Source organism: Astatotilapia calliptera, chromosome 14, assembly GCF_964374335.1.
Source record: "Astatotilapia calliptera chromosome 14, fAstCal68.1, whole genome shotgun sequence".
Classification (NCBI taxonomy): domain Eukaryota; kingdom Metazoa; phylum Chordata; class Actinopteri; order Cichliformes; family Cichlidae; genus Astatotilapia; species Astatotilapia calliptera.
This window is the reverse complement of record NC_137435.1, coordinates 8,261,201-8,405,379: the sequence shown is the minus strand read 5'-3', so window position 1 is coordinate 8,405,379 and position 144,179 is coordinate 8,261,201. Positions and strand designations below refer to the sequence as shown.

At 39.8% G+C, this 144,179-nt stretch overlaps 2 protein-coding genes across 6 annotated transcripts in view; one reads left to right on the top strand and one right to left on the bottom strand.

Annotated features, from left to right (window-relative positions):
• The window catches only part of cadm2b (cell adhesion molecule 2b), a 154,289-nt gene extending 140,038 nt beyond the window's left edge, over positions 1 to 14,251 (bottom strand). For 2 of the 5 annotated variants that reach the window (XM_026191244.2, XM_026191245.2), the window contains exon 1: positions 13,392 to 14,249. In XM_026191244.2, coding sequence (XP_026047029.2) covers positions 13,392 to 13,452 — 61 coding nt within the window. In that variant the 5' untranslated portion in view covers positions 13,453 to 14,249. Of the gene's footprint in view, positions 1 to 13,391 lie in introns of all 5 variants that reach the window. The other 3 variants (XM_026191247.2, XM_026191248.2, XM_026191246.2) reach the window with 2 other exon arrangements.
• Positions 14,252 to 35,420: 21,169 nt separating this feature from the next.
• On the top strand, positions 35,421 to 140,942 carry gbe1b (glucan (1,4-alpha-), branching enzyme 1b). The gene is made up of 16 exons (XM_026193026.2): positions 35,421 to 36,537; positions 49,769 to 49,938; positions 57,065 to 57,180; positions 59,404 to 59,529; positions 60,475 to 60,610; positions 63,444 to 63,534; positions 65,895 to 66,104; positions 75,869 to 75,984; positions 77,737 to 77,864; positions 78,159 to 78,257; positions 88,090 to 88,200; positions 88,295 to 88,466; positions 103,378 to 103,562; positions 114,740 to 114,870; positions 128,381 to 128,498; positions 138,919 to 140,942. Exons 1-16 carry the CDS (start codon positions 36,356 to 36,358, stop codon positions 138,979 to 138,981), a joined length of 2,154 nt encoding a protein of 717 aa, XP_026048811.2. The 5' UTR covers positions 35,421 to 36,355; the 3' UTR covers positions 138,982 to 140,942.
• The last annotated feature ends 3,237 nt before the right edge of the window (positions 140,943 to 144,179 follow it).

Below are 144,179 nucleotides of genomic sequence, written 5' to 3'. Positions count from 1 at the left end.
TAGAAATCCTATGCTATCTTTTACACAGTGACCCTGAATTCGCAGCAAACAGGGCACTTTAACACTGACAAGCAATTTCTTTTAACCACTGGCTCAGTTTCTATATCTGACCATATAGTTTTCTCCCAGTCAAGACCACCGTTCAAAAAAAATTGCAATCAATTTTTCAAGACATCTGCCATTTGGTCAGTGTAACTGAACTGCAGCCTACACAAAACACCGTTTTCATGAACCTGCGAATGTTAACTGGATCTCTCTTTTTTTTTTTCAGCACAAAAGCCTCCTACAAGTATGCGTCCGATTTGAAAAGTGACTGTCGGCAGCTTTCCACCGAGAGTCCATATGGTCTCTGTATTTATGAGGTGATGAGGCTTGCTCCTGGGGTTCAGAGTGGTCATTATCTGGGAGATGCTACAGCTCCAGTAGTTAAGGTCACCCGGTCTACACCAGATATCCTCACACTCTACCAGAACTGGAGGATACTAAATGTATAATCATCTCTGACTCCATAAAAGCAGGGTCTACCCAGACTGATCATTATATGAGCTTATTGTAGGATCCATCCTGGCTTTATATCCTGCTATTTCAGCACCATCCCAAATAGCACATCTTCACTATCATTTTTTTCTAATACCTGGACATACCTGCCTATAGTAGACAGATGGGTATCAAACACTGGAAGATGTTACCTTGTATTTTTGACACCTTTGGAATCCATTTATAAATTGAGAAAAAAAATGTGCCCAATAAAATCATGCATAACACATGCCAAAACTTCAGGGATGATATTTTTGAAGCCACAGCCACGAGGGAGCTGTGACCTCAGTTAACATGTCACACTGCTGCCTTTGTAGAAATTTCTAAAATTCTCACCATTAGAGTAAGTCTGGGTACACATTTTTATGCATTTCTTTAACTGCAGCATTATGTGGAAAATATTTCTAGTGACAAGTAAGATTTTCTAGTCTGACAACAGTCTAGTATCACTTTGAAGGTGTAATTGGGAGAAAAAGCAATTTGCAATGTTCAAAGAGGTTCAAAATGACCCTACAACTATGCACACTGGGAGTTGTTAAAGTTTAGATATCACACCACAAGGTCAAATACGCTGTTGTAAATTAAAGGTCTTATGAGTAATTGATGAGAAATTATGTAGAACTGAATCAACGTATGTCCTTAAAGCCCACTTGTGTATAAATATCAGCAGGTATATTTAACAAACCCAGGCTCTCACAGAGAACATGTAATTACTTGAATTGAATGAACTGCAAAGCACACAAAATTATTTAATTAAACTAAACTAATTGCACCCTTTATTCTTCATTTCAGTGCACATTGTAAGATCAGTGTGGCGTTATGTATAGGCTGTTACACAGTAGAATTTATCATTTCCGTTGGTGTAATATTACTAAATCTAAAATACTCCAGGTCCCATACAAATGTGGCTGTTCACCCTTTTTTAAGAAGCCTAGATCAGTGATAGATAAATTTGTGGAACACTGGCTGAATCTCTGTGTTTGCCAAGCCCTCGTGCTACTGTTTGTGCCCCATAGATATAGTGAGAATTATCTCTGTTAAACCAAATGGTTTTGCAAGTTTGCAAGTGAAAAGCATGACATTCAGTGACTTACCAGATGCAATATGTGCCATGTTTTTTATATTTTGTTTAGGCCCATGCGAAACCATGTGTTGTACCACGTGATGATTTTAAATGTATATGTGGTTGTAATTCAAAAAATGCCATTCACTGCTGCAGTGAATGCTGGGTAATTACAGTAAAAAAGAAGGAATGACCCTTTTGTTGTAAATGGGTATGGAATGCAAACAGATATGCTTACCTTCAGCTCTGCTGAGCTTTTACACTCAGGAGTTTAGCACCTTGAGTTTTCAGTTTCAGTCAAACTCATACTTGACAAAATGTGACTGGTTAAAACACTTTGCCATCTGTGTAAATCTTATAGATACATACCTAAAGTAAAAAAGAGACAACTAGAATGGTAACTCTAGCGCATATCTTCCAACAAGACCAACACTCTTATGTCAGACTGCACCAGATGTTAATGGCTGCTTCATTTGCCCATCCATGATTCACCTCTCCACCAAGTTTTGTGAAATTTGGCTGTGCAGTTTTTGCATAATGTCTGTCACAAACAAATCAACAAACAGACAATGCAGAAAGCACTTTTACATCTTCAGCTCTTGCCTTGGTGAAGGAATGATTATTCTTCCGTGTCAGAGTGAACTCCTTGGTGTGAACACACCTTCTGAATGTCACCCTCACGCCGTGGTGGTGGCGGCACAAGGTGGTGACACTGTTTCTGATTCTTAAGTTAATTTTTGAACTGCTCTTCTCAATGGTGTGAAGGCTCTAATATATTCATCTGTGTCCTTTCAAATGTTAAGATCCTCAAATTTGGAAACACATTTCCTTTTTCTTCCTTTTCCACACAAAACTACCAAAAACCAGAGTAAATCTTTGAAACACCAGTATGCTATACTACTACTCTATGTAATGGCTTAACCTGCATTTTATAATGGCAGTCACAGGAGGTGAAGGAAATAGCAGACATATACAATGACACTTCTCTCAGCCTTTTACAGTGCGCCTTCCTGCTCCACACCTTCTCTTACTTTCCCCTTCTTGCTCTAAGCTTAGCAGCTTTAAGGCCCCCCCCCCAAGCAAAGCATGCTCTCTGGCTCTGAGCACTGGCATCTCTTGCATCGGTATGCAGCTCCCGTACACACTGCTGATCCCTCTTTATGAGGACATGAGTTTCAGTGCTTTTATCCCCCACCTTCCCTTGCAAATATGCCTGCATTCAGTATCTACACTTCAGCTTTAGAGACCTGTGGGAAGCTTTTAAAGAGGAAGTCAATAAAAGGGTATAAACATGCATGAGCTTAACTTTGTGCTTTTGGTGTCTTTATTCTAAAGTTAGATTTTCTGGATAGCATCTCACTCATGCAGATTTATAAAACAAAATAATTTCCCAGTTCTTGCACTGAAGCACAGCTAGAATTTTTAGCATTACTGTTTTTGTAAGCAAAAAAGAAAGAAAAAAGAAAAGTGTTGTTTAGCTTTAAAAGAATTAAGAGAATTATGATAATTATGCGTTTTATTTTTTAAATCAATTGGATATGTTTACCATCAATGTTAAGATATGATTTATTGTTTGTGCGAACATTACTGGACATCATCTATACCAACAGATATATATAGTGGGCTTATAAAAGCCAGATTTAGAACAATCATATACTTATTAATTAAGTACCAAGACCTGAAAATACTTATTTATTAGATCAATTGTTTGATGCTATACCTTTTAATGTGCTAACTTTGTTTGTTCTCTCCTAATACAAACAGAAAATGCGATGTAACCAACGCATGCAGAGCTTGAAAACTGCAAATGTATGTTGCATGTTAAACTGTCTTCAGGCGGTGTATACGGCAGGGATTAGTCTACACATAAGTACTTGCAAGTTTGCTTAATAAAATAAGAAAATAAACAGGTTAGATTGGTGCTGTTTTCCGGATGCTCTCGGGCACAAAAGCAGGCTCTTTGCTTATTTTGCATTAATAAACACACTGGGGACAAAGAATAAAATCCAAAACACATGGGAAAATGGCATAAAATATTTCCTGACATGAAGACGTTTCTAATTAAAGTCCTCTTTGTGTACTCTTTACATTGGCATCTTTTTCACCTTTTCAACTTCCTGCAAGTTTTCTCATAAATACGGAGATGTAGAAATCTAAAGAGGAGTGAAGACACCAAATTTCCTTATGACATGAATCTTTCCAGGCACCGTATGATAGCCTCTTTGATGGACAGGTGACCTGCCATCCACACCCGTCTGTATTCAGCAAAACGTTCAGAAAAAAACTCAGATAGTCTACAGCTCCTGAAACCCTGAGAGGGATTCAGCAAGCTGAGAATATAAATGGTTTTCATTTTTGTCCTGACAAATTATTACGAGCCTGTCTCACAAGTCAACAGTCTGTTCTTAGCACGTTTGCCGTTTCATCTTTATTTATTTTTTCCACTGTCTTTAATTTTGTACTGTGAACAAAGCATATCAAATCATGAAGCCATAAAATGCAAAACACTACCCTGGAATGAATAACTGCATTTGCCATGATTTGCTTCTTAAAAGTATATTACTTGCGAGTTGTATTCCAGCAACCTATCAAATTTCCAAAGATAGCACAACAGAGCCTCCTTTATCTGGAGCTCAGACGTCCAGTCTGACTGCTGGAGCAGTCGACTGAGGGGCCTTTATGAGCTCAGCAACCCAGCGATGCAAAATTCTACTGGCGGTGTGCAGGTGATGGGCTTTCTGAGTTAATACATTAAAATAGTAGCATTAAATCCTCATGGTAAAGTGAGCACACTTATTCCAAATGCACTTAAACTCGCTGTATTCTTTTCTCTGCAAATATGTTTGGGGCGGTCTCAACTTTACTTTGTCCAGAAAAGACATATTTTTCAAGCACTATTTGAAAACAAGGTGCTTAGTGCAAGATGAAATGATCAGAAGATTAACTGCCTTGTCAACCAAAATAAATTAAAGCTGCTACTTAATAATTAATAGTTTCAGCAATTTTAAAGGAAAAAAGAAAAACATGCAGGAGGTATGCACCACTGTAAACCAATATCCTTCTATATGGTGCTGATTAGGCATATCAAGCAATCATACATGTTTTTTACCTATAGACAATTACTTAGTTAATCAAAAAATAATTAACACAAGTAGAAAACAATTTGTATCAAAACCTATTAAAACAGATGTACATTTTCCACACAACATCATCAGTTTTGATGATGAATGAAGTGATATCTAAACTCATTACAACAAAAGACCTAATATTTTCATGAACGCCAACATTTGCCACTTCATTGTGCATTCTCTAAAGCTTGTCAACAGCTGCCTACGCACCGAGAACTCATCTTACTTCATTCAGATCAAAACTTTGTACTTGGAAAGAAAAGCTCGTGTGCACTAAACTTGCATATCAATAGTCATAGCTGCATAAAATGCGCACAGAGCCCAACAAAGGCTCCACAGCTTGTTGTCCGCCATTGTTTGCACACTCCAAAACGACCCTGACATAACTCAAAACAAGCATGGTCACTCCTGGTCAGGCTGCCAGGTGTTTGGTTGCAGTGCCATACCTCAGGCAGTCAATCATTCTCTTTGGAAGCCTCCCAAACGTTCACAGCAGAAGCAGAGAGGGACATTTATCACAGCAAACACATAATTATGTGCACAATATTTTATGGTCAACACTCAGCATTAAACACTATCAGAACCACAACTGCTTTTGAAAGGATGTCTACTATGTTGTCAAAGGACAACAGAATGAAAGTTGACATAGCTTCTAGGTAGGAAAAACGGATTATATAGCTGGTTGGTCATATGGCGGTCATCTCTGAACAAAAAAAATATTAACTTTGTTCATAGAGACTGCAGCAAAAGGAGAAAGGGGAGATCATCACACAGGGTAAATGAGATTCACAGGCTCATCCATAGTCGGGCACAAAGCCCACTTCAACAGAGATGAGGGCCAAGAGAGATTGATAAAGGTCAACACCGCAAACTGGCATAAAATGAAGTATAGGTTTCATTTCAGGCACAATACTAAAATGTAGGGACTGTAAACCTCTTGCAGAACACACGTCTACCACCTTCTCAGCAGCACAGCAGAAACTCATTCATCAAAGAAATCAACACTATTTTATTATATTTTCCAAAGATTTTATTCAAGTCTGTGAATTATTTTTTTAGAATATTTTTCGACCATTCCCTTTTCTCTGAAAATTGAATGTGTAGCTCACCATTAAATAGTTAGAGAGCCTTGAACTACTTAGAACAATATTAAATAAATGTCCACTAGGCTCAATTCTGCTGTTTGTTAAGGATGTTTAAACCTTTAAAGGTAAATGCATTACAACTGAATCCCAGAAACAGTGAAAACACTGCAACATTAAGACATTTGATTTTTGTTTTGAGTGTTTATTCAGTTCTGTTTACACCACAATCTCATTTTTTCTATTATGTGCTTGATAGCTACAGTGAATTGCAGGGTCAGCATCATCACCTGCACAGTAAACGTCTAGTTATTTTATATACAATACTCAATGTGGCTGCAAATGATGATATAATATCCTCTCCCGACTGTGAAGTCTCACAGTATAAAACCTGAGATTTGTGACATAACACTTCAAATGCTCCATAGGTCCCAGCTTTAGCGGGAAGTGGGAAATGTTTTGACTCATCTGTCTGAAATCATAGAAATATATGTAAATTCTGTTTTATATCGGATACCCCTTTAAGATGTGTGAACACGGGCACCTCTTCAGGAAGGCAGCGACTGATGTAAGCACTGCTTTTACCTATTTTCAGTGTGACCAACTGTGGCATTAGACTTATCATGAGTATCTTGGAACGGGCTCCTTGGGAAGTAGAAAAATCTCTTAACCTTTTTCGTTTAAATACAGGTCAAAATAATCTTTAATAGTGTAATTGCCCTTTCAGTCTATCAGCTTCATTGCTGAGCTTATACCCACTCAGAGGGGGCATGGTGTGTAAAAGTGCTATGACAAAGAGCTTGGCAAAGAGAGACTGACAGCACGCAGAATATAGTTGAGGCAGTGAGCTGCTAATCTTAAAGCCCCTTCCCCACTTGTCTGAGCACATTTGCCTCTGGCTTGAGGCTTATCCCTACAGATGTATATCTGTCAACAGAAAGCAAGCAGGGCAGCAGTGGCTCTTTTGGAGCACATTTGTCCCCTTTACTGGATTACCATTTGCAGTGGCATAAAGCACAGCATCAGAGCCAGCACTTGGCAGCTGGGAGACAATCTGCAGGGATAAGCTAACCCTCAGTAGTGGTGAACGGGTATCCGTGAATGTAAACCACCTTCCTCTGCCATACCTCGCCTTCAGCTCAGCCAGCTTATTCCTGCTGACTGATTATTCCAACCCACAGGAGATGCTCCCATGCATACGCTCACAGGTTCCCTGTGTGTGACATTTAGGGCTTTACTTTTGACTGGGTCGAATATGTATTTTTTTAAGAGATTTTAAATACACTTCAGTGCATGCTGGAACAAAACTCCATGCTCAGAAAAAGAAAAAAGGGGAAAAAAAGAAATGAGAAGTGGTGCACCGACTGCCATCCTATATTACACTCAAAATGATAAATCAGCAGGCAGGAGAGTTATTGATATCTATGTTGTAGCAGTGAAAGCTGCTGTTGGAATCAAACATTCTAACGGAAGAAATAACCACACTCCTCACAGCATCCTATAATAGGACACAATATCGTTTCCCCAGACAACTGCAGGGCTATACACGAAAGCAAAAAGCAGAGCCTTTGACGCTTGATTGAATCATATCCTCCGAAATTCATTTGCTTAGAATTTTGCTTTATACTTTGGGAACTGTTTGCATTATTTTTATCTTAGTGCAAGCAAAATTGTTAGAGGTGGGAGTCTTGCGCACTGACCAACAATAGTAAATGAACTGAATTTTTGTTATTTTGCTTGTGTTTGAAATTTTTCATATTGGTGGGTGCAAATGAAAACATATGAAGCCTGTCAAATGATTAATGTTATATAATTTTTGCATAATTATTAAGACAAATAAATTATATTTTCATAAAATCTAGTGAAACAAAATTGGAAAAAAAAAATTACTAAAGTTGAGAAACTAAATTAATAAATGTTGTTTCAGGCATGTTTATGGGGGTGGGAGTGGGGGTACTATAGGTAATGGGCAGTCTTTGTGATCAAGTCTAGTGTTGTACAGATGAAACAATAAGACTGTATGTATATAAACAATCAACAGAACCACCATGATACATATAACAGCCAGTGGCCAGTGAAGCCTGTCCTCTAAGCCTCAAACCAAACATTTTAGTCATCAGCATTATCATGAGCCTTCAGTATTCCAGTGCACTTTCAATCCAACTGTAGGCACAGCCTAAAGCATACCCATACCTACTTTGGATGGTTACATGGCTATGGCTCATAATGGAAATCCATATGGAGAATGTGAATTGGATTTTTACCTCCAGAAGCTCACTATATTGCTCACAAATAAGAAACCTTTAACACAGCTCTTAACTCTCCACTTTCTCTTCACCAATGGGTAAAGAAGCTATCAAAGACTTTACAAGGCACTTTTGCATTTTTAATGACTAGCCTCAATTCCCTCACTAATCAGGGAAAAGATTTTTCCTGTGCATTATGAAGGAATTATTCATCCTCAATCACCTTGTCTCTTTTTATCTGTAGTTTTGATAACTGTCATTTTGATAGCGGATAAAATGCATAAATTTCATTTATTTTCTGCTTTGCCCTCATTAAGCCCCCAACCCAATTTTCATCTCCCATCACACAGACACACACACACACAATGGTCAAACACATACCAACGTCACCTGGAGGGGTGTACTTGCCCAAATGTCTTACAAGATAAGAAATGATGAAAGACTCGGTGCTCAAACAAAAGAAAAGTTCCCTTGGTGGTATGGGAGCTTTTTGGGCTCTGTATGAAAGAAAGTGATGAAACACTTGAGAAGAGGGAATGTCAGACCGAACCAGAGAAGCTGTGGCCAACAAGGAAATGTGAAGATCATAAGACCTACAGTACATCTATGACACAATCAGCCCAAGGTCTGCAAAGTGGCTAAGCATGGCGACGCTACATGGCTAATTAGCATTAGCCTGCCGTCTTACCTGCCTCTGACGAGTCTGTCTTTATTTGCTGGCTTTGGGAAATATACAGTGATACACCATTATCGCTACGTAGGTTAACACCAGTGCAGATACAGTATGGGAACAACATCATCATTGTCACACCCAAAGCAGGAGAACAAGGCAGGCCCTCTAATAAAGGGTGCGCCATACACTCTTTATATCTATCTGCCATAGAAGCATTTGAAACATTTGGGCAGTACAGCAGTTTATGGGCTGCAGCCATAAATAAGCCCAGCAATGAATTTAGGCAAATTCTAATAGTGTAGTTGTTCCTAGAAGGATGAGTCTGCATGAAATAACTCTCAGCATTACAGAGCATGAACAGAGCTGCTGAGGCTGAAGTCGTCTACAGAATCACTGCAGTGTGTGATGCGGAGCACTGCAATTTAACTGTCGATTAGGCTGTGATCACACAGAAAATGCTGCACCTTATTGCTTACACTGAGGAGGTTATGTTTTCAGTCCCATTTGTTTATTTGTCTGTTACAGGCTATGATATCGCAAAAACTGTTCAGTGAAATTTGTTAAATGGGTAAGCAATGAATGAGTGTAGCATCAGTTTTCTATGCACGCCAGATTTCTGTGTACAAGTATATCAGGATTTCATTTAAGAATTAGCAAAACCAGATAGGAAATTCTGTAAATATCTGCCACAAACTACTGGTACAAACCAATTTTAAAAAATCCTGGCACATGTATCTTGTAATTGTCCACCTGTGTGTATTTTGCATGAAATCATTTTTCAATGCATTTTGGTTTTTAAAATCTGGCTATTTAAATAACAAATTTGGGTGACTGTGCAGCCCAGAATGTACCCTGTCTTTTCTAGCTGTTGATTTCATTTGTTTCTCGACTTCTTACATTTCCACTAAGACAGAACTTTAGGTTTTAGCGTCTTGGGGCACAGGCCTGGGCATTGGATGCATCTAAGTCTAACCTAAGTCTCATAACATCAATATTTAAGAAGCCCTTGAAGTGGGCACTGTCAGAGCTCTTGGGCAAGATGAGAAAACTCTCTGTGCCCTGTTCTCTGCCTATTCATTACCCCAAATCTGATGCAAAGTGGGCTGTGAAAAGCATACTTTTTTTGCGGCTCTCTGAAATTACCAAGTAGTGAAATTAGAATATAACAAAACTACTTTGTCTCCTCTGTCCTCTAAAAAAAAACGAGTCCATTAATTCAGTCCTGTCTCCTAAAAGTCAGGTTCTCATTCATGAAAACAAAATTCTTAATTTCATTTTGGGGAGATATATTTTCCCAGAAAGCCACCGAAAGTATGTCTGTCTCCTGAAAAGGTAAGAGTACACTGAGTCTACAAACTAAGTATTCAATCAAATTGTTTCTACTATCTAAAAGTAAGCGCTTCCACAATAGAGGAATGTAAACTTTAAAAGAGAGGGAAAAGTCAGCATTTGGGAGATTGGTCAGCAGGGGATACAAATACAGCCAAGTTTTTGACAAGGAGACTGAAAAATGAGACTTGAATCTTGGACCATTTTTCAAAGTTTCACTTTCTTGCTGTGAAGTTAAGTATACACAAAGAAACATTTTGGTTAGAGTTAGCCACATAACATTTTGGTTTGGGTAAAAACAAACCCTTTTATAACTTTCACCACATGAGAAAAGCTCCATTTTTGGAACAGGTAGCCATGCTATCATTTTTAAAGGTGAGACACCGGCGCATTTTACATGCACTTGTTCACATCGCCACTAGAGGCTAGGCAACTTTAAAAACTTACTATAGGTTGTAAAAATGGATTCCATATCTATGTAATTGTTTTCTGTGGGAGTGGTTTTCAATATTAAGAAGCTGCTTCCTTATTCACAAGGGGTCGCCACAGCAGATGGATGCACATTTGATTTGGCAGATTTTTACACCAGATGCCTTTCCTGACGTAAGGGCATCCAGGGATTTGTGTATACGCCTGGTCTCAAACCAAGGAATTTTCACGTTGGATGAATGTGCTAACTACAACATTTTAGAGTGATTGTCAGTACTGCATGGTTAAAAAAAAATCTACAAAATCCAGACTGAGAGTAGAAGGTGGATACCTTTGTTTATGACAGAAGTGTACCTGATTAATTGCTGGAAAATTTCAAAGGGATATATGTGCCATTTCAGAAAAAAATAATCTGTGAAATTGCATCTAACCCTTAAACTGCAAATGTATTTTGGAGGAAAGAGAGAGTTCAATGATTAGTCAATTGGTGTCCACTGTGTAAACAAACCACCATTAACCTGCAACACAAACATTTTTTAATACTCATAAATTGAGCATCAGCACAGGCTTACACTAACTACAAGGAGTTTTCCATGTATCCCAATAATTACAATTCACATCGTTCTTTTCCAAAGCATACCATAGGTTTTTAGACCAAGTACTTTTTTCTACCAATGAACCCTTTTTTATTTATTTCAATATAGCTTTGAAAATCTTCTTCAAAAATATTTAATATGCTTCAGAAAGTAAATCTGGGACACAGAGTTTTAAGTCCACTTATGTGTTCTTGTAAGGCTCTGTAAGCAAGGACTATTTGATAAACTCTTCCATTTGGATGTTTGCCGAGTCTTTTTCACCTCCTTTAAAAACATGACTGATAGTTATATTTACAGGTAAATACATTTCCTACAACACAGCTTATAAAAGCAATGCTTTCAATGTCAATGCTCAGACTGAATGCACTATTAAAGCTACGTTTTCCCAGTGGTTGGTGTTGCAATACCAGGCAGCATTTAAAACAAAAATCAAGTTTTGTGTGTCAGCAAATTAATTTTCAAACTACACTGACTTGAACTGATGAAAAGGGTTGCAGAGACAATGGAAAGTCAGCTAAAAAGGCATGCTTTTTTAAAAAGAACACTTTAAATAAGCAGTTATGTAACATTACACAGTTTATAGTTAATGGACTCCAAAGCATGCTAAATCACGCATGGTCATTTAACTCGAATTCATATTCCTCTTCAGTGGGGTCACATTTAAGGCAACATGGCGGGAAGTGGAAGTGGCTGTCTGTATGATTAGATCACAGCTGTACACACCTCATAATGGAATTTCAATTTCCACAGCTCAGTGAGATCAGGTAAAAGTGTTGGACAAAATCCTGCTGAAGGAAAGGACAGCAAGAATAGCACAAGGCAACGTGCATCGGGGCAAAGTAAATAAGTATTTTTGCAATTTAAAGATACATTTCAAGTCAAACTTACACGATTTTTCACCATTAGGCTGTCCAGTAAAGCGATCCAACTACGTAGTTTATTGAACACATAACAGTCATGAGAGAAAAAGGCTATTTAACAGTAACGTGATCTGATACTGGAAAAACTGATTCATTTGAGAACTGATTTTTAATTCAATGATGTGATGTGCAAGTAAGCCTGACACATATATTATTGTTTAAAGGTGCTCTAATGATCTGATGGTCTGTGGTGGTAGTGGCATCATTCATGGAGTTGCTCAATAAAGGAAGTCAGCCTCAGACTTATGGAAATTAAACCACAGGCCGAGTTAATGTGATGAGGATGATCATAGGTCATTCTCGTTGTTATTATCAGCACAGTGTACTGAATCAGCACTGACAATGTCATCAATGTCATGTGGGACAACACGTTATTAAACTGGGGAAGACGGGGATATAACTGCTTAGATATGGTAGTTTCTCATATGAAGCCCCTTGACAGCACCCCCCCCCCCCACCACCGCCACCCCTTCCGGTAGGCGTTATGCGCACTGGTCGCCTATAGGGCGGTGGCTGCGCAAGCATGTCCAAGAGCGGGACAGTCTGTGGGGAGTTGGGGACTCGTCATGAGGCGACGACGATCCCTGGCTGCAGAGAAGCGTCATGCATGCAACCTTACCTGCGTCCCCAGCCGCCCAACTCTAAATGAGTAACTACATGGCTTGTGCCTCCTAAAGAATCCCTCCTAAAACACACACACACAAGCACACACGCAAGGCACAGTTCTCGCTACATTTAACAGAGCTACATTTAACGAACGCTTAACAGAAATGTAGTCTTTGCCACATCGAAGACTTGTTATCACCTTTGTGAATTCAGTCATTTAAAGTCATGTGTGGAATGATTCAAAATGCCCAAACAAACGCGATGGCGTGACTTCATCGTGATCCGCTCAATGACACCGGACTCACAGGGAAAAAGACACACGCCACCGGTTACTGTAACATTCTTCTTTCTTTTTTCTCTTTTTTGGGCTTGCTCTGTCAGTTTCAGCGGGCATAGCCTAAACGGATGAACCAAGCAACCATGCGCGACAATAATCGACTCATCCGCAGCACGGTGTTTTATCTGTCACTTAATCCCGGAGGGAGTGCAATATATAAGTTGTCGCCGATGCAAAAACTTGTGCAGCCGCATTCTGCTTCTCATTGCGCCGCACAATTCAACTTCCAGGCATTCCAGCACACTCGGCTCTGACAGTGAACAACGACAGCTCGTCCTGCGCCTAAAACTGCTGCGCAAACACATCGTTTTATGGGAAAATCAACTCTCCCCTCACCGAATACTTGCACTCAGGTGTGACATGATCACATATGATCTTTACACTTCACGCACCCACCACCTCCCCGCACACCACGCCCGTCTACACAGCAACATCCAGTGCTCACCTTTAAAGACGCTTGCACAGAGGCTGTAAAGGATGAACATCAAGTACTGCTTGACAATCATATTCTTCTCTTTTCCTTCGCAATTCTACGTCAACACTCCACTCGCGTTTGACTCTTTTTATTCTGTCTTTATCTCTTCTCTCGTCAAGGTGGACTTATCCAGGTGAACGGCGCAGTTTCTGACTGACCGGAGTTACATTGATGAACTCTTGCCTTTTTCTGAGGAGTCCCTGTGTATTTTTCGCAGATCAGGGGGCAGTGATCACTGTAGTGAAGCAGGACGGCAGAGATGCTCGTCGGCAAAGTGCAGATCCTGCCTCCCTTTATTGCCTTTCTCTTTGACTCGCTGCAGAGAGCAAGAGTCCCGCCCACGCTTTTTGACTAATGAAGACGCTTCACCAATGGAGAACACCTAGAAATAGTTCTGATCTCCGGTACACTGTCGAAACAATTACGCCGTAGAGCGCAGTTACTTTGATACATCAGTTTCTAGAAGGGACATCGGTAGTCATGTGACAAGTTTTTTGTTTTTTTTTTTGTTAATCTCATCATTTTCTAAACACCAAAGCAGAACAATAGGCCTCTGCAGGAATATGATTATAGTTTATGCATATGGGGAAAAATATAAGGATCCAGTCCTGGCCATCACATCACCGAGCCTCCAATGCTCTAAAGTGGAGGATCCTTGCTCTCTGTTTAGTGTCAGTAGACTGAACTAAAAAAGTGCAAAAACGACCACGCCAGAGATTTAATGCATGAAAATATGCCCACAGCTAGCAGAGCTAATTTAACAATTTTAGACAGTTCTAAACAGCTACCCTAGAGCCATAAAAGCTTTATGAGCAGCCAAACAAGCTCTGTTGTCAATACCAGAGGACTCGAAATAACTGCCACTGCGACACATATTATCACTTGAAAAAAAGTTTTACAGCTTAAAGAGCACCGTGTGGTAACAACAGAAACACGTGCCCATGTTGTGTGAAGATGCATTTGCTTTCGCAGAGGTTGTGACCTGGTGTCTGGGTGCATGTCGGGAGTCAGGGCGCAGGCACGAGGGAGGTTAATGGGCACCCGGACATCCCTCTTCCTTCAAAGGTTCCCTACGAGAGGTGCAGAGAAATGAGTGTGACCATCCCTAAAGACAGAGGTGTGAGGAAACGGCAGCTCCAGCCAGGGATCGTTTTCTAAGCCGACGGCGAGGATTTTACACATGGTTTAACATGCTGCTGGGCGAATTTGGTTCAATTTTGCACAGTGCTCTTCTACGCCACTCCCACTTCAAATCAAATTGCTGACCTGGCTGTACCACCTGAGAAAGATGTGGCATAGCCCCCAATTTTAAACCAATTGCTTTTCCTTTTGCAGTATGAATCACTGGAAATAATACAGGAAGCTCCACGTTCATTCTCTAATCAGTCATTTGGATCACTCATTTTCATTGCAAACCAGAAGTTAAATAGTGTTTTCCAGCTTTTTGTGGTTATTGTAAGTTTTCATTCTGAATAGCTAAAATGGAGAGGGGGGGGGGGGGGGGGGCGGTTCTTTGTGCTCTCATTTTGTTTTGTATGCTGATGCCTATAGCCTTTTAACTTAGAGCCATTCACATCTCTAATCCCTGGGGAATCACTGATGCCTTTCTGAACTGTAAACCTTGAAGGACTGAGTGCTCTTGTGTGACATACATTCTCTGTACAACTCACTTATAATTCAAAGCAGACCTATACAATTACCATGAGGATGGTGGTAAAGAATCAATCCCGTGAGTCCTGAAGGTCAGTTCCTCGTCATTTCATTAGATCCTTGAGAGTAGAATTCTACTCATGCACCTTTTCAACGGCAAGGATTTATTGACCATGTGAGTTCAGCAGAAAAGCACACGGTGCTGACACAGATCTGTAATGCAGAGGAGCATGTTCCCCTTTGTATTTATCTCCCGGGCATTATATTGCATAGCATTCTTTGATTTGTACCATTTAAAATGCCCCGTTGTGTTTGTACCGTCAGATTTAACAAGGTCACCAGCATACACTTGAGAATTCCAAGTACCTGTTAAGACACAACACACTTTTTCCCCCTTTTGTGTTGTTTAATGTTCAAGACTGCAAAGTCCACAAGAGATATTAAAACCAGGGAGAAGAAAGTTTAGGCCAAGATGAATTACAGTGTTTGCATGAACCTGCCACTGATAACAGTGATCTCACTGACTGAAAAGCAACCAATCCAGATGCAGTATACACAATCAATTTCAGTGAGGATATGAATGACAGAAGTCATAAAGCTTGAATGCTTTATCTAAATGATGAAGTACTGAATCCAGGATTAGGGCAGAGACCATGTAAGTGCTTTTGTCACTAGAAAAAAAAATATAACTGCAGAACAGAATCCTGATAAATATTTAAAATTCATGCTGAAGTTTTGGATATCAAATTTCATAATCCAGTGCAGCAGACACATACATATTTTTACCCTATCAATGCACCTCAGGGAAATAACAGCTGTTCTCTCTGGCTCGAACTTAAAAAATGGCCTACAATGAAAGCTTTATGTTCTTTTGTGCCTTTTTCTTATTCCTGTAAGAACATTTGCTATTAATGGCTGGTGAGAAGGCAATTCCATCTGTTTATTAGCTTATTGATAGGACACTGGGAATAGTTACATCTAACAATGTGCTTTCTGCACCAGGCAAACTACATGCAAGTCAGCACTGTATGAAATCTTTAGTATGTGCAGCAAAATTAGAGCTACACATTCAAACATCCTGTCTGGGAACGTATATTATATTACAAATTTTATTCCAATTACCTTCTTCCAGTAAATGGAAGAAGAAAATATTTGTGTAATCAATTATTTGATTTTCTTCTTATATACTCTCTCCTCTTTCAGGTGTTCTCATTAGGGATCCCCATGGATGCCTACATCTCACCCTATCCCTTGCATGCTCCCCTTGTCAAACCAACCCTCTGCATGTCTTCCTTCACGACACTCATGAATCATCCTTGTGTGCTTCTTTTGCTTTTACTCGTATCCAAATCAATTACAGTATGTCATCAAATTGATATACTTTTTTGTTATCTTACATGGCAGTTGGACTTGTGTTTCATATAGAGATGACTTTAGAGTAACTTTAGACCTTGAATGGTGATTACTCATTGGTGGCTGCAAATGAAAAAAAAAACATGATTAAAATTCCTATGTAACTGAGACTGAAGTCATAGGAACTAAATACTGTACTGTGGTGCAGTTAAACAGTTCATAAATCTCAGAATTCATGCTTTACTAAGGTAAAGCTTTCTTGTGGGCTGCTGGTCTTTGTCTGCTTTCCATATGATTCACTCTCTCTAAGCATTGCAAAGAAAACCTTAAAGAAGGTTAAGTCATTTTGTAAACAAGTTATCCAGCAGAGGGTTTCATCATCAGGGCTTTTTTAGAGAATATCCCACTCGGTTTTTTCATCACTGAACATAGGTTAAGACTGCTGTGCAACTCAACATTGCAGTGATTGCTGCACTCTGTAAAAAAATATTGCATTTGATTAATGATTTCTTTACAATCCTGGACAGATGTACGTGTTAATTGAGAATGTTACAGAATTTCACGGCCATGGCAAGCAATACACATCCGGATAACATATAGAAATAACTGGTTAATTTTTTTCCCTTTGGTGCTCATGGATAGAAATCAAAAATAGCATAGAAAGTCTGAATGTGGCAAGGATAGGTTTTGGATTTGATTGCATTACAAGGAATTGATTTTAAGATGCTGCACAGCTGTGGTTCCAAATATCAAATTAGCACTAATTTTAATTTGTAGTTTGAGCGCAACACCACTGAGTTGTGTAATAAAATTTTCACTTGGAATTAGAGTCATCCAAGTATACTCAGGTATAGTCCACAGGTGGTCGAGATCAGAACCCAAAACCCATGCACACGATAAGGCATCTTGAACAATGATTGATGTTGTTTTTTTTGTTTTTTTAAATCCCTTTCTCTGTGTTCTATCTAAGCAAGTTAGAGAGCTGTAACAGGCCCTGGGATAACCATGTTCCCCATTCAAACTATTAAACCTGTACAAGTACACTGTTGAAATAAAACCCGACAAAGCACGAGGCAAAACCTTGAGCAGTATTTCATGTATAATGAGAGTTGAAGTTTTTTCATAGGTTAAACAAGAGTAATAAGATTTACATGTTATTCCCTGAAAGCCCCGTTATTTAACATGCCCTCAGATTTCAAGTAGTCTGATATATTACAGTTTTGGCTGTGAAAGTGTTTGTGATTCAGTGAAATATTTCATCACCATTTAATCTGAAGGAGGATACAGAGAACAGCACCACAACGCAAAGCCATATTCCTCACATCACAGAGTAGAAAGTTAGACTGCCTCATTAATTCCAAATGAAAAGATACATAAACATTGTAAAACAAAAGACCACCGCCTTGTTTTCTGATGAAACTTCTACTGATGGAAGAGTCATCTTTAGGCAAGGAGAGTAGCTTGGTAATTACAGTATGATTACTGCACAGGTCCGGAGCGCAGAGCTATAATAACCGAATCAATACTTTCCTTTCGTTTTAACTTTACAAACCAAGGATCTTTTCAAGGGCACACATTGCCCTGTGGGACCAATGCTGAGCCACATTTAAGCAGACGCTCCCCTCTCCGTCTCTTCGTCCATGCCGATACAAACAAAACCTGGTGCCCTATGCAGAGTAAAGTGCTTTATTTCAGGGCTCACGTCCACGATAGCCCACGGCAGCTGGTGTTCTCACAGACCACTGCATGGAAAATGGGCTGATTTCAGGATTTAGCTGCCCGTGGTGATTTCCTCACTTGCTTCTTATTGGGTCCAGAATTACTTTGTTATGGACTTGCGAAAGATTAAAACTGAGGTTTTGAGCTCCCTTCTCTGTTTTCTTAACACGCAGCTCAGTGTTGCTATTGTTTACCTTTATTATCCTTCACTGACGGAAGCAACGCCATTAGTATACAGCTGTTTGATTTTTGCATTTGAAGATTCAAGCTCAGGTACATCTGTTGTTATCATAGTTATGACACCTGAAGGAAAATAACACTCATCAGACTAGGTGAACGTTATATAACATAAACCTAAAATGACGCTAATATTATGACTATATCTGTCAGATATATTGATGTATTACATCTAAGCTCAAACAGCTCCATCAATCATAAAGCAAAACAGACAGTGGCACATCTGTTGTCTATCAGCTTTTATTCATTACACACTAAATGAGAAACAATGAGCACCAAGTTTTCCAAGCACTGCACAACTTATTTAGCAGTCTCGCACCTCATGAAAAGTTTTGATACTTGGATAGCTGTGTTATGCACAGAATTAGGATGCCTGTGTCTCATAGCTCATCAGCACTCTCGGCACCTCCTTTGCTTATCTTTGCATAACTACACATCCTGGTCATGTTTCCTTTCTCCTTCTGACCATCTGTTCCCTGCTGCCAATCTTCTGAACGTGCCAGCTACTGCCTCTACATCCTCTCCCTGCTGGCTAAATCTTAGTATTGATATCATATTCTCCCTCTCCACTTTCCTCTCTGTTTCTGTCGTTGTTCGCTTTTTCTCTCTTTCACACGTATCGTACGGGAGAGCTGCAAAATAGACGTCACGCTAAGTTTGAAAATACTGCATTTATGAAATGTCTCACACTTTCTGACCTTCTTAAACTGCAATTTTTATCTTAAACATGGGCAGAGAAAGGATTAAGAATTGTTCAGACTTTTTGACATTTTAGTACGATAATGTTAGAAACACAGGTTTCTTTCATAACTGTAATTAAAAAATAAAATAAATAAAAGAAAAAAGAAAAACTCTAAACTATTCACCTTACTTCAATGAGTGACTTTTCAAGCCTGATATTTTTAGCTGTAATTTAATAGAACGAAAAAACTTCAACAAAGTGTGAAAAGGTTCAGCTTCCTGTTATTTTTTACTGTACTACTGAGAAGCCTAATGCAGGGGAAAGAAATTATGGTCCCCACAGTGGTAATAAGTGCTGCTTGCTGTCAAGGTTTTTTTTTTTCTTCTTCTTCTCCTTCTTTTTTTAACTAAATTTCCCCAGTACTCTTTATCGGGTTCTTGGAACTGGGCTACAGCCTAACATCAGTTAAGAAGAGATTTCTTTTTCTTCATGTCAATTATTAATCTACACTTAAATGTGTGTGTTTGGCAAAAAAGATTGCACGCTGTCTAATTCAATAAGCAGCCTTGCTTTCTTTCACAGAAAACAATACTGTACCTGTTCCTACACCCCCTGCACTGCAAACTTCCTTCTGGAGATTGCGGCTGGCGCGTACTCAAGTGTGGTCAAATCTCAGTGCCTGCCTCAGGCTTTTAAAGGAATGACTAATACACTCTTTGCAAACCACTGAAAGACTGCTGTAAAGCATCTCAACCTAAACAGAGCGATGCATGTGGGTGAGGCAATATATTATGGTCAACACATTTCACAGAGGTCGGCTTATTTTGTATCGTGCCGATCAGGAGTGTTTGTAAATCTTGTTATGGTGTTTGGAAAAGGTTTTGCGTGAATTTATTTATTGCAAGCATCAGACGTGGCTTTAGTTATAACCAGGAAAAATAATACTTAAGAAAAAAAAACTTTCATGAGTTTTGTTGAGGAGAAAAAGTGAAATTCCATCAGTGCATTATGCATAGCTAATACATAATTCACATGTAAATGAAATTTTCATCAAGGAAACATGATGACCGAGGTACACGCAATTACAAGCTTGGCTCACATCAAAGTAAAAAAAAAATCTGATATGAATAAGTGATGGTACATAAGGAAATACGTTCAGATGCTCCATGAGAAGCCAAAGTTGTGTAATGATGTTTTTGGTCAAGCGCACTATCCCACTGACAATTTAATACAGTATAAAACAGCCTGCTGGTGTTTATTTATTTATTTATTTTTACCCCCAGCCAGAGTTTGAAAGTGCACTCGTGTTTTAGCTGGTTCAACCTTTAAGATGTGTTCCTCAAACAGGTTGTCAGACCACAGCAGGGTGATTAGAGTTTGTTTTTGTGCTGTTTCGCTCCATTTGCAGATGTGAGAGATATCTTGCCACATCCACACAGGAGACAGCAATGACAGGTAGAGAATTATTAGCTATTTCTATTATTTCAAATAGAAAAAGCTAAAATTCAGTTTCTACTGGCCACTTACTGGACTCTTTATTAGGTACACCTTCCAATTTGGCTTAGACCCCTTTTAGGCTTTCAGAACTGTCTTAGTTCTTTATGGTCTAAATTAAAAATGAACATTTCTGTAGAGATTTCGGTACATATTGACATGACAGCATGGTAGACAGGTGCTCTATAGAATTGGGATCTTTTGACCATGGAGATCATTAGAGCATAGTGAGCTTATTGTAAAATAAAAAATAAAAAAGTTTAACCTTTGTCACATGGCAGCACAGTTGACTCATCCTCTGATCACTGTTTCCATCAGAAGATGGGCACTGTGGTCATAAAGAGATGAATTTGATTAGCAACCATGCTCAGGTAGGCTGTGGTGTTTAAAAGATGCTTAGTTGGTACTAAGGGAACAGTGTGCCAAGGAAAATATTCCTATACATTACACCAACACCAGCCTGAACTGTTAATACGATGTAACCATGCTCTTTTGGTGTTTACACCAAATTCTTGGCAGCAGAAATAGAGATCCATCAGATGAGGCAGTGTTTTTCCAGTCTTCCCTCATTCATTTTTGGTTCAAATTGTATCCTTAGCTTTCTGTTCTTTGTGGCACTCGGTATGGTCTTCTGCAGCTGCAGCCCTTCTGGTTCTAGGTTGGACGTGCTGTGCGTTCAGAGATAGGTTTTTTGACATAACATTGCCTTCCTATCAGCTCAAAGCAGTCTGACCATGCTCCTCTGACCTCTGGCATTAAGAAGGCTCAGAGAACTGCAGTTCACTGGATATTTTCTCTCTTTTTTGGCCATTTTCTGTGAACCCCAGAGATAAATGTGTGGAAAATCCCAGTAGATCAGCAGTTTCTGAAACAATCAGACCAACCCATCTCTCGCCAAGAACAATACTAAGTTCAAAGTCACTTAAATGACCTTTCTTTCCCATTCTGATGTTCAGTTTGAACCTTAGCAGGTTTTCCTGACTATGTCTACAAGCCACCGTCAAGTTATTTGTCTCTGAATGCTTCCCTGTGTTTTATTTTCAATTTTACTTTTTCACTTTCACAAAGACATCTGGTTTAGAGGTGAATTAGCCTTTTTAGCTAATGGCTAATTCACCTCTAGAGCCTATTAGTAGGGAGCACTACCTGCTGTTTCCCAAACTGTGCTGCTAATTTTAGATGACTCTCTGGATGCTGTACATGTAAAACAAGGTGAACCACAAACACAAAAGCATACTAAACACAAAGATTGTATTTTAGTTTAGGCTGTCAAAGGCTGTCTTTCGAAACAGATCTTCAAATAGGTAATTTTAATACAATTATTATTGTATTATTTTTTACAATAAAGCACCAGAAAGCAAACTTATCCGTGCAGATAATAACAATTTCCCTTGGGTATTAGCGCCTGTAACACTGAAGGGGGGGGGAAAAAAACCTCAATAAGTTTTCCTGTTATTTGTGCTGTGCTCTGATATATCTCATTTACCTGATGAATATTCCAAAGCCATTCACATAAAACTTTTGATTTCAGCAGTTCCATTTGACACATTTAATATGCCCTTTTTGCTGGTAGATTTTGATTGATTTCTCCAAATGAAATGTCAACATGTCATGGATCAAACCAATTTCTTTATGTTCCCCGTGTTCCCTGGGAAATTGGGAAGGAATTTACCTGACAAAATGAATGTATTTTTGTGCATGGGTGAGGCAATACATCAAAATGCTGTGATTCTTTTGCCAGACAGAAAGCAAACACTGATGTTACTTTCAGCATGCGCAGCATTTCATTTCGCCAAGGAATTTGTCAATTATCTCGATACACTCTCTCTGTCTGTGCATGCAGGGTGAGATTCATGGTCTTGACTATTATGAGCCAGAAATCTGTTGTTTTCTGTGAGGTACATAGCAATGAGCCATTTCCAACTGTGTTTAAGTTTTTTTCAGATTTAGCCCTAGGAAATGCACCCCGTATCGCTTTGAATACATCTCATTTAGAATGAGGATTACTTCAGGTGATAGAAACTATAATAAATCTAATAGTCTCATGCAATATTGCAGTGAGAAAGAGGGGGGGGAGGCTGGTTACAGCAGCTAAATCTACTGCTGTTCCCCAATCAATTAGATCTGTGAAATCCATTTCTCTTTGCATGTTTGCTCTTGTTTGCAATAATTACAACCTCCACCCCAAACAGGCATGATAAACACCCCCTGATTTAGAAGTGTTTGTTCAGATCGGCGGGACCTGCTGCTTGTCTTGCTGTTTATAAACCGTGGAAATCTACAGGGATTACACAGGCTCATCACCATCTGTGGCATTACTCCAAAACAGGTCTGCACTGAGAAGAGCCCTATCAGGGCATTGAGAGGAGGAGGCAAAGGCAGACTGACATATAATGGGCTGCTCTCACCTCATCTGCAGAACAATGTCATCGCCATTATGGGCTGTTAGCAAAGACTCTCTCTCTCTCACACACACACACATACACACACACACACACATACACACACACACACACACACTAGCAACATTGCCCTCATGTGCCTTTATAAAGAAAAAAATGGTTTTAATATTGTGCGTTCATAGATTCAGTTGTTAAGAAAGAGAAACAAAAGTAACGGTAAATGTTTCAAAACCCTGTCATTTCTGTAATCAAAATGCAATTCGAACAACTGCAACCCAAAAGGGTTTCACATGAAAAACAGGACAACAAAAATTCAATATACTTACAGAATTCCAGCAGTTCTTATCAGATAAAGATCTTCTTGTCGCGATTTAAAAGGGAAGCCTTTTTTTCTGAAACCTGCAAAATAACATGATTGACTTTTGACTGACAGCTGTCACAAAAAATACTCATTATGATTGACAAACGCTGTCAGCACATCTGACAGTGACATCTGGTAGTGACAAATTTGGTTTTTTTTAAACTGACAATAATAGAACATTTTGCAGTAAAGGTGCTCCGTTCAGGTAGAAATCTTGAACATCTACTACCGCTTCTAGATCGTTTTCACAATGAGATTAGTAATGAAGTGGCATACAGTTGCAGTACATGCATGTGTGCAGAATTTATCATTTAAACAGCTGGATTGTCTCAGGGACATCTTTACAAAGTCTGCACCTGCAGTCTTGCCTGTTGTGGTAGACCCCAACCTCTGTGGATCTTGCATTCAAAGCTTGTTCCTGTGCTGCCATAATAATAATAATGGATTGCATTTATATAGCGCTTTTCAAGACCCTCAAAGCGCTTTGCAGTTCCACTATTCATTCACTCTCACATTCACACACTGGTGGAGGCAAGCTACAGTTGTAGCCACAGCTGCCCTGGGGCAGACTGACAGAAGCGAGGCTGCCATATCGCGCCATCGGCCATCACCAGCAGGCGGTAGGTGAAGTGTCTTGCCCAAGGACATAATGACCAAGACAGACAGAGCTGGGGATCGACCCAGCAACCTTCTGGTTACAAGATGAGCTTCCAAACCCCCTGAACCACAGTGACCCACCATGATTAGTGCCACTGTGCTGTCTATCAGTCCAGTTTTCTCCAGTCACTGCTAGGATTTCTGAATGTCAGCCACTTCGTTTATCTGCCAGAGGTACATACCGTGCAGGGTGCTGTCCTTCCATGATAGTTCTTCTTGCTCCCCTTCTTTCTTGTGTTGCTGTTGTCTGAGATATTGGGGTCAGTTGAGGAAATCTGCCTAATGTACTCATGGATGTTTGTTGTCTCATGCTGGACAGTGGTTTTGATACTCACTAGTCCTTGGACCCCTTCCTTTCGTTTGCCGTACAGTCTCAGGGTGCTGGATTTGGGGTGAAACCCTCCATACATGATGAGGAGTTTCCTTGTCTTGATGTCAATGGCTTCTATCTCCTCCTTTGGCCAACTTATTGTCCCAATAGAGTATATGATCACTGGTGTTGATTTCCCAGATCTTGTTCTTTCCATTCAGCTGACTCTTCAGGACTTGCCTTGCTCTCTTCAGGTATTTGGTGGCTGTGGGTTTCCTAGCCTTTCCAGGTTTTTGTGGTTCCCTGTAGGGATTCCCAGGTACTTGTAGCTGTCCTCGATGTCTGCAACGTTGCCTTCTGATAGCGCAGTCCCCTCAGTTCTAACTACTTTCCCTCGCTTTGTTGCAATCCAACTACATTTCTCCTGTCCAAATAACATTCAGATGTTGTTGCTGTAGATCCTAATCTTGTGGATCAGCAAATTAACATCTCATTCACTCCTGGCATACGGCTCGATGTCATCAATGTTGTGGAGGTGGCTGACGATTGCTCCATTCCCTAATCAGTATCGGTAGCCAGTCTTGTCAGTGATCTCACTGAGGGGTTTCAGGCCAATGCAGAACAGCAGTGGGGGCAGGGGATCTCCTTGGTAGATCCTGCACTTGACGGTGGCTTGTGCAATTAGCTTAAAGTTGGCCTTTAGTGTTGTTCGCCACATCCCTATTGAATTCCCGATGAAGGCACCTATGGCACTGTTGATCTATGTATAATTCTAGGCATTCTGACCCTGCCACTGTGATGGCCCCTGTTCGGGGAGGTTGCTGTTGTCTGCTCTTAGATCCACTAGCCACTGAGCACTGTTTCTATGTGATGCATCCCTTATGCTCTACCAGTATTGCTCCATCTCCAGCCTTGGTGGGGCTGTTCTCATGTTGTTCCCCTGCCACTGAGAGTATACCTTGGATGTTCAGTGGAGTACAGCTGGTTTAGTCTCCTGCGTTCTACCTCTCTTGTATATCTCTTCAAACAACTGGTCAAGACTGTGAGTCTTTGCTTGGCAGTTTTCAATGCCTCATGTATTCAACACTCTTTGTACTTCCTAGGCACCACTTTCTTCATGACAAAACTCTGATAGTTGGCTAAATTCCGTCCAAACTGCATTGATTTTGGTGTCTACTCTCCTTCTTCAATGAGGGTACTTCTCCTTGTGGCTGTTCGTCTTATAGCCAAGCATCTCTGTAATCATTGCTGCCATGTTGTAGATCAGAATCAGATGATTAGTTTTGATGTTTGCAGTAGGGTATCTGTATCTGTAATGCTGCATTCAAATCTTCTAGTAAACCTTCAGAGGGTACTTCACATAGTCCTGGTAATCGGCCACGGAGGGTCCAGGTTTCCAGCTTCGCCATGATCTGATCTCTCAGATCTCTCACATGGCTAATACAACATCAAGCTGTAACTTGGGTTTTCCTCTGTGCATTTCACACAGTTTTCTTGTGGATTTCTTTCCCTGTTGTTTTCCAAGTCCAAAGACATGCTGGGAGTCCATTTGACTGGCAACCTGTCAAGGGTGTTTATTGCACAGTGCATGCTGGGATATGATCTCCTTAGAAACCTTCACAGGATCTGTATGTTTGAATGGAAAAGATTTATTGTGCAATCCGAAGTTTAATATCTCTTCACAGCTGCATTGTAACTGCTCTCCTAAAATTGCATGTCATTGTCAGAGTTTATTCACAAAAAACAACCTTAAAGAATTCCTACAAATGAGCTTTTGATTGTTTTATTTTACGTTGTTGTACTCGAATGTTGGAATATCAGTTTAAAATCAGGCTGATTATTTTTTTTAATGCTCATCCCTTTGCTTTGTTCATAGTTAATATTAATTAGAAACTCTTAATTTCCTGTAAAAAGGCTAATATGTTTGGAGATATATGATAACTATCATTATGACATGTTGTGACCTTTGTTCTAAATACTAAATAGAACATACTTGTAAATCTGAATACTTTATTTTCATTTTTGCTGCACCTCTGTGAATATATCCTTACCACAGCATTAATATTGAGGGACAATAAACCCACAGTGAAGCTGCATCCTTGATTCTGTTACATTCTATACCACATGCTCCACGCTTCTCTTATTTTGAAGGCGCTGTTAAATTAAACTCCTGTGACATCATCAACCAATTGAAGTTTTTCAAATGGTCTGCCTTGCAAGCTTTCACTAGTTCAGAGGCCAAAGAGGAAATGACAACTAATTCACCCTCTGCAAACCTGAACTTGAGACTTGTGGAGATAATCATATATCACTCTTTGTAATGGGTCTCTTTCAAAGCAGCAAAGCAAATTTGAATGGTAGCATGAGGCCACAGAAGGTGGTCTTTAAAGTGGGAGAGCAAGAGTTGGATACTGAATGGATGGTTATTAAACTGCCTTTTATCACATAACGAAAGCCTTGTCATATTTTCTGAGTCCCGTTGAGAGAAACAAACCTCATAGTTAACCACTGTGCCAGTAATGGCACTAAGGGCTCACTAATTTTTCAATCAAATCCTGAAAATATGAGATTCTAACTATTTAGAGGTAGATTATTTTTTTCAGGTATTCCAATCAACTTTTAAATCTATCCTTGCATTCAAAGTGAGTATAAGGCTGACTCTTTGGATTTATTTTTGAGGCCTAAAACCAAAACTTTCCAGCAGCTCTCTCACAGATCAGAGTTTAAAATATTTTAAGGTACTACATCAGTAAATTTCTTTGCCCCTTCATTTTTTTAAAGACACATTTTAAATAAGTTGCTCTTTTAGAGAAATAGATTAACATGTTCTTAAAGCGCTAGTAAAATTTTAAATGTCCATGCAGCACCAAGAATTGCCTTCTTAAAGTAACAAATGACTTTCTTTTAAAAGTGTATGCTGGGGAATGTTCGATTTTAATCCTTTAAACCTCAGTGAGGCTTTTTATACTGTAGATCATGCAATTTTAATTGACTGCCTCAAGCACTGGGTGGGTATCAGAGATATAGCACTGTGCTTGCTCAGTTACTACATTTCCTATAGAACCTTTTCTGTCGCTGCAAGCAATTTATCGTCCTCTCACCAATCATAAATTGTGGGGTCCCACAGGGTTCAATTTCAAGTCCTGTCTCCTTCCTTATATATGTTTGTTCTCAGACATTTGTAAACATAATGTTGTATTTAGCTGGTGTGACTGAGGGATTCTTAATTGTAGCTCCCTTTATATATACCTCTAGTGACTGTAAAATTATGGACAAGTCAACTAAATCTAAAGCCTGATTTACAGCACAGTGAGGTTAGACGTGTGAAATGAAATGACAGAAATGGATGAACAAAGTTTTATAAAAACTTTGGGTAAACAGGTAAATTAAAAGGCTGATGGATGTGTGTGTGTGTGTGTGAGGGGTGGGGTAATTATGGTCTGCAAAGATAAGCAGTTTTAAACTCTGCAGAATAATCTTTGTTATCCATGCTTTTCAGTGGGGTACTCAGTAATGTCAAATGATTACAGAATCTTTTCTACCAAATACCAATTCAGCCCAAACAAGATATTTTTGAAAAATAATTTCAAAACATGACAAGCAGTGTTATGTTAATAATTAATAATCCTTCACAACCATCACAACTAAATATTGCTTGTTCTATCTGGAGGTCTGTGTTTTAATCGACAATATAAATAGTGTGTGGATTTTTGCTCCCGCAATGATTTCTCCTGTTGTTATAAGTTGATATTCAGAGCATATTGTGTGATGTTTTGTTAACCCATATTTTAAAACTCTAACAGGTCTGATGATTTGTATGCTCTGGCTGCACCCCAACAATGAATTTTGCACAGCATAGACTGGGAGAGAGACATGTAACTACTATATCAAGACCACCATGCAGCTATGCCAGGTCTCCTAATATTTGCATCGAATTAATAAATAGTATACAGACAGTATTTCCTCCTTTTTACAGCATGTAGGTTTGACTGGAAACAGATGGCAGTCAGTATGGCTCAGCTCAACTTCGACATAAAGTAACTTTGAACAGGAACTCGGCAGTTTACATAATGTGATGCAAAGTCATCACATTTTTAACACCCTCGCTGCAGAATGTCCCGGGTTCAAATCTAGTCCGGGACCTTTCTGTGTGGAGTTTACATGTTCTTCTCGTGTCTCTCTAGATGCTTCGGCTTCCTCCAGCAGTCTCGAGACATGCAGTGAGTGGGATTCCAAATGGCCCATAGGTGTCTCTCTTTGTCAGACTGTATACACTAGATATACTGTATTACTGATACTCTGACGCAAATACAAAATATGATGCAACGGTGAGTCCCGTTGATGCCAATGTAAATTATGTGGAAAAATGCTAAAATGAATAAATATAATAAAAAGTAAAATGAACAGATATTCTGTGTTTATAGCTGACCTACATTAACAGAACAGATTCCTCCCACAGTCTAAAGATAGTGTCTCTGTATTAAGTCTGTGATGAACTGGGGATCTCTTTGAAATGAACTGCATCCTATGCTGTCATCGGCATGTTCAGTTAAATCGTGGGCTCTTCAACTTTAGAGATTTATGTGTTTAAAGCATAGGGAGTACATACATCAGTTAATGTAAGATATGCTTTGTGCATTTTCAGTTACTTATTTTAATGCCAGTGTTGTTTGATCGCTGTTTAAGGCTTAAAGATGTGTGAAAGGAACCTGAAAGCCTCACGTGAAAATGTTTACTTCATTATCACGTTGCAGTTTAAACAACATTTCTAGACAATATTCAAATAAGAAAATCAGAGGACCACACCAAAGTTTCTTTCTTTAGTTCATGTCTTCTTTGAAACAAAAGAAGAAACGCAACAACATAACTTTGAATATCTATTCGTTTTGTTGCAGTGTTTTTGGTACGTCTTCCTGAATAGCAGCATCACGCAGGAATATAAATGATCTTCTATTATGTCTGCTCAGATTAGGTGTGAATCTACTTTTGTTTCTTGTCCTTACTGAGAATTGTTGTTTTTGTTTCACTGCTTCATCTTGAAGGGCCGTGGAAACATAAATACACACTGCAAACTAGATATAAATACAACACAGTCATTCATTGTTTGAAGCCTCATTCATCTTGGCAATGAAATGGAAATTGGACACTTATGATTTAATACAGTGCTGTTTCAAGGTTTAGTCTCAGAGTCAAAATATGGGTTATGTTGATTTTCGAATCTAATCTAGAATATTTCTTTATGCTTTTCAGCATTTCAGTAGATGGACTGACTCCTTGAATTCAACCCTTTTTGATTTGCAACATAATCACACAGCATATTGCCATTCGAAAATATCTGAAACACAGCAGGTTTTAGACATGGTGGGATTATAATTGTCAAGGCTTGGAAGGAAGACGGGAAATGGTATTCTCAAACTGTGCATGTAAGCCAATAATCACACAGCACATACTGAATTAGTCATCGGGATATGTGTTTTCTTTAATACCGAAAGGCCAGTGTAATTATTTTTCTCTAACCTTACTTGACAATTGTCTCATTGTTTCTGTTAAAGAAGTCTTGACTTCCCCTTGCTGACGCCCAGCTGAAATTCGGCCTTTTCGCCCTCTTCCTTTGACAGTGTCCCCTGAGCCCTTTCTGCTTGATTTAAGCCATTTGGCCTGTTATATTGTGGGGTCAGGTGTTAACAATTCACTTCTGCTGCAGGGGCTGACTAGTCTGAAATTCATAAATGAGTTTTGCCAAAAACCCTGAGTGTGCCGATATAGGTTCTGCTTGCCTCCTCGTGTCCTCAACCTACATCAGCAACCGTGACCACATCGCACCACATATTTGAAATCTTCTATCATCTGGATAGCTTTCAACCCCGCGAAATGTTTTATGTAGCTCAGAGTTTCCGAAACTGTCATTAGCACATGCTTTGTGTTCAGCCTCACATACCAATATCGGTGCTTCCATCTGCTCTATTGACTCTCATTAAAGATCTCTATCCTCGTGTCAGTCTCTGGTCCTTTCTGAGATCCCTTCATCCTTGAAATTGAAGGCTGGAGTGAATCTTATCACCTCTCATTAGCTTCATCCCCATTTCTCTGGTTCCCTTTATTGCTCAGTGCTAACCTTCTCACTTGGTGGCATTCATGGCGCAGCGTCATCCGTCTTTCAAAGGAATTATATAGGTTGCAGTATTTCAGCACACTGATCCCTGACATCTAATTTGATTTTCAATAGAAGGGGGTTGTCTGTCTCATGTCTAAATCATATTTCTGTATCCTGTTTTACTTCTTTCATTGTTCTTTTCCTCTTTGTGTTTCTGAAATCAGTTGCAATAAGTGCATGAGCACTTTAATTTGTATTGCTCTGATTTCCCAGGATTGTTGCCAAAGAAACTGTACTGCTAATTGCATGTTTATGGACAATAAATCACAAAACACTTTGAACACAATTGTCTGATGAGGAATTAGGTAATAGTCAATTCCACAGACTCTGAAGTTGGTACCAATTTGAGACTCTATGCTAAATGTATACTAATTATAATGTGGGATGGATGCATTTCCAGAATCACTAACTTATCTTTTTATTACTTTTAAGTAATGTAGTTTGCATCGATGCGAATAAAATAGATCTTTTAATCTTCTTCACAAACACAAGTGCCGACTGTGCTCTTGTCTCACAGCTAAAATTTGAAGATGATTTTTTATTTGAAAATATGCTCCCTGAAAAGGTTTTTTCTCACATCGATTGTTGGGATGCAGTGCACACACAAACACAGATATCTTATTCACTATTCAAAATACATGATCTTAATCTTAACCGGGTCTTGCACAGACAGTTTCAGAGCTACAATCCTTGGAGAATGTGTTTAATTTCGAAATATGGATTTTAATGAGAGACTTCCAAAGAAAATGAGAGGCATCCAAAATTCATTTATATTCATGTTGAAATGCTCTGTCCGTTTCGCTTTGCCACTTGGCTATGACAATTGAAAACTGGGATTTCCATGTGAGTAGCTAACCCTAACCCTTTAGAAATCTCGATTTTCTTTGTCTTGTTTTTCTGTGCTCATGAGCTTTGTCGGTACTGTTTATTTTCATGACCATTACAATCATTGGATGTGATTTAGTATTTCCATATGAGGTGGTCATGTCTGTTACATGAGCTGCAAATGAAATAAGACATTTCACCTGTAAATCTATATGTATATGTTTTGAACAAAGGAACTTTTGATCAAAATTTAATATTTTGCAATATTTTATAAAAAAAAATCTTTACAAGGGTGAATTGTCATATACAAAAAAGGACTGAAGACCTCTGAATAGGTTTTTCTGTTTCTGTGAGATGCACTTAAAATAATTTACATATTTTTTCCTCGAGTCAGTGGTTTCTTCGCCTGGATGTTCTCCTTATACATTTTGTTTGTTTATAAAACGTTTCAGCTTCTCTACTTTTTTCTATTGTTTCTCAAAGCCATGCTTTTAGAAATAAAGTCTTAGCATTCTGTGTCATCCCTGCTCAATTCTCTATCTTCTAACAGCTATAATTTTTGCCCTGGATGTGTCTTATATTGGTTGAACACCCTGCAAAGTAATTCTCTCAGCTTGGAGGCACTATAATGCTTTGATGAATAATTATAGGTTTTGAAAGACTAATTGTGTTTTTTCATTGCAAATGATATCAGTGTAGCATGCTTGCGTAGTCACGTCAATTTAGTTGAATGAGAAGGTTGTTTGTGTCAGCTTCTATTAAGTCACACAGAGCTGGCATTTCAGTTGTGTTCTGAATCTCTGATGTGATGTCTTTCTGGTTCAATATGATTCTGCAGAGGAACATATAGCTCAGGAAAAAATGCTCAAAACCCAAGAATATTTAGGGTTTTGTCTTCAGATGTCAATTGAATTCTTCATAATGAATAAATTAAAACTACCCAGAGTTGTTACAAGTGTCTTGGGAAAGTTAAATAATATTTTCTTGGGGTGAAATTTGGGCCAGAAGAGAGGCAGGATGGAAGGTAGGGTTTTCTCAGAAATCTGCAGTGCTATTTGTGATGCATAAACTCATCAGATGAGCTCATCAACTCATCAGATTAATTTTGACTGATCAAAGGGGAATAGAGGATCCATAAAGCTCCCTTTAACCAAGCATCCTCAGGTTGTAGACAGAGTAAAAACATGCTTATAAGGCCTTAACTTTAATAGCAAGAATGGGATGTTTTGTGTTTCTGATTTCTTACATTTGTTTGTATATTGGTCACAGCTACATGTTTAAGATCATCAAACACATTTTAATATTAGACCAGATAAAGATTTTTTGTATTAAGTTAAAAAAAAAAAAAAGCTCACCAAACCTACTTGTAGTAGTAAGTAATTGTTAAATCAGGAATTATTGTGATTAACCACATTTTTGGAAAGTTAAGTTCAATTTCACAAACAAAGAAATCATGTAACTAGAACCTGCCTGACAAAGTAAAGCGGGCTAAAAGATCTCAAAAAGTAACACTTCACTATCTAAAAAACTCAAGAATACCTAAGAAAAAAAGTAAATGGCATCTATTTGTTTGGAAAGAGTTATAAAGCCATTTCTAAGTCTTTGGGACATGCTGAGTCCTTATCCACAAAAGGAGAAAACATGGAACAGTGGTGAACCTGCCATGGCGTGGCCAGGCTACCAAAATTACTCCAAGAGAGCACTGAAGATAGTCCAGGAGGTCACAAAAGGCCCAGAACAGCATTTAAAGAAGGCCTCACTTGCCTCGTTTAAGGTACTTGATTCAACAATAAGAAAGAGGCTGGACAAAAATGGCATCCTCAGAAAAGTGTCAAAGTAAAAACCACTGATGACCAAAAAAACATAAAGGTTTGTCTCACATTTGCAAAAATCATCCTGATGAGTCCCAAGATGAAGAGGGCTGAGGCTGCTTTCTTGCTTTAGGACCCAGAAAACTTGCCATAATTATTTGAACCATGAATTCTGCTTTCTACTAGGAAAGCTGAAGGAGAATATTTGGCCATTAGTTTGTGCCCTGGAGCTCAAGCACATTTTGGTTATGCAGCAGGGACAATTATCTGAATCACACCTGAATGGCTAAAAAACCAAAAACAAAATGAAGATTTTGGAGCAGTGTAGTAGTCTGGACTTAAAGGGGTCGCTGTACCTGAGTAGGCAGAGCAAGTCATTTACTAATCAGAAGGGTGATGGTTAGGTCCCATGGTACTCCAGTCTGCGTGCCAAAGTATCCTTGGGCAAGATACTGAACCCCAATCTGCTCTCTGATGAATGTTAGAAAACACTTAGAAAAACAGTGCTTGTATGAATGAGTGAATGAGGCATGTAGTAAAGCAGTGAGTGCTCAAGTACTGTAGAAAAGCACCATATTAGACCATTTACCATTTACCAGTCCTATTGGCATGGCATGGCCTTGTTCAGATACCCTCCAATATGGCTGAAGTAAAACAGTTTTGCAAAGCAGAGTGGAGCAAAATTCTTTCACAGCAATGTGAAAGATTCATTGCCAATCAAAAGCTTGATTGCAGTTCTTGTTGCCAAGCGTAGCACAACCAGTTATTAGCCAATTGCTTTGTCACGAAGAGTGAGGTAGGTTTGGATACCTTTTCCCCCTTTATAAATGAAATCCTCGTTCAAAAACAGTATTTTGTATTACTATGGTTATCTGTGTCTAATATTATAAGTTATTTAATAATCTTAAACATTTAAGTGTGACAAATATGCAAAAAATAAAAAAAATCAGGAACTTTTCACAGTACCATGGAATACAATCTGCTGTTGCAAGTTAGATCCAAATTTGTGCTTATGCCCATTTAGATCAGTTAGTATTTCTATCTTAGTGCTATTTTCTGTTGTTTTTGTTAGATCTCCATTAATCTTGATGTTATCGAACAAAATATTCCAATCTCAGATGGCTTACATTAGTTTCTTGTCACGGTCAAAAAAACATAGACAAACAATGTTGTGAACTTTGCAGATTAAATGATTATGTTTGTGAAATCTGCAGGCAAAACAAATGTCATTTTTGGTATTGTGGGAAATGAAAAAATAATAACCCATTACAGCTAAAAACAATGTTTGACTTAAGACAACAAACTATTTTTGTAATATGAAGTATTATGATGTTGTGCACATATACTGGTTGCAACTACTTGCTCCAGGTTGCCAAGTTAAGATCTGTCAGCTAAATGATATTTTTTTTGTCTGTTTTTTTATCACTGAGTCAAGTGTCTTTCCATAGATACCTATAAACATGTGTTATTTAGCTATGAATCAAAGAGACAACATTTATTGGCATAACCTTCTGGGGTGGACGGCAACACACTTGTTCCATCTATTACCAACAGATGGCTCTTTAGAATGACACTCGCTTTATGACCTTTAGCTGGGACAGTTTTATTTTGTGACAAGGACAACGCTTTCAAGACCTGTGCCATTTCTTCAGTCGGCGTGCATATTTATCAGCCTTTTCCAACAGGGATTTAATCTAAATTATTGCAAGGTTATCCTTCTTGAGTTCAACTTAGTTCTGCCACTTCAGTGAAGTAGCTTGGGCTAAAACTTATTGAGGCCACAATTAGATCAAAACAGTGTGAGCTCTGCATTTTAGAAAGATAGCTTCAAAACAGGAGTAAGTGCAGGTGAAGTAGATACTGAATCTGTAGAAAAGCATACATTCACTGCATTACAATGGAGTTCAGCAACACCTAACATTCTCCTCAACCACCACCTCACATACACTAATGCTTATGTGCTTTTACCATGGGATCTCTTTAAATGAAATGCAGAAGCGCATACTGAAGATTGGCAGGTCACTTATATATATATGCAAAGCTGCACTTTTACTATGAAGTTATGTACAGAAAAAAGTTTTCACACAGCAATGCATTTTCATCTGCGTTTTTATAAGCATGGCTCACTGCACAGCATTTTAATTTACAAAGCATCCAAAAATTGAGGGAAATCCTGTTTAATTGTGAAATAATACTGCATTTCACTGATACATGTCACTAAGAAATTATTTTCATAATGAAAGAAAAAAACATATCACAAAAAACTAAAAATGGCCTAAAACTCCAGTAGTGGCCCCGAGAGAGCTGTTCATTGCACCCCACATTAAAGACTTGGACATAACAAAGAACAAGTGGATTTTATTGTCAGACATTACCAGTAGACGGACTTAAAATATCCTTTGTGAACTGCAAGATTAAGTCAAGGGAGTGTTCAAATCAAAAGAGTTTGTTTCTTTCGAGACATAAAAAGGCAGTGAGCATAATTGGGATACATCTGTGAAATTTATGTTTTCCTGTTTTAAGTGAAAGACTCACTAAGTGTCCAAAATGAGACAGGACTGTACACTGTGGGAAATTAATGTGGCTAGCAAATTAAACAAACACACAGACAAAAACAATTTATTTTTCATGAAAAATTGCAGCCTGGTGGCTGCTCTACAAAAACATATTTATCATATTAGCCAGTAATTCTCGAGACAGACTTGGACGATAATGAGAGTGAAGGAAAATGTGACATTTGCCTGCAACAGCTTGTAGACAGGAGTTACTGGGAGCTGACTGCTAAACCTGTTTCAAATACACAGTTGTTGGCCAATTCCTGTTAGTTATAGATGCCAGTGGCAGCCTCTGGAAAGATCATTTATGACAATAAATGTCCACATTTAGTGAGGATAAAAGTACAGCCAGTGGGCTACATGTCAGGATACTATCAGCCAAGTAACAGTAATTCTAGGCTAACAGTGAATCCAACAATTGACTACCACATGTTTCAACATCTGTGTTAAATCCGATTTCTGTGCAGATGAAATTTCTTTTGAGCCACAAACTCAGGCAAACCCACAGCCTACAAAGCTGCTCATGTGTATACAACATCCTCATTTTCTTCTGACGCGCCAGATGCTTCCTGTGCTGTTACCTTAAAGTTACACTACAGCACTGCACAGTTTAGCTGTCTCCTCTCTGACCTGCTGGAACACAGCACGTTGTGATGGGACGGGCTTGGCATGCGGCACCCTGATTCGCTGTTGTCTCCGGATACTAAAGCCTCGCGCACAGTGCATGCCTGCTCTCTGTTCTTTAGCTGTCAGTCCGTCCGGTCGGCTAGCAGCAGTCGGTGCTCGATTGGCTTGGTCTGGAGAAACCATGGCAGACCTGGGAGATAATGTTACAATTCCTGAGTTCAGCTGCCTTCTCCAAATGGATCCCTACCTCAAACCGTACGAAAAGGACTTCAGGAGGAGGTAAAGCACGGCTCAAACGGCGGTTTTGTAAACAGCTTGTCGCCAAAACCAGTCCCCAGGCAAGCGAGCAAGACCCACGCTCGCAGTGGCATTCGTGTCTTGAATTAAAAACATACACACACTAGAAAAAAACCGTTGTTTACAACACAACCTCGTCTTCAGGTTTGACACTTCAAGCGAATAGAGGTCGTATAGAGCTATGTTTCCCACCCGTGCGCAGTAGCTTTACACCCCCGCCCCCCTTTTCTCCTCCCAGTCAGCCGAATAAAACGCGTTCATAGGAGATAAGAGGTGTTCGGCTTATGCAAAAATAATGAACCGCTACCAGAAACTCTTCGTTTTACATGACAAGTTGCTGATAAAGGGCAAGTCGTCTCCTAACTTCCTGTGCGTGATACTTCGAGAGCAGGCACGTATTTCTCAGTCAGCTGACATCCACGTTGCTTCCTGAGGTGATGCTGTCAGATGCGTGCTTGTTGTTTAGTGGGTCCAGCATCTTCAGGGCATCTTTTTCTTTCTGTTGGCCTTGCTCTTCATAACAGTGGGGTTTTTTTTCTTTCTCCGTCTTAGTATCCCGCCTTTAGTAGCTCTGCAACGTAGGAGGCTTGTGGCTAGAAAAGATGCTGCTGCAGCTAGTGGTTTGTTTATCAAGGTTAAAGGTTCTACAATACGAGTTACCCTTCATGCAAAGTGGACTAGGTTATGCTATGTTGCATGATGTTCTTCTCCAGCTTAGACTTGAACTCCGGACATATATAAGTATGAATGCACGACTTCAGAACTCGCCTTTGTGTGTGTGTGTGTGTGTGCGTGGTATTTGTAAATGTATAAAGTGTGAGTGGGTTAATGAATTCAGTAGCAGTTTAGATCATGTTACTTGAAATGCACAAAGAAGAAGACTCCTAGAGTTTTATGACCAGGCCACACTGAGTCATATGCTTATGATTTAACAAAAAAAAAAAAAATCAGTGGAAAGTTTTGACAAATCCTAAAACAGATTAATTTGTTCAACTTTAATTAGCTCAAGTTAAAGTTCAGCTAATTAATGTCATTTTTCTTTTCTAATTAGAGACTGCTAGTTTTGTTTATTCTGTCACTTTTATCACCCAAGGGAAAGGGAACACAGTGAAAATTACAGGGATTTATAGAACGACTGTTTGCTTATTGTGACAATTAAAACAAACCTCAGTTAAAAAGAATAGAAGCTTGCATTTCTGGAGCACTTTACACGAGATGGTAAAAGGGGGAAACAAAACCTTGTCCTTCATTGGTACATGCACTGACCTCATGTACATGAACCTCCAACAGTAAATAGACACTGTAAGTCAATAAATTGTGCAATCTTTCTGCTTGCTACTTAAATGTCCTTCTTATTTTTCAAGTGTTTTTAACCTGATAATCCGACTAGATTTCAAAGAAGGGATGGATTTTGTTAAAACAATAAAGCCCTGCAGAATGAGAGAATATTACACAATGATGATCATAGCATGAACTGTTTTATAGGTGTGACGGCATCAGGCTCATTTCAGTCATTTAAAAACGGTGGGTGGGGGGGGAGTCATGCTTATGTTCTTTTTTTAACTTGCTGCCAAATGGTGATGATGATCTACAGCTCAGATTGCTATCATTTCTGCTCACCGCAGGGTCAGAGCCTGAAACTAAGCTTTAAAACTCTGCTTAGGGGCTATATAGTTTTATCAATTTTCATTACCATGTCAAATCTGGTTTCTAATGTGGCAGGTAAGGGACCGCCTGCTTTGTATTTCAAGCATGTAAGCAGGGCTCTAGCCTTGCAGAGAGATGAGCGTGTCAGCTCCATCTCAGACACAGCTTGGGATTTTTAGGCTTCACCGAGCCCTAGACGTGTCTCAAACACCTGTCCCGCTGATGAAAGTTGCACATAAATTATTTTACATATAGGATCGCTGCTGTGTGAAGGTTAATTCTTGATAAGCCCCTGGTGTTCTAAGGCCCAGAGTCCAAACACCGTATCATGAACGCAGGCACAGAAATCAGGAGCTTTCTCAGGCTGTGGTGTCACGCTGTGTCCCAGTACTAAGAATTTAGCTGGCTTATCAGAAAGAGACCTATGACCACAGAGGCTGATGCTTTAGATTTCACTGTGATGTCATTGCTCAAGGCTGCTCAGGCTGTGGTTTGTTGAACTGTGGTTCAAGACAGATACTGTGCACAGTTGAAATGACTCCAGTAGATTTTGCAGGTCTGCCATTCTAATTAGTTATTCTGTGGTTGCAGGCAGCTCTCATTTTATCAGGATGCTAGTTTCAGATTGATTGTGAAAACAGCCGTTGATATTGCACGCAGGTTACAGCCCCAGTGAGCAGTGCCGTGTTGATATCGTTCATTATTTACTCTTCCTGTTGCGCAAGTCTGTAGGAAGTGCTGCTAGGATTTTGCAGCTCTGGGCCCTATGCATCTCTTAAATTGGATCAAATGAAAGTAGGGAGTATTGGGAATGCTCCTTAGTACTGCACAGATTTGCGTATGTCATCAGAACTCTTCTCAAAGTAAAAGGAATAATTCTCAGTTTTCTGCTTGTGATGGTGATGTAATATATTTACAGAAAAGCTAATTATTGACTTTGAAGGGATGACTATGAATGCAGATGCTCTGACTGGGGGAAATGTAAAGGAGGAGTTAAAGCTGGAAAAGGGGATAACATGCACACTTGGTTGGTTAATAAGAATTATTAGAAGAAAGGCTAGAGAAGATTTGGAACACTGCCTGTTGTTTTAAATTAAATTGATGTTTTATGTACCTTCTTTGAAAGTGGCTTCGGAAGCATTTATTGTCTTTGCCTGAGGGTCGACAAAGATGTGAGTTAAACAGAGGAATTTTGCTTTCATCAATCAACTTCTGAGCAAATGTTCAGGTCTCTCTTTAGCCCCATTAATGCTTCACTAGAAGAACGTTAATGACATTAGTTGAAAGTCACCTTGCTCCTGGCCTGTATGGAAGCCCCTTTTTTATGTGAGCGAAGATAAAAAGCAGAAAAGCTTATTCTTGTCTTTCTCCAGGCTATTGCAGACTTTCTTGACACTTCTGTGCTTCAGCTGTCACCATCAGTCATACACAACACAACAGACCTTAACACTCACTCTAAATTTAGATGTCCAATTGTATAACAGTGAGTGTGTGAAAAGGGTGCAGAGTTCAGCTCATCTGTGGAGAGAATTTCAAGACGTGCTTTGTAATCAGACGGAAAATATTAAACTGGGACTTTGATTTGGTTAAGATATCAAAATAACACCACTTTTATAGTCCCCGAATCCATGGCTTAAAGGAACACGACACATGAGATGCCACAAAGTTGCTGCAGAGAATTTTTAATCAGACAAAAAATATTTACTTGCAAAAATCAAACGCAATTAAAGAAGATGGAAGCACCAGCTCGGGGGGGGGGATAAAAGGGAAGACCTTGAACCAGCAATGCATTGGACTGTTAGGGTTAGACTTTACCCCTAAATTAATAACAAAAAGCAAAACTAATGAAATCTAGACTGAAAGCAAGACTGTCCATAATTCCCATCTGAACTAATAATTAATAAACAAAATTAATAAAAGGCAGCTTAAGCAAAATCCATTGCTAGCGCAGGAGAGGTGTCTTCCCACTTCTTAAATGTGCCAGTTAATTGAGGCGTGTGGAACTTCTTCAGCCTTAAGTGTTGAATTACAGGGTTGCATTAACCATTATTCAACACCACTAAGACTCTTGTCTTTTCTTCTGTCTTCAGCATTAGAGGACTGTAAAAACGACATCCAACGCATTATTACCAACCTACTTTTCAGTGGTGTATCACCTCATCAGTGCGATCTTGCAACAGGACTGCACCAGAATGCCAGTGAAAATAATGGCACAGCACACATGGGTGTGCAACTCAGGAGGGCTTTAATGCTCTCAAACAGAGGAATAAGTGAGTGGAGTGAGTGGAGCAGCAACAGAAGTTCTTAAAGAAACTTCAGTTAGAGCTACCATCCTCCAAAAAGGACTAAATCTTACTCTTGGAGGAGGCCACTAGAAACATCTTGATTGCCTTTTGTGTTTATTTTTCTAAGATGTACCACTGTTGCTTGACTCAACCAGCCGTCAGCCCTCAGCCACCCAGCGTGCTTATTCTACAACATTAGGTACATAACAGTATCATTTTAGGTACGCTTTGCATTCATGCCAAAAATGTGTTGCTCATTCTTTGAAATGTGGCAGGTGTTTGGAACACATGAAAGGGCATGACTGTATACTGCATGAAAGCATTTTGTTTCACAAATGTAGATATACCTCACTTTGGGAGTCACTTGCGCATGGAATAGACTTTCAGGATGTCTGGCCTGGTCACAAAAGCTGCAAAGCCAATTCAACACTGTCTGCATGTTCTTCCATTTTAAGGACGAGGGTAACAGTTTAACTTTTGTGACACAACTGGCCACCTATACAGAAACAGCCACACCCACTCAGAGTTATCAGCCAGGAGACGAGATGAATGCTGTGACATTCATGCAGGAGGAGTGTGTCCGGCATGAATGTCATGTTGCAGATATGAGTTTGGGTTGTCACATCAGAAAATAAAGAACTGAACTGATACATGATTAGTCCTTCTTAGAATTAGAATTAGAATTCAACTTTATTGTCATTGCACATGCACAGGTACAGGGCAACAAAATGCAGTTTGCATCCATCCAGAAGTGCTTTAGTGATATAGATATATTACAATATATATTAGCAATAGTATAGATATGTAAGTATATTACAGAAATGGGTCTATTATGGTATGTTATAATGTACACGGTATGAAGTATGTTGTGAATATTCTATAACTATAAGTATGTACAGGCTGTAGTGAGTACAAGCTATGTACAGGCTATGAACAGGATATAAATATGAAAAACTACAGAATATGAAATAAATAACTACAGAATCTGAAATATACAGCTATACAGAAATGGGAACTATGCAAGTTGTAAACGGTTGTAGGATTAAAAATTATTGAATGTACAGAATGATTATTTACACAGAGCTATACAGTAGTGCAGTTAAGATAAGTGAGGGTGTAGATAGTTTCTACAGAGGCTATATAAAGTGCTAGTGGTTGTGAGTGGTGGTTCAGTCCATGTTATTATTGTGTGTTTGAGGGTACAGTTGTCCATTGTGGGTGTGTGTATGTTCAGTCCATGAGTTTAACGTGGGTCAGATGTCAGGAGGCAGAGTTCAGGAGTCTGACAGCTGTGGGGAAGAAGCTGTTCCGGTACCTGGTGGTCTTAGGCTACGTTCACACTGCAGGTCTTAATGCTCAATTCCGATTTTTTTGATCAAATCCGATTTTTTTGTCTGCTTGTTCACACTACAAATAAAATGCGACAGCAAACGCGCTCTAGTGTGAACGCTCAAAGCGGCCCGCATGCGCAAAAGAAGATGTCACACACAACGCGCTCTGTTTAGACCCAGAGCAACAGTATTGTTTGACTGATGGCCCTTAATATAAAGACTTCGGTCTTCACGTTTCCCAATTTTTGCTTGAAGTTATTTTGTTATTTACATAATAATGTAAATAACCTAATAATGATCCTTATTGCTGTTTCAGAGAGGAGCGGTGCTTCAAAGGATAGCTGCAGATTTCTGTCAGAATCTGCAGATTATACAGGACAAATAAAATGTTCACGTTTCTCCAACGTTGTCTTCCCAGCAGTTTCACTGATATCTACACGGGATGGCCAGAGAAGCGTTCGCGATGTCTTCTCGGGCGCTTCTCTGGCACTGATAATTGGTGTCTGTCTTGTGTCAGTGACGTAAAAGACGGATTTAATGCGACCTGACCGTTCACACAGCAGTCGCTTTCTAAAACATCGGATATGTATCGGATTCAGTACCACATACGAAAGTGACCCAGATCGGATTTGAAAATATCGGATTTGCGCCGTTCACACTGTCATAGCATGATCGGATATGGGACGCATAGGGTCAAAAAATCGGATTTGATGCGCTTTCGCCTGCAGTGTGAACGTAGCCTTAGTCCGGAGGCTCCTGTAGCGCCTCCAAGAGGGCAGGAGGGTGAAGAGTCCATGTGATGGGTGACTGGGGTCTTTGATGATTTTCCCAGCCCTTTTCAGGCACCGCTTCCTGTAGATGTCTTTTATGGCAGGAAGTGGTGCTCCGGCGATGCGCTGGGCAGTTTTCACGACCCTCTGCAACGCCTTCCGGTCCGAGGCAGAGCAGTTCCCGTACCAGACTGTTATACAGTTGGTCAGGATGCTCTCGATGGTGCAACAATAGAAGTTCACCAGGATGTCTGAGGACAGGTGGTTCTTCCTCAGAGTCCTCAAGAAGAAGAGGCGCTGGTGAGCCTTCTTGACCAGCTTGGCGCAGTTGGTCATCCAGGTGAGATCCTCGGAGATGTGGACTCCCAGGAACTTGAAGCTGCTCACACGCTCCACAGCCGTCCCCTTAATGTGGATGGGTGGATGTGGGTCAGCATTCCTCCTGTAGTCCACGATGAGCTCCTTGGTCTTCTCGGTGTTAAGCAGCAGGTTGTTTCTGTCGCACCACTCAGCCAGACGATCCACCTCCTCCCTGTAGGCGGCCTCATGCATGCATCTTCACCAACCCTCTTTAAAGGATTGACCCGTATTTTAGTTACAGTAGCTATTATCTCTTTTGAGAGGGTAAAACTTACCTCAGGGAAACAAACACACAACAAAAATCTAAAAATAATAATAATGATAATAATAAATTAAACATGGTTAATGATTCACTGTCTGATCTAAAGACACCTGTATTCACTGGGATTTGATCGGATGTGTACTACAAGTTTCAAGCAGTCCACCTCCTCACTACTAAAGTCCAGAAATGCAGGAAAACTACATGGTTGCAGCAAAGGAAATGTCAACACCCGATTACGACACAGCAAAAGTGCAGCAGAGGACAACATCAAGGCAGCTTTACTATTTTTGACAAGAGTTTGAATCAGACACAGTCTTCTCTCGGTAATGATATGCTTTTAACTTATTCACGTGACATTGTCTGCTTCAACACAGCTAATCCGATGTGGTGATAATCTAAATCCGTTCACAGCATAGGGCCTGCTGTAACACCCATGCAGACTGGAAAAGAATTGGGCAAGAAAACTGACACTTTATCTGCTGTTTCAAATTGTCTGGCTTTGGCGCTTTTTTTTTTTTTTTTTTTTGTCAGTCCAACCTTTCATCATCATCTGTGCTGTAGACACATTTTTCTTTCCCAACTTGCGCACCTGGTGAAGTTCAGAACAGCAACGACGTGATTAAGAATACTTTGTGGTTCTTTGTAGCAGTTTGAGAGGCCGCACACGCATACTGGATTCAAGCCAAGCAACTCCTGAACCACTTCCTTCGTGCCAGAAATGCGAAGATCACTGTCTTCAGTAATCTGAACATGACCTGAGCTACAGTATAATGTTCCATTCATTCATTCTTGCATGGACACAGACAGCAGTGTCCAGCAGTGATGCCATATTTACAAAAATAATCAGATGCTTTTTTTGCAACCTCGTCCTCGGGCACAGCAAGGTCATACGAGGAGGCAATGGAAGAATCACGATTCTGCTCTGTCATGAGATGTAGTGACAAATGCACATCGCCGAGGCCTTCACTTTGGCCATCAGGCTCTTTAACAGATGATTCAGAGAACTATTTCCATCTACTCCATCATGATTGGGGAGACAGAGAGAAGAGAGGAGAACAAATAATTTATCCTTAGTTTCAGAATTTTTCTACACGCACAATCAGGCTCAGCCATGAAACTACATGAACACATGATTCCAATTATAATCCAATTATTGTAGTTAGTAGATTCATTAAGGACATTCCATAAGGTCAATTTGATATATATAATGAAGACTAGGTAAAGTCTGCTGGTTATCATTATTATGTTTCTGGTCAACACCAGAAAGAAAATTCTGCATTGTTATGCTTTTATAATTAGAGCTTTGAGGCAAGATAAAGGTTTGTGCAATGTCTAATCAAGTGAAGGTGACCCTCACATGTACTTTGAGTTAACTGCTCATTAGCACAACAAAACACAAAAATAGATGGTTGTGTGGTCGACATTAGACCTTGTAACATTAGCAAATTAGCATTGTCACTGTGAGCACTGTGAAACTGTGTTGATTTCTGTCAGATAAAGTAAAACGTACTGATTGTGCTCACCGTAGTGCGTTTTCCAAGGCAAGAAAAACCCTACTACCAAAGCATGTTGTTTTAAGCTGTCTTGTTTAAATGCTTTATTAATTTCTTACTTACTTTAACTGCTAAGATATTTCTTTGAACTTGGTTCATTTTCTTAATTTCAAAATTAACTGTCATTGTACAGTTGCACTGAAAAAATGGCGTTTGACACTAGAATCAAAAGAAAGGTGCCATGGTAAAGTATAAGTGTGTTAAGATGAACAACAGCTCCTTGAAAAAGGTTTTCAACCAAGCCCAAGTTTTGTAACTTAATATAAATGTGACAAAATCTCCAAAGAGACCCTCCTGCCCAGCTCCCAAGAGAGAAATTCTAGTTGGCATCCATTCCTGCTGCTGGGCATGGGAAGAGCTTGACTATTCAACTTTTCTTTATGGTCTTTTTGTCTTCGGATTATCCAATCTCGACGTCATGCTGCTCTGCTTTTTTGCCCACTCCACTTCAGTCTCCTGCAGAGTTTGTTTCTTTTGTGGCCCAGAGGAGGGAAGATCTTCTCCCACTGGAGATGATCGATTCTCCACTGCTTCTCTGTGTGCTTCAGAGTTGAAGTCAAGTTTTTCCAGCTGTTTCTGAGCCCCATTTCTCGTATTCAGGAGAGTGTCTCCAGCTGGTCTGCTTTCTTGGACGATATTTGAGCCTCAGATTTCTCAATGGTGAGCTCTTTTCTGGCTTACCTTCTCAAGCACCTGCTAAACCCTAACTCTGATTTTCAATAGAGCTGTTGCCAGCTCATTAGCTTCCTTTTGTGCCTTCTGGACTTTGGTCTTGCTTTCAGCAGAGCTTTATCCAAAGGTCTACGTTTTCCCTCTTGTCCTCATGGTCTCAGCATGTAACTTTGAGAAAAAGAGCAAATATTTTTACTTTATTTTTACTGTTTGAAATCACAGCCTTGCATAAAGGAAGTGGTACCTCAGTGTATTTGAGGGACACATAAAATTAATGCCATACAGTAGTTTTACTAATTTATGACTTCATAAGCACAAAGTTCTGTCCATGTGTAGCGAGACCTTATTTAATTAATGATACTATTAAGTGTTTATTGGCGTCGGTTGCTGTACTTTGGTACTTGGGGTAATTACCAATAAAGTGTAAAACACCCATGTGCACAATAATGTTAAAAAAAAGCCTGAAAAGGAAAATGCAGATTTTTAGTATTGAATAGAAACTACCAAAACATAAACCAAGAGGACTTGACACCACATGGGATTTAAGTAAAAGCTTGGCTGTTTATTTTGACAAGCTTTTGTAGCCTAGAAGACCCTGGAGGGCTGTGATCACCATCCAAGTCAACTGATTGTCAGCAACATTATGTCAGTACCACCTCCCAAGACAGTGAGAGTGAGAACATAACTCTAAAACATTACATTTGATTTACAGAAATGTATTAAACATAAGGTTCTGACTGATCTTTTCTTTGTGTCCGGAGTCATTATTAGGTATGGATGATTGATGAAGTTATGGATTAATACCTAGAACTCACTTTGGTTGTGACCAGTTAGTACTCTAAAGTTGCAGGCAATTTAATAAAGCCAATGAAGACTACTACAAGACTACTAGGTACAGATGCCTGCTGTTAATTAAACCATGTATATCCCACAGATATGCATATATCATATATTCTAAATTAATCCATATTTGCTCATCTTGTACAAAAATAACATCATTCTTATGGTGTCCTTATGCAGTTGTACATGGCAACAACATAGTTACTTTCTAAACAAACATTGATGAATGAATATTCTGTCTTTGCAGTTTAAACCAAACTTATAGCCTTTAAGGAATATTTGGCCAACTTGATATTTTAAGTGAAAATGTGTTTTCTGTCTAAAACTGTCAGTTATCTGACACGGGGATGAGAATTTTGTTGTATGAAGTGGTGTTGCAGTAAGTGTGATCTCTCAATTGTGCCACAGGATATTTTTCTTTTCCAATATCTTTGTAGATAGAGAAGTTATCTAAACCAAAAGATAAGAGATCCAGGACAGAAATCTGTTCTTCACATCTATAATCTCCCACTGCTCTATTACCACTGAATGGGAGACGGGACAAAACACTTTTGTAATTTCAAGCAACAGGGATTAGTAGTGTCTCTAGTGGTTTGCTACCTCAAAATGAGCAGCGGTGTATCTCTCGGAAACTGAAATATTGCTTTGCACTATAGAGAAGCCTGTTATAAAATTCAGCCATGTACCAGAGGTCTGTCTCATCTCTCTTAGTCCATAATCAATATTTTGGTATTGATAATGGACCCCAGCATTATGTAAAAGGAGTGGATTAGTAAACAGTGTTCTTTCATATCATACTTTAAGCTTCACTAAATATTATATAGAATTTGTTAGTTTGGGCATATTAACAGTGTACAGCTTCTTTCCACTGTGGTCAAAGGGCTAAGAACGGCATTATTTGGGTTCATGGCTCTTAATATGCAAAGAGATCAAGTACTAATAAGATATATCACATTGCATAATGATTATATTTTTTAACCTCCTAAGACCCGAACTCTTCCTTGGCATGCATTTTTAATTTCTCTGTGATATTTGGGCATATTGGGACCTGATGAATGTAAAAACGAAGAACTACCCGATTTTTTTTTTTTTTTTTTTTTTTTTTTTTTAACCTAATTTTTGTTTCTAAGAAAAATGAGAGCCACATATGAGATATTCATTTAAAATTTCGATAGAACAGTTGCAGTATAATGTCCTCGTAAGTGGATATCAGGCCCTTGTAGAGCAAGATTGAGTATTTTGGTCTAAATAACCCAAAATGTGATGTCCACATATGTGGACGCCAGGTCCTAGGAGGTTAAACATCTGACTACAATTGAAAATATAAAATACACACATATTTTCATTGTCTGACAAATAATCTAGTTTTCAGGGAATGTAAGAAGGAAGAGAGAAGTTGTGGGGAGACCGCTAGTTTTGCAGTCATGATTCTGATCTGCTAGCTTCAGGACTTCATGGCTAACAGTGAAGAAAAGTGGGTGGAGATGGTAGAATGTTTCGCAGACAAATTTTGACTATGGATACCATGTGCAGTCCAGTACTGTAGTAATCTGTAGAATTTGCAACTAATGTAAAACATTTGGATATTTATGGAAATATAAAGCCAGTGTGAGGATTGAGGTGAGGAGAGTTAACAACTTAATCCAAACTCAATTTTTAGATAAATGCACAGGGCGGAAAGGAGAGATATACTGCATGTGTTTGATTTATATTTGATAAGAGTAACATTTGTTTTTGCTGTACCTTTAACCCATCCAACCAAACTCACTATCTTTTATCTGAAGTAGAACCAATGTAAAAGATGACTGCATTCATACACTACTGGATTTTGGCTCTTGAGTCCCTCTGCTCCAACCTCCTTGAACCCATTAGTAATGATAACAGACATGACTTTCATGCCTTCTAATACTGTGGCACTGAAGCACTGCCACAGTGTGAATCCATCCTTTGTCCATTTTCTCAGTATATTCTTGAAACTGTGACAAAATGGCAAAGGAAGCATGTGGCAGCGTTCGTTGGACTTAAAAGGTTTACATTTGGCAACCAATGTCTGTACCCACTATGCTCAACACAGGGAGCAGCTGCTGAGAAATGGCGCTGTTACTTCAGCCCATCATCACTAGCCCCAGGGCATTCATAGGCCAGTCTGAGCTTGGCTTCAGGGCTATAGGGGAGGGAGTGCACTTAACTCTGCTGGTTGCAAGAGGCTTTCTTTACCGGGAGGGGATCTGATATGGACACCGGCTTGGCTGCTGGAACTTAAGTGAGATAAATTGCAAAGTAGTTAGTCTGTCCTTTGCAGTTGAAGGTAACGGACAGGTTTATCTCTCAGGATATGTCTGTAGTCACACATTCTTGATGCTATGAGGCAGGTTTGCATCCTGAGGGTAGACCTTGGAACCTTGTGAGCACAGAAATATTATGAGCCGCTGAATGTGCTTGTTTTTTGGGTCCCTCCCCCAAATATATCTTCTATGGACGACTTTCATATGCATATCGATACATGCATGAAGTGCATAAGAGAATGTTTTAACAGTTATGATGTATGATCTAGCGTAGAGCAACACAAATGAATGGTGAAACCTTCTGACTGTGATTGTTTTTAGAAGAATTTTTGAACATCGACAGAGTACAGCAGAGGGACTTCATTTTCTCATACCTGAATCAGAATCAGAACACTTTATCAATCCCTAAGGAAATTATGTATGATTTTGATTTTATAATTTGGTGCTTAGCGATGATTTTTTTTGTGTGTGTTTACATGCCCTTGCTCTTGTGTTGCTCTACTTACAAGTAAATAATTGAATCAATGTAATTTCAAATGATCTTTTACTTTATATAACTTGGAAAATGTTTATAAAATAATATATGATATTCTGTTTGTTTTGTTTTTATTTATATGTAAATTATGACACTAAAATGAAATAGAAAGCCTTTGTATGGTACCTTTCAAAATACAATTAGCAGAAATTAGGAGAGCTACTCATGGTTAGTGCACAGTTACACAGCTAGCTAAAAAATAATTAGATAAATATATACACGAATACACAGTTAAATAAAAAATAATAACTGCACAGTGATGAATTTCGCAAGAATGATTTTATTGCATATTTTAAAAGTTACACAACGGTAATTCTTCCACTTACAGAGATTAAACATTAATAAAAATGAAAAATCTTTTAAAAGAAAACCCAAATGAGATAAATGGGTAAGTTTTTAAAGAATTAACCTCAGATTTATTATAAATCCACAGCTGATTCGATCCAGAGAAAGTTAGTGTGGAGAAAAAAAGGGAACATGCCCGCTGAAGTAGAAGCAGAGGAGACAGCTTGATGCAATGGGAGGAAAAATCAGTTGCAAGTTATTCTGTGCAGAATTCCTGAAATCTATTCAGCATAATATACTGTATAATATCAGATATAATCATCAAATGGTACATTAACTGGAGGACTTTCATTCATGCATGTTTTTATGTGTTCTCTGTGCTTTGAAGGTATGAGTTGCTACAGAAGCAACTTTTCCTGCTGGAAGAGGCTGAGGGAGGCTTTGACCAGTTCACACGCAGTTATAATACCTTCGGTGTGCAGCGAAGGCCTGACAACAGCCTGTATTTTAAAGAATGGGCTCCAGCTGCAGAAGCCCTCTTCCTTACAGGCGACTTCAGTAAGTAGCTTGAGAAGAACCGTCTGTTCTGTCTGTGACACCAGGGTGCTGTGCATGTGATATCCGAGTTTGTTTCCTTTAAGCTTAGTGAACTTTCTTGCTGTGTATAATTCTTGACACAATGTGGATGTGGACACCCTTAAGGTGGAAAGTTGTCACTGTCACTTTAATGCTATTTCTTTTTCAGTGCTTCATGTGTGCTGGGGAATCTGCTTTACTCCCAGCAGAAATCCTCATTATCCTTAAAATAAAAAACATAGGTGAAGCTGGTAAATTTCTACAGTAGCAATCATTTTCTAAATAACATTAAAATACAGAAAATGCAAATTAATTTGAAGCTGCATAAACAGTTTGACACCCCCTCCCCCCAAAAGAGAAGCGATTTCAGTGCAGAGCGAAAGGTTGCATGTCTCCATAGTGCATTAAATAAAAAATTTGACATTTTTGCGCTCCTGAACACAAAAGGGCAAGAAATTAAGAAAACACAGTGTGCCGTGTTTCAACAGTATCATCACTTTTGAACAGCCGACATGGGAGTTGGAAATGTGGAAGATATTGATTACACAGGATAAACTTGCATACTGAAGGGTAGCTTTTGAATGTTGGGAGTGTTTGTTAATATTTTAGCAGCTAGTTATTTCATCATCGCTTGCAAAGTTGTTGAGAGTGCAACCTCTGTGTTTGCACTGAAATCTCTATTCCCTCTGGTCCCAACTTTGGAAGTAATTTAATGGACTTTCGGATTTTATTTTTAGTTAATGGATGTAGTGGGAAAATAGAGCAACATTGTTTCGTTGTATCATCCTTAAGATGATTGACTGAGACAAGCTCTCGTCTCTCAAGTGTTTTTCACAACCATTATTTTTATTATTAGTAATATTATTATTATTATTGGTCCCTGTCTCTCCCCCAATCAATCCTTTGATTTTTCTGAAAATCGACAGTGCCCCTTATAATCCCGTGTGCCTTATGTATGAATTCTGGTTGTGTTTACTGACCTTGAAACGATTTTATGTGGTACACGGCGCTCGAAAATCTGTCAAATGTTTTAGTACGACTTTGCTAAGCTACGAAGCCGCACTGCTTGATGGATTGTCGGAGCATTACGGCTATCGTAGGCAGGAGCCTCGCAGAGTGATACGTACTGTGCTTCAACATAATATTACCTTATTGTGTGTGTGTATTAGGGCTGCCACGATTTGTCGACTAGTCACGATTACGTCGACTATCAAAATCGTCGACGACTGATTTAATAGTCGACGCGTCGTTTGAAGCTTTGTAAGATCCCAAAAGACGCAGGAATAAGTAGCAGGATTTAAGAGTGTAATAACGGACTGAAACAGAAGATGGCAGCACTGCATGTACAAGGATGCCAGCTGCCGTTAAACCCCGAAGAAGAAGAAGAAGAAGAAGCAGCTGTGTCCCAGAATTCATAGCGCGGCCCAGCTTAGTTTCCAACAATGGCGGCAGCTAGTTAGTTTTAATATTACTCTTATTATTCTTTCTGGGTCACAAAATAAACGTTTAACATATTTTCAGGCGAGAATGTAGCTGTGTAAACCTCAAATATCGGCTCAGTTTATCAGGACACCACATATTTTCAAAAGCGCTCCGACGTTTTCAGAGACGTCTGTTACCCACTAGCTCGATAGCTCGCCGGGGGCTAGGTCACTAGCGCGGTGAGAACACCGGACTCCCGGCAAATTGTTTTCAAACCCACCGCCGTCTTTCGCTACTCAGGTTAAATATATGAGTCACTTAGATAAATTAAAAATGTTGTTGTTTGGCTTTTTTTTTTTTTTTGTATTTTATTTGTTCCTGAGTAAATCGGTTTGGCTGAGATTAAAGTTGTAGTTTTTACACAGCTGAATAAACGTCAAGCAGACAGCTGATTATCAGAAGTGTGAGACGCTGGAGAATATACTCCGTTGTCCTGTTATATTTTAGATAGCAAGGAGTTTATTAAACTTCACCGAAACAATCTGCAAATTTCATTAAAATTGAATAAACTATCATCTTGTCTTTATTTTTAGTTAGCACCTTAAAAGCTTAAAGCTGTAAGCTAATGATAGTTATATAAGAGCAGATGCTGCTGGTGCAATAAGCTGTAGTTTTACGTCCAGTGGATGATGATCTGATTAGTCGACTAATCGCATAAATAATCGGTGACTAGTCGACTATCAAAATAATCGTTTGTGGCAGCCCTAGTGTGTATAACCTCTTTTTAAGTTTTGTGGATATTATACAGGGAGTGCAGAATTATTAGGCAAGTTGTATTTTTGAGGAATAATTTTATTATTGAACAACAACCATGTTCTCAATGAACCCAAATAACTCATTAATATCAAAGCTGAATGTTTTTGGAAGTAGTTTTTAGTTTGTTTTAAGTTTTAGCTATTTTAGGGGGATATCTGTGTGTGCAGGTGACTATTACTGTGCATAATTATTAGGCAACTTAACAAAAAACAAATATATACCCATTTCAATTATTTATTTTTACCAGTGACACCAATATAACATCTCCACATTCACAAATATACACTTCTGACATTCAAAAACAAAACAAAAACAAATCAGCGACCAATATAGCCACCTTTCTTTGCAAGGACACTCAAAAGCCTGCCATCCATGGATTCTGTCAGTGTTTTGATCTGTTCACCATCAACATTGCGTGCAGCAGCAACCACAGCCTCCCAGACACTGTTCAGAGAGGTGTACTGTTTTCCCTCCTTGTAAATCTCACATTTGATGATGGACCACAGGTTCTCAATGGGGTTCAGATCAGGTGAACAAGGAGGCCATGTCATTAGTTTTTCTTCTTTTATACCCTTTCTTGCCAGCCACGCTGTGGAGTACTTGGATGCGTGTGATGGAGCATTGTCCTGCATAAAAATCATGTTTTTCTTGAAGGATGCAGACTTCTTCCTGTACCACTGCTTGAAGAAGGTGTCTTCCAGAAACTGGCAGTAGGACTGGGAGTTGAGCTTGACTCAATCCTCAACCCGGAAAGGCCCCACAAGCTCATCTTTGATGATACCAGCCCAAACCAGTACTCCACCTCCACCTTGCTGGCGTCTGAGTCGGACTGGAGCTCTCTGCCCTTTACCAATCCAGCCACAGGCCCATCCATCTGGCCCATCAAGACTCACTCTCATTTCATCAGTCCAGTCATTAGACCACACCCCTTCTCATTACAGAGACGCACATCACCTAATATGCTTAATTGGTAGTAGGCTTTCGAGCCTATACAGCTTGGAGTAAGACAACATGCATGAAGAGGATGATGTGGACAAAATACTCATTTGCCTAATAATTCTGCACTCCCTGTACATGGTTATGCTGAGGATGTGTCGGCCAATTTCCACTGGAAATGCCTTTTGGTTAAACTGTCAGCAAGGAATTTACATTCGCACTGTTACGTTTTTATACAACTTTAATGCAGAAAAAAAACAGCTGCTTGTTTAAGTGAAAATACATTGATGTTTTTTGTTTTTTTTTAACGAATATAATTGTGGAGTTGTAAAGTATTTTGTCTAGTGTCAATTATATCGTCAGTTATATCATTATCACAAATTTTCAAATGTATATCGCGATAAATATTTTTGGTCATATCGCCCTGCTCTACTACTTAGTTCTGTCTCTGCCACCCCCTCTTTCCATAGTTCCTCTGTTCCGTTTCCTTCTTTAATTATCTTCCCAGGACCTTGGGCAGCAGCCCAATTCCAACATTCAATTCTGTGAGAGATTACATTTTGACACGGCTCAGTTATATTATTTGATTTCAGTTTCATAGTAAATGTGGAAACACCCCAGTAGCCCTAGTCATGAATATGGTGCAGGTTGGGTGCATAATGCACTGTTTTTTGTTGTTTTGTTTTTTTTCAGAGGAGTTTAAGAAAAGCGAGATAAATAAATTGTTAAAAAAAATATGACTTGGCCTCCCTGTGGAAAGTGTTGCTGCAGTATCCGGTCACTTCTCGAGCATCTCTTTTGATTTGTTCTCTATCCTGCAACTGTTATTGCTCATGAATAACAAGAAGATGTGGGTTTACAGAATAAAACATCCTAAAATGACATGCCGAGGTGGTCACTTTTCAATAAATGTTTTGTGTCCTAATGTGTTCCTCAGTCAGTGGCAGTTGTGAGTGTGGAATCGGCACATTATGAATATGCCTTTTTGTTGTTGTCTCAGAGATAAAATTCAGTGAGCAGTGAAGTGGTGTTTTATCAGTTTTTCTTTTAGATGACTGAGCCTGCTGCTTTTACTCGGTGTCGCAAAAGTCACAAGATACTGGAGAACAGTGCTGGGGAAAAAAAACAAAACAAAAAAGGGAGGGAGGAGGGAAAAAAAAGCACAACGAGGAATTATGTAAGAGAGTTTGGAGGGCGGGGTGGGAGTGGGGGGGATAAATTGTGCAAAGACAGATTGTACAAGTCAGAGAAATAAAGTGGTGTTTGGACCACAGGGGGGGATATTGAAATGGAACAAAAGCCACAGTGATGACTACAACTACAAGCTGTTGTTAGCACAAGGCAAAGTGGCAACACACTGCAGTAATAAGGAAGACTGAAACTGCTAATTGTTATATTTACTATTAAAATTAATGAAACACCCTGTGGTCTGACTAAAATTTCTCATTGTGCCTCCTAGTGGTTAAATAAAGCACAGACATATAGGACACATGGATTTTCAGTGTCTTTCTTCTGTAGAATGAAAAGTCTGCTATAAGATGCTGTTTTCACAAAAGCGATAATAACAATAATAATTTTAAAAAGACCACAAGCAAAATGGAAGCGAGATAGCGGTATAACATGCAGCGAAAATAATTTGATATGTGTGTACAGTATGTTTACTATTTGGCTACTGAAGTGTCCAGTACTCAAATTGCAATACCATCCCAAAGAGCCACCCCTCATTTCTTCACATTTTTAAGGAAAAGGGGAAATGGGTACAGCAGATTATTGAAATATTATGCAAATATACATGGAAATTTAGTATGTAATGCAAAACCAGAGGTCGTACAATTCTAACAAGCTTGAAAATCAATATTTGGTTTGACCACTTTTATTCTTCAGCACAGGCTGAGCTTTCTTAGGCAAGCTTTCTTGTCATTTCTTTAAGGAGTCTTCAGGAACTCACTACACCAGCTCCTTCTTTGGATGTTGGCTTCCTTTTGTTCTGTTCTCCATCAAGAGGATCCCACACTGCTTCAGTAGTTGAGGCCATCTCATGTCTGTTGGTGTCTCTGTTCGGCTCCACTTTCGTGTTGCCTGTGTGTGTGGTGTCATTGTTCATTGACCACAATTTGAAGCAAAAAGTTCACATTTCCAGTCAAGTCCAGTTCTTGTGTAATTTGTCCCACTTCAGCCTCTTCTCTGGGTTTCCCTAAGAATGGCTTCTTGACAGCCACTCTTCCACTGAGACTATTTGTGATGATGGATCAGTTGAAAGGCCACTTGCATCTCTCTGGTTTTTTGTGTCAGGTCTTTGCTGTGTTTTATCCTATTTTGTAAGGACATGACTTTCAGATATTGCTCACCAGTCATAGATAGGATTTTAGGCCTGCCACTTCTTGTGTTGCCCTCTGCTTTTCTTGTTTTTGGTTGTATGTGCATGTGTGGGTGTCATTTTTTTTCTGTCTGTAAACAGGAGGGCCTGAAAATTTTTGAACGATTTATTGGTTGAATAAAGCTTATAACCTTATAATTAGAAACTATGAGTCTTACAAATAATGGTATGCATTATCAACCAATGCAAAGTACCGTATACAGATTAAATGTGTCACATTTGACGTTTGACCTGTCCTCAAGGTCAATAGAATGATCTTGAGGTAAAAGTGATAATAATGCTATATGTGAAACTATGACATGTTGGAATTCTTAATGTCACATTACTTTGGACCTCTAACCTCTTCTTCAGGCTCAAATAAGGTCAAACTTTCATAAAAGGCCTTTTATCTTTAAAACTATGCTCTACATTCTGCTGCCTTTGTTGGTATTGGTGACATTTAGGAAATTATACTGTTGTATGGGGATTCGCATTATAGTTTGCATCCAAACATGTTCCATTTAACCTCTGATCTCCTCTTATATTTCACGTCTGCCTTTCTTTTAAGTTAATCCTGAAATGCTTTATATCTTTAAATAGTATTGTCAAGACAAATGGAGTGCAAGAAATGAAGTGCATCTTGTTTGCTCATATTTTTTTAACGTGACACAAGGCAACCACCCAGAGAGATGCCATGTTTACAGCTAACAGCTCTTTGGAAATCACCATGTTGGTGCGAAAATTCTGTTTTATGCACGTCAAACTGTGGTATCTTTGGAGTTTTTCAAAGATTCACCTAAAGAAATCACAACAACTGATGTCTTTTCAAGACAGGCAGCTAGTATCAAAGTGTCTAAAGATATATTTAAATTTGGCTCTTTGCTAAGTTGTCTGCAGACACAATGCTTGTTCATCCCTTTAGTTGAGTTTGGTGCTTTAAAAAGAAAAGGCCTGAATGATTCATAGTTAAATGTTAAGTAAAAAAAAAACTAAATACCCATCAACGTTTTGGGACTGAAGAATAAAAATTACAAGAAAAAGATTCCAAGAAAGGCTGGCTCAGTGTGTGTGTGTGTGTGTGTGTGTGTGTGTGTGTGTGTGTGTGTGAAAAGTTGTTCAAGACTTTTGCACAGTACTATCTTTTTGCCTTGTTTTTACTTTCCCCAATCATTTGAAAAAATTTATTTTTTCCCAAAAAAGCTAACCTCTAATATGATGCATTTTTAGCTTCCTAAGACTTCTAATGTTATACAAATAAACAATTTGAGACTGAAAACGAATTCTTTACACTGGAACAAATGACACATACAAAATTGTGACATGTTTTTCAAACTTGTTCATTTAAAAATCCAGGAATCAGATAATTTAATGTGAAGAAAATCCAGCTACTCCTACAGGTCTGTGACCAGTTCATGGCAAAAGAAGCCAAAGAGATCCAAAAAAAAGACAGATATACATTTTCTTTCCACTGTATGCAACTTTCTTTATTCCAGCTGCAGCTTATTAGAATTCATGTTTGTGTCCACATTGCAAACCAATTAGAGTGATGTGTGTAAATGCTGTCTGTTTCTCCTATAGATGGCTGGGACAAATTCTCCCACCGCTACACGAAGAAAGAATTTGGCAAGTGGGAACTGATTCTTCCACCCAAGCATGACAACTCTCCAGCTGTGGATCATAACTCTAAACTCAAGGTAGAGAACAAAACATCTTCATGCTTATTTTCACACTCTCAGTAGGTGTCATCTTGCCTCAGTGGCACAGGGACTTGTCACTATAATGTTCGTGGGAGATTCCCTGTCATGTGTGGTGTCTTATGAACCAAGTGAAAACCTGGCGTGTCGCCATCAACAACATGTCATACTCACAGTGCAGAAGGGAGATTACTGTATGTACACAATCTGCACAGTGGAGAGTAGACACACCTGAGGAGCCCAACTGATGGCTTTTATTTCTGCTCCCATCTGTTGCGGGTATCCCTCAGGACATTGTGCCCCGTTTGTTCGGCGCAAAACACAGTCCACAGTGGGTGTACATGATTGGTTTTAAGCTCTAGTAAATAATTCATCAGGGTTAAATGCAAAAATGCACCCTCCCATTATGCATTGTCTCCCAAACAAACAGCGTGGATGAGAAATAACCCAGAAATGAGATGCCAGGCATGGAGTGGATGGCATCGCCGCGGCACTCTCCTTGGGACCGGGTCATCGTTGGCAAACTCCTGCGCCCTGGACAGGCTGCCCGGCTCCCATTGTCAGCGGAGGTCAGTCTAAGGACGATAAGAAGCAGATGGAAACGCTGGCACCTGGCCTTTCGTTGTGCACCCCCGCTGCCTATGAATAGCTGTCTTGCTGTGAGCCCCACTTTAGAATTAGTTCCACAGCACTCCCTCGTGGAAGCACAAGCCTAGCTCCAATCACTCTCATGTAGAGCAGCTTGCCCTTCCATCCCCTTTGTTCAGTGCCCAATTTGTCTCCATAAACAAGCAGTGTCCTTATGTGGGTACAGTATTTACCATGGGCCATTTATGATGCAACTATGCAAGACCGTAGAGAACGAACAGAAGCGTTATCTAACCGATCAAAAATGCTTTTCTGTCCACACCTAACTTGTATATTGCCCAGTTCTTAGTTGTTTTTCCTGTTTATGCACCCCTCAGCCTTACCAGCCATCTGATTTTTCTTTAATGTGCCTAATTCTGGCCAATTTGTGTGAAGGACCACTGCTCTGTCAGGCTTTATGCCAGTCCATTTATCCAACTATCTTTTCCTAATCCTATAAACTGTGAAGCATGTCATAAGGGGAGCCAGGCAGCTAACCCCAGGTGGCCTGGCCATAATGAAAAAACCCCAGAGGGGAGTCTGGCCAACAGCTCACAGGCAGGTGGCATTGGAACAGTCATTACTTCACAACAGTAGCCAGAATTAGTTGGGTTATAATGCCTGTTTCTGCAGGGGACAAAACAGGGTGAACACATACTGTGGGAAACACTACAGGATCGATTTCTTGGTGGGTTTTTCCAACTCTCACGCTGGCTTTCTCCTTTCTTATTTGACTGATGGAGGCAAAGTAACTTGTCAGATTTCCAAACTATATTTATTTTACCCCCTTCCAATCCCGAATTGCAGACATAATAGATGAGAGGCAAAGGATAATGATTTAGATTTCCTATTTTTCTAAATTGCTCCCTGGCTCAAATCCCCTCTCAACATGGGTCTGTGGCTTTGTTAAAACCAATTAAAGAGCTGCACCCCTCAAAATACAACGGCATAAATCACCACTGAATCCAAATTTACTGCAACAAGTTTTCTAGTCAATACTGTACTGTGGCTTTCTGTCCCCTACATCGTGCCATGTCTGCAGTGCTCCCAGAGAGCCATGCATAACACTTTTAAAGCTGTGAATTTGGCATTGGAGAGTAGGAACTGGCTTTCTGGAAAAGAGGCAGTTTTCATCAACAGTTTGCACCATCTTTCTTTATAATGGATAGGGAGCAACAGCACAGTTTTATGATGTAAGCATTTCATGGCTAACAGATGTAAATAAATACTGACTTTAATATCAAATACATCCAGGGGCTGCATCATGCAGCAAACAAAGAAGACCTTTTGAGGCCTCTGACTGTGCTTTGCTGATCCTTTCTACTTTTTTCCCCTGACTTCTCTGTAGCTTTGTCTTTTCCATTTCATTTTAGATTACATACAGATATCCTTCATCCCCTTCTGTAGGTTTTTAATCCAGAATGTAGACACCTCAGCATGCATCGTGGTGTCTGTTATCTGTCTGCTTATTAGATGTCCATGTCGCTTATGCAAAGTGACTGTCATGCCCACCCAATTTTTTTCTTTTCTTCAATGCCCTGTCATTGTTTAGGTGCCCTTGCTGTAACGTAAAACTCATTTGTCTTATTTTCCCAGGTGGTGGTTCACACAAAGGAGGGACAGCGTCTTTACCGGATCTCGCCTTGGGCAAAATATGTGACCAGGGAGGAGAAAGCCGTCATCTACGATTGGGTTCACTGGGATCCCCCTCAGCCTTACATTGTAAGTTACAAAATATCCTTTAAAAATGACTTTTGCCTAAAAAAAAGAAAAAATAGATGCATGAAAACCACCTGCACATTCAGTGTTTTTCATTTCCATGTTGTATTAGTTACTACCAGCTTTGGAGCTCGAGCTGCTTTTTTTTTTTTTTTCTTCATGTACAGAGATGATCAGTGTCTTGTTGCAGTACTAAGTATAACAAATAGTAAGTGCCAGGAAATGAAAATTAAATGTCTATCATTTTTTAAAACAGCTCATCCCCTTAATTATTATGATTATTTTTTTTAAAAAAGCTTTGAGATGATGTTAATCATTGAATATTGTGTTACTAAAACCACAGTTTATGTGGTGCTACCCTCTACATTCACCATTTCTTCTCGAAATGAGGAACAGTCATTGTAAATCAGCTTTGCCTCTCATATGCAAAGCTGTTGTGGCCATTCTTAATGTGGGTGCTCGATGCTGCTGATTTGAGTGAGGCTGAATGTGTCTCAATGCTACTTGATGTCCTTAGCCCAAGAGTGAACAAGCAAAACACTAAGAGGCTATTAAAGGCCACCTTGCCTTCTTTATCACTTGTTATTTGGCACCATTTTAATTAGAGGGGCCCTCTTACTGGCAGTATATTTGTTTTATTTACAAGTAGTTCAATCATGTACTTGAAATGCTGTGTTCACAAGGCTTGGTGGGTAGCCATCAGGAAATGGGCACTATGTATAAAAAGAAATGCTTCTCCTGTTGTGTAACACTGCTAGCATGAATCATAAATATTTTTATTGTTTTACGTGTGTGCAGCTATTCATCTCGGCGATGACATATTTGTGCAAAAACCCACACTTTGTCTTTATGGATCATAAGCGCTCAACAGATGTAGTTTCTAGAAGGGGGGAAAAAGCCCCAGACTCTGTTATGATTTTGTGCATGACGTTTTGGTTACCTCTTCAGCATATCCACCCTCGACCCAGGAAGCCCACGAGCCTGAGAATATACGAGTCTCATGTGGGAATTGGCTCTCCAGAGGGGAAGATCGCCTCATACAACAACTTCACAACCAATGTGCTGCCTCGCATAAAAGACTTGGGTAAGATGTGAGATGGAAAAACCCTAGCTCTACAAGATTATTCTTTGCCGGATCCTTCAGCTCTTTAAGTCTGTAAGACGTCTACAGCAGCCATCATGCTGTGATCCCATTCTTCTAACAGTCAGTAAGAGCTTTTCAACTCGAAAATATTTCGTATGTTCTCCAGCCAAGAACAGAAAGTAATGTATAGAGGTCACATACCTGCATACATGTCAATTCTGAGCCGACAGCGTGGGCGAAACAAAACATTTGAGGGGTTTTTAATATCTATTTATTTAGTAACTGTCACCACTAGTCCATAACATAGCAGACATGTCGTACAACTGTGAGTACCACTGTTCCACCAGAAACAGTATTTTCTGTGGCAGACCTGTCACACTGTCTAGATGATACCACATCAGCAAGTCAACATCCTGTTTACTGGTATGACCTAAAGGGATCACTGACCAGTGGATCGTGTTCTGTAAAAGGGGCTCCACAGCACAAGCCAAACTGCACAGCAGTTGTGGCTCTAAGTATGACAACTTGGTTTTTTTTTTTCTTCATACTCATGACTCACAAAGTCAATACTAGAGAAACGCTATCTGCCTGCCTCTGCCCCTAAGCATTTTTTCCCTGACAGATTTTCTTTAACAGTGTATGTGTAAGTGTGTGTGTTTCATTCCTCGGGCTTCTGATTAATTCAATGTAAAACTCACAGGTTTACCTAATAAGTAATGTGCATTTACTTGAACTGGAAAAATAATTCCAATGGGGTACATTCACACATGAGACTATAGTGGTTGGAGACCGCAGTATGTCCAAAATTATTCCCACCGTGTATAATTAGCTTGCATTTTCATTGCCTTTGAGAAGGTTTCTTCGAAGTCAGGGACCAGATATTTAACCATTCAGTCAGTCTCTGTCTGCAAAGCAACTTTGGTGCATCGAGATGGGAGTAAAACGGCAATAAGACTGAGTCAGTCTCTGTCAGTAGTGCCACCTATCTGTGAAAATACCATGATTAACTGTGATAAATCAGCAAAAATTGATCTTCTTTGGTCTGTTGTAAATTGGTTTCTGTCTACATATACAAAAATTTATATGGAAAATAATTTTATATTAGCTACTCATAGTTAGTCCATCTAAAATCTCAAAGATTTGAGCCCAAAATTGGAACATTTCTATTCAGATGGTAACGTGGTTTTTGCAGGACGGGGATGTAACTGCAAAATGACACAGGCACTTGGCAACCTTGATTTTACAAAGAAATATTGACCATGTTGACAACCTGTCATGTCGTTATTGCAGTGATATGCATCTGCACTCACTGGTGCAGACTGACTCAGATTGATTGCAACGTGCTGTCAATTTCTGCTTTTATAAATTAAACAACAATTATTTACAAACTGTTGTCAGTCTGTCTAAGAGTGATTGCAGTCAGGTTGCAAGTGTCTGGAGAGAGGTTGCCTTTCACCAATTGACTTGTGCTATCGCCTTACGATTGAAAGTTGGTCACTGCAACTACTTGAACTCGGTCTAAGACAACAAAGAAAAAAATTAAACGCAGTCACCGAGCAACCCTATATTTTGCTTATGATCTTATGTATATGACCTAAAACATCATGCAAATGTATATTTTTCACTAATTTTTAAGTAGTTAATTTTCAAGTTATCTCAACTAAGAGTAGCGTTCAAACGTTGCTGCAACCTTATGAAAGAAGTACCCATTTTGCTTCTCTACCCCTATGAGCGTTGGTGTTATTTTGCATTCAGGAACGCCACGCTGCACTGACATCGTTAAAAGTACAGACACAACTGACACAGCAGACCAAGAGAAATGTGATCAGTCCGTTTTCTCGGTTGTGTCATCTTGTTTGGCAGATAAGGAAACTGGCAGAGTAACTGCTGCAGCAACTGAGGGGTTCTATACAATAAGGATTCTCAAGGAGGCTAAACTCCACAGTCTCTAGTGACGGTGACTTTACCTGCCATTTCATTTTCTTGACTGAAAGAGAGTATATATATATATATAAAAAAAAAGAAACTTCCTCTCACCCCAGCGCTTTGTCACAATCCTTCAGAAGGCAAAGTTTTGTTTCCTTTCTCTCTAGCCTGAAAAGAGATATATATATAAATAAATCTGTTCAATACAACAGTGAAAACCGCAGGGCCTCCCTCTAGAGTCCTCAGTGGCAGTTTAAAAGCCTGTTGTTCTCTTATTCATAGAGGCAGTTTTTGTAGGTTGTTTTGTGGTATATGACCTCCTGACTGATAGCTAGTGTTTCCCTGTTGCCACAGCTTGTCTTTAGGATACTGGAGCTTGTGTCAAAAAGGAAATGCCTGGAGCTCATACATACAGTGTGACTGACACAGGTCAAATAGTATCAACTCTTAAAGATTTCCAAATTGTTTCTGTACCAAATAGTGGCCAAAACACAAAAAGAGAGACGTTTCAGAGAATTTTTCTTAGCGTGTCTTATTCTGTGTGGCCAACCAACCCACACATCATAAGAATTATTTGCATTTTTAAATGATGTTTGAAATACAAGCTGAACAGCAGGGGTTTATTAAAATTAATCATTAGAAAAGAAGATGAAGATTTGCAAAATTAATAACCCCTCTAGTTACTGTAGGGAAATTAAGCTATCCAAATACACTTAGGAACAAATAAGCACAGTGTATCCCACTGCCATACACACCAAACACATGTTTTTTTTTGATGAATATTTTAATAGTTTCACAACAGCTAGATAAGGTTAGCTGTTTAATCTGGTATAATATGCTTTTTAAGGCATGAAATGGGGATGAAATTTGTAATATGATAATTGCAGTGTCTCCTCTCTTGGTCCAGGTTACAACTGTATTCAACTGATGGCCATCATGGAGCATGCCTACTATGCAAGCTTTGGATATCAGATTACAAGTTTCTTTGCTGCTTCCAGGTAAATGCCATCATTTCACTAGTTTTATATATATATATTGTATTTTGTACAAGGTACTTGTCTCTGCCAAGGAAGTTATGTTTTTGGTAGCGTGTCATCATTCTGTCTATAAACATGATAGCTTGAGGTTTGAAGGAATTCTAATAGAGAAGGGAGCCGGAGATCGACAGTCGGACTGCTGCTACGGCTGCAGTGATGCGGACGCTGTACCAGTCGGTCGTTGTGAAGAAGGAGCTGAGTGTAAAAGTGCTCTCAATTTACTGGTCGATCTACATCCCTACCCTCGGGTCACGGGCTTTTGGTAGTGACCGAAAGAACGAGATCGCATATACAAGCGGCGGAAATGTGTTTCCTCCGAAGGGTGGCTGGCCTCTCCCTTAGAGATGGGGGAAGGGGTTCGGACATCCAGGAGGGGCTCCGAGTAGAGCCGTCGCTGCTCCTCCACATCAAAAGGAGCCAGTTGAGTTGGTTCTGGAATCTGACAAGGATGTTCCTTGGTGCCTTCTGGTTGAGGTGTTCTGGGGATGTCCCAACGGGAGGAAGCCCCAGGACACGCTGCAGAGATTATATCTCTCGGTTGGCCTGGAATTCTGATAAAAGCTGTAGATGCAGTGTCGTGTTATAGGGAATGATATGTTGGGGTTTGAAATTTCACAATACTTTAGACCTCTGACCACTTCTTCAGGGTCAAATAGAGTCAAACTTTCACAAAATGTCTTGGGGATTCTAAACATCACATCATACAGTAGTCTGCATCCAAATATTATTTAAAATCTGGTCTAATTTTTGCACATTTTACATTACACTGTCTCTCTTTCAAGTTGACCCCAAAATTAATTATATCTTCAAAGAAAGTATTGCCAAGATAAATAAATCCGCTGCCTAGTTGGTTAGAAATACAGTGTAGTATAATATTATCATGTCCAGTTATTTACAAATCAATACCCATGTTCCGTTACTTTCTCCTACATAATGTTTGTGTAATCGGAGTAAATCTCTGTCATGCTACCTTCATAAAGCAGATTTAAGGAGAAAAACAACCAAAGTGAGTATATATCAAATGCAATACTACTGCATTAAAAGAATAGACAAATATATATATATATATATATATATATATATATATATATATATATATATATATATATATATATACATATAAGAAGTCCTTCTTCTAATATATTTGTCAATTAAAAAGAAAGAGGAAGTGTAATCATACTGGGAGTAAAATTGTGAACCAGTAAAATATCTGAAAGACAGACTCTAAAAGATTTCAGCTTTAAGGTATCCAGTATCACACTTTACCACCTGAATGTATTTTATCTTTAAAGCGGCTGCAAAATGTTTTAAAGTTGTTGATGTTTTATTTTGAGGGTTGAATGAGTGTCACAAAAACAAACTGAGTGAGCAACTTTCTCCTCAACTCAGTCACCTCAAATCAAGGTTAGGAAGTCTGACACCAGCAATAATCTCTCTGTAAATACATTTTCTGTTAATCCACAGAGTGGGGAGAGTCGTAGATAAAGGTGGACTAGTCTGAGTCTTTATCTTCTTTCAGAGATCCTCCTTCCTTGCTCAGAGTAGGGCATAGTTATATATATTGTAATTTCACCCTTGATTGATTGCTTAGTGTCATTTAAAACCTCAGTGGTTGAATACCGGAAAGCAGGATAATCCTGTCACTATGTGTCCTATTTTTATTTTTATTTTTAAAGGAAGCTGATATGATGATTGTTGGGAGGATGGGATGTTAGAGATTGGATAATATAAGGTGTGGGTTATGGATGCGTACACATACAGTTGTGTTTTTCAGTGTCCTGAGAATTCCACTGACTTTACTGTAGATGTCCTGTAGAAAAGGTTAATATAAAAACATCTATCAAATGACAAAAGCTCACTTTAGACAAAGCGGCTATGCTTGTACAATAATATACTGCTCAATGCTGTTGTGATTATTTGAATTGCAAACATTTTAATGAAAATATAAATTCAGTGTTGGTTTGCACTTAGTCTTAAATGGGCCTTTTGTCAATGTGACAGCAATTTTAGAAAGAATAAAACCATTGAGTGGGAGTTAAGATCTGCTTGACAGGTTTATTGTTAGGGAAATTGAAACAACTCAGAAAATATATGTAATTTAGGTCCTTGAATTTTTTTTAAGCTTGTGTTTGCATATGTGCATGCTGTTAGTTATGTGCTCAAAATGGTCCAATTATAGGGGGGGAAAAAGGTTAGTCTGACATATTCCAGTTGTAACTTGGATGATTTTCATTGAGTGGCAATTTTGAATCAACCTAAACTTCAGGGTTAAGCTTGTGTAGTAACCTAATGTGAATCTGAATGTGTGTGTTCATTTGTAGCCGCTATGGGACCCCAGATGAGCTGAAGCAGCTGATTGATGTGGCTCATTCAATGGGGATTATGGTGCTCCTGGATGTCGTTCACAGCCACGCGTCCAAGAACACGGAAGATGGCTTAAATCAGTTTGATGGATCCGACTCATGTTTCTTCCATTCTCCACCCAGAGGGGTGCACAGCTTGTGGGACAGCCGTCTCTTTAACTACTCCAGGTACTTGTATAGTTTTTATAACTTTTTAATAAGTATCCAGGTTTTTGACAAATTCTGACCATGTCATCTGAATGTTTCAGCAATTAAATAAAGTTTCATTAGACAACTTTTTTCTGGTCTTCTATTGACCAGTCTTGGTTGAGCCAGTGTGAATTGTAGCCTCAGTTTACTGTTCTTAGCTGACAGGAGTAGTATCCGGTGTGCTCTTCTGCTGCTGTAATGCATTTGCTCCAAGGTTTGATGTGTTGTGCATTCAGAAATGTTCTCCTGCAGACTTTTCTCCTAGCCCTTATCCTATAACCTATTGCATTAACACCACATTTTTCCCCAGAGAACTACAACTCACTGGAAAATTTTTATCATTTCAGATTACTATCTGTAAACCCTAGTGATGGTTATGTGGGAAAATCCCAGCAGATCAGCAGTTTCTGAAATACTAAGCTGTCTGGCACAGACAGCCATGCTGCGGTCAAAGTCCCTCAAATCTCCCCTGATACTCAGTTTGAACTTCAGCAGGTTGTCTGACCCTCCCTAAATGCACTGACTTGCTGCCATGTAATTGGCTAATTAGACATTTGTGTTAAAACACAGTTGAATAAGCGTACCTAACAGACTTGCTGGTGAATGTCTGAAACTGAGAGGTAATAGTTAATTCACGTTTATTCAGTCACTTTGATACAGTGTCATTTTCAATTGGTGGGGGGAAAAAAGTGTTGAAGAGTTTCCACAATATAACTAAATGACAATGTGATTACTTACTCATATAAAGTAGTAGTAAAAATGGACATGCTGTGTAATATTAAAAACCATAAACCAAAACCACAGAACCAATTTACTTTTGTTCTTTATACCATTTAAATTTACTGTGATTAACATCGTCCTGATTAGACATTATATATTTTTCAAGATCTTTTTAGCGTGATTTGAAAGCAAACACACCCCTGCTATTTCTACTCCTCCATTATGCTGTACCTGCCGTGGAGATTTGAATGTTACATACTGTTAGACATTGAACTTATGATGAAAAGACACTTTGTCTGCATCAGCTACATATAAATGTAAACACGTGTAAAGATTGATGAATGAGGATAAATGGGAACCTGCCATATCACTTGTTACAGTTTCTCAGACTGCCTTGTACAGAAAGATTTGTTGAAGGTCAAAACCAAGACATGCTCTCAAAAATGGCAGATTACATCGCTCAACCAGACGGCCGTGAAGTAAGGCACTGATATATAGGTGAAGTGTAGTGAATGAGTGGTTAACTGAAAACTCAAGTTTCCTCCTTTTGCCTTGATTTTCTTTTCTTTTCTTTTCTTTTTTTTTTTACCTTTTTGTACATTTGTTCAGCTAGGATCGTCACAGTGTAACAGAGATTTGGTGATGTTCGTAGTTTCAACTAATTACAAAAGTGTTAGAAAACAGATGAAAGGCCATAAATAGGCAGGTTATTTTTTCTGTCTCTGCTGGTGCTCAATGTACACCAAAACTATCGACTGGTGTTGTTGTTCGCCCTGTTAATTGGGTGTCTCTCTTGCCTCTGTACCCTGAAAATGATCCCAGCACACATTAAAGAGGAACAGGCACTGTTGAGTCTATCAAATGCCTTTTTGAACTCGCTTTTAATAAGTGTGTGTCAGTGTGCACCACTTTCCAATACATTATACAATGCTTAGTGTCAGGCAGGGGGGCTATAATAAGAGAACAAGGTTCTTCTTTCATTAGTTATTGAACCCTCCTCGTATCAGAAGCACTCATTAGACATGGTGCAGACATATGCCACAACTGGGAGGCATATGAGGAGTCATTTGTAAAAGCCCAAAGGAGCTCTGCAATGTCATAGCCAGTTCATTTGTCTTCTTTGCCTCTCGCAAGATGTTTGGACACGTCGTTTGTGTCAAGCTTTCTGTTACTTTCTTTGGAAGGAAATGAACCTCAGAGGCTACCCGTGAACCTTGTGGGATACACAGTCTGTTTTTAATCAAGCAGCCTTGCTATCAGCCATCACATTCTGACCATGATGTTCTTATTAGGTTGACAGAAGCTGACTGATACAAGCTATCAGAGCAAATGCACATTTTCCTTGTTGCTGCCTTTTTTGCTTTGCTTCCACTTGTGCATCTTTATCAAAGAACACCTTTTTTGTTGTATGTGTTCCACTTCAGCTTTTCCTCATAAAACATTCAACACAGTCCAGAGAGAATGCTGTTTAGATAGATGCCTGCTATCCAATTTGTTAACTTGAGTTGCCTCTGAGTCAAATGTGTCTGCATTCGGTATTAAGAATGTCTGGTTTTGCAAACATTGGTTCCAGGCTCTAGGAATGCTAGAAGTGGGTTTGCTGTTGCTGAATACAAACTTGGCTATCCAAGAAGCGAGCTGCATTGAAACTATAAGGACACATGCATATGCTGGTGGTTGTTAAGCCATTTTTAAATAATTGCTAAATTGAACCAAGTAAATAATAAATGTACAAAAAAATATTTAAGCATTCATGCTGTAATGTCATCCATCCACCTGCCATATTTTCAGGTCTATGCTGTATAATCAGCATTCTGATATTGGCTGTGTTTATTAATTTGTTTTAAAGGAAAACATTCTTAACTTTCAGTAGTCTACTTCTTAGAATTGTCTTTCATTTTTTTTCGACTTTAGGCAAAAACAGCCAACTTTTGCTTGAAAATTTCCTTTGATGTCTCAGATTTTCTTAAAACCTACAGGGAATGCTTACACTTCATGGCCCCATAATAAAGTTTTTTATGGCTTTTCTTTCATGTAATTACTTGGTGGACACTCATATTAAACATGCGCAGCCATGCATGAGAACACACCGGTCTCATCCACTGGCTTCCCACATTAGCTGTTTGGGGGGGCTAGCCAATCAAAAGACAGTTAGCTTAACCTCCTAGGACCTGGCATCCACATATATGGACATCACATTTTGGGTTGTCTAGACCAAAATACAAGATTTTTGCTCTACAAGTGCCTGATATCCACTTACGAGGACATTATACTGCCACTGTTCTATCAAAATTTAAAACGAATGTCCTTGAATGTGGATCTCATTTTTCTCCAAAACAAAAATCAGTAAAAAAAATGTTTTTACATTCATCAGGTCTCAATCAGCCCATATAGCAAAGATTTCAAGCATGCCATGAAAGAGTTCGGGTATTAGGAGGTTAAAGAAGGTAAGGTGGTGGCCTGAACGTGACAAGAGCTAAAATGGTTTGTTTCAGTTAACAAAATAAGAGTTAAAGAGAATAAGATAAATATGGGTTTTTATATTAGCGGCTCTAATAGAATACAAATTTGGAGCTGGAATGTAGCATAATAGGTCAATAAGTTGTCAAGATGTGGTGTATGTGAATGTACTAGGTGTGCTGCACCAAACACATGGGTATGTGTCGAACAGAAACTAATTTGGGGACATCCACATCATTCATCGGTGTCTGTTTCCTTCATGAACCTTTTTAAATACGTCAAAGTCACCTTGACACAGTGACCGGGTAAGTAGAGTGCTTGTAGGGGGGTTGGCAGCCAAAGAAGCCAAGCCTTTTTGCAGATCAGTAGTGAGAGTTCTGAAGAGCTTGCTGTGGGTCCATTCTATATCCCCAACCTCTCTCAGGATCATTTGCATCAATTTTTCATCAATTTTTGTGTGAATTCTTAAGATATGAAAAATGGGCTTGGGGCTAGGCTTTTGAAAATGCTTTTTAGCTTTTCTCTCTGTTGATGTTCATGTTGAAAGGGAGGACTAACTATTTTCACTTTGACAGTATTATTCTACGCGTGCATGTGTGTGTATGTATGCATATATCATTCTTTTGTTTGTTTGATGTATAATATAATGCTAAGACACTGATCAAGTTATATAATTAGACCTGAATCCATGTAACCCTCCACTGTGTGCCCAATAAAACTAGATACACAACAAATGATGCAATTTTCTCTCAAGCATGAGATGACACTACAAAATCTGTTTCCAGCTGTTACCAGCTAAATGCCCTTTAAATTTTGAAGTTCTAGAATAAGAAAACTACTCCCAAGGAAAGACATCTAGGGGAGCAAGGAATCACCCTGCTGGTAACTGGCATGCTTTTATTTGAAAGAAATGGAGCAGAAACCATCACAGAAGAAACAACAAAAACTCTATTTCCCTTATGTAAAAACATGAATGCTCCTACTTGGACCAACTTTGTGCTGTAGCTGGGGTTTTGGTACTGTCTGATCAATCACTAAACCCACACTTGAAAACTCAGTCACTCAATCCAAATGCATTCATTTCAGTATTTAACACCCATGAGTTATTTCCCCTATCCCATCAGGTCACACAGCAATGGGAAAAGTAGTTTTTCCCCTCTAGTGAGCTTCGGCTAATGAGTTCAGCTTAGCAGTAGATGTGCAAGTTGGCTTCTTGGAACTCCCTGTATTGCTACCAGTAGGTGCTTCATGGAGTCACTGGATAGGATAAGATACAAACACTTTACCTTCATGCCCCTTAACCATTGAAAACTAGACAAATAGGAAGAAAATATCTATAGTTTGTGAATTTTTAAATTGAGTGTTGTACCTGGGGTAGCACAGTAGTGCAGTGGTTTGTACTGGTGCCTCACAGTGAGAAGGTCCTGGTTTTGATGTATTTTCATGGTCTCCCTGTACTTATGTGAGTTCACTGTTTGTACCTCAGCTTCCTCCCACAGTCCAAGGACATGATTGTTAAGTAAACTGACCAGAGGTGTGAATGTGAAAATGTTTCCTCCTGTTGTGCTTAATTTATGATATAGTATAGTGTCTCTTATCTTACGCTAATGTGCAGTTATTCAAAAAATCCAAAAGCTTGTTATGGATGACACTTTGGCTACGTTCACACTGCAGGTCTTAATGCTCAATTCCGATTTTTTGATCAAATCCGATTCTTTTTTTTGTCTGCGTGTTCACACTACAAATAAAATGCAACAGCAAACGCTCTCTAGTGTGAACGCTCAAAGCGGCCCGCATGCGCAAAAGAAGTCACACACAACGGCTCTGTTTAGACCCAGAGCAAACAATATTGTTTGACTGATGGCCCTTAATATAAAGACTTCGGACTTTACGTTTCCCAATTTTTGCTTTAAGTTATTTTGTTATTTACATAATAATGTAAATAACCTAATAATTATCCTTATTGCTGTTTTAGAGAGGCGCGGTGCTTCAAAGGATAGTTGCAGATTTCTGTCAGAATCTGCAGATTATAAAATACAAATAAAATGTTCACGTTGTCTTCCCAACAGTTTCACTGACATCTACACTGGATGGCCAGGAAGCGTTCGCGATGTCTTATCGGGCGCTTCTCCGGAGCTGATAATTGGCATCTGTCTTGTGTCGGTGACATAAAAGACGGATTTAATGCGACATGACCGTTCAAACAGCAGTCGCTTTCTAAAACATCGGATATGTATCGGATTCAATACCACATACGAAAGTGACCCAGATCGGATTTGTGCCGTTCACACTGTCATACCATGATCGGATATGGGTCGCATAAGGTCAAAAAAATCTGATTTGATGCGCTTTCGCCTGCAGTGTGAACGTAGCCTATGTATGGGTCAGATCCTAACTGGTTTGTAGAAAAATACAGCATGAGAAGTCCTGATGGTGGGCCGCAGTGGCCCTTTTTCATTGTTTTTAATTCTTGGTTTCACTTCAGCTCTTTGCATGTTAGAACTTTAGTCTTCTCCTAGCTGGCAAGGACCAACAACAGCACAAGCAAGAGTAGCCCACAGACCGGTTTTTGTGACTCTTCCCCTTGGTGACAGTAAACCTCTACAATGTTGAGCATGTAAACATGTTGGAGCCCTTAGTGTGTCCAGGTTAAACGATGGATGGATGGAACGGAGGAAGGAGTTTGTGTACTCTGTGACTTTAAAAACTGGATCTCCAGAAAGGCACTGATTGCCTTTGGTCATGCTCCTAAAGTGACGTACCACCTTTATGCTTGAACAGTACGTACTATTCCACTGAAAACTGCTGTATGATTTCTGGGTCGAAGTCCGAGACTTAACTCTGAAAGATTCAAGATTCAAAGCTCTTATTTTTAACCAATGATGACAATACACATGAAGGATGGGCAATTTTGTCATAGAAACGGATGTTTGCTGCACAAATTGACGTCAACATGGCCAGAACAGGGAGTAATTAAAAACTAGCAGGAGCACTGTCTTATGTTACCAACTGTAATGCAGGATCTCTAGCTAACTAGATAACAAAGTTTGAAGACTAGTAATTATTATCTTTTTTTTTTCTTTTTTTTTTTGTTACTGTGGTTATTTAAATTACTTTAACGGCTTCCTTATGAAAATCACTTCTAAATGTCCTGCAACTGCTGAAATATGGTCCACTGGAGAAAACTCTGAAGAATTAGAACGGGCCTTACAGACAGCCACTGATTCCTGAAAGATGGCAAGTACAAAGTGATACTAATTACAGGTTGCTAAACATACAAACAGTCTCGCAGGCAGCAGAATATTCTTCCTAAGATGCCAAGCAAGAGCAGATAGCTGCCAGGCTGCATAAAGAATGCCAGACAAATGGCAGATATCTAACACAAAGCAAAGCAATACAGGGACAGTCTGTCAGACCTCTAGATGAGAATTTACCCAGCAAGGCAGCCAGTACTATCAGACTCGTGGAATGGCTGCTTACAATGTTCTGCTACACAGTATAAAGATGTAATTTCTGCACAAGTCCAACACAGCACCTGTGTGCATCAAGGCATGTGTGATTTGGCTTACTGAAATCACTGTTTTACTGGAGAGCGGTTAAACTGAAAATAAAAAATCAAACTGTTAGAGAACATTTCAAGCACACACTGTAGTAGCCTCAAAAGTAAAAAAAAAAAAAAAGGTGTCCAAGTAAGTCATAGTCTCCCAAAATTGCCTTTAGTTAATGCATGCAAATCTGAATTTGAAAGAAATGTGATTGATAAATAAATCAAGTTTAAGCCCAGAATGTGGTTTCATTGATGTTGACACTCCTGTCAGTGTCTCTGTCCCCTGTTAGATTATAGAAGGTTTTGAAATGTGTTAAACGAGCCACCTCATTTGTCCTTTTTGGTCTAACAAATGCACCCCATACATCGGGTTGTCTGGTGACACAGTTTGGGCATCACACTTCTCGTGGAATGAACTGTCAGCTTCTAAAATTTATTTGGTCTTATCTGCAGCTTACCTGTGATGTTGGTAAAACAGGGACTTAAATCTCTCTCCACGCCAACCCTAACAAGTTGACATGTCACCTAATGCAAAATCTAGAAACACGGCAACTTATGGCTTCTTTTGGCTGGAAACTGAGTGTAAATACACACTGTAATACCGGGCACAGCTACAGCCAGCATGAGGGGCAAATAAGCTCTGATGAGGAGCAACTAAACATGATTTTTTTTGTTATTTTATTTTATTTTATTTTATTCTGGCAGTGTGCACTTGCAGGTAGAACAGAAACACCCATGACAGATTACTTTGTCTTACCCTACAAGCAGCAATATTAGGCTTTTACTCTATTAGTGCTCCCTAACCAGGTTTCACTGTCATGGCAGAGCTTTACTATGAGGACAGTGTAATATGCAATTTGCTTTTGTATTAACACCACAGACCAAGTGATAACTTCATTGAACTGCATAGATAAGTGGTGCATTGCATTGGTACAGAGATCTAACTTTCTCACCGTAATTGGACTTGATGATAAATGGCATTGTGGGTCCTAATGTGGCAGTATGGTTTCATCTTGGGCCTCTGGCTCTCACTGGCTATTATCTCCATCCCGTGAGGATACATTGTGTCTGAGCCTTTGTTGGCTCTGCGCAGTGGAGTGGAGGACCTAATCTATTTATCACAGGGTCTGCGTGACCACCCAGCCAGCCTGCTATATCGGATCATACCAGGCTCTCTTGTGATCTTTCTCTAGGGATGGAGGAAGTACCGATGTAACATGCAGCTTCACACCTGTCAAACAGTGCTGGTGTTGGTCATCCCTGAGGAATGGAGCACAGAAGGGAATGCATTTAAATGTATTTTTGTGTCATGGCTTTCTTGGCCAAAAGAAACTGGGATTTTGTGGGGGGGGTTTGCCACAGAGGTGTAATCCTCAGGTTTTAGTGTTAGATAAACCTATAATACATTTTAAAGATAAAGCATTATTAAGGACATGAGCTGTCTAGTGTTTGTGTGAAATTTTTCAGTTTTAGATGTTATTGAAGTGTTGTTGAAGCATGAATCTGGGTCTTCTTGCTGCTTCACCAATTTTTTGACATGATGAAATTGCAAAAAATAAAAAGAATTGAAGGGCCCTTGGTATGGTATTGAGACAGGGGGAAAACTCTGTGTCTGACCTTTGTAATTCAGGATACTGTCATTCAATAATACATTAACATTTTAATTGATGAAGGAAATCAGCCTTACTAGGAGCTTATGTGGTTCACTCTATTTAACTAGACAGTGAAATGCCCCCTATAACACAGCAAAAATACTTTTGATGAGGTAAAACATTTGTCAGACAGGAGCGTCTTTCATGGTGGGCCTATACAGCTGCCAGCCAACTGGCACCATGAATACATACAGTTGAATTATTTCTGTTAACAAACCCTTTACATGCTGTATATTCTGAAGTGTAGCTCAGGAAGTAGAATCATATTTTACGTACTACAAAGACACTCCGTGGATACAAATTTATCGCAAAAACAGAAACCTTCATTAGATTTATATTTATAAACACATAGTAGTCACAAACTATTACAAACCGTTGTTGGAGTATGGAGAAGATCTGGGCCTGGCCTAAGCAGAGGCAGCATCTAATCAGTGTAATGAATGTCATTCGTGTCTCATCCCTGGTGCTTTGCTGCTGCCTCCCAGTTTGGCATCCATGTATGCAGTGTTTCATTTGGTCCTCATTACACACACTGCATATAGACAACCAAATATTGAGTTTTTACTGATGTTTCCATGGCAACACACCTCTCAATGGAAAGAGTTGAGGTGTGTAGTGTACTTTGCCTTGAGAGGCTGTTAGAAATCGGATGACTCGCCCAGTCAGGAACGGGGAGACTGGGGCCATTTATGGAATCCACCTCCTCTGTCCTCCACCGACACAGTCCAGTCAACAGACACAGTGAGCATTTGCATGCTTTGTAGCACACCGTGGGCTACACTACAACCACAGTTAACGCTTTCAAATTCAAATAGTTTATTGGCTTCTTTTTTTTTTTTTTGTACAGTCTTTGACCTCTTGTTTGTAGGACATTGTAAAACAATGAAGATGAGGCCAAAGCAAGTAGAAGTGTAGGATTTATCTCATCCTCAAGAGAGGAAACTCCATTCCTTGCGCAGTGTTTGTTTACCCAAGTGTGGCGTGAAATCCTATCACTTCAAATACACAGAGATGGGCTTGGTAATATAAAACGCTTGCCCAGTGATCGAGTGAAAGCATGTGATGGAAATCAGAAAACTTAACCGTACACTGTAAGCCACTGATTTGTAGTTTGACAACTGGTTATTTGAATTGGTTTTCTCCTCAATTTAGTCACTGTACTTAATGAAAACACCGTTCACTCTCATTTGCGCTCCATCTCCGACATAATATAAGTTTGGTTATCAATATGTGAATGTCCTGTAGGGGTGAAAATTAATCTCTGGTGCCTAAAGTGCACAGTGAGATGTGTGAATAATTCACAGCTTTTGCTTTGCCTGACCTTGAATGTGTGTGCTTGTGTGCGCGTGTGTGTGTTTTTCTAGCTGGGAAGTGTTGCGGTTCCTGCTGTCAAACCTGCGCTGGTGGATGGAGGAGTACCACTTTGACGGCTTCAGATTTGATGGTGTTACTTCCATGCTGTACCATCACCATGGCATCGGTAAGACTGGTTTGTGTGCACCTTATATTTCAGAGCTGTGTGGTGTGAGTAAAGCCTGTCATCCTGCTCTTGTTTATAACTCGCAGTGGAGTGTACACCACACACTCCCGAGTGTTAAAGATTAATTTGAGCTTTGTTGAGAGGTCTAACTTATCCTATCCATCATGAGGGAACTTTTTTTAAATTTTATTTTATCAAAGTGTTAATGTAAAGGCTTAATATAAAGGTGAAAGGTTAATAGAAAGGTCAAAAACGTCATCAAAACAATTTTTTTCTTTTTTTTTGTTTGTTTGTTTGTTTGTTTGTGTTTTTTTTTTGGGGGGGGGGGGGGTTTGTTTTGTTTTTTTACCAAATTATATTTAGAGAAATTTGGTCTGGTAAAACAAAAAGACTGTTGTCTGAATTGAGATTTTAAATAAACGAAATTAAAATATACTTGGTGTAAAACGTAACCTGTATGCCGTCAAAAGTTGGGATAGGACCATTAGAAATGTTGTCATGGAGGTAAACAATACATTTTGTTTAGCAAATGTTAGACAACATTGGTGAACGATTTTCAGAAGTTGTCTGCATAGTGGATTTTAATGTGCTGAGTGCAAATAGGCCAATTAAAACATCTGATTAGCTACAATTTATAAAATGTGTAGTTTTATGTCTTCTCATCTGTATGTCATTGCTTCATGTGATAACATGTAACATTTCTTTATGTAACAATATATAGCAGGGTTATAAGATATGAAAATCTTTATTCTATATTTGGGAATTTCCTATGTTATAACATTTGATGCAACAGCAACAGTTATAATGGTAGTATTAGCAACAAAGTAGCAGTGACAGTAACTAAAGGTAAAAAAATAAATAAAGAAATATGCAAAAATATATGTTTAACAACTGAATGTCTTTAGAAAATTGCCTGACAGAGCAGGTCTAGATGAGATGTTGTTTCATGGAAAAACACATTACTTGGCAACAATATAGTTTTCCTTCTGCTAGAAATGTCAAATCCAAGATCAGAGTAGAGGGCAAAAGGTCAAATGGAGAGATGATAATATCTGAACTTTGACAACTGTGTCATACTTGATACAAATCCAGTTCAAACAAGCCTAATTATAGCAAAATTAGATTAATATTTTGAGCTGAGTCTGAAAATTAGCGCTTACCTTCATTTTTGCCAAAATTCAGGGGTCAGAATGTATTTTTGGTGTTAGAACTGCTCTGCTAGCATGCTCATGAAAACCAGAACCAACAAATAATTTTAAGTATCATTTTCAGTTTCTGCAACTCAAAATTAGTACAGTTTGACTACTTTTAATTTGGAAGAATTTTGACTGTACACTGTCTTGGATGCACTTGAATAATATTCAGTGATTAATACTGTCCACCTTTTAAAAATAAAACTTTAGTTCTCATTATGCCAACAAAACACATTTTTAAACATGCCAAAAAGTGAGATAAAGTGAGATCAAGAATATTCATCTGTATTTAATCTTAATAATAATTGCTCCAGAGTTTAAATCTCTCCGCGTACCCTACAAGTTCTGGTAAGAGCTGCTCTTTAGTCTCTAGAGGCATTTTTATTAGTTTCTTATCCAAAGGACCCTTCGGCCTTCATTAAGATTACATTTATTTCACAATTTTAGGACATTTTAGAAATATGTCAAGAAGAGAAAGCAAAGCGGTAGCATCAGTTAAAAAAAAAAAAATCTGTAGTTTGGGTGAAAACATGAGTGTTCACTGTGTGGGTGTTTACAGGCACAGGTTTCACAGGGGACTACAGCGAATACTTTGGCCTACAGGTAGATGAAGATTCTTTGGTTTACCTGATGCTTGCCAATCACATTCTTCATACCCTTTATCCTGACTGCATCACTGTTGCAGAGGTAAAAACCCACTGCCACACACACATCTTTGCATTCACTAACTTTGCAATGACACTGCCCAGAGCTGTTATTAATTAAAAGAACTTATTAGTTAGACATAGCTTACTTGCGTATTCATTGCTGTAATTAAAAGGTAATGCAAAAGGAAATGGGGTGTCGCTCTTTCCTTTTTTTTGCCTGTGGTGTAGGAATTTCACCCCTTAACATGTGAGTTGTGGGTATTGATAAAATCTTTGTTGAAATCTGTGCCCGCAAAGTAGAAATGTGATATTAAATAATAAGACTTTCCTATAGGATGTGTCAGGGATGCCAGCTCTCTGCAGAAAAGTGGAGGAGGGAGGACTTGGTTTTGATTACCGACTGGCAATGGCTGTCCCTGACAAGTGGATTCAGGTAAGGTGATTCTAAATTGATTTAATGTATTTTTATTTATATAGCACCAAATTACAACAACAGTCACCTTGGGGTGGTTTAAAGTGTAAGGAAAGACCCTACAATAGAGAAAAGTCCTGACAATCAGATGACCCCCTTAGAGCAAGCACATGTGGTTCCTTTAAATCTATCTTGGACATATTGGGAAACATTTGCAACTTTGAGAAACAGTTGATATGGTGCCAGTTTAGCTCAGTGGATGAGCAGGCGACTACATGCCGTATGGCCGGAGAGCAGTTGGCCCTTTCCTGCATGTCTTGCTCTCTCTCTCCCCGCTTTCTTGTCTATCTTCGCTGTCCCTATCCAATAAAGCCTTAAAAAATGGTTGATTTTGTGCAATGCTGCGCTTTTATGTATTATAGACAAGGAGAGTTGATGCACCTAAAATGACAAAAAAATTCCCCCCAAAAAACTTGTGATATAGAAAAAATGTGAACAGCATGCAGTGCAAATGTTTAAACTCGGCATTCAAGGCAGCATTTCAAATGTTGAAATTACAAACATTTATTTTTTTAAAAGCCTTCTACTGTGTATTCATTTTAAATTTAATAGCAGAAATAGCTGTATAATTCAGAAAGTTGCCTGCAAGACTGTAAAGGTTGTGTGCTCAAAAGTACACACATACATATACACACCTGTTGGAGCTTCTCACGACTAATTAGGTTAATTAGGAACAGGTCATTAACATGATTGGGTGTAAGAAGAACATCCCACAGAGCCAGGGTTTCTCAGTTTAAAAAAAAAAAAGCGTGAAGAAGGGTTTACTATTCAGTGAAAAACTGTGTAGGCAAAGTAGTTTAATTTAAGAACAAAAAAGAAAGAATTTCTGGATTTCGTCATTTATGGTACACAATATCATTAAAAGATTAAGAGAGTAAACATGAATCTCTGTACTCGAGGGATAAGGCTGACAACCAATAATGAATGACTGTGATCTTCAAGGCCTCAGGGAGCACTGCATTAAAACATGATCCTGTTGTGGAAATTACTGCGTGGGCTTAAGAACACTTTTGAAAACAGTTGTCAGCAAATGCAGTTTGTCCCTGCATCCACGTATATAATGATTAAAATTATACCAAAAGAAAAAAAACCAGATAAACAAGACTCACAAAGAATGCCTTCTCTGGTTACAGTCCTAATGTATGATTGACTGAGACACAGTGGAACGCCACACTAGCTCTGATGACTTAAAATTTTAAATTATTTTTGGATATCATGGACACCAGAGCCTCAGGGGAAGGGGAAAGAAAAGGACCATGGCTTGTTGAGAGCAGATAGTTGCAAAACAAGCATTGGTGATGGTATAGCAATTAAGTGAACAAGGCACGGTTACTTTGCACATCTCTCATAAGGCACCATCAGTGTTGACCGATATACAGTCGAACCTCGCCTACTCGCAGTCAAGTATTTGCTGATTTTTTTTCGATTTTTCTTTCACACAGCACATCTGAACTATTCCCTAATTATTTTCATTAGTATGATAGTTTAAAATATATATTTAGTGTTTGAACTATTAAAATAGGTCGTTTTTTGTGCTCTTTTTAAGGAAAAAGCCTTATTTATTTCAAAGTATTACAATTATTATTATTATTACAATAGAAATTATATTATATAAAAAATGTATATGTTGTCTTTTTTCACTTCCCATTGAATACTATTTTAAATGGTTTGCATATAATTTCCTTACAGCTTATTTACATTTTACATAGCATCCTAACTTTTCTGGAGAAATGATTGTAGTAGCTGATTTCTAAAATATAAGAACCACTGTCACTGGCTAAATCCTTTCAGTGTTTACAGTAAAGCCTAAAGCCTGTGCATTATAAATACCTTCATGATAAAGGTGGCTTTGATGTTAGTAAGGGTTTGTTTTGGTAACTCTTTCTCAAGATGGGCAACAGTCACTAAATCAACCCAGGACTGTAAGGCCTAAGGAGGATTAACGTGAGAATGAAATGTATGTTTTCATATTTCTGGTATTCTTTCTGTTATATAAAAAAAAAAACAGATAACATTGAACCTAATTCTGAAATCTTTTTTTATACATAGGTTTTAAGGGTATTCAAACTGAAAAAGTTTTTTGTTGTTGCTTTTTCTAAAGCAGTGCAACCCTTTTTATTTTTTTCCCCTTCTTAATGCTACCCACTGTGCAAGTGGGAAGGTCAGTATTTATCCATGCAAACACTGAGCTATGAATAAATGATGGAAGCGACACAATTGTTATTGAAAAAGAAAAGCTTTTGACTTATTCATTCATAATGACCTTTTTCTTAGATCAGTAATTTTTTTTAAGAGTCCTTTGCATGGATGTGTGCACATTTTTCTTTTTTTTCTTTTTCTTTTTTTTCCGTGAATGAGAAGAAAAATGAGATTTAATAATGTGAAGGTCATCTAGTCACTGATCTTGGCGGAAATTTCTTCTGTGATGTTTTTTTTTTTTTTTTTTTCTTTTTCTTAAGTGAGGCTTTAAATAGGCTGGCAGTCACCTTTACATTTCACATTATTCATTATTCACTCTGAATGTCTGTCCTTGACGTAGCTTATGATATCAAAGCAAGGGTTATTTTTCTGTCTGTATTCAGTGCTGTTTTGATTTTTCCAAAACGATTATACAAGCTTAATAGTTAAAGAGTGCCACAAGAAAGGGTTCAGCTAGAAGGTTTATCACCCATCGCTGACTGTCAGGGTAGGTAGGCTGAATAAGAGGACGCTTATTGTCATCTATAACCAAAGACAGCTGTGCTGTGAAGATGTGCAAAAAATGCATTTTTAATTCCAACAGTGGCATTCAAATGACACTATGCAGGAAGTGATTGTTTGTAGTGTCTAAATCTGAACATTTATATTTTCCTCAGGTGGATCTCTGCCATTCAGGTTTCAATTGATTTTTATATTTTGCAGTGTAATTTAAGATTATCTATTTATTATTAAAGAAATTAAAAATAAAATGGGTCTAACAGAAATCTTTCTTTTCATAGTACATTTTCTTTAGTTATATATAGCAGTGCACCCCCAACCCCCGGGCCGTGTGGTTTTCAGGGTTTTTATCTGTTTTTAGTGTTTATTTTTTTTAAATCATTTCTTATCGTTAACTCTGTTTCCCTGGGTCTTTTCCCGTGTGTTGTGAATAAATCGTCTATTTTTTTGGTACCGGTACTGGTTTTATTTTTGTTTATTTTGTTAACCGCAAGACCTTAGAGGCCGGTCCGTGAAAATATTGTTGGACATAAACTGGTCCGTGGCACAAAAAAGGTTGGGGACGGCTGATATACCGTAGATATCTTTAGCTATATACTCATTGTAGAGTTTTAATATATTGGTCTACCATGAAAGCTCTGTGTTTAAAGATAAAATGTGAAATTGATGAGTTGGAGGTCGAAATGAGAAGCAGTTATTTTTTCTTGATTATTAATTGCTTTGTGGTCGTGTCTTTTATTTCAATGCAATCCCACTACTAGAATAGAATTCATCAAAGATGTTAATTTCTGTTTACCTTTTTATTTATCCACGTTTTCTGTCTTATTTTTCATTATGACAAATATTGCACCAGATGATCATTGTTAGAGTTTGGTATCTCTGCTACACATATCTTCACTCACCACATATATGATACACACACAAAATTGAGAAGAACATGCAGGGGGATGCTGGGGTGATGGCAGGGTTGAATCAGCAGGAAGTGATACAGGGCTGCAGCATCACTGAGATGTCAGGGGGAGAGAGAAGGAATTTGCAGCATAGGCAACCAAATTGGGTAAGTTTGTTTGGTATATGACATGAACAAAACCAGGCATGTTACATGTGTATGATACAGCAGAGCCTGAGCTGTCTGGGAGAACTAGCTTGCAGGCTTTGGTCTATTTTTGTTTATGCTGCATTGAGAAAAGCCTATACCCTTTACCTTTTTTTTCCTTTTTTTTGTAAAACAGTCTTCATGTTGACTGAAGAGGTTTTACTTTTTTCGTTTTTGGTGAAGCCCACCATCAGTTATCCAATACAGCATGATGCACAGCTCTTTGCTCAGGGAAGGAAGCTCAAACAAAAAGCATGCAGAGAAAAACCTGCTGGAGGAAAGGCATTCATTAGCTTCCTGTCTGGCAGATGACGCTACAAAAGGAGCTGCGTTGTACTGTATGTCTATAGGTATCGGTCAACAAGACTTATGTACTGTATATATTTAGTATGCTAATACTCCTGATGAGTACACAACCAGTAACTCGAATTTTTTACTTAACAAAAGCAGCTTCATGAGTGCTTCCAATAACTCTTCATTATGGGCATAACTGATAACAGTATCACAGTGTTGGGTGTTAACGACGTGTTATCATACAACACTGCTTCAGACTGGATGGAAAATTCTGGGCACCAAATATTCTCATTTCTTCCACAACAACTGCTGAAGCACCCTTTAGTTTGGCACTCCAGCCCAAACTGCCACTGTGAAAGTGCTTGATGGCCCACACTGGAAAAACATTGTTTATATTTGTTCAGCCATCAGGTATGGAAGTCCATAACTATATAATATTGAAGCCAAGTAGCAGAAAGCACATACCCGCCCCACCATCCACCCAGAGACAAAATAAGGTTATTATGGATTTTATTAAATAATTTTCTTTTTTTAGTTTTTTAGCCACAGTGACAGCACCAGCATCCCAATGAACATGGACAGGTTCAAGCAGCTATTTCTGCTTTGGAGCTGTGTGTGTGTGTGTGTGTGTGTGTGTGTGTGTGTGTGTGTGTGTGTGTGTGTGTGTGTGTGTGTGTGTGTGTGTGTGTGTGTGTGTGTGTGTGTGTGTGTGTGTGTGTGTGTGTGTGTGTGTGTGTGTGTGTGTGTGTGTGTGTCATCTGGAGGACTTGGATAACTTTACAGTACTTGGAACCAGCACGCAACTTCTAATATATTTTCCTGACCCCATTTGTGCTTGATGACAGAATGTGTTTTGATGAAATCAGCAATTATTACTTTAGAAAGTACAGTTGCAGTGAGTTTTCTCTGGGGATGTGTCTGTCTGTCGGGTTCAGCCAGTAGATGAACGTAGACTGTTTTTAAAAGTAATGTTTTATTTTTTTACTGGTGCACTTGAGCATTTTCAGAGAAAGTAGAGGCTTTTTTTTTCCATTTGAGGAAAATGTCTGTATGCAGAATGCCTAAAGAGGTTGTCTGATTTAAAATTCATGTAAAACTGTGCCTTTTTAAATGTATCCGCTAGCCCACACTAGAAGTTTTATTTACTCATATTTTGGTGAGAAAAAGCAAAATATAAAGAGTCTGACCTCGGCACCGCATGCATCCTCTTGCTCTATGGTTTCTTGTGTTTCTCAGTGGGGGAAGTCAACGCATCGTTAATCAAGTCTGTCTCTCACAGCAGTGGGTTTTACTCAGTAGTAGGGATGTGGAGGTAGAGGAGAGGGGGAGAGAGAGAGAGATCGTCCCAGACTTGACCTTCCTCTGTGATACTTGCAATAGGCGTGCAGCAGGCAGTGCTGTACCACCGAGGTTTCACAGGATTATCCTCAGGATGCCTCTGGAGAGGTTCTTGCTGCTTTTACTTTCCAAACAATATTGCTGGCAATGCAATATTTGTTTAGATTCTTCTCCTGGTTGCAATTTTCAATTAAATTTGTTCCCTCCCTCAGGAGACTTGAAGCTGGAGGAGAGCAAGTGAGCAACAATTTTTTTTATTTTTTGTATTTCTGTGCAGGGAAGCATTCATATGAACATGCCTTGGTATAGTCAGTGGAGTGCACTCAGGGCTAGCCTTGCCTCTTCTCACAGAGTGTCAATTAGGGAGGGATTTGAATGGACTGAAGTGGAGCCTCCAGTGAGGTGTGTGTTGCAGAGAAGGAAGACGTGAAGCGCGGAGGGCAGGCATTCAGACAGACGGCGAGAGACAGACAGGCAGGAAGAAAGAGAGGGAAAGGGAGACAAAGACGCAGAGCAACAGAACCGTGAGCTTATTTATAGATTCACATGTGTGCACGGATGAATTTCTCTCAGTTCTTTGGCTGGGACCTCACGCTGTGTTTCGTCCTCAGCATGACTGATTGATATGACTCATTTACTTGGCTGCACAAGGCTGTTAGGACCAACAGACTGTGAAAAATTAAGATATCCTAATGAGAGGACCAGATAAGGCGCGCAGCACAAGTTTGGATGATTCGATCTGATTATCACCATAAAATGCTGTCACTCCTAATGGATAATGTTACAAAAGCCCTTTAATTTAACAAGCACCCTTCCCTCCAGCTACAGTGGATTGAGATGTAATTGAAACAATTAGAGGCGACAGAGGTAGAGGGCTCCATGGTTGCAGCTCGGATAAAAGAAGGTGACACGGAGAATTCTCCAGCAGCCCTCTGCTTCTCTCAGCTGTTCAACTCGAATGACCTCTGAGTCAATTGTTCCAATTCTTGTTTCTGTTCCTCCATTTATTTTAATTGAATGAAAATATCAGTCCGCACACCTCTGTCCTTATTAGTTTCAGGGGGAAAATCTATTTCTAGACCACATACTTTGCTCTGCCCATCATAGCAGAAACACTTTCAATTACAATGGCTTAATAAAATTCAGACTGCCAGAAAGCAAAGATGTTGTTCAGCCTGTTTATGTAAACATGTCAGCGATTTATTTGCCAGCCTTAAAAGGGCACCCACTCTGTCTGACCCCCTCTGCCAGTGTCACACTCTGCTTGCCTGCTTTAATGACAGCACCATTTCAGGTTCGTCCTGCTTTATTTTATTAGCTAATTGCACTCTGAGGCCACCCTTGTGTGGTGTTAACTGGCGGTGCAGGATTTCTTTAGCGAGGGCTTTTGCAGGAAAACTGTGAGGTGAGCTAACAAGTGTTTTTCAGCTGAGAGAAGCCTGCCGATGTGGGCAGAAAAGTTCATTAATTTTCAAAACAGGGAACATATAAAGATGGGATGAAATTAGCTTGATCCACTGGATTGAGAACTGCACACCTTTGTTCCCTTTTCACCTCTGGGGGCGGCACTGTATGTGCAAAGAGAGGATGTGCCCATAGCAACGCAAACTCAAACACACTTTCAGCAAATGTGATTGCAGAGAGAGCAGAGGCAGGATGCTCAGGCCAGCCACAAAATGTAAAACAAGAGCTTTAGACTCACATTCCCCACCAAGTCCTTGCCAGCACTATGTGATGGTGGAAGAGAGCCTCTTGAATCAGTCACAGCATGTCTGTGACAGTGAGATGACCTCATCCTGCGCTGCAAGATTTTTTTTTTTTTTTTTAATTTTATTTTTGGCTCTGCCTAATTAATCTGGGCACTCTGGTTGGCTCCTGACAGCAGGCTTGTAAAGTAAGATTTGTGCACTGCTCATTATCATTGATGAAGTGGAGTGTCAGTGGTGCCAGGAAGCTCGGCTGGTCGGGGCTGATGTGGGTGAGCTGGTGGTAGAGAAGTCGTCAACCCATTCACTTCTGTCTTTGCTCCAACAGTCCCACTCCCAGATTAATTGCTCCCAGACCACTTTTGTGGTTGAATTGAATTGTAATGATTCATAAGGAAGTGTAAAATGTCTGATTGTACGTGGATGTGGAGGCAACTAGGATGATCTCTGGGGCATATCCTGTAGATTCGATTCTCTAGCTGTGATACTCGAGCTGGAGGTGAACAAAAAGATGCCAATCTTTTAGATTTTCATTTAGCTGATGTTTAATGTGTAATTTATAGTTGAATTTATCTGCATGTTGTGTTATTAGACCAAACCGTCCTCCCTAACAAGACACTTTGAATTAAATTAACGGTTTGTATTTAATCTTTTTTTTTTATACTCACCTCAACATGTGATATGTTTTTCTTAGGTTGACTTCCACTTCTCCCTGAAATGACTGTTTGCCTTACAATTATTATTACCATTATGTTTTCCATTATAAAGCCGTTTATTTTGTGACATTATTTTACAAATAGAACTGGGATTAAAAAAAACAAGAAAAACTTACTTACTTTGATTCTAGATGTTACCTTTTAAATATTATGACGGAAGTTGTTCTCTTTTCTGCCTAAATATTCAAGACCAAAGAGTACCGTAGTTTTCAGACTATAAGGCGCATTAAGTGAAACATAACAGTCAGATAAGTCGAACTTTATTCAACTCATTCACAACAACTCTCAACATTGTTGTAACACATAAAATAGAGAACATTACACTCACTTTTTCAGTTCATTCCTCTTCCACAAATCCATCAAATTCTTCATCTTCAGTGTCTGAGTTTAACAGTTGGGCGATTTCGGCATCACGCATGCCCGGATCCGTTTTGTCATTATCCGAGTAAGTCTCGTTACCGTTACTCAGCTGTTCAACGATGATTCCGGCCTTCGTGAAAGCTCGGACGACACTTGAGACTGATACCTTAGCCCAGGCATCCACGATCCATTGGCAGATAGTGGCTTAACTTGCCCGCTTCGTAAGCATCATAGCTTACCAAAGTCGTACTAAAACATTTTTAATGCATAAGGCGCACCGGATTATAAGGTCCAATTTTTGAGAAAATCAAAGGATTTTTAAGTGCGCCTTATAGTCCGAAAAATACAGTAGTTTAAGAGTCAAAAGTACTAAACAGAAACTCTAAATGAACTACTAATAACTAATTTGTTTTGTCATCTTTAATATACATTGATCAGTGGGAAGCTTAGGTGATAAAAATATTAGATATTGTTTGTAACTGTAAGTGACTTTTAGATGTGCTATTTGCTCAGTTTTGCGGCTGACCTCAATCCAGAGAGTAGTGGACAAGGCTTAGCTCGAGGATCAAGGCAAGCCACGAGCAGTTAAAACATCTGAGAATTTGTAGTACATGTAGATAATAAGCACCTTACTGAGGTTTTCTGGTAGCACTGGCAATGACTAATATGGCCACACAAGGCTAAGGTGAGGAGAAGTGAATGTGAACAGATGGTGATATATAGAGCGGGATAGCCTCTATTTAGGTGGACCAGCCAGTTCATCTCAGACATATTGATCGGCACAATTTACTCTCTTTACTCAGAGGATTATGGCTCTGTAGAGTAATATAAAGGTTTCCTGACATGTCAATCAGCTGTCACTGCCAATTCCACAGAGCAGACCTCAGCCTGTCACTGAAATGGGTTTTCCAACTCCCCCACCAGTCAGACAGGCTGTATGTCTATTGCCAAGGGTTCTTGGAGGGCACTTTTAGAAATGATAATGTTACTGTAGCTTTCTAGCATTTCTTATTTATTAAACCCACTCTCTGCCAACTGCAGTACATATAATTATTTCAGCTCTACTATTATTTGTTAATGGAATGGCAATTACAGCCAGTTAGTACGACTGTATAGCAACATTCTGTGGGAGGATAGGCTTTGGGTGCATGTTTTGGTGACCTCCGTGTTTGCTTCTGACCTCTGTAAATGACTCCTTTGGCAGAAAGTGTGCATGTAGGCAGGCTAGCGGAGGGGCATTGATTCCATGTTTGGATTTATTGTTGAATCCCTCCGTTTGGATGAGAGGCTCTGACCTTGCCCATCTCAGGTGGAGAGAGCTGATGCCTTACTACCCATGGGCTGTAGTGAAGTTATTAAAAACTCCATTACCACCATTCAAAGATAGACATAACTCACAGTGCGGATATAGAGATGTCAAAACAGAGATTGATCTGAGAGAGAAGTGTAACCCAGAGAAAACTCAGGAAAGGAAGAAAGACTGAACTGAAACACTGAGCTTTAGGCATCAGTCAGGGCCAGAACAGCTCTCTCAGCTACACATCTATCACACCCTTTTTCAATAACCCGTCTCTGTCACTGTTTAGATCCTGAAGGAGTTAAAGGATGAGGACTGGAACATAGGCAATATCGTCCACACACTGACCAACAGGCGATACGGAGAGAAGTGCATAGCTTATGCCGAAAGTCACGATCAGGTAAACTTTTCTACAACGTCTTGTGTTGTGCCAGTGAAGTCTGCATTAGTTCAGCGTGAACGTATGAATAATGAAACACGGACTGCCTTTGCAGGCTCTGGTTGGCGATAAGAGCCTGGCCTTCTGGCTGATGGACAAGGAGATGTACACCAACATGAGCTCCCTGATCCCCATGACAGCCATCATAGACCGTGGCATGCAGCTGCATAAGATGATCCGCCTCATCACTCATGGCCTGGGTGGAGAAGGCTACCTCAACTTCATGGGTGAGTCACCATGCTAATCCATAAAATCTAACATTTCATGGATTTTATATGCCAGATTTATATTTTAAGCAGGCTTTAAGAAATATTGCATTGAACTTGTTATCTTTAACAAGATTCTTTTTCGTGTCATGTAGTATAGTTCTGTTATTTTTATTGTACTTTTTTTATAACAATCATAGCAAATTCAAACCTTTAAAATCTTCAAATATTCCTTGCCGTTTATTCAAACATGACAGCTTAAAGATTTCTAATATGCTTTGCAGGTAATATGAGAGTGATTTTGCATAACTAAATACAATATGTATGTCATATAAATTCTCATTTTTACATAAGATAAAATAAAACAGACTACATGACAGCTTGCTATTTGATTAGGCAATATTGTTAGATAATCATACCACATAACAACATGGTTCAGCTAACATTGAAATGCTGAACAGTCAAGAGGTGATGAAGGTCATGATTGTGAGGCAGCACCCCTCTGTTTGGCTCATTTTTTATTAAAACGGCGAGGAGAATCATTTCAGATCCCCCTCATGCACCGCATTCTTCCTGAATTTGAACTTCTTCCCTCAGGCAGACACAACAATCCCTTAGTGTTCACCGAACAGATATAAATACGCATTTATTCTCCTGTCCATCCAAGTGTTACGCAGGCAACAAGCAGTAAGAGGCTTTAGGATAAATATTTAATTGATAAGGTTATCCCTACCTAGTGCTGTTATTACTCTAGCTACAGTTATTTTCTGTATACCCTTGTAGCATACTGTGCTTTTTTGTTTGAGCGTGAAATAGAAAATAAATAAATAAATGAATTCTTTTTACCATTTCAATAATGAAAATGCAAATTCATCAAGGCTAAAAATAACTCGATGAATTTTTCATTCGGGGAAAGTGCTCATTTATATGGTTTGTTGTATTTCTTTCATGGAGCTGAAGTAGCTTGCTGCCAATAAGTCAAGGCCGATGATAAGCATCAAAGGGCCATTTTGAAGTGGGGCTGACATCGCTTTGCTGACTTGATCATAAAATACAGGGCAAAAGCCGTCAAACAGGTCCCCTCCCCTTTGCTCAAATGGAGTCGGTTCTCAGTCATTGCTGAAATGCTCTTCATTTTCAACTCATCGTCTGAGCCAGGGGCATGACTTTGTCAAGGCCTGCTGGTAAAGATAATAAAGTGATAATTAATGATGATGGAAGTTGACCTTGGTTCAAAGGAAAGGATTTCCTTGAACGTGCCACTCACTAGCTTAATGTAAATACTGCTTGTACGTGTGATCCAAAGCATTTTAGCTCCACCTGGTGACCAGGTGCTCAGGTCAAACAATAAAACAATTCCTGTGCTGACCATTTGAATTTGTTATCAATCCCTGTTCACCAAGATGTCCAATTTTTACCTCGGGAAAAGACTGTCGACTTCTGATAAGTGGATTGATGTGCTTGTTGAAAAGAAGCACAGTCAAAACAGCTGTTCTCAATGGACAATCATAACAGGGCAGTCCATAATGATTAGGATGTCAGAAAAGACAACTGCAGGACAGTTGATAGTAATTATATCTGATTCTCTGGCTAAAGTATAGCTCAGAGGCACTCGTTGCTGCACTCTTGGCGCTTGTCTCGCATGGATTTTGCTGCCACGTTTACTTTCAACCACTCTGGCAGTTTCAGAATCACGGTGAGTTGATGAGACAAAACAATACTTGAAAAGTCGATTTGACAGTGATTTCATTAATTCAATCACTCTTTTGTGGCAAATACTACAAAATTTGCTCACTTGCTATCCCGGCCTAAACCCACCCACGGAGCAATTTTCCATTGATTAGAGGTCGGAATGGTGCATCGATGTGTGGACTCAAAGTGGGTTAAATTTTAGTTCAAAAGGGAAAGTTTAGCAGACATCTAAATCACACCTAGCTGTTGTGTGAACACAATTTCAACAGCTTTACATTGAAACACTGTTGCCTCACAGCAACAAGGTTGTGGGTTGAAATTAGATAAATAGTAAGAGATATAGATATATAGAGAGAGATGGTGTGGAGCACCCATTATTTTGTTGTACATGTACAATAACAATAAATTATTCAAAGAATAATTTATATTCAAAGGATTTTACAACAGTTTAGGAGTTAGATCTGTTTTTTATACACAGACCTCTGTTTTCAGAGGCTCAAAAGTAATTCAACAAACTTACAGTGTTTTAAGTATAAGGACTGGATTTAATCCTTGAATGAAAGTCTGCCCTAAGTCTAGAACCCATGTTTGTTGCATTTGGCTGAATCTGAGCCAGGACTACAGCGGTCAAGAAATTGACTCTCAGATACAAATCATTACCAAAAATTGATATCGGATTAGATGGACTCATTTGCAACAGTATCGATTTGAACAGCGCAGTCTTTGCCTCCTCCAGCTGATACACAGCTTCACACAGCACCTGCATTCAGGCAGGTACGTGGCTCTTCCACTCAGTAGCAGCAGAAGTAGTTCACATTCACTGACACTTAACAATGCTTTAGAAGGAATTTTGAGAAGTCAGTGCTCCCAGTTCATTGTAGTACTAAAGAGCTTTCATATCTTTGCACTATGTCAGTTAACTTAAAAAATAGCATCATCATTTAAGTTATTGTTTGTATTGTTCTAATAAAAATAAAATGAATAATGCCTCTTAATTTTTGGTATGTATGGTATAGAGTATTTTCCTGGGTATCAGTGTTGCACTTGTACTGATGAATGTAAGATTTCTGCTACTTCAGCAGTCCCATCATTAATAAGCAATAGTGACCCAGTTCTGCTGGCAGCCATACAGCCCATGCCGGCACACTGCTTCCTCCATGTTTGACAGATGATCCAGTATGAGTCACATCATGACTTTTTCCTTTCCTCCTCCATATTTTTCTCTTCCCATCATTCTAGTTAATCTGGGTTTCATCTTTACAAGGCATTTTTTCAGAACTGTGCAGGCTCTTTTAGAGATTTTTTTGGTGAACTTTAAATTGGACTTCTTAAGCTTAAGTGTAACCAGTGGGTTTGCACCTTGTTATAAACTCACTGTATTTTCATTCATGAAAACATCTCTTGTTTTCAAAGATTGACTTACCACCTGAGAGTGTTCTTGAGTGGGCTAGATGTTGTGAAGGGTGATTTCTCAACCATTGAAATAAACCTTTTTGTGTTGCTTATTATTATTATTAATAATAATAATAATAATAATAATAATAATAATAATAATGTACCTTATTACATCAAAATTCGTTTTTAGCTCATATTGAAAGTTCCAGTGGAAAGCTACCAGATACAAGTTTAACACCTTGAATCGACTTAAGGTCTTTGAGATGACATGCCAATATTAAGGGAACTGGAATTTCATTTGTGTTAAAAATGGCACGCCAGAAAATCATAACCTCAAGCAAATAATTTCATATCACAGATATTTGTTGTGTTGCATACAATTAAATTAATCACTGTTGATAGATAATTTGACAAACTTCATTTTCCAAATTGTTATAATTGTTGCTATAAAATTGGTGCAACTTTGATTCCATTTGTCATGCTAATCTGTCAGCCACAGAGGTTGTAGCATCACTGCTTTGAAAGTGACCAAGCACAATAGTGGAGGTTTTTTGTTTTATTTTGTTTTATTTTTTTTAACCAACCAAGCAAGTGGAATTCCTCTTGAAGGGTTGAGCTGTATGCGGCAGTGTTAATCTGCTGTAGCACTTGCCAACCAGGCAATCTGCCCTGTGTGACTGCTTCTTTGTGAGCTTGGCTGCTGAGTTCCACACATGCATATTGTTAAATCTACCTGGAATTTAATTGTACAAGTTTCAAAGAACACTCTCACCTGTGAAAGGAAATTATTTTCTTGTGACTATGTTTTCTTTTGACACAAATGTCAGTCCATAGAACAGATCTCACCTGGCCATAAAACTGTTTACAACCCACCTGACGAAATAGTTTTCATTATCTGAAAATGGGGAACTGTAATTCCTAATTATTTAACCCCTTGATTTGAACCTGGAAGTCTACACTTCACACATTATTCATTTAAAAAAAAAATGTATGGTAAGTAATTGTTTACATAGGCAAAATTACAAAAACCTATTAACCTAACTGTATATGTCCATAACATAATTACTTTCACCAGCACTGGCTCACACTAGTTGGATGGTCTATATGTCCAATTAACCCCACACAGGGAGTCAATTTGGTTGTCACATAATTGCATTACAATTGCTCAAAAGGTAACGAGTCCAGAAATCCTTTTGACAGGAATTTTCAGAAATGATGGGAAACACAAAGCTAGCTGGCTATATCTGTTTTGACTGTGTCCCAGAAGCTACACCTATAACATTGGGCCTTAATACATTTTATATGGGTGATTTAAAAACAATAAAATATGCTTATACAATGAGGAAAGAAATGGCTGTAGACATCAAAACAGTCACCAGACAGTAAACTATTTTTATTTATTTACTTTTTTTTTCCTCTGTGGCATTTTAACATAGATATTGGCATTTGAAGCTCTGTATAAATCCGTCATGAACGTTAGCCACATCTTCAACTGAAAACAGTCGGGCTGAATTAATGATACACAAGTCATTATTTTGTTGTCCTCTATATTGATTACATTATGCAAACATTTACAGTGTATGTTGGAATAAAATTACTCTAGCTCTAGACTAAAAATGACAATCTTAATAATTGAAGTCACAAGTTCGCAAATCTGGAGTTCAGTCAGTAAATCAACATTGAAGGTGAAAGTTAGAATTGGATATAAATATAGCTAAACCAGTCTTCTGTTCATAAGAGGCGGATGTGACTGGACTGAAAAAGAAAATAGTCTTAGGAGACTTATTACTGAGATCTGACGGTTTTCATAAAGGCAGGAGGTTCAAGAGTATTTTCAAAGAAGGTTGAAGTCATCCACATTTAAATGATCTGTATATAAGTGGAGCTCATACCATGTACCATTGAGTATTCTCAACCCGGCAAAAGGCTTCAAAAGAGTCATTTACGTAAATGCACATGCTTAAAGATAAAAATGAAATCTCCCTATTGAAAATTGTTAGTTATTTGATTTTCTAAATTTAGAGTTTGCAGAATTAGACAAGTGAGACAAACCCAGAATTCAAACTTAAATGTAAACCATTCTGTCAAGTCGAGACAATCCAGTCAAGTAAAACTCAGTGGTTTGAAGAGCAGATATATGAAAGAAGGCCAGTATAAAGGAAGCAGAGAAAGAAATATTGTTCTCTTTTGAAAACTGCTGTCAGGCTGACTAAAATAATTCTGCTATCACATTATGATAAGTAATAGTGGGTGAAAGTGTTTTCAAAAGAACATAAAATGAGGGAGTTGATGAAACATGAAAGTCTACAAAAACACAAGACGCTGAAGTTGATTATTACGAACTTTTCCAAGTTCAGACCAGTAGACGAGTGGTAGAAAATGCTCGGGACAAAAAATATCAAGTAAATCTGAGATGACACACCGTGTCAATGGATCAATGATGGCAGAGTCATTTAGCCAGTGCTGAGCAAGAGCAAATTGTTTGAGCAAGCAAATCAATTTGAAGTGCCTAGACTAGAAAAACCCATTTATTTACTCATGACCAAAAGCAAACACTACACAGCAAGAGGACAAAGGGAGCATCCGCATTTGAGGGGCTCAGAGACGGATACTGTAAAGGATGTTGGAGCGTGAGTGACATTAAAGCACCAAGTGGCATGGCAGTAATGAAACGCTTCAGTGGTTTTATCATTACATCAGCAGGGACAAAATGGAAGTGCTCTAACTTCCTGACTTTCAGTGCTCACAGAGACTTAAGATAACCTTGCAGATTTACAGTCTAAATTATTGAGCTAAAACTTCTCCGAGCACTTTGCATTCATAGAGAGCTACAATGCAACAGGCAACTATTATACTGCAGCCTTGGACAATGAATTGAAAACCAGCTCTTTCTCCTCATACATTTCAAATACATAATCCCACTGAGAGCTAAATGTGCTTTGAGGCCTGTGGTTCGGGATGAATGTGCCAGTCCCATCCCTGCTGTTGGACCAGTAAAGCTTATTTAATGTGCAAACTTGGAGCAGGAGTGCATATTAACACAGTAACAAGAAATCAATCTAGCAGGTGCAAATAATCATTGCATCATGTCTAGCTTTGTTTTATTTATTTATTTTATTGTACTGCATCTAAAACCTTCTGTGACTCGCCTTCTGATCTCTTCTGATTCACTCATTGATCTTACTTTGCCAGAATCCCTCCAATGGAAAACAGATTGATCCTTGGCTGCTTCTTGGGCTGCTAATTACTGAGGGGACTGTGTCACTGTCAAGCCCTTATCTGATGCAGAACTGTGTAGAGGAGTAATGGAACGTGCCACCTGAAAAGCTGCCTGAGACATAACCTTGTGTAAACATAGTTGTCCTCAATTAATCATATCATTGTTAGGGCCTCCATGAGCTTTCTGACACTGTTCCAGCATTAAGTATGTGTATAAAGTCTTGCCTTAGTACAACTGCTTACATATACCTTTTCTTAAAACATTTAAAGGTTATAATATAAAAATATTTAAGTATTAGATATTTATAAATTTCCATCAACCCACTTATCCCATTCAGGGTTGCATGAGACTGAAGCTTATTCCAGCTGCATCTAGTAAAGTCTATCTATTGCCATTAGCATTTATAATATCTAATAAATGAAAAATGTAATGGTCAAGAAGAAACAGGAGAAACACCCTTCAACCATGCAAGTGTTGTAACAGAAAAATACATATAAATGACACTGGGGAAGACAGGAACAGAGCACTTATGTGCTCGTTACCAGTGTTGGTTAAGTTACTTGAAAAAAGTCATTAGTAACAAATTACTTATTACTTCTTCAAAAAGTAATTCCGCTACTTTACTGATAACTAAGTAACTACTTATTTCAAAAGTAAGTAGTTTCTTAGTTACTTTTTAAAAACACGATACACAACCTGAATAGGTAATAAAGCAATAGACCTTTGAGACCAATTCTACTTTCTCTGCATAATCCATCATATAAATTGCAATCAAATGAAAAAGTCTCTTTTTAAAACTTGTTTTATTAGTTTTAATCTTTTAACTTTATGGACACTGCATCAAGCAAAAATGTAATTATATGCAACAGACTTTGACTTGAAGAAATTTGTTTAACATTTAAACCTATTTTCTGCATATTCCAGCATATAAAATAACATTTTTTGTTTTTACACTCACTCTTTCAAATAAATGCAAGTAAAACACAGCAGAAAATAAATAAAATCAAAGACTCTGCGCCACTAAGTCCTGTCGCTCTTAAATGTATTTTTCTATTACTTTTTCTAATCTATTACTTTTTTGCAATAGTTATCCCTTACTTAACTCGTTACTTGAAAAAAGTAATCAGATTACGGTAACCCATTACTTGTAAGGCGTTACTCCCTATCTCTGCTCATTACCTTATGGTGAGTTGCATCAGATGGCGGGGGAGGATGTCAGCATTGATGGCACACCCAAACAGTTATGGGCGTAAGATGATTGGCACCTGATGTGGTGGCAACTGAGCCAGAGCCAGGTGGAAACCAGAGGTAAAGGGAGCCAGCAGGCTGCAGGAGGAGTCCTGTGAAGCTTGGATGGCTTGTGGTTCTGGAGTTGGGTGTGGGAATTCAGTTCTGGGAAACCATGAAGAAAGCGGATGAGATGGTGTTGTTGACTTCAACTGAGGGTGTAGTGGGGTGGTGGAAAGACTACTTCTGTGCTGTGCCATCTTCAGGTCAAGCATAGTCTGCGGACAAAAGGGATTACTTGGCAACTACTCAAACCTCTAGGTGTTATAGGGCTGTCTTGTTTGACATGCCTCTGTGACATTGCATGGAAGTTAGGATTAGTATCTCTGGATTGGCCGACTGGGGTGGCAATTTTCCTTTTCAAGAAAGAGGGCTGGACGGTATGTTCCAAATTTAGTTGTATCCCACTCTTTAGCCTCCCTGGGATGGTCTACGGCAGGGTACCGGAAAGTAGAGTCTATCCATTAGTTGAACCTTGCATGCAGCAGGACCAATACAGTTATTGTCCCAGTTGTGGAACACTGAACCAGCTTTCTATATTTTTCAGAGTATTAAAGGGTATTGCGAAGTTTACCCAACAAATCTAGATTTGCTTTGTGGTATTATCCTTGTAGGTAATCCATCTATATAATACTAAAACACGTCTCCATATTTTATATGAGACAGCGTGCCTTTCATACGTTATTAGGATTTTGTTTATCGGTGTATTAAATGGTAAATGGCATGTATTTGTATAGCGCTTTACTAGTTCCTAAGTACCCCAAAGCGCTTTACACATCCAGTCATCCACCCATTCACACACACATTCACACACTAGTGATGGCAAGCTACATTGTGGCTTATTAGGGTGAGAATCCATCATATTTCATCCTTGAACAGAATGTGCTATCTGGTTTATTTCAGCTGTGAGGAGGTAGAGGAAGGTGATTATCATGGTGATTAATGCGGGCATATGGGAGGAACTTTGCCGTGTTATCGTAGAAGAGAGGAAAATGATTACCTAATGGAGGTGTGTCTAATGTGTTTCTTTAAAGCTGAAATCAAAGAAGAGTCAAAAGCTTCCACAGGTTACTGAATCAATTTCTCCAGGAAACCAATCATCTCCACTAGACTTTATAAAATAATAACACTGGAAAACTGAAAGTAAATAGGCAAAAGAGGCATGTGCACTTATCCCGTTAATGAATGTAGCTCTTTCAAGAGTTTTTATCAAAGCACCAGCCAGTATCCCGGCTTTTGCTGTCTAGGACAGAGCTTAGCAGGCAGATCACGTTTTTTTTCCCTCTTTCTCTAACCCTGGTGTTTTGTGCATGCAGGTGTTTGAACGTGCCCTCGCTGCTTCCATATGGCACCCACGCTGCCAGAGGAAAAAAGTATGACAAAGAAAAGCTTAATGCTGCTGGCTTATAAATAAAAAGCAATTCATACCGAAACATTTTCTCAAAGTTAGTAAAATATTATGCATTTCTGGGAAGATTTCTGTTGTATGTTGTATTTGTGCAGTTTGTGGCAATAAATTAAGTCACATGATGCTGAAATATTGCAAGTGCAGCCTGGTGTAAGCGCTTCTTTAAATTATTTTTTTCCACTTGTGCTTTCACTAATGCTTTCTCATCCCAGCATGTAATATAATGCCATCTTGCCAGATGCCTCCTGCGTCTCCCCATTACGCGCAAGGTGTCCTTTGGCGTTGGTGCCTTGATGCATCAGCAGTATTGGCTGCTTAGCGATAACGGTGCTATTTAAGATACCTAAGTTAGAAGGGTGGAAAAGTGGTGTCAGTGGTCTAAGTTGCAATTGACTGTGGTCCCCTTCCTATTGGGACCTTCGTGTTTGGGGCTTTATATGCTTTATTTTTACTTGCTTTTTACTTTCACATTGACTCGCTTATCAGGTTTAGGCATTAGACAGCTACCTTATAAGGGTATAGAGATTAAGTCACCTTGGTATTATACCCCAGGGATGAGAATGAGTCCTGAGAGCTATGGTTAAGTTCTTTCTGTCTGAAACAGAAATTTAATCCATTGTTTCCTTTGGGTTCTATTCCATTTAGAGTTCACTGTTATTTCTTATAAGCAGACCAAGAGGTGTACACACAAAGTTATCATTCATTTCACAGTTTTGGTGATCTGTTGTGCATCATGTACTGTATGGTACATCTTTGCTGATAATGCGAAAACCAAATATATATTTTTTGCATTAACTTCAACATCGTATTTACTGACTCACATTGTTTGTGAGTCTGTAAACATCGAAAAACTATTGGAAAACCGTCAAGTTATGTGCAACATTTCAGACTGAAATTGGGGAAATTATTCATATTTCAGTTTGATTGAGTCGTCATTTCCCTAAACAGCAAATAGTACAATACTAAAATTGTTTCATTTATGCATTTTGGCCTGTGCATACAGTATATCGTATATGATGACATTAGCTGTTCTATTTACATGTACATATACAGAAACCTTTTTTCAGATGGCTATCTATGGCACACTGCATTCTTTGATGTTTCCTTTAAGAGACGTGGATATCTTGTGTACAGATATTCCGCCATGAGCTAGTTTTTGTTGTTGTTTTTAATTATAATGGTGTTACCAAAAAATCAATATTTGTTACTTTCATCCTGCGTAAACCTGCATTGGTGCTATATAATGAATAAAAGCCACTGAGGTTTCTTTACAATACAAAAATGACAGTAGAGATCATGCTTTAGAGGCCGTTAATGCCTTTAGAATCCTTTTTTCCTCCTTTCTTTCATTTTAATCGCAATGTATTGCAAAAGTGTCAATATTTTATTTATTTTTTTATGGTTTAGTGTCTTGACACGAAGCTAAAAACGTCACATTTAGAAATAGTCTGTAAAGGTGCAGTAGAGCTACCAGTGTCTCTGCCTTGGCCTGCAGGGCCCTAATGTTTTATGGAGGACCCTCAATAATGCATGGTCTTTGATAATAATTTCGCAACCGTGAGTGCACTACATACTCAAAACTGGCTTTGAACTGTGACTGTGATACACATTGCCCATGGTGGAATACCTGTGTAAAGCATTTGTAGCTTGTATCTTTGTGGATGTGTTCTCAGTGGTATATGAATTACAACAGGTTCTTTGGCTTTTTGCAGTCTGAGCTGTGCATTGCATGCCACTGCATTGATCCATTCCTCTCCCTTTCTACACCAGAAAAATGTACAATGATTCTTTTGGTGCTTTCACTCCCAACACCTACCCATACTGTATGCAACATACTGCAACACAGAGCCATTTCCCTTGGGCGTGTTGAAAATCATTGTGGGACATGTAGGAACTCAAAAGTGCTGTAGATGTTGACGAGCCAGGCTGAGGGTGGATACAGCAAAATAGTACATTATGCATCAGACATAAAATATTGACGTTTGACAGTGAAATAACATCTAAATTTAGATTTTTTTTTTTCTTTCTTTCTTTCTGACGAAGGAGTTCCTTGAGGGGTTTAAAACATTTGAGAGTATTGCTTTGTGCCTTTTTACATGTATTGGCTCAGAGATTACTATATGCTTACTGTGATGATATTTGTACAATAAAATATGTATCTTTTCATGAGGGAATGATATATTTCATTCCGCACAGTCTTCTCTTCCATAGTTTACATTGTCAGCTCAGTTACAATGTAATTATTTTTTTTTTATGTTATTCCAGTTCTCGGTATACAAGTCATACATTCTTTACACTGAAAATGCATTAATATGCTTATTTAAAACAACTCCACTTACAAAGCATGGGGATAGCACTATATCTTCATGTGTATTGTAATCTTTCAATTACTCAAATAGTGAAAATACAACATACTGAATGCCACAAATGGGAAAAGAATAACATCTCTTGCATAAAACTGCAAATATGTTGGGATGTCTTATGATCAGTAGTACATAATATCATCAAAAGAGTAAGAATAAGGGACAAGGGAAGGACTCAATAGTAAATGACCGTGATCTTCGAGCCTTCTAGCAGCACAGCAATAATCCTGTAGTGGAAATTACTGCGTGGGAGCACTTCCAAAAAGCATTATATCATTTTGCATCACTTAGTCCGAGCCTTTCAGTTAAATGCTCGTTAGTGTCTTTGGTTTGTTTTTGTTTGTTTTTGAAACGTATGGCGTGTAACTATTGAGCAAAGAAAAACGATTGTGTTGATGCATTAAGAATGGTCTTAAAACTGTCAATTTCTTCCCTAAGACTCATACGACACCTGATCACTGGGGAGATTGGCATTTTAGGTAGCCTCCCTAGTGGAGGAAGAACACTCAGAAGAACTTGTCCTTTTGCTTAGGGGCAGTTAATGCCAACTGACATATCCATTGCCACCTGTGGCCAGGGCCAAGACATAGCCTACAGCAGCTGTAACATCAGTGGAGGAATTGCCCAGCTGTCTTGATAAAACAGACAGGAGGAAAAAAAACCCAAAGATGATGTCCAGAGGAGAGCCTTTACTTCCTGTATTAGTGCCTTCACACAGTCCTAGATTTCTTTAGCTCACAGGCTGATGAAAACTGGCTTCAGGTGTGTTATAAATAAACTCAAGAAGGTGGCAAGGATAAATTTTGCTGTTTATTCTCTTAAACTTCAGAGCACTCGGGAACTTTTCGCACCCACATACAAAATTCCCAGTGATGTAAGGACAAGACTGGAACAAGACTGACATTATCAATATCAGCAATGAACATGAGTAAACAAAGTCAGATGATATCAACATCATGGCCTTCCAGAAGGGTTTTATAGTCTATAGCTCACACAGTGTAGGCAAATTTCAGTTTGTGAAAACAGGGGTGGCGTTTCAAACAGTGGAGAAACCTATCTCAGTAGATCTACAATGCAGGATCTGTTCATTAATCAGTAAACAGAATCAAGATCAACACCAAAAGAAACTAAGCCATCACCTGTATACAATTTCTGGCCACCTAATGAGGTACAGAATAGATCCTCACAAAGCTGCTCATTAACACAGATATCTACTGTAATCAACCAATCACATGGTAGAAACTCAATGTATTTAGGGGTGTGAGTATTACAATGACCTTGTGAAGTTCAAACCAAGCATCACAATTTGAAAGAAAATGTGGTATTGAATGAGGTGATCTGATTATTTCAGAAACGACTGCTCTCTTGGGATTTTCACACACAACTATCTCTAGTGTTTGCAGAGAGTGGTCCAAAAAAGAGAAAGTATCCAGTGAGTTTCAGTTCTCTGGGCCATACAATCAAGCTATCTCTGAATGCACAACACGTGAAGTCAGAGCTGATGGGCTACAACAGCAGAAGACCACAGCAGGTGTCATTCCTGTGAGCTAAGAACATGGAACTTAGGCTACAACTCACACTGGCTGAGCAAAAATTGGACAACAAAAGACTGAAACAATGTTTCCTGGTCTGATGAGTCAGTTTCTGCTGTAACATTTGGATAGCAGGGTCAGAGTTTGGTGTCCAAAAAGAGTTTAAGCTGCCTGTGGTGGATATTTTCTATATTTTCCTTTGGGTCCCTTAGTACTAACTGAACATTATTTAAACAGCACAGCCTCTACTCAAATGGCCTCCACAGTTATCAGAACTAAATCCAATAGAGGATCTTTGTAGAATTGGAAATTTGCATAATCAAGAATGTACAAATGGTCAGCCTGCAGTGACTTTGAGAATATCAGCATGTCAATATGGACCAAAATCTCTGAAGAAGTTTACAGGACCTTGGTGTCCAAGGTGGCACACTATACTTGTTTGCCACAAAATTAACTAGCACTTCTGCACCCTTATAGTGTTATATGTTCCACCTACTTACTATTGTAATTTGTGACCATGAGATCTGAAAAATGGACTGGTCAACTGGTGTAAAATTAAAAGTTTTGATACACACCCTGTACAATAATACTGAGAAAAATAAATGAATTAAAACAATTTGCAGTAACTAAATCTCATTGAATACTAAAACTGTAGTCACCATTTTCATTACAGTATTCAGCATTAACATATGGGAAATAAAAGGTTTCAACTTTGGTTTGTGCACTTTTTGCACAATAAACACTTAAAGTCAAATCCATGCAGCGCGCAATGTTTGACTTTCTCACTAATCTCCAACTAAATGAAGTATAGGTTTTGTGCTTTTAATATATGAAATATTAGTACAATTCAATAAAGTAGTGTACACAATCCTCTTGGTTGAGTGCAGGGAAGAAAGTCTGTTTTTGACTGGTGGTGCTGAGGTGTAATTCTCTCCTTAACATTTCAAGTTCACTTGTGTGGGAGGCTTGTTATTCATGCAGATGTCAGAAGAAAAAGCACTCTCTCACTTTCTCTCTCACTTTCTCTCTCTCTCTCTCTGCTGCCCTAATTCCTCGGCAAGTGCTGCAGTGTGCTTGTTCTGTTGGCAGTTCATGTCTTATTGTTTGCTACTACTTTAACACCTACATAATGTATTTCATTAAAATCTGCTGTCAGTCCCTGTCTGTTCCACTTCATCCCATCACTCAGGGTCCCCCCCCCCCCCCCCCCCCTTATTTATTCGTTTTTATTTATTTATTTTTGTTGCCATCATCTTCCGTCTCTGGTTTGTCTTTCTTTTACTGCCAGGAATTCAATTATCCTGGCTGTTGTTTTATGATGTTGTCATGACACCCAGTGACGGATTCATTATCTCATCTCCTTTCTGGCGTGTCTTGATAGTAGCATCAGGTCTGTTATCAGAAAAGTTCCACCGAGTGTGTTCTGTTTTGCTAAATGCGCGCAGTCCGAAGATTCCAGCTTGTTTCTCCTAATTAAGTGAAAGATGAGGAAAAGATGAAATGAACAAACAGGCATTTGAAAGGTGGCAGAATAAGACAGTAATTTAGATATTGTTTTCACAAACACGAATTAAACAGCGATGAGCAAGTGATGAATCTGTTTATTATAGTCTCATTTGTGTGCGAGTTGAATAGCTCTTGGTATTGGTTCTAACACCAAGTTGAAACATTCATGTTGTTATGAAGAACTGAGATTTAAATTCTAATGATGAAAATGTATCCTGGTGAATTCATTTTGCACAAATTGAAAGGGCGAAGCTCAAATGAAAGCTACTGGATTTGGGGCAGATTCTTGGGTTATAAGATGATTGTCACTTGGTGAAATTTAGCTCTCTTTAAAACAGGAAAGTAAGTATCTTCTGGTCAGGTTATGAAAAAAGTGTGATCTCTATCTTTTTATTTTTCTATCTTGTTAAAAATTGCACAAAACCCTAAATGCACCTTATATAGGACAGTATAATAGGGTCTTTTGATTCAAAGACTGTGCCTTTCCGTTCATTATGTACCTTTTTTAATAAAACTTTCTGTGTTGCAGGAAATGAGTTTGGCCATCCTGAGTGGTTGGATTTCCCCAGAGAGGGCAACAATCAGAGTTACCACTATGCCCGGCGGCAGTTTAACCTGGTAGATATGGATCACCTGCGCTACTGTCAGCTCTATGCCTTTGACCGGGACATGAACCGTACTGAAGACAAGTACGGCTGGCTGGCAGCTCCACCTGTAAGAACGTCACACGTTGACTGTACAGTAGGCTTTATGCACGCAATGTGATGAAACGGCAAAAAAAAGAAATCGCTGCAGCAACTTTTCAAACACATATACAATAATAGCCCGTCGTTTCTCAACCAGCTGTTTATAAGTCTGATAAAGGTTTATTTTCTTCAAGATTAAATGTAGTCTCAGCTCACTATCTTCACATACCTGTAAAGTTTCCCTGCACACATTAGAGTTCATTTTGTAAATGTCTTGTTTTTCTGGCTGCTGTCAGGTTGAACAGTAATAGATTTCCTGAAGCTTGTGTCTTTGCCTGCGTTTGAAGCCTCTGGGAGAAGGAAAAAAAATGTGTTTTTTTTTCTCTTGAGGTGCTGGTAGCAAAGTAATGGGATAATGCAAATGGAGACTTTGGCTAAATTGACAGGGATTAGAAGTGAGTGTGTGTAATTGATTCAAAAATACCTTCCCTCACATCCCTGGGAATCAGTCCCCAGATTAAAGCTACTTCACCTTGCTATGTTACACTCTGTCCTGCGGAGTGCTGCTCGACAGACATACAAATGCAGCAGAGTAGAAAAAAATATCAGAGGGCATAATTAGAGACATGCCTGGTTCACACGGATAATTTCTGCATATTGGCCTATCAGTCAAAAGTGTGTTCTGAGTTACTGGAGGCTCCTACATCCTTTAGAAGTAGATGAGAGACAGAACTTTGGAGGTAAGGCAAAGGAAAAGCACAGCCTTACTGATTTGTGTGCTGCCTGCTGGGTAAATGAGAAGGAATGCTGATCGTAAATGATGCTACTGGCAGGGAAAGTGAATACATTTGGCACGAGAGCTGACCTGCGGCATACTGTGAGTGCTGTTTTTCTTGGTTCTGTGCATTTAATGTAAAATCATACAGTAGGTCACAGCTATATAATGTACACTTAAGACATCTCGAACATAAATGATGTTCTGTAATAGCAGTTGTGCTGTGCTCTACAGCCAGATTTAGCAGTATGTGTCTTATGGAGGGTCAAAGAGCATGTATATGTGATTAGACTTTCATTTTGTGCGTTTTGTTGCCAAACAAATATCTGAAAGGTTGTTGAGATGTATTTATGTCAAGAACACTAAGGAACAATCTGGCTTTCATCTGATCTTTAAATAGTCATTTGAGTGTCTCAACATACTATAGCAATCAAAGGAGCTTGCAAAGAAAAGCGTCTGGACTTCTTTAAGTTACTTGAAGACGTTTCACCTCTCATCCGAGAAGCTTCTTCAGTTCTAAGGTCCTGTTCGACTCCCATCACCCTCTGGAACACAAACTTGAAGTAATTAGGACCCTACACCACCGGGCAGAACATGTTCCCTCTAAGCCTGAAGGAAAAAAGAAGGAACACACACATGTAAAGGAAGCACTCAAAACGTGCGGCTATCCTAAACGGGCGTTCTTAAAGTCAGCAAAGAGGCACAGAAAAGAAGATCAGACACCAGCGAGGGAGGATAAGAAAGACAGACGCAACAACATTGTCATCCCCTATGTAGCCGGTGTATCCGAAAAACTCAGGAGAGTTTTCTCCCTGCACGACATCCCAGTTTATTTCAGACCCAGCAACACGCTCAGACAAAAACTGGTTCACCCGAAAGACAAAACGGTTAGTTATGTCTATAACTTCTGTTCCCTGAAGGAGAGGAACGAGGTACAACACATAAGTATGGGATATCACGCCCTCGCGTGTCCTGGCTGAAGAAACCTTTATTCACGCCTTTACGGCAGATGACGTGTGATGACACGCGCAAGGCCCCGCCCGCACATATAGCCGCTGCCATCACCGTCATCCCTCAGTTCGATAGCCGCTCTTCACCGAGCCAACTGCTCAGTGGGGCCACCCTGTGTTGTACCTCGTTCCTCTCCTTCAGGGAACAGAAGTTATAGACATAACTAACCGTTCCCTTTCAGTCGATTCACTCGGTACAACACATAAGTATGGGACCTATATACACGCCCCGCAGAGCAGCCACCGAACCGGAACGGGACCACCACATCCTTAGTGAGTGGTAGACCCAGCAGAAAGGACAGCATGAGCCACCGAAGGGGCTGTAACGTCCAACCGATAAAACCGCACAAAAGTGTGCGGCGACGCCCAATTAGCCGCTGCACAAATATCAGCCACAGGCACCCCTCTAAAAAGAGCCCATGAGGTCGCCATCCCCCTGGTGGAATGAGCTCCCACCCCGTGGGGCAACGCAAAACCTCCGGTGCTGTATGCCAGCGAGATAGCTTCTACAATCCAGTGGGACAGCCCCTGTCTGGACAGAGCTCTACCTCTATTCGGATTAGCGAAGCAGACAAACAACTGGTCACACAAACGCACATCCCGAGTGCGCTCAATGTAGGTGCGTAGCGCACGCACCGGACAAAGAGAATGCACCCTCCTCTGCTCCTCAGATTCAAAAGGAGGGGAGCAAAAGCTCAGCAACTCAAACTCCATAGAACTATAAGATGCAGGCATGACCTTGGGAAGATAGGCGGCATTCGGACGCAATACGACCTTGCGGCCATCAGGAGAAAACTGTGTGCAGGCAGGATGCACAGACAGCGCATGAAGGTCCCCCACTCGCTTCGCCGAGGCCAAAGCGAGAAGTAATGCGGTCTTATACGAAAGAAGTTTCATATCTACCGACTCAACGGGTTCAAACGGAGGGCCACAAAGGGCCTCCAGCACCAAAGACAAGTCCCAAGCAGGGACACTGGACTTAAGCACGGGCCTCAGCCGGCGAACCCCTTTCAGAAAACGCACGGCGAGGGGATGCGCACCTGGTGTCACCCCGTCAAAACCGATATGACAAGCAGATATAGCCGCTAAATAAACCTTGATCGTCGAAAACGAAAGGCCTTTATCCAACAGCTCCTGCAGGAATGTCAAAACATCCACAATAGAGCACTGAAATGGGAGAGTGTGGCGGTCCCGGCACCATCGCTCGAAGGCTCGCCATTTGTAAGCGTACAAGCCTCTAGTAGACGAGGCCCTGGCGCTCTGAATCGTCGCTACCACACTAGGTGGCAGACCCTTAGCAACCAAGTTTAACCTCTCAGCAGGTAAGCATGAAGGTGCCACAGATCCGGGCGCGGATGAAACACTTCCCCCCCCGCCTGAGAGAGGAGATCCCTGCGGAGAGGAAGCTGCCAAGGACTTGCTGCAAGCAGGCTGATTATTTCTGCATACCACGACTTCGCGGGCCACCAAGGGGCCACCAGGATCAGAGAGAGGGAATGCCGACGCACCCTCTCCAGAATTGGAGATATCATTTCCACTGGGGGAAATGCATACAGGAGCACGTCTGGCCATTGGTGCGCTAGCGCGTCCAAGCCCAAGGGTGCATCGTGGTCGATTATGGAGAAGTACAGGGGGCAGTGAGCATTCACCCTGGAAGCAAAAAGATCTATTTGCGCCTCGCCAAATAGGTCCCAAATCTGAGCCACTATTGAAGGGTGTAACCTCCATTCTCTCACCAGAGGACCCCCCCTGGAGAGAAGGTCCGGCCCCAGGTTCAGGTGGCCCGGGACATGGGTGGCTCTTAGAGTCAGAAAATGAACACTGCACCATAACAGCAGAGAGCGAGACAGCTGCAACAGGGGAAGAGAGCGTGTTCCTCCCTGCCTGTTTATATAAGACACCACTGTTGAATTGTCCGTCCTGACTAAGACATGCTGGCCCTGCAGGACTGGACGGAAACGCTTTAGAGCTAAGAACACTGCTAACAGCTCTAAGTGGTTGATGTGCAGCTGGCGCTGAGCCGCGGACCAGATCCCTCTCACTGACGCACCCTCGCACAGCGCTCCCCACCCACTTAGGGAAGCATCTGTGGACACCACCTTGCGAAACAACACCCTCCCAATCCGAGAGCCCTGGTGCAGTAGCCCGGGCTCCCTCCAAGGACGGAGAGCTAGCATGCAAGATGCAGTTACCGGCAGCCTCCTCCGGAGGTGACGCGAAGCACACAAACGGTGAGAGAGAGTCCAGCGTTGAAACGCTCTCATTTTCAACAGCCCAAGCGGCACTACGGCGATCATAGATGCCATCATGCCCAACAAGCGCAATATCGTCTGGAAACGCAGTCTGCGTCCCAGCTGAAATTGAGCGAGGCAGCGATGAAACGCGGCCACTCTGTGCTCTGACAACCGTGCGCGGCTGGAAAGAGAGCATATTTCCAGACCGAGAAAAGCGATCTGTTGACCTGGGATTAGCGAGCTCTTCTGAAAGTTCACAGAGAACCCTAGTGTCTGAATGTGTGACAGAACCCGCGACAGCTGCGTCTCCGCCTGTTCTCTGGAGCAAGCCACGAGAGCCCAGTCGTCCAGGTAGGCCAAGATGCGGATGCCTCTCTTCCTGAGGGGCGCTAGCGCTGCCTCGGCACATTTCGTAAAGGTGCGGGGAGCGAGCGACAGCCCGAACGGCAGCACTAGGTATTCGTAGGCTACGCCCTCGAATGCAAACCTCAGAAACTGCCTGTGTTTCGGGTGTATAGCGACATGAAAATAAGCATCTGTTAGATCGATTGTCGCAAACCAATCTCCCGGGCCGACTGCACTCAGGAGCTGTCTGAGTGTTAGCATCTTGAACCTGTACGTTCGCAGGTACGTGTTCAAGACTCGCAGGTCGAGGATGGGACGAAGCCCTCCCCCTTTCTTCGGAATGACAAAATAACGGCTGTACCAACCTTTGTCCGTCTCCGAAGCGGGGACCACCCGTATTGCTCTCTTCTGTAATAGCGCCTGTATTTCCTCTCTGAGTACCAAGGCTGCCTCGGGGTTGACAATCGTGTTCACGACTCTTTGGAAACGAGGCGGCTTGACCCGGAACTGCAACCGGTAACCCATGGCAACGGTTTGCAGCACCCACGGAGAGGGGGCGCAAGCGCGCCACTGAGGGAAGTGAGCAGCCAGCCGGCTGGCCTGCAGCACTGACGGCGGGGCGCCGTCGCCCCCCAGTGTGTCTGCAGGGGACTGCATCCCCTGCCTGACCTGGCTCATTTCGCCTGCAGGTTGAGCATTTGAGATTGTTTGAGAGTAAACAACACTCTTTATTGATTGCAACATGGGAACATGTACATTTATACATTTTGTTGGGTGCACCTTTTCCGGGGCATAACAATGAAAAACAGCGGGAACACTCGATGTGGTCGCTTGAACATTCAACACATCTGAACCGTGTGCAGGGGTTATGTGCTTGGGAGACCGCGATAGGGAAGTGCAGCACCTTCTGGGGCTGACAACCTGAACAGAACTTAAGCGGCACCTCTTGTGCGGCAACAGAGGGGTAAGAGCAGCGTCTCCCTGCTGCCGGATCCCTTCCCCACTCGCAATCACAGCTAGGAGGGCTGAGGCTTCTTCCTCCTGGGCGTCGGGTCCCGTCGGGGGCCCGGGGGAGGGCCTTTGCCCCAGGCCGACTGGCGTGGAGCTCGGGCCGGAGTACGTGCTCTCGCCGGCGGCCCTCCCACTCCAGCAGTGGGCGCCGGTCTCTTGCCAGCTGTCAGAGGAGCGGCGGGCCTGTGAGAGCTAGCAGTGGGCTTGGGCTGGGGCTGGCGTCTGGGGATGATGTCGCGCAGAGCTTCCGTCTGCTTCTTCCTCAGATCGAATCTAGCCTGAATGGCTTCAAGTGAATGTCCGAATAACCCAGCCGCAGACACTGGTGCGTCCAGATACACAGCTCTGTCTCTATCAGGGACGTCGGAGAGGGTCAGCCACAGGTGCCTCTGCGCCACCACTGTCGAAGCCATCCCTCTGCCCAGGGAGAGCGCTGCACAGCGAGACGCACGGAGGATGTAATCCGTGGTGACTCTAACCTCGTTAAGAAGAGGTGACAGCGGGCTGTCCTCCGGAACCAGCGATCCAAGCTCCGCCAGGCACATTGCTTGGTACGTCTGGAGCATGGTGACGGAGCTCATGGCTCGAGCGGTGCCGGCCTGAGCCCGATAAATCTTCTCCAGCTGCGAGGCCGAGAATCTGCAGTGCTTGGACGGCAGAGTTGCGGGGCCACCGACACCATGGTTATGGGACGGGGCCAGATAAGCAGCCAGAGACGGCTCCATAGGGGGTGGGTTAGCTAAACCAGCTCCCTCGGCGCCGTCCAATTCCATGTACTGTCCATAGCCGGGCACAGTGACGCGGGTAGACAGAGGTTTGTCCCATGACGCTGTTAGCTCGCAGAGAAAGTCTGGGAACATGGGGAGGCAGTTTTTGGCCGTTGCGGGCTCCGGTGGAAGGAAAAAACCCGCAAACCGCGACGGCTTCCGAGCTGGTGGAGGAGAGGGCCAGTCCACCTGCAGCTTCTCAGCGGCACGGCGAAACAGGGAGAAAAGAGAGGTGTCATCGTGGCCGACCAGCGCAGCAGCGGCGGCATATTGGGTCGACAATGAGCTCTCCTGCTCATCCTCCGACAAACCATGGATGTCCAGGCCGATGTCCAGCACGTCATCGTCTTCCTGGGGAGCGCTGGCGGGCTTCAACCCAGGCTGAAGCCCGTCAGCGCTCCTGCATGGTTCCGGTCCGTCATCGGCTAACCCGTCAACGTATTCCATGTGGTCAGCCCAGCTAATCGCGGGGACATCGACCTGAAAATTTTCGTCTTCGGACTCGGACGAAGCCGGGGCTCCAAACTCGGAAAGAAGAGGGTCATGCCGTGCGACAGCCGAGCGTCCCAGCACTCTTTCCACAAACGTCACCCGTCTTTCCAGGGTCGAGCGTCGGAGCTGGCGACAAAACGCACAAGCTTCGGGCTCCGTCAACGCTCTCCTAGCGTGGACGATCCCCAGGCAGACAGGGCAGGCATCGTGCTGGTCGCTGTCGTGCAAAGAGAAACCACATCCCTGAGGACAGGGGCGAACAGAAGATTTCTGCTTTGCTCGCTTCGGTTTGGAGTCCATTCCCAAAACGCAAAGCGAAACGCTGCACAAGAAAAACTTGAAAATAGCGCTCCGCGGGCAGCCTACGCACCAGCTGGGCGGTGGAGGCTAACACCAACAGGGGCAGTTAAGCTAGGTTCAAGTTGGCAGACAACGGAGCTAACTAGCAGTAGCTAGCTAGCCCAACTCATCAGAGGTGTTCTCAGCGAGGTGAAGAGCGTAAGAACTGAGGGATGACGGTGATGGCAGCGGCTATATGTGCGGGCGGGGCCTTGCGCGTGTCATCACACGTCATCTGCCGTAAAGGCGTGAATAAAGGTTTCTTCAGCCAGGACACGCGAGGGCGTGATATCCCATACTTATGTGTTGTACCGAGTGAATCGACTGAAAGGGAACTCCAAAACACAGACTTAACAATGTGGTGTATGCTGTACAGTGCAGCGAGGAATGCCCAGACCTCTACATTGGAGAGACCAAACAGCCACTTCACAAGCGCATGGCACAACACAGAAGAGCCACCTCCACAGGACAAGACTCAGCTGTCCATCTGCATCTTAAGGATAAAGGACACTCTTTCGAGGATGCCAATGTTCACATTTTGGACAGAGAGGACAGATGGTTTGAAAGAGGAGTGAAAGAAGCCATCTATGTCCACTGTGAGCGACCTTCTTTGAACAGAGGCGGTGGTTTACGACACCAACTCTCTACCATCTATAATCCAGTTTTGAGATCCCTTCCCAGACGCCTTAACGCCCACTCACATCCTGGGCCATCTGATCTCAGGAATTCGCATGATAAGGTGGGGCCAGGTTTCACAATGAACACACCCGAAACTCTGGCTGATTGGGACCCACACCCAGTTTCACACCTTGGCTCAGGCGATTAGAGGATCATCAGGGGGTCCTTTTGTCCCTCTGTGGGGGGATACTCCCACTAGGTTTATATCTGGGACTCTCCACCATTTGACCTTAGAACTGAAGAAGCTTCTCGGATGAGAGGTGAAACGTCTTCAAGCAACTTAAAGAAGTCCAGACGCTTTTCTTTGCAAGCTCCTTTGACTACGATGACCTGGATGACTGAGAACCTTCACAGACATACTATAGCAATATTATCTTGGGGAAAAATGTCTTGGACTTTTTCATTGCTCTCAATGCACATAACATAATAAGGACAAACATTGAATATAACAACACCAATACAGAATATTACCAGATTTATACATGCAATGGTGCAAAACTGCTAGAATCATTATGGAATAAATAAGGGATGGATAACTGGTTACTGTATATACAGTATTTACATGATGTCTTGAGTTGTAGGTTGCAGAAAGAAACTCTACAGATATCTGATTTTGGATTTGTTTAACTCTTGAACGGAGGGCAGGATGTTAGCAAATTTTTAATCCTCACTGTCCGTTTTAGTCTGGTTTATCAAACGGGTGATCCTGATACTGCGAAACACGTCCACTGGCAGCAAACTGACAGATTTGGTGAGAAATGATAGCCTGTCTCTGCTGCTATAATCTAAGTCTATAAATCAACTAATCAGAATATGTACTAACAAATAAACCAGCAGACATCATGCGTTTGAAGATATACGAGACATTGTTTTCAGATTGGCCACCATTGAGTCCATATAAGCCCTATATTTCTCAATAATACAATGTTCTTTTTTTTAGCAATATATACTCATGAATTTGATGCCAGAAATACATTAAAAATAGTATGGGGAAATGGGGCATGTTTATCACTGTGTTGTATCACGTCTTCTTTTCTTACTACTTGTACAGGAAGCCGTTCGAAATATGAGGAGACCACTTGTTTTCAAAGTTTTTATTATTAGATTTGAGGCATCCTTTGTTGGCTCTGGATAATATCAAAATATTTGTCACTGAGTGACAGGTATGAATTTCAGATCTTAATATGGAGCTGTGCTTTTGTAGTGCATGCAAAATGCAGTTTAGCTCTATCCTGCTGAAATAAGCAAGTACTTGTGTAGAAAAAGCAGCGTATGTTGCTCCAAAATATAAACATGTGGTTTAACATTAATACATTTAATTAATATAGCATTAAAATCTTCAAAGTAACCAATACTCTATGCACGAATGCATCCCTATGCCTTCATGGATGCTGCCTTATATACATATGTATGTATGCCTGTCTTTTACTTGTAATAGCATGTAGCATTACATCAGTTAGTCAGTACTTGGATAAAATGGTACACACAGATATTATCTCTAAAAAAAAGAAGTTTCTAAGTAGAGGCGTTAATCAATATAGGCATTATGTAAAACTTAAGCTACTCATAAGATATTGAGTAAGTGCCCTGAAGACCAGACAAGAGATAATAAATCAGCTCTAGTGGTTTGTGTGGCTGACCCTGTGTTCCAGTGTCTGTGCACACAGAAACAGCTGAGACAAGAAATTCTTATTCACAGAATGAAACAATATCACAAAAAGAACATCAGAACATCACTCGCAGATAAGGCCAATAAGTGTTCAGAGATTCTGCTATAATAACCAGATGAGGCGAAATCCTTTGTATGGCTCATCAGTGACATTGTCAAGGTAATTGTTCTTAGTGGGGAAAATTCTATAGCTCGGTTAGTTCAATATTTCACTGTAGTGGAAGGATCCAAGGGCATTTTGTAGTTAAAACAAGAAGCATAAGCTGATATGTCAGCAGTTCTCCTTTTTGTCCCTGGTGTAAATGAACTAAGCAGAAATGGAAACATGCAGGGACTTTGCTGAAAAGTGAGATTTGTGCATATGTCTTTGAAGATGTGCATCTGTGAGTTTTAAAAGGCCAAAGTTTTTGGGCTTGAACTAAAACTCCTCTTCCTTGAGGTGTGCAGCTCTGAATGTATTTTATGATAAAGCAGCACTCACTAGCAAATAAAGCAAAAATAATTTATAGCTCTGACACCAACCATTAGAAATACGCAAGATGCTTTTAATCGCTTGCAATGAAACTTTAGTCAGTCTTTGATGGAAATCGTAAAAATGGTCTATAAATCCAGCAAATCAGAAAAAATGCACTTTGCATAGTTTTTTCCTAATAATAAGGTCATTGGAATCAGCAGTTTGGACGTGAGGCAGTGATTCATTCACATAGTTTTCAATAGAAAACCTTGGGGGCAAAAGTCAAATCATTATTTTTGCCTTTTCCAGCAGCAGGTTACATCTTCAAATGTATTTTCGATGTCTCCTATCTCTCCGGAAACGGAAAATGTTTGCCTGTGGCATATCCAAAGTTAAATCCAATTTTTCTGCCAACTGCGCTGGGTGCGCTGGACTGCAGCTGACTTAATATAAGTTCTAACGAAGAAAAGGGAGCAGAGAAGAGGATAGCATTTTGTGCAAATATTGGATTTTAGCAGTGGACTAGCAAAAATTTACTCATTCAGATTGCTGACTTCAAAAATAAGCTCTTATTGCCTGGCTAAGTTTCAGTCAAAACAGCTCCCAATCAGGGGGATCCTGCTGGCAGTGACAGAAATTTGACAGACTGTGACCTAATGTCATACTAGAGGGTTTTGCTTTCATATCGGGGGACCATTTATTGGCCTCCTAAATAGGTATTTTTCTTGTTCCACACTTGAAAATTATTACATTATAATTTTTATTTTTCCATGAACATTTACAGATTAGGCTATAATCAGAATATATTCTTAAACTACGAAGACAGATGATTACATTGACATTTAATGCTTATTTTTATTTATGACTAGCTCTGTGTTCTAATTTGGTCAAGACTTCATGGCTTCAGATTAAACTGCCGGTCAGTGAAACTTGGCTTTACTTGGAATTTGCAGAGTTCTCATGTAGAAATGGACTTGGGAAAAGACTCCAGACTGTCAGCTCATTTCTTAACCTCCATCCTCTCTGCTGGTCCAGTTGTCGGGGTGCTTATCTTCTCGTTCAGCCGTGAATTTGCTGCCCTGAAATTGGCTTGGGGAACAAGGCACTAAAAATAGGGGGTGGGGTGACATTGATAATCTCTGCTAATGACACGTTAACAGTAGCTCGCTCCACAGGAGAGTGGCGGCTTTATCATGTGCAGCTGTCTAGGGCTGACAGTGTCTGCCTTGCGCTACCCAGGGCCGCTGCTTTCTGCTGATGATTGCCACCCAAAATTTGATGTGGGAATGTCTCTTAGTGTGTTTGGAAATGTGTAGTCCACTGATATAATGTGCTCCATTATAATTCTCTAAATCCAAGATGAGAAAGGTAATGACTATTCATGAAGAAATACTTTATTAGCTTTTCTTTCTCTCTCCTCTCCCCCTCCAGGCCTTTGTCAGTGCCAGGCATGAAGAGGACAAGGTCATTGTGTTTGACAGGTCAAATGTGCTCTTTATCTTCAACTTCCACCCTAGTAAGAGCTTCCAGGACTACAGGGTGGCTGTAGAAGCTCCAGGAAAGTATCCTTCACATGTCTTTTTTTAATTTAATTTTAATTTTAAATCTTCAGACTGTGGCTTTCCTTTGTTACACCACAGTGCACACTTACAGTGCCTCTCAGAGTAATGTTGTCCTTGTTAGTTAGTTAGTTCCTTTATATAATAACACGACTAATCTTTTGAGCTTGACAAATTACTAACTGACAATATTTCAACCAAGACAGTAATTGACTGTTAAAAGGGAGACTCAAACGCAAAGCTGGGAAATACACGATCCACCCTGCACAGCTTGACTTTGAAAGCTCACAGAGAATATATGATCTGTTTTGGGATTGTGCTTCTTTTGTTGACATTATTTTACCCTGCTGGATACATCCTCTCAACTCTGGCTATTCTGTAAAACTCAAGCACTGCCAGTAATTCCATTCTCCATTTGTACTAAAAATGGATGTACTAAAACAAACAGCTGGCAATATCTGTATTTTTTTTAATGTCAAAAACTCCAAATCCAAACCAAATAATCTTTGGTCTTAAATACAGTCAATAAATTAAGTTTTAGACTGCTGGGCACTGCAATATTAAACAAATGCCATGTAACAGGAGGAGTATAATGTGTGTATTTTTCATGTGAGTGGGGACTTTATAATAAGCCTCTGTTCTTTTGCCAGCTTCACTGTGTGTGACCTATCCCAAAAAAGTAGTATTTTTATCACACCAGTTCAGAGCTGATTCATCTCAGTTTCTTCCTTTGAGTTTGCTGTGGGTTACAGATTTCACTTGAGAAGTGAAATCTGTAACGCAAGTAACCCCGGCGGAAGGGGCTACATGAATAGGATGAGGGACCTATGGATTCTTCGATACCCAACATCCACAATGACGGCGAAACAACTAGTAGCTCAGTGTTCCAACATTCGAAAGAAGGGACTGCTCTCACAGCTAGAGATTGACGAGGTACAACACAAATGCTACGGCAAGGAGGAGTCAGGACGCCAGGTCAGGGGGGCGATATCATCACCCCCACCCGAGATTGGGTACATAGCCCCAAGTGCGATAGGAGAAGGATCGTTGAGTGCGAGAGGAACTGACCTGAAAAATAGGATCATGGCCAAGCTTGAAACCTCGATCCCCCGTAGCCGGTTACCAAGATTACGTGAAGTACCCTCAGAAGGTCTGCTAGATGATGTTAATGCAGCACTACGGGCAATACCTACAACCACGATTACCGACACTAACAAGCTGATCTACAATACGGCAGCAGTGATCAGTGAGATGCTTGGCTACACGTTGAACAGCGACAAGGGGCAGTACCCTCCATGGAGAAGGAGGCTAGAGGGCAAGATCAAAGTAGCACGGAGGGAGGTTAGCCAACTAACGGAGTTGCAGAAAGGTGCGACAAATAAGGTGCCTAAGAAATACAGCAAGCTGTCCATACCTGAGGCCTTGGAAACTGCCAAGCAAAGACTCACAGCCTTGGCCAGCCGCTTGAGGAGGTACACCAGAGAGATAGAAGGCAGGAGAATAAACCAGCTGTTCTCCACAGAACCAGCAAAGGTGTACTCTCAGTGGCAAGGGAACAATAAGAGAACAGCACCACCAAGGCTGGAGACGGAGCAATACTGGAAGAGCATATGGGAGAAGGATGCAACCCATAACGGCAATGCTCAGTGGCTAGAGGATCTGAGGGCAGACCACAGCGACCTCCCTGAACAGGGTCCAGTAACCATCACAGTGGCAGATATCCAAGAAAGAGTCTCCAGTATGAAGAGTTGGACAGCACCAGGGCCCGACATGGTTCATGCCTACTGGCTGAAGAAGCTGACTGCACTCCACGAGCGTCTGGCAGCACAAATGAACCAGCTGCTAGTTAACGAGAGACACCCGGAATGGCTAACTGAAGGCCGGACGGTCCTGATCCCAAGGACCCCAAGAAGGGACCGGTCCCCTCCAACTACCGACCAATAACCTGCCTCAGTACTACATGGAAGCTCCTGTCAGGCATCATATCGGCTAAGATGAACAGGCACATGGGTCAATACATGAGCGGGACACAGAAAGGAATTGGCAAGAATACCAGAGGCGCAAAACACCAGCTACTGGTAGACAGAACAATCAGCCGAGACTGCAAGACCAGACTGACCAACCTGTGCACTGCCTGGATTGATTACAAGAAGGCCTATGACTCAATGCCCCACAGCTGGATACTGGAATGCCTAGAATTGTACAAGATCAATGGGACCCTAAGAGCCTTCATCAGGAACTCAATGGGGATGTGGCGTACAACACTAGAGGCCAACTCCAAGCCCATAGCACAAGTCACCATCAAGTGCGGGATCTACCAAGGAGATGCTCTGTCCCCACTGCTGTTCTGCATAGGCCTGAACCCCCTCAGTGAGATCATTAACAAGACTGGCTACGGATACCGACTACGGAACGGAGCAGTTGTCAGCCACCTCCTGTACATGGATGACATCAAGCTGTATGCCAAGAGTGAACGAGACATCGATTCACTGATCCACACTACCAGGCTATACAGCAATGACATTGGAATGTCGTTCGGACTGGAGAAGTGTAGTCGGATGGTATCAAAGAGAGGGAAGGTAGTCAGAACTGAGGGGATTGAACTACCAGAAGGCAACATTGCAGACATAGAGGACAGTTACAAGTACCTGGGGATCCCGCAGGCAAATGGGAACCATGAAGAGGCCGCTAGAAAGGCTGCAACCACCAAGTACCTGCAGAGGGTCAGGCAAGTCCTGAGGAGTCAGCTGAATGATAAGAACAAGATCCGGGCCATCAACACGTACGCCCTGCCCGTGATCAGGTACCCTGCTGGGGTAATAGGCTGGCCAAAGGAGGAGATAGAAGCCACTGACATAAAGACAAGAAAGCTCCTTACCATGCATGGAGGGTTTCACCCCAAGTCCAGCACCCTGAGGCTGTACGCTAAGCGGAAGGAAGGGGGCCGGGGACTGGTGAGTGTCAGCACCACAGTCCAGGATGAGACAACGAACATCCAAGAATACATTGGGAAGATGGCCCCAACTGACCGAGTGCTCAGTGAATACCTCAGGCAGCAGAAACCCAAGAAAGAGGAGGGAAACGAGGAACCATCATGGAAGGACAGGCCCCTGCACGGTATGTACCACCGGCAGATAGAGGAGGTGGCTGATATCCAGAAATCCTACCAGTGGCTGGACAAAGCTGGACTGATAGACAGCACAGAGGCACTAATCATGGCAGCACAAGAACAAGCTCTGAGTACAAGATCCATAGAGGCTGGGGTCTATCACACCAGGCAAGACCCCAGGTGCAGGCTGTGTAAAGATGCCCCAGAGACAATCCAGCACATAACAGCAGGGTGCAAGATGCTAGCAGGCAAGGCATACATGGAACGCCATAACCAAGTGGCCGGCATAGTGTACAGGAACATCTGTGCCGAGTATAACCTGGAAGTCCCGAGGTCAAAATGGGAGATGCCCCCAAGGGTGGTGAAGAATGACCGAGCTAAGATCCTGTGGGACTTCCAGATACAGACGGACAAAATGGTGGTGGCTAACCAACCGGACATAGTGGTGGTAGACAAACAGAAGAAGACGGCCGTAGTGATCGATGTAGCGGTTCCGAATGACAGCAATATCAGGAAGAAGGAACACGAGAAGCTGGAGAAATACCAAGGGCTCAGAGAAGAGCTCGAGAGGATGTGGAGGGTGAAGGTAACGGTGGTCCCCGTGGTAATCGGAGCACTAGGTGCGGTGACTCCCAAGCTAGGCGAGTGGCTCCAGCAGATCCCGGGAACAACATCGGAGATCTCTGTCCAGAAGAGCGCAGTCCTGGGAACAGCTAAGATACTGCGCAGGACCCTCAAGCTCCCAGGCCTCTGGTAGAGGACCCGAGCTTGAAGGATAAACCGCCCGCAGGGGCGTGCTGGGTGTTTTTATATATATACATATATATGTGTATATATATGTATATATGTGTATGTATATATATATGTATATATATGTATATATGTGTATGTATATATATATGTATATATATGTATATATGTATATATATGTATATATGTATATATATGTATATATGTGTATATATATGTATATATATGTATGTGTATATGTATGTATATGTGTATATATATGTATGTATATGTGTATATATATGTATGTATATGTGTATATATATATGTATATGTGTGTGTATATATATGTATATGTGTGTGTATATGTGTATATATATATATATGTGTGTGTATATATTTTTTATTTTTTTTTATTTTGTGTGTGTAGAGAGAGAGAAACTTTCTGTTGTTTTTGGGTTTCTGTTTGCAATCCAAACACACTTAAACACATATTGCTTCCATGGTAGTAACCAGTTTGTGTCCATTTGCTGAAATATAATTTCAAAACTAAGCCATTGATTTAGAAATCCCCTGCACACAGTGGAAGCACTGTGATGTTCCTGTAGATTAAGGCAACAGAATAGCCAGTTGGATCCCAGATTGCACATATGCTAACCTACTATGTAGCAGACTATTTTTATAGTTGCTGATTTCCGCATGTTGGCTATGTCGTAGGGTAGTGGAGAGTTTGCATGTCATCTCACTGTGACTGTGTGAGCTTTATGTGGGGACTCCAGTTTTCTCCCACAGTCGAAAGACATGCTTGTTAGCTTAATTGGTGAATTTTTGTCTGTCTGTCTTTGTTAGCCCTATGATAGCATAGCAGCCTGTCTAGAATGTACCTTGTGTCTCACCCAGTGTCACTTGGGGGATAGGCTCTAGCTAGTACACTCACAGCCCAATGACCCTACTGGGACAAGTAGTTATATGCATGGATGAATGGATTATAAGCTGTGCATGAGTTTCTAAAGCTACATCACCTGCAATATCAACTACTGACAATTTTGAAAGAATAACGCAGCTCTACATAAAACTCCCATAAGTGCATTTAATAAGAGAAGATTTTAGACTGAGAAGTGGATCAGACTTGTTAAAAGTAAATGCATCCTGTAAAGACTCACAGTTTTAATGGCAGTGTTTCCTCTAGAGCTAGGACTTTTGTAATATAATTTTAGCAGTTGCTGTTGAGGGGAATATGAGTTGGTTGTTTATAGTAGTGTTGTTATGCTATTAGAGAGAAGTAATAGCAGAGCCCAGTGATTCAGAAAGCATTCTCTTTAGCAGTATTGGCTGTCAGAAATTTAATGAGTCCCACAGTTGTGATTACAGCAGGCTTAATGATCAGGAATGTGAGCGGGGACAGGAAGCTGACAGATTTGTATTTATTATAACGGACATCACTCCCTTATGAGGCCCACTGCAGCTCACACCAACAGCTTCCCGGATGGATATGAAGCTCTGATGCATTCCCAGCTACGACTTAAATGATGTGATAGTGAGTCAAAATGCAAGACAGAGTTTGGTAGGTTTTTTCTGTATGCCAGCAGCAGATTACACATGAGAAATTCAATCAGATGGTAATGATTCGATTGACTGGTATTAAACAGGAGTTATTCTTATTATTTCTACATCATTTTTATTTTATTTAGATGGATAAGTGGTTGCCTCTGGCTAAATTAAATAATGAGGCTCTGTCAAACTGTAATAGAACATCATAAATAGAAAACACTATTATCGCAATCAAATATGTTTTCTATGCGAATTGTACAGTATTTTGCCAAGCTATGTTATTTGTACTTATTATATAAGGTCACATACAGGGAATGATTAGGTGACATTGTCTTAGTAGCATAAATAACACAGTGGCAATAACGTTTTTGCCATCGAATTGATTGTAAGAGTTAATGAACACATTATTAAATGTGAATAGTAAGAAAAGACATTAATCAAGTTTATTCAATTATTAAAAACCAACAGAAGTGACATCGAATATTTTAACATCATCCTTTAATTGTAAGCGTGTTTGATGTGCAGTAATTGTACGTTCTGCTTTGTGTTTTTACTTTGCCTTGATGGGGTGAATCTTGGGCAAAGCACTAATAGCCTTGCTTCACAGTGTCGGCAACATCGTTTTTGAGGGTTTATTTTCATTTAGATGCAACCACATCTTTTCCTCCTGGTGCTTCTTTTGATGTTTAAGGAGCGGCCTCAGACACTGGGTGGGTTGAGAGGAAATGCAAATAAATGTGAGGGCAAAGCTTTGCCTGTCATTATACAGAGAGGCGGTAAACACATAAAGGCAAATGTGCTGTGTGTGTGAGGAAGGTAAATGTGCCGTGTGTATGAGGAGATGCAGATCCTCCGATGGGAATGTGTGCAGAGGATCCAATTAGGCTAGAAGACAGATGAAAGTGCCACTCAGAGGCAGAGGAGGTAAACAAGACAAGCTCAAAGAGTCCAAAAGTGCTTTTTCATTACACTCAGCCGTCATATACTTAAACTTTCTTCTACCTGTGTGAGGGTCAGGGATGTCACAGTGGAGCTCTACTCCACTGCGGTATCTGGAAATAATAGCTAGATGCAGGTGACCATGCTGTGCACTAGTGAAAATTGATCCAATACAGGATGTCATTTCCTTTAGCAATACAGCAAGTACCATATTATATCAGAGGGTGTTCCTCTCTAGCAAAAAAAGACCTTCTGTGGCCCTCGGTCTCATGTTGCATGGCTGCGTGGCATTTAAATTGATCTTCAGGTGCTTATTCTTTCCGGCATCTTCCATAATTATGTTATTAGTCAGTTACAAAAATAAGCACTATGTTACCTTAGTTGCAGTACTCTTGAAATATATCACCGGTTCTGGGTAACTCTGGGTGAAATAATTACATGTTTCAGTATAGTAATCCATCAAAATCCGAGCCTCTGTAACCGCAAGACGTCGTCAGATTTTTCTTAGACTAACTTTCTAATTGTTCTCTTTAGGATGTGTGTTTTTGTTTCTCTCTCAGAAGAACTGCAGTGAAAGTAAAGCGAAGCACTTCGCCTATAAAATTGTTGGCCATTAAAATGCAGTCAATGTCAGGTTTTTCGACAGCCACTCAAACCGTTTGAGTGAGGTTTTTTTTCTTTTCTCTCCGAATCGTGGTGGACACGTTCTTCAGGCAGTGGTCTTTATCTGGCTGGTTAGAGTATTTGAAATCCCAGTTGGATCCCGTCACGAAAGCTGTACCTGTCAGTGCTGATTGGTCTTTGATTTACACTGTGCCAATAGGCAGTTGCAATTGTGTCAGGTCATCATTTTTACTTTCCTGTCTGAGCTGCTCCTGGAATGCCATTTGGGATAATTCAACTACAGGTGTAGTGACACTAAATGACTAACTATGCATGAGCGAAAATAACATGCTCTGATGTTATCTATAATATTCCAGGTAAGGTTTCTGAAAAAGGAACTATACATCTATTTCTTTTTAATGCAGCTCTCTGCAGACTGCTTTAAGATAAATGGCGATGTGGCTGTGTGGTATTCCATTAGGTTGTAACTCTAACGGATATCATCCACAGACATCCTCATCAGTCTGGTGGCTTAATCTCTGATTCCAGAAGATGTTCAAATGGTGTAGACAGATAGAGGAGCTTCTTTATTTCAGACATTAAAAGAAAAGAAAATCCTCTGGTTTTATTTTCGTGGTGTTGGCCATCATTTCTCATATTTATGATAACATTGTACTCAATAAGGTAATCCTTGAGTTCTGGAAACATACTGATTACTATCAACGGTATACTGAGGCAAGAAATGTGAGCAGCCAGGTGATAAGAGAGGCTATAAACAAGCCAAGCAGTTTGAATAAATTGTCTACAACTATAAGGAAAATAAACTACATTCCATCTGCATCCCACTAAACCTCTTTAACACGTGCTATGGTTTTATGCTGCAACCTTTTTGGGTACAGTTTACTGTATGGGATACACTGACAGGAATACATAAGTCACCTACCTACTGCACTTGTCTGTTAACCACACTTATTTAAGATGTTCATAAAGTCCAGTTAGACAGTTCAGTCATCCAGAATCAATGACTTTCCTGTTCAGTATATAAAGTATTTTATTGTCAAGACTAAACTCTAAAAATGTACAATTTACAAGGTGATCCCAGAGTTCAGTACACGACCGGAGTGTTAGTTCAGGTAATAATTGTGTTCTATGGTTCTAAATGAACCATAGAATATGAAGGGAGATTAATAATATTTGAGTACAAAAATGATGTTTTCTTTAAATTGTAAACAATCCTATGCTTCAAAGCCCTTGGGAACAGCGTATTTTCTTTCCAAATGTGTAATAGACATTTCTTTTATATATAATGATAACTTAAGAATGAAAAATAAATCTTTGTCACTTTATTAAAAGTGTGACAAATGTGTTGGATAATCCCCAAGTTTAAGAATGAAAGTAAATGATTAAAAAAAGTACAAAACCAAATTTTGTTGGAGACTCTTTAAACATACTTTTAAGCGCCATGTTTTTTGGGGGGTTTTTTTCAGTACGTAGTCATCAAATTTAAACATAATTTATGATTTTTATCTATTTATTTTATTTTTTAGCAATATTCTTTAAAGCTTCTACTTTGCATCAGATTGGGTTTCAGCTGCTAGTTGGCTCGAGCTGCCTCAACACTTTCGGTCACAAAGGAATAATTTCTTCCACTCTGATGAAACTTACACCAGCTGAGCAGCAAGCAGGGTAAAAATCGACTCTGAAAAGGCTAGATACACTATTTAGAAGGCTTACAAGGCCATGCCGCATTCTTCAGATGTGCACATGCAGCTTGCTCAGCTCTTGTTTACCCTCGCCAGGGTGCTATTACTTTCATATGGCCTGGGAAAAAAAAAAGACGAGTTGATGGAGAAACTAAGTGGTAGCTTGGTCTGCAATCGCAGCCATGGCGAGATTGTTTTCAGGTCATCAATGACTCGAATCATCTAGCTTCAGACTGCCTTTCTGCTCATTGGGCAAAATTGATTGTGTTCTTTAATCTTCTCCTTTATTCACAGAGGCTGTATTGATTAAAATACTGTAAGCTGTTGTTGCAGCCATCTGTAGCCACTAACAAAGATGTAATCGCTCAAAGCATCCAACTACCAATTTGTGCCAGTTTTCACTTCCTTTCAGAGAACTTTGCCAGGGAACTGTGAATTACTTTAACTGTGCATTTTCAGCATACACACTGTGCTGTGTGTGTGTGTATGTGTGTATGTAATTTTGTATGTGTATATAAAGGAAGGAGTACTGCAGTGCTGCTTGCACTCCAACTCAGTTTTGAAACATGCTAGTGGAATATTTACAGTTCACATCCTTATTACATTCACTCACTTGGGAAGTTTTTTGGTGTTATTTGTATTAGAAAGATTAAACTTTCACATCACGTATCTTAGTTTCCTGGGCGCATTATAATGCCTGAGAGAATATGTCTATGTTTTTTCGATAGGTATTGCAACGCTTAGTATTGCAAAATGAATTTGCTCTGTCAATAAATCACCATAGTGGCAAGTTGAGCAGAGAAGGTGTGGAGGAAGGGATCTTTCTCTTGAGCAAAAACAATGCACAGAGGAGAGCTTCTTTTTAATCATCACTATCAAAGCAGACAAGCAGACAGCAAAAGCAGAATTTTCCAGGCTCTTGGGCAGAATGAGGCAGCGTTTGAGGATCATGCTTAAACTCAAGAATGTCGCCTACGGGTAGATAAGGTGATTATTCAGCCAGCCAATTAGGGGGCTGTTTACATGTTTATCCCGTTGTCCTGTTTTTTCCCTTCCCTATAGTACCAATCTTTATAGCTACCAACCCTGCGATATACAATAATATGCACAGATGTTTACAGGTGTTTACATTATGCATGGGGAATCAGGGTAGACATGGTATCTACTAAGGATTTCTGGCTGGTAAGAGTAAGGCTAACCTTTGCATGTTGGGAAGTTTTTAAATTAGAAGCACAGTACTTTGCAAAAATCTTGGGTCACCCCTCATTTCATATTTTGCTAGGAATCACTCACTATGTGTTAATAGACCTCTCTGCACTGAATCATACTTGTTATTCATCTCTGGCTCTCTTCCACAGCGTGTCTTTTTATCCTGTCTTCCTTCTCTCACCCCAACCGGTCACGGCAGATGGCCGCCCCTCCCTGAGCCTGGTTCTGCCGGAGGGTTCTTCCTATTAAAAGGGAGTTTTCCCTTCCCACTGTCGCCAAAGTGCTTGCTCATAGGGGGTTTTTCTCTGTATGCGTGATTGTAGTGTCTACCTTACATTATAAATTATATTATATTGTTGTGATTTGGCACTGTATAAATACAACTGAATTGATTTGAAAATGGGTTGAGTGGAGCATGAAAGTCAATATTTGGTAGGACCATCACCTCAAGGCAGCCTGAATATTCTTAGGCAAGCTTTGTCGCAATTTCTTTAAGTAGTCCTCAGGAATAGTTTAACAGGTTTCTAGGACTTTCAAAGCTATTCTTTTAATGATGCCTGTCTTTTGTTCAGCTCTCTATCACAACCTGGCATCCACATATGTGGACATCACATTTTGGGTTATTTAGACCAAAATACTCAATTTTGATTTACAAGGGCCTGATATCCACTTACGAGGACATTATACTGCTACTGTTCTATCAAAATTTTAAACGAATATCCTCATATGTGGCTCTTATTTTTCTTAAAAACAAAAATAAGCTAAAAAAAAAAAAAAAATCTGGTAATTCTTTGTTTTGACGTTCTTGGGCCCCAATATGCCCAAATATCGAAGAGAAATTAAAAATGCATGCCGTGGAAGAGTTCGGGTCTTAGGAGGTTAATGTAGAGATCCGGGGAGGCCAATCAGTGACTGTAGTATTCCATTGTGTGTTTTTGTATCCTGATATGATTGTATTGGTAGTGTATTTAGGATCATTATCATGCTAAAAAAAATGTAGCTGTTGCCAATCAGACACTTTGCAAATGATATTCCATGTTGGTTCCAACTCATTCCTGCATTTATAATTACATAGACTTTGACAAGATTACAGATTGCTGTAAATACTCACTGTTGTACCTCTCTTACAGTCTCTTCTGTGCTACTGATGATGATTTGAACCAAAAATTACAAATTTTGACTTGTCACTTAAGACCTGTTGCCACTTCTGGCATACTTTAGCCTCTTCCTCCCTATTCCCTTAAGAATGTTTTCTGGAGCAGCCACCCTTCCATTGAAACCATTTCTGATGACACTTCAGTGAAAAGTAGATGGATCAACTAAAAGGCCAGATGTATCTCTCAGGTCCTGTGTCAAACCTTAGCTGGATTTCTTTCCCTATTTCTGAAGGATATGGCTTTTAGAAACTGTTCATCTGCTGTAGACAGTTTTGTAGGCCTGCTTGTTCTTTTTGTTCTCTACTTGTCCAATGTCCTTTATTTTTTCAAGGACGTGGACAAGTATGCTGTTTTCAGCGAGTGACACTTTAGGAATTACCTTGTTGGTGCAAAAAGAGCTATTTTATGCCTGTCAAACTATGTTGTCTTTGGCATTCAGATTCAGAGAAAAGGAATGAGCTGCAAGTGAAAAGGTGTCTAAAGATACAATTTAGTATTGGCCCTTTTTAAGTTTTCTGTTATGTGTAGATACAACAGTGGCCCATCCCTTTAGTTAGGTACCCATTTGAATAATTCATCAGTTCAAGTAATTCAACAAACAAAAACATCTTTCCACTGAAAATGATCAGGTGCAAGGTGTTCAAGAACACTTTAAAAACTTACAAGAAAGTTTGTCTTGTTGGAAGCAAAATATATAGGAATTAAGGGGGACTAAATTCTAAAGTATTGTATATTTTATTTTGTTCATGCATGTTTGCCAAAGTGCACTTTCTTTCATTTTTTAAATCTAGCTTTTAAAGTATTAAAATATTTTCTCTGACATTAATAACAGCCCTGCAACTGATCCTGACACCCATCCTTAGTCCTTTTTTTTTTAATTTATTTTTTTGTCAAGTAACAACATGCTCATGTCAAGTAGTTTAAGAAAGAAAAGAGGAGTTTTCTAAAAGTCATGGAGGATTGATTCTGGCTCTTAACAATTTTAATATCACATCAGACGTTAGTTTGACATTTGTTTCAGCTGAAGGGCATAATTATGCATGTAATCAGTTTAATGTTGTAGCATGTATTCTCTACAAAGGTGACTATCTGCTGAAGTAAATACTGAAATGCTCACTAGAGCACATAGAAAGACTTGCATATTGTATTTCATCCACTATCCTTCCATATTTCTTTGTTTTAAAGAGCATGCAGATTTATTGATGACCAAGTTTAAGCAGCTGCAATAATTCAGCCCAGAAAAGTTTTGAGTCATTTTGTACAAGGACAGCACAGAAGGAAGGTAAAGGATTATCCTCACTTTTCAACAATCCATACATACACTACCTGCAGCTTTCCTCTTGACTATTTCTTTAAGGGCATCCAGACGCCTTAACGCCCACTCACATCCTGGGCCATCTGATCTCAGGATTTTGCATGATAAGGTTGGGGCCAAGTTTCACAATGAGCTCACCCGAAACCCTGGCTGATTGGGACCCACACCCATTTTCACACCTTGGCTCAGGCGATTAGAGGATCATCAGGGGGTCCTTTTGTCCCTCTGTGGGGGGAAACTCCCACTAGGTTTAAATCTGGGACTCCCCACCATTTGACCTTAGAACTGAAGAAGCTTCTCGGATGAGAGGTGAAACGTATTCAAGCAACTTAAAGAAGTCCAGACGCTTTTCTTTGCAAGCTCCTTTGACTACGATGACCTGAATGACTGAGAACCTTCACAGACATATTTCTTTAAGGAAATCTGAGGTTTACTTTGCTGTCTTAGTGCAGTAAAACACAACATCTCTTCACCCTCTCTGATTCCTCACCTGATAAAGACTTAATGTCAGTATACAAAAGAATAAAAGATAAAGTTTATCTTCCACATACAGTGTTTGTATACTAAAAAACAGAACTGGTTGCAATGTTCAGTACAGTATTTGTTAGTAGCAAATTTAGACAAGTAGCCTCTTGTACATCTGCTAAATACCAACTTGAGGGAGCTCAACAACTTGGCTAACTCAGTGTTATTTAGATATATTTCAATGAGTCTGCAGTGATTTGCTGAGTACTTGACTTAAATCAGTCCTAGTCTCTTGTCAAGTTGTAAAACAACAAAATGTGAACAACTCCTAGAGGAGGAGAGAGTATTTTTTATGATTTGTCATGTGTATCTGTTGTCACTCATTTGGATCACTTTTTCTGATTCAATTCATTATTTATGCAGTGCATTAGATAAATTCGACTGTCAGGCTGGATGGTTGAGCCATGGCTGAATCGCTTCTCTATTTATGTTAATTTCAGGCAGCGTTCTCCTCGTGTATTTGGGCTCCGCACTGTCGCTGTGCTGTGCCGCGAGGAGGAGATGAATGCTGATGGATGTGAGGATTTCAATGAGTATAAACCAGCTGAGCACTGCTAAACCAAATCTGCACACCAAAAGCACTAGTGCTAAAACTCCTTCTGCACTTCTTAGGTCTTCAATCTCATAAGCTAGTTTCCCACTGCTATTGCGCCTTAACCTCAATCTTTGCCAGATACAAAATCAAGCTGGATTCAGATGCGGCTCAGTATGGAGGTCACGGACGGCTGGACCACAACACGGAGTTCTTCACACAGCCCGAGCCCTTTAATGGCCGCTCTAACTCCATCCAGGTAAATACCTACGGCATCACATTCTGTGACTTATAAAAGGTTATCTTTTGTTGAATGTCATTGTATTTAAATGTAAAGTATTCTACAATTGAAAATCCAGGGCTGTTGTATTTTAGAGTCCACTCTCTACACCACTTTTCAAATAACCTATGCTGTATCACCATCCCATTCAGCATACTATTAACATGCTTTTGAGGTTGTCCGTGCTGAAAAAGCGACAAAATTAAGCATTGCTCAAAAATGTCAGCGTGCATACTAAATCACTGTTGAGTGTGCTGTTGATGGACACCATTGTCCCACAATGCAGTGCACATATGTAGGCTAATGGAGAAGTTGCCCACAGCTGCAAAACATCAAAAGGAGTAGTGGGTGGTGATAAGAGAGCTCTACAAATAGAAATGAAGGATTAAAACTTTTGACAAACATTTTTCTTTCTTCTTGTTGTTACCAAATTAATTTAGCCTGTAGCAATACAAAGTCACTTGTCATAGTTCCTTTTATTAGAAAAGTATAACAAATATTACAAAAGTGCAATTTTGTTAAAATTGGGACTCTATGTGAAATGTGGGAAAGAGAAGAATGTGCTGATCATTTAAGCTCTATATGTGAAAGTCAATAGTGTAAGCACGTTAAATAAAGAAGGGGGTGGGGTGATATTTGGGCAGAAAGACTTCACCTCCTGAATTTCTTTATCTCCTCTCTTTTATATCTTACTATAATACACAAAATCTCTGTCTTTGTGTTTCTCAACTCTGACACAGTCATGAGTTGAGCAACTAAACTTGGCACACAGGTACGTGTTAGGCCCATAAAGGTTTTTATCTTTATCAGGTGTTCTGACATCAGCAGTGGGCGTTGGGTGTTGCCTCACACCAACCTAGCAACAGGTTAAAATGGTGTTAAAATTTTGACCATATAAACTATTTACTAGCCCTTACATAATTACATTTTTTTTTTTTTTTTTTGTAATGTGATTAAGTATATCAGTTTTTGTCATCATGAACATGCCACACAATACTGGAGCATGGGTGTGTTCTAGTTATTAAAAGATCCAGAGACATCTCTGTATTTAAGGGACAATGCTGAAAACCTGCACTGAATGTTTGAGATGTTTCGGCCCTCTCGAAAGTGGACTCAGTTGTGTTATGGAAGTCAGTGCATGGGCTCAGGAAGATTTCTGATATCCATAGAACACAGTTTTATCACCACGTTCACACACTGGCCCCACTGTAGCCACTGCAGGTGGGGCAGAGGTGAAATGCATAAATCAAAACTAAGTTGAATGAATGTGTTTTGGGTTTTTTTTTCCTTTTGCTTTTTTCGGGGGGAGATTGGGGTTTCATACCAGCTTTCAAATACATTGAATTCATCTTGGATCCTTTTATAATTAAGGTTTGATATAAAAACTAAGGTGTTAATGGCACGAGCTTTCTTCATCTTCTGAAGGGGTGTATGCACTGGGACATTGACAGCTCCAGAATGTCAAATGTCAGCTACTCCTAGAATGGTCATTGCGGTAAAATTGCTTTTGAGTGTTTGCAATAGTTTATAACATAAAAGTTATCATTAGGGTTTTTTAAAAAAACAAAAGAACTGTAAAACTATAAAGTGATATAAATTACCCGCATTGTTGGTTGTTTTTTGGTTCTCTGTCAGTTGCGTTTCTTTTTTTTCCACATTCATCACATTTTGTTAATTGCTCACAAAACGTGTTGAAAAAGCTGTCTGTGTGTTCATGTTTGGTCCTTTTATGTTTTATGTTTAATTTCACAAATCATTTTAATTAGCCTGAAATGGGTTTTGTAGTGAGAGGATCTTTCGAAGCCTTTCTAATGAGGTTTAAGTGTGCTGGGATGAAAGAGGGCTGCTTGTTCTGGCAAAAAGCCATGGTCTCCCTGGTCTGGGACTCTCAGCTTAACAACAGCAGTATAATTTAGTATCTGGTTCATTAGGATTATTATTTTTTAATACAATATTTAATACAATATCAAGAAAATATATTACAACATTAAAAAAAAACTGTGCCTCTACCAGGGGCGAGCTCCCATTGTTTGTGGCCTCCACAGTGCTACATTTTGTTTTGTGTATATCATATTTGGCTTCTATGCGTTCACTCCACTCATGCTGGCAGTTATCCTGGAGTCATTGAACGTTATGTGAATCTGATATCTACAGCTCCTTTCACATTTCACAGCAAACAATGTGCATTATTCATGGCGCTAGAACTTACCTTTTCATGTGCACACCGCTTAAGCTTGCATGGCATCATGGAGGGGAGAAAAATATCTGGGAGAATGAAGCACTGGGCTTCCATCAGGAGGACTGCTTAAGGCTAATACCATGAAATAAGTCTGTCCTTGAAATATAGAAAGAAACACTGATATGCATTTTAAGCAGAGTGCTTGAGGATCTTCCTCTTGTTTACGTCCCCCCTTTTTTCCCAGTTTATTTATTTTTTTATTAAAATGCTGAAAGCCAATAAGATGTTTATTAATAAAGTCAGGAATGAATTAGTGAGGATCAGCGCAGATGGATTGCATGCTACATCTTATGTTAATGATTTCAATTAATGCACAAGGACAGTGATGTCTCTGAGGTGGTCTGCGGAGTCATCATCTCCTGTTTTTGTTTTTCAGTGTGTTTATTGGATTAAACGTTTTGAGGCGGTACTTAAGTCGTTTCACTTGGTACCAGAGTTGACGTAGCACCTGATGAGGTGTTTGTGTATCTGAACTCAACTTGAACTTCTTCAGATCAATACTGAAAGTGTTGCAGTTAATGGATAGAGGATATTACTCGATATTAAGAGTTGGACGGCGCACTTTAATGCATCAAAAATGTGTTTGGCAAAGCTCACACTGCTATTAAGAGCATCAATTCAGCTTTATTTAAGATTCTGTCGACCCCAGTTTAAAAGCCTCTTCTTCTTTCATGCAGACACTGATCCTCCGTCGTATTAACTTAGGTTTCATCAGTTAAGGACGCAAATTCCACAATCTCTTAAATCTTTCCTAACTCTTATTAATTCAAACACTGCTGCTTCACCCACATCCCTCTTGGCCAAAATGTGAAGTTTAGTTCACAAGTCATCTGCTAATTTTGGCACCATCATAGATTAATGGGGAACGACAGGAAGTGAGAGGAATGGAGCCGACAGAGAGGGAGGAAGAAGGCAAGCGGGGACCCTTCTGTACATACTGTATATGCTTTATAGGCTTCTTCGTGGAGATTGCACAGCGAGACTGTAGTCTTGCATAAAGATGCTTTTCTCCTCCTCCTCCTCACACCTACCTGGTTATGACAAGAATAATCAGACAAGAGCCTCTGCGGGGGCTGCGAGAGGTGCCCACACCATCCATGTTTTATTTAACAACTTTTGCTTTCAAAGTCTGCACAAACTTCTTTTCTCCTGTCTTTTTAATGGGTCTGTCAGTTCTCCAGCTTCCTCGTTACAGTGTGATAATAAACTCTCATATCCTCCAAGAACGCATCACACCTCAGACTGAGAATGCACATAATTGGATTAAGCTAGCAGAGTCTTTTGCATCCTGGTAACATGTTAGGCTGTGACAAGTACCATGTGGCTGTAATACCCTGTGTTTACAAATCTGCTCCTGGACACTTGTCATCCAGCATCTTTTTAGCGCTTTCAGTCTTGTCTGAATTATTGAATTACTTACAAAAGTGACCCCTTTTGCATTTTCATCATATACTATATTTGCAAGTGATATAGTTATATACACATGTTGAACCAAACTCATTAAGTGGAAAAAAAAAAAAAGACCATGCATGCAAACAAACATTTTTAGGGAGAGCTTTACTGAAAGGTAATAGGAGATAAGCCATTTCTAGATGTGCTTTCCAATCTCTTCTGCTTAGGCACAAAGAAACAGGCAAGGACGGCGACCAGAACCATTAGCCATGTTAAGTGCATTTCTTTCAAAACTGTGTAAGATTGCCATCACCTCACAACTGGCAGAAGACCGAGTCTACTCCACCCATGTACAGTCAGGATCAGACCCAGTCTTTATAGGAGAATTGTTTCCAAGAGGATATTCCTCTGATGTGGAAACAAATAAATTTGCTTTGTCCACCAAAAGGCTAGAAAGTGCGCTAAAGGAGCAGTCCCTCAAGGAAACAGTGAAGCCTTTTGGCTTTTTGCAAACCAAAAATTTTGTGCAACAAGCAATACTGTGAAAGAAGTCTCTTACTGACTCTAAATTCATTCTGCAGACAGAATTTGGCAGCATCACAATAATGTCAGACAGAATCATAAAAAGCTACTTTTAGAGAAAAGACGGTACCCTGCAACGGCATGACCCACAGCACAGCTCTGATCTCAACTCATGAAAAGACATGGCACCTACATCCATCTCTATTTAGGACTTACTTGTCCTATACCATACAATACCATACATCTTGCATGAGTATAGATGAGTTTAGATGATAAACAAATACTATCCATAGCGTTTTTACATTTTAAAAGCACCATCATGTAACAAGATTTTCTTTCACAAGCTCTTAAAACCTTTCCACAGTACTGTATGTTTAAACTGTGCATATTTAAATGGCACATATTTATCACTGAATATTAAAGTACTTCTTTGTTTCACATGTGGGACATCTTTAATGTTGTGTGTGCACCCGCGTGTGTGTGTGTGTGTGTGTTTGTATTCAGCTGTATTTAATTTTATCCACTATGTGAAAAGAGTGAATGTTAGAACAGCTTGCCATGAAGCTGAATAAAAAATGATTTTAAAAAATGCTTTGTTCTCCTTATGTGGATTTTTAAAAAAAAATTGACACCCCGGTATCCTCGGCAGGCTTTTTATGGGAATTGCATACATCAAGAACTACTGCTGTTCAACATTTAGAGTTTATTCATTTAGCGAGACAAATTTTAAATAGTCACAGAATAAAATGTCTCAGAGAGAGGAAGCTTATTTTAGGTGGCCCCCTTTGGGTACGTGTCACACATATAGTTTTGTTTGAGTGTTATAATGTCAAATATGTAATGCTAAGAAAGGCTGGTGAATAATTAGCTGCATCAGAACCTTTTGATAAACTTCATGTGCTTCAAAGGGGATGTCTTCTTTGACAGCTTCAAAAAAAGAAATTAAGCTGAAATGAAAAAGAAAGTAAGAGAAAATAGCGAGCTTGTGGCAAATGATCAAAAGATGTACATTTCCATCAGTGAGATCTAACACCTGATGCTGATGAGCATGAAGTGTGAACTAACAGACAAAAACTGTGACATGACATAAGGGGACCCACTTAACACTTTTACATGTATATAAACTTTAAAAGACAAGCTCACACTAGTACACTTTGGTCAGTATATTTTTCTGAACTGTACCATTGAATATGTACTTTGAGACCAGACTCGAACATATTACATGAACTCTGGAGGAATTTCAGCCATCTTTACTCACAGCCATGTGTATAAAAACCTTAACCCTAAGTATCACTGGCAGCTTATCTAATCAGCCAATCACATGGCAGTAACTCGGTGGATTTAGGCATGTAGACACGTTTATTGTGGCCTACTGAGGTTCAGAAAGGTATTGTAAGTAACTTTGAGTGTGACATGGTTGTTGGTGCCTGACGTGCTGGTTTGAGTATTTCAGAAACTGCTGATCTACCACACAATTATCTCCAGGGTTTACAGAGAATGGCTTGAAAACAGAAAATATCCAGTAAGCAGCAGTTCTCTGGGTGCAAATGCCTTGTGGATGTCAGGGGTCAGAAAAGAATGGTCTGTCAGGCTGATAAGAAGGAAACAGTAGTTCGCATAATCGGGCCCACTTTTCACATTTTAGCACCGTTTGCATCCACTAGTACCAACTAAGCACCGTTTAAACACTCCAGCCTACCTAAGTGTTGTTGCTGATCATGTCCATTACTTTACGACTGGTTTAAACTGGTTTCTTGAATGTGAAAATCAGTTCATTGTACTCAAATGGCAAAGTCACCAGATCTCAATCCAATAGAGCATCTTTGGTATTTGGCGAAACAAGAGCTTCACATACTGTAATAGAGGTGCAGCAACTGTGTGATGCTTCTCAAAATTAACTAAGTGGCCAGTGAGTCCAGTGAGTGTGTGGTGGACAATTCATTCAAAGATTGTTTCAAGTAAATAGTTTGGCCTGCTTTTTGATATTTCAGGTAAAGGTTCTAGAGATTATCCGACGTGTGTCATTTATTTTTATTGTTATTATTATTAATCCTTTGTTTGCCCAGGTAAAAATCTCATTGAGATTTAAATCTCACATCCAGGAGACACCTGGCATTTTTTTAATCTAATAATTAGAGCCTTTCAGGTTGCAATTGTTTTGGAAATTCTAATATTATAAAATAATACAAAAGCACAAAAAACCAGAGAGAGCCTTTGTTTTGTTTTTTCTTTTTTTTAACAGAGGCTTTTTGTTACTGGAAATTTTAGGAATGTAAGCTCTATGATCAAAAGGATTATATTTAATTATGAGCAGCAATATTCTTTTTTTTTAAAGTGATTATCTTTGAAGTACTAAAAATCAATACAACAGTCTTTCAGAAATGATGCTGCTTACTGTGAGGCTCGGCTGAAAATATTCTTTTGAAAATAATGGCCTGCAAAATCGTGTCTCAGCTGAAAACGAATCAGGTATAGTTCTTTAGGTCGTAGTTTCAATTAACCATCCAAGTCAGGTTTGTTTTGTTATCCTGTCAGATCCTTAGTCTTTGCCTGAAGTACAACCAACATGTACACAAGTGTTTACAGGGAGCTGATACTTGTTAAGTGAGTAAAGTGAGCCAAACAGAGACATGTCTGGAGAGTTAAAGTGCACAGAGAGCCTATAGTCAGGCAGTGCTCTAGCCTAGGTGCTGGGGTCTGGAGACAGGGTGGATGATATGTTCCTGCGAAGCAGCTCATGAATCCTTTATCGGTGTGTTTGAACATTGATCAGATTTAGTATTAGCCCAAAAGGCTGCATTCAGTTCTGCAAGGGAGTATAAAATCCAAATTCTCATATGTGAGCTTGGTGTGAGGCGATACAGAAGAAGTCAAGAAAGGACAAACGGCTAAGCTGTTCTTCCTACTAATACAATATTTTGTATTGTGTCCTATTGTGTACCACTTTGTCCTTTTCATCACATTTTGTTTTTAATCCCTATTGTTAATACCTACAATAAATTATCAAATTAGTTATTGCATTACAGTAACCATTACCTGATCTGTCAACAACTGCTGGCTACAGCAGCGACTTTGTGGTTGTGATTCTAAGATGTGTGTTGCACACGTGGTCATATTGGCATTTCCTATACATTGCTGCAATGATCTGCAACTTGCGGAAATATTGCATGTGTCGTTATTAGTTTTTATTTTTACGTGATTTTAAGTTTTTCTTTTCATTGCAGTTGAGTTCAGTTGAGTTTCAGCTAATTTCCTGAGTGGATTTGCTCATTTAGGACCATTTTTAGCTCATCCAGCAAAGAACGATGAGCTCATGCCACGGTGAGGCATCCATCCACAATTCACAAGAATCGATACTCCTCCTCATTGTGCGGAAGTTTTATTGAAACTTACACATCTAATGGATCTTCACCTAAATTGTGCTCATGGTCAAGGTCAGATTTGTCATTTTTATGGCCACTTGTCATGGGTTCACATATTTTCATGCTTTTTATGTCCATGGATAATACTGACCATGCAATGATAATACTCCTGAAAAAGCTTTCAATTGATGGTGAATGAGATTAATTTGTATTGGATATGACCGTTGGCGATCCTATTTAAATTCATAGTGGATTTTAATTCTCATTTGTTTGTGTAATACAAACAAACAGTGACATTCACAGACATTCTGGTTATTGTTTGAAAATATTTCATGTTTAGTTTTTATCAGTTTTGGTCTTAGTTGTAGTTTTCCTAATTATTTTAATATGGAGGAAATTTATTATGGTGTATTATTCAGAGGTTTAAATGTGTACCAATACAAAGACAACACATGTTGAAGGTCACTCAGACACAAACCAAAGCCTAATCACACTGGTTGTGGTAACAAATTTGATCACACTGACAAAGACTAAATATGTTTCCAGTAATTTCCACAATGTTTTAGCTAATTACGTGAGTACTTGATAAGTTTTCCTTTTTCACAAATTCTAATTTGTTTGTTTTATCTCACTGTTATTAAATTGTGTTTTTTCACAACTAGTTTTATTAATAACCAAATTACCTTGATTGGCAAATGCTATAACGTCTAATAACGCAAACTTGATTTTGTCCTTAAAAAAAAAAGGTTCTGCTTCCATGGACAGGGTTTCACCTCATTTTGTACCTAGTAGTTTAGTTCAGCTGGCCCTGTGTTTGATGAGATAGAAATATAGATATAAATGAATAAGTCAGGAGCTGTGTATATATACTGTAAAGGGAATTATTTTTCACAATCTAGTCTCTCAGTGTTAGTGGATGGGTTCAAAACAGTATGTCAAGTATGTATGTGCCTAACGTTGCAAGGAGTAATATGTTAATTAGAATGTCTTCCACTAATTGCTGTGCCAACACTTGAGCGTATCTGCTGGTCCTTTTTTCACAGATTAATTTATAATTTGTCACTATTTCTGTCTGTTTGGTGGAAATAAAAGCTGTTGACATATTCCAGGTTAGACGCAGTGGTAGCTTTTGTCTAAACAGGTGCAGCGATTCATTCTGCCTTTCCTTCTCTCCGCGGTGCTTCTATATGGAGACTCTCCCACTGTGACTGTTTAATTAGTCACCAATGTCTGTGTCAGTGTTTCAGCGCCGGGCTGTATGACTCCCTCGGTGACAAACTGTTGCCAGAGAAGCACATCCACAGTAAGCTTAGATCCACTGATGCTGAGGGGCGACTTGAAGAGTTCAGGGAGTGATTGAATTGTTTACAGCTCTGCTGGCTTTTTTCGTTTTCTGTTGGGAAATATAGCATCATTTATGCCCGCTTGGCTTTTCCTTTGGCATAAATCTGAAATGACTAATGGTACACAGCAGCTTCCTGCTGCCAAATGACGCTGTGAGTATCAAAAGGATTGATCAAACACTTTATTAGCTACTTTTTGAACTATATATGTGTATGTATATACATAAGGAATGTGACATGCCACGTTTTTTTCTGTTTGTTGTTTTTCCCTGACTTGTTTCTTCTTTACCCCAATGAACTCAAAGATTCTTTTGAAATTACATTATATCTTTACAGAATCAAACATTTCCAATTGATTCACAGTCCAGTGTTTAGAGATGATGATGAAACTCACAGCTACTGCATTGATGAGAGAGTTCAGAAATTAAAACTAGCAGCGTGCCTCCACTTCTGGCAAGTTTACTCATTTGCAGATTGTTCAGTTCACTGAACATGCTTTGAATAGATTGCAAATTTAATTATATGTTTTTAGACAGATGAAGTCCACCACTTCATGGAGATATGTTTAAGAAGTTGAAGACACCTCTCCTCATTGCAGATATGCTGACACCACTGCCACCCAGAGGTCTTTGTGCAGTTGCAATTCTGTCACACTTTAAATATTCTTAAAAGATATTATCCTCCGAGTAGTCTTAGACCACCTTTTCCCTTATATATCATTTTAAAATTGCATGTTATCCTCCTTGCATTTCTTTTTTTTCTTTCTCTATCCTACTCGTCTTTTTTTAGCCATTATGTCATCCTTGATTTTGAGAGGTGACCATGTCTAGTCATGATTTCTCCCTCCTGAAAAGGATAAAACTTAACACTCATTAATCTTCAAAATTGATGATCTTATATCAGTTATATCAATGTAGTCTTTGTAGTGCTTGAAAAAAAGGCAAAAGGACTTAAATTTGTGAAGTTGTTTCGCCTCTCATGCAAAAAGCTTCTTTAGTTCTTAAACACTGAGCCCATCCCGTGGTGGATCGATCCCAAGATACTGAACCCAGAGTTATTCCTGATGCATGCAATGGTGTTAGAAAGCAAAAAAGGCTTGTGTAAATGAGCGAATAACATGTTGTATAAATTGTTTTGAGTGCTCAAGTAGAGTAGAAACGCCATATAAGAATCAGTCCGTTAACCATTTAAACAACTGACAGAGTGCCAGATATTTAACCCCTAGTAGCGGTTGTCCCCTTGGAGGTGATTGTGTGAGTCCCCACATGGGAATAGTCCATTCTTGTGCTCATGTGCTGACTCACATAATTAATAGCGGGTCAACAACCCTCAGGGCATTTGTTTTAGAACTAGAGAAGCCTCTTGGATAGAGGCAAAATGTCTTCATGAACCTAAAGAAGTCCAGCTGCCTTCTTTCAAACACGCATGAATACTGTGACCTGGATGACTGAGACACCTTGTTAACATCATTAATCTTCAATTGTCATCTCACTTTTCTCCCCACTTTCTCCCCTGCCACTGTGTCTCTCTTTCTCTCTCAGGTCTACATCCCCTGCAGAACAGCTATTGTCTTGGCCAACGAGGAGATAGATTACTGTTATTAGAGGATGATTGTCTCCACAGAGATCGGGATTGAGAATGGATTCCAAACTCTGACTGAGTGTTAACAATCACCTTCATCTTAATGTCAACCTTGTACACCACCCAAACCTACTTTTTTTGTGTTCAAGCCTTTTTTCTAAATGGGGGGAAAAAGCATTGCCGAGCTATGTGCTTTCAAATACCATCTGCAACCTAAGACGCTGTGTAACCCCATTTACCACAGATTGGTCCATTTGGGAAGTGTCCAACCTAACCAGCAGCTAGATGCTAAAACTCCAAACCCTGCCGAGTCCATCCACCACTAGCCAGCAGCCATTTATAGGTACTCCTGCATTTGGCATGACATCTGAAATACATGACCGGCAACTGTGGCAGAGGAAAGTGGTACCATAAAACCAGCATTCATTTATTCAAAGATAATACAAGCTCAGGAATGTTAGGCATGTTTAAATACAGCATACAAGGTTTATTATTTTGTATTTAAATATAAATAACATTGTAGTTTCACAGAGATGGCAAGCACTACAGTATTACTAGCATTTAAAATCAAAATATTCAGGTAGGCTGTTTAATCACTGGTGATGTGTCTTTGTTAATTTGCATTGCGGGACATTATAGGTGTAAAATGTATTGTAATTTGCACAAAGCATTAAACTGATTTGAATTACTGTACTTTTTAATGAGTATCTAAAACAGTTGTGTTGTAATGTTTGAATTTATGCAGCTACTGGGAGCATTTAAGTGGTTATTTATGGTTCAGTTATTAAGCCGGTAATTTGCAGCTGAAGCACTGATAAAATCACTTAATTTGGAGTGTTCACAGTGTGTTGCATAATACACAAGCAACATTTGGCTGAATTAGGCCGTTTTTACCCACTTTGTGTAAAGTATTGCATAGTTTTCTCCCACACTAGATCGCATTAGAGTAGTTTATGAATTGTATGTTACACTGTGCTACAATCGACAAGAAGAACTAAACTACTGAAGACCAGTGTGTCCTTTTGTGTTAGAAAAGACAAGGATGACTAACACACTTGACTACTAGGATATGATTTATGTGCACCGTGTTCATTAGGGATTCCCCTGGGAATATTCCAAAAAAACACCGAAACGGCCTAAATTCATGCAGAGCGCCACACGTGCCTCCTCCAATTAGCAGTGACTTTTGTGACTTTAGTCTCAACACAGTTGATGATTGAACATTTCAAAGAGCAGCCACAGTCCTCATTCTGTGTTATAGAATCCATCACAGTACCTATGTGAGGAGGTTATTAATTAGCTAAAACATCCTACCGTCATAATAGGTGACATTTGCAAAATGTCATAATGCGTTTTACAAATGAGTGATATTTGGTCTGCTTCGAGTCTTTACGTTGTCTTGTTTTTCATCCTCCTGAAAGTTGGCATATCATCACCATTTGAAGCACTTTCTAAATGTTTTATCGAATCAGCACGAGTAAAAAGGGAAACGAGGTTGCTATGTGCATCTCAGATAAAGCTCCGAGGTTGTGCCATCCTCTAGAGCATTATTTCAGATTCGGAGTCATTTAACCACCTATTGTAGCTTATGGCAGGTTTTGATCTGTGTCCCGTGCAGCTGGAGGAGAAAAAAAAAAAAACATTAATTTTCAGGACCACCCGTCTGTGTGCAGCCAAAAGTGTCATGAACATGTCATTTCTTTTTTGTCTAAAAGCAAATGCGTTCAAAAAGGCCTTTTCTCTCTTTCAAGGAGCACAGAGACGATCACTCTGCATATATTCTAGACAACGAGGTTGTGAGACTAAATTGGAGGGTATAATCATCCCTCATCTGACCCAATGTCATTGTCATTTTAGCACTGCCAAAATGAATTGTCTGCAGTTGTTCTCAAAAGTAAAATTGATGTCTGATATACTGTAACAATTTCAGCATATTTCTTTCATTATTGCTAATGATAATAAATCAGTCCCTGTCAAACCACGAGAATGTGAATGCACTGAATTTGCTCTCTGACTACTGATACTGTCCTATTGCGCAGTTGGGGAAATGTGGAGGATTCCACAGCAGTATGTTGTAATGGTACTTTGTAACCTGATGCAACAAATGTGCAGTTTGGTCTTGGTAGTGTGGGAGGTCATCGTGATATTAAATGTAATTTTAAAATGTTAAAAGTTGATCTACTAATTATGTACAAAACTGCCCATACTTAATAATTTTTCTTAGTCTTCCACCTAAATCAATTTAAAATGGAATTATTGTAGCTTCCAGACACATTTCTTTTCATTTTTAAATTGTAATACTGCTTTGAATTTGGACATAATTTGAAGGTAAGTCAAGTCCCAAAATGACTAGTACCTCCCACAAATTTGTACATTTTTATATTTGCAAGTTGATACCTCACTTCTCTTCACGTTGGTCAACAAACTATGGGATTTATAATAATAGTCCCAAACTAAATAAATAACTGTCTTTTTTGAGAGCAGCTACAAACCTGGATTGCGTGTGTACTTGATACTGGACCAGGAAAGGCCCTGACATCTTTAAAACAACAAAGGAAGGAATCTACTTTTCACTCTGCGCTGCAGAACATAAAGTTTCCATTTCCATTTGGTGACTAGGGGAGCTGTGAAATCTTGTTACATGACTATACAGAGAAATCACCTCAGTGATTCCCACAACATGATGTAAGGGGGATGAAAGACATCTCATCAGACAATAATACTTCAATTTCCATTTCCTAGGCATCTGCAGTTTGTGCTACTTACACCAGATTATGTGTCTTTGTGCGTCGGTATTGATACAAGCAGTAGCTTCTTATTAGCAGCTGCACCATGAAAAGCAGTTTGGGAAGATCACAATGTGGCGTTTATTGAGGCTTTTTCACAAAGGTACTGATTCAATTATTTGGTTATTTTTGAGGCATGCGTTTTCTGGGTGTTCTCTCTGGTATTTCTGCAATTGGCTTTCTACCCCGCACATGTTGAGCCTGTCTGTCTGAGCAGCTCGCTGGTTTTGGATTCATGTTTTGAACCTGCCCGACATGTCCCATGCAGCTTTTCTGTCTCCAGTAAATTGCCAAACATAATAAGCTTTTCCTTTCTTTTCATTTTATAGTGGATGGCTTTCATAATGCTATACAATAGAATATAATAATCATGCTGATTTCAAATAACAGAAAAATGCTTTATAGACTAACGCTGTGGCACAACAAATTATGGCCTCAGGTTTGTACTGAACCCATCCTGTCATTCCACACGAGCACTGAATTTTACAAGTGACATCAAGTTCATTCATATATATGACTGCTACAAAATATACGTTTTTTCCCGTCATGAGAACGTTTCACAAATAAACCTTGCACCAATTTGTCTTCTTGCATTTATTAGTGGTTCACAAGAAATGGATGTGTGACATTGGCTTGCACAAGGAGGGACTGGCTCAAAGCTATTGAACCAACTATCGTATTAGCCAGTATTTCGTGTTAGCAAGGAATATCTAGTTTAAAGCGATGATATATGAACGGAAGATGTTATTAAATGGCTTAATCAAAGAGCTTTGCCATTGCTTTCTTCACCTTTGAATGACAAAAGTGTTCAACACTAGGCAAACCGCTACCTGAGAATTATGCCAGTGAGTTGTATCATATTTGATTTGATAGTTTCTTAAATCAGCACGATCAGTATTGTATGTCCTAGGGAAGCTGTTGCATGACACGCCTTCTGCCCTCTAGTGAATGATCTGTGCACTACAGGCAGGAACTGGATGCCACATGCAAAATGGCTGCTGTCAGCTTTGTTTTATTTTTTGTTTTGCGTAGTATGTGTGTTTGAAGTTATCCAATAATATCTGGACAAAAATTAAAATATGTTTCTGCTGTACTGAGGCAACTTAAAATTGCTTAATATTTTATATCTCATTAGTGCATAAAAATGTGCCCAGCAAATCAATTTGGGTTATTTAATTCCTGTTTACTGTGACCGAATTTGAGTGTTGCAGTAGTCCCCTACTAAATAGAAATAGAAACACCATGTGATGCGTCTCCCTATCCTGTTGCATCCATGTTGTATTCCTTATGATAATATTTTTAAAGAGAGTGGAAATTGAGATATTTTTGTGTTTTTTATCTATAAAAATTCCTCTTCAGTTATTTATTTACCTCAAGGCAAAATTAAGTTTGTGAAAAGTTCCTGTTGGAGGGGGGAAAGAAGCAAATATTACAAGTGTCGTGAATGCAGTAAAGGAGATTTGTTTTCTGCAGCAAACTTTGCCTTGTTTGATGTGCCAGTCTTTCCAGAGCGCATCCACGCCCTCTGGAGAATTCTTGAAGGCCATCTTGTCAAGCCTCGTCAGGTTTGATCAACTGAAAAACAAACAAAACTTGAACCTACGCTGATTTTGTTGTTCTTCTGTGAACAAATTACACAATTAATGTAGAAATATCGGCGGATATAGCCTATATATATTTTTTTATTTCTAAAAATGAATAATAAATCTGAATATTTAACATATTCGTTATGACTAGTGAAGTTCAGCGTTTCCATCCTGAAAATGTGAAACAGTCGAGATCTTTGCTGCTTTTGTTCTCACCCTTGTTTTTGAAGAGAGCGAGCCTGTGGCTTTTAGGAACAATCGCCTCCTGTGGGTTTGAACACCTGTGGCACACAGTATGAGACCTGATCCCATTTAGACCAGCTAAGAGCCTTCCACAATCAAACGTGCTAGCATATGGGGGTGAAAGGCTTATTTTTTCCATTTGAGTCATTTAACAATGACAGATCATCAAGATTTAATGACTTTCTGAATTTTAGTTCAAGAGTCTAAGAAAAGAGCTAAATCAACGTTTGCAGTTGCTCCGTGTCTGTCCATGTGTTAGGCTGATTACATGTTTCAGAGCCAGGAGGCTACAGAATCCAGAGACTCTTCTAACCCCTTATTTAAAGACAAGTTGCAGCCATGGACAATATAAATTTTTTATACTGTCTGGTAATGGCCACTATAGGATGAAGAAGATTGTGCCTCCTTCTGATGATCTTAGCAGCATTTCCCGCTTTCTTGAAAGCCCTTGCTTTATGTTGTACAACCTGAACCTGGTCATACTTTCCCACTGCAGTACTTGTTTGGATTGGGAAACAGGAAATCAGGATATAGGTCAAATTTCTTCTGCATTGTGCCAAACAAATTTTTTCTAAAAAGATTATTTTAGACTAATGTATTAATGGG

Excerpts from the sequence above, each read along its gene's own strand:
- gbe1b (XM_026193026.2), top strand. The coding sequence starts at position 36,356 with ATGCCTGCTCTCTGTTCTTTAGCTGTCAGTCCGTCCGGTCGGCTAGCA. Across the intron at positions 59,530-60,474 it reads ATCCCCCTCAGCCTTACATT|CATATCCACCCTCGACCCAG; the intron begins GTAAGTTACAAA and ends TTACCTCTTCAG. Across the intron at positions 128,499-138,918 it reads GCCGCTCTAACTCCATCCAG|GTCTACATCCCCTGCAGAAC; the intron begins GTAAATACCTAC and ends TTTCTCTCTCAG.